Source organism: Oncorhynchus kisutch, linkage group LG15, assembly GCF_002021735.2.
Source record: "Oncorhynchus kisutch isolate 150728-3 linkage group LG15, Okis_V2, whole genome shotgun sequence".
NCBI lineage: Eukaryota > Metazoa > Chordata > Actinopteri > Salmoniformes > Salmonidae > Oncorhynchus > Oncorhynchus kisutch.
The window spans coordinates 44,682,963-44,827,141 of record NC_034188.2 but is presented as its reverse complement, the minus strand read 5'-3'; the positions used below and the strand labels follow the sequence as shown (position 1 = coordinate 44,827,141).

The following is a 144,179-nucleotide window of genomic DNA, read 5'->3' as shown; positions in this document are numbered from 1 at the left end:
TACTTACTTAATTCATTCTGTCCCCATTTCTTTTACACACCAATATGTAAAATATTTGAGTTACTGATCTGTTCTATGTTAAATAGCAGTGGCTTTCATAATAGGCCTATAAAATGCATGTGTTTGTCTATTCCAGAGGATTTCAGTCAATGACGAATGATTGTTGACGGAATCCGTAAGACCACACTCAGTCAGCTGTATAAGGAAATAAGCAAACAGGAAACCGCTCACCCAGAGGCGGTGCTCCTAGTGGCCGGGGATTTTAATGCAGGGAAATCAGTTTTACCTCATTTCTATCAGCATGTTAAATGCGCAACCAGGGGGTGAAAAAAGTATAGATCACCTTTACACACAGAGATGAGCACAAAGCTCTCCCTCACCCTCCATTTGGCAAATCTGACCATAATTCTATCCTCCTGAAACCTACTTACAAGCAAAAATTAAAGCAGGAAGCACCAGTGACTCGGTCTATAAAAAAGTGGTCAGATGAAGCAGATGCTAAACTACAGGACTGTTTGGCTAGCACAGACTGGAATATGTCCTGGGATTCTTCCAATGGCATTGAGGAGTACACCACATCAGTCACTGGCTTTATCAATAAGTGCATTGAGGACATCGTCCCCACAGTGACTGTACGTACATACCCCAACCAGAAGCCATGGATTAGAGGCAACATTTGCACTGAGCTAAAGGGTAGAGCTGTCGCTTTCAAGGTGCGGCACTCAAACCCGGAAGCTTATAAGAAATCCTACTATACCCTCCGACGAACCATCAAACAAGGAAAGTGCCAATACAGAACTAAGATTGAATCGTACTACACCGGCTCCGACATCCATCGAATGTGGCAGGGCCTGCAAACTACTACAGACTACGAAAGGAAGCACAGCCAAGCTGCCCAGTCACACGAGCCTACCAGTCGAGCTAAATCACTTCTACGCTCGCTTCGAGGCAAGCAACACTGAGGCAACACTGAGGCATGCAATGAGAGCAGCTGTTCTGGATGACTGTGTGATCACGCTCTCCGTAGCAGACGTGAGTAAGACCTTTAAACAGGTTAACATTCACAAGGCTACTGGGCCAGACGGATTACCAAACTGCCCAGCCCATGGAAAGATATGCAAGAACTGTTCAAAATACCATCATTGCAAAAGTGTGTTGTTCTGCCCCAGGTACTAGCTCCACTCAGAACAGGTTCATATTCTCCACTCGCTCTCAATATGAACACACAGAAATCCGAACTGTCTCCACCAATCATGTGTCATTCAAGACATGCACTGTGCAGCTGAGCGAGGTGGGTTTGCCTTTGCTACTGGATATTGCTCAACCTTGCCACTTACTACAAGTTTTTCAGTAACCTACCACTCCAACAGCTCTCCACTGCCCTGTGTGGGTACTGTAGCTCCAAGATAGACATTGCAGGCACCCTCCATATCCCAGTGTACTACGGTGCCAAGCATCTACCTCCATTCACATTTTACGTTGCAAAGCACAGTGCCAAACTCATGGGCCTCGACCTCTTCACAGGCTTGGAGATGACTGAGAGATGACAGTGGGTCTGCTATCGACCAGGCTACCTGCACCTGGCAACAGAACTGGCCAGCTCTGTTTGATGGACTGGGCTGCCTCACAACCTTTACTCACAGGCCCCTACTAAACCTGGACGTGACCCCAGTCATGCAGCCACTGCGGTGTATCGCCTTTGCACTGTGTGATGATGTCACAAAAGAGCTCCAGTCACAGTTGGAGGCAGACATCATTGAGCCAGTCAACACTGCCCCCTGGATTTCAAACTTGGTCATTGCAACCAAAGTCAGGTGGAATCTAGACCTGTGTGGATCTCCATGCTCTGAACAAGGCTGTCCCGGATAAGTACGCCTTGCCTACAGCTGAGGAGCTGACCGCACAATTTCACGGCTCCAAGGTCTTCACAAAGCTCAACCCGCGTCAGGGTTATCTTCAGGTACCACTCCACCCAGCCCGCAGAGACCTTCATCACACACGCTGGTGTGTTCTGATACACACACATGACTTTTGGACTTAGCTTCACCCCCAACTGCTTCCAGAAGGTGATGAGTATCATCCTCGCTGGAATACCCGGGGTGGCAGTCTATCTGGACGACACCGTGTTCCATGGCCCCGACCTCCACATGACCATCGACTCCACAGAGTATTCAGTACTCTACTGCAGAACAACCTGACCCTGAATGGTGCAAGTGCACCCTTGCAGCTCCAGCCGTCGAGGTTGTGTGGTTCCGCCTGTCGGCCAAAGGCATTGCCCCACTTATGCCGAACATTGAAGCAGTTCACCACATCCTGGAACCTACCTCAGCATCTCAGGTGGCTGCATGACAGCCTACTACCTCCGGTTTCTGCCCCACTACTCTCAGACCACAGCTCCCCTTCGCCAGCTCTTCAAGAAGGACGAGCCATGGGCTTGGACTGCGGCCTGCTCACTGAAGAGCCAGCTCACCACAGCCCCAGTCTTGGCTCACTTTGACCCGTCTGTCCCACCAATGCCACCTGTGATTCCTCAGCTGGAGCACTAGGAGCTGTCCTCTCACAGCTGCAGAATGTCATTGAGAGGCCCGTCACCTTTGCCTCAAGGCCCTGAGCCCCACTGAGCAACAGTACCCTGTTGGTGAACGAGAAGCACTGGCCTGTGTCTGGGCGTGCAAAAGGTGGCACCTCTACCTGTATAGCTGGCTGTTCACGCTCCGAACCGACCACCTGTCCCTCACAACGCTACTGTCAGCCTCATGAACTGGCCCACAAGCCAATTCAGCTGCACAGATGGGACGACCGCCTCAGACAGTATGACTATCAGCTGAAGTTCACTCCGGGGAGGGATAGCACGGCTGCAGACCATCTCTCACGCTCAATCGACACTCCTACTCCAACCATCTTGCCAGACGACAACGAAACAGAGCTTGTACAGCTTGCACTATTTCCCTGGCACCTTTCGCCAGGGTGAAGCATGAATTTTCTTGCTGGGAAGAGTTCTGTGTCTCTTGAGGGTTTTGCACTGTAGTTCCGAGTGGCCAGCGTGCGCATGTTCTATCCATGGCGCACAAAGGCCACTTGGGCATAGTGAAGGTCAAGCAGCAATGTTGAGACCTTGTGTGGTGGCCAAGCATCAACCACGACATTGAAGCCCTGGTCGGGGATTGTGCTGTATGTCTCCTCAGTGGAAATACAGGAAAGTCCCCCTCCCCCCATGCAGCCTCTCACAAAGCTGTTCCATGGCTATAAACACATACAGCTGAACATCTTTGGAAAGATCCATGGACGCGCAGTCCCTCACTATCCGCGCTTCCTGGTGGTGGCGTATGACCGCCACTCTAAGTGGCCAGAAGTTGTGTTGGAACTGTCACAGCACAGGCCATCGTGGACATCCTAGACAGCCTGTTCACAAAGTGGGGCCTACCCCTCACCCTCACCATGAACAATGGGCCCCAACTAACCTCTGCCGAGTTCTCCTCCTATCTCAGCAACAACAGATCTGCACTGCCTACTACAGCCCACAAGCTAACGGAGGGGTGGAACGCTTCAACCAAACACTGAAGAATGGTATCAAAGTGCACCTGGTCCAGGGGTGCACGTTCCAAACTGCCTTAAACCAAACGCTAATGCACTACAGAGCAAGCAAACACACAACAACACAGGTCTCCCCGGCATCTCTCATGCTAGATTGGGAGATGGAACTCAGAACACAGAGCATGGCTGCACCGGCGACTAGGTCTCCCAAGCAAAGCAGGTAGTAACCAGGCACCAAAGAGCAATGAAACAGCGTTTCGACAAGGCACACAGGGTGAAGAATCCGATCATCCAAGTTTCAGACTGGATTTGGGCCCAACGGCCTCAGCGGTGCAACAAAATGGTCTCATTCTGGTCAGACCCCTTGCAGGTCAGTCGACAACTGGGGTCCGCCACCTTCATGCTAAGCAATGGATTGCGCTGGCACGCCAGCCGCCTCAGGAAAGTCCCTGGCCCTCAAGGAATACAAATTCCCACTCCTCTTTCACAGGCCAGTACAAAACAGACATACAGGCCAAGGACAGCCCTTGATGGATCTCCTCCACTACATTTTACATTTACATTTTTGTAATTTAGCAGATGCTCTTATCCAGAGCGACTTACAGTAGTGAGTGCATACAGTTTTTGTACATACACCCACTACTACCACCCAAGCACCAGCCTCTGTGGGCTCCCCAAGGGCCAGAGCCAAAAGCGGTGGTGGCTGAAGAACGGCCTATGCGGGCACGAACTCGCCCTGCTCATCTGGAGGACTACTTAACCTCTTTCCATTCTTAGGCTCCGTTAGGTGACTTAGCCTGTCTAGTTTGGAGAGTCATTGTTTACCTCTTCCGTTTAAGGGTTAATGTTTTTCTCACAGGTATCACTCTAGGTTCTTTCCCTATGGAATTTTTGATATATGGTATCAGTCCTTGGTTTTGGAAAAGGGGGGAAATGTTATGTATGGTATGACGTGCTGTACATCGTACTGTACTTTGTTATGGTTTACGACAGTGTGCTGCTTTACGTACAAATGGGTTGTCAGAATGAGTGGCACATGTCATTAAATGTCAGAGTGATGTACAATGTGAAACCGTGTAGATGTGCGTTCTTCTACAGCTAAGCTAGATATAACACTACTGTGGCAATTTGATCATAATGCAGGCCTACCAGAGTGGCCTACCATTAAAAACAATGGAGAAAATGCATTGCATAACATTTTAACATGGATATAGCTGTTCTATCATTCTGCCTACAGTAGCAGCCAATGTGTGGTTTTCAATGTAGGCCTTACGTTCCATGACACTTTTGAAAAAAACATGCAGGGCTTGACATTAACCTGTTTATCAACTTGTCCTTTAGACAAGTAAGTGATTGAAAATGTTGTGTTGTGTGGTGCAGGAAATCACTTTACAAAATAAAATGCATTATTATTCCCATAAAATTATTACAGAGAATCAGACAAATTATGCTACCCCCTGCCTATTGGCTATTTAGCTTATTCAAGACTATTTAAAAAAAAAAAAAAAAAAAATAAGCTCTTTACCTGACTCACTTTTCAAAGATATCTAAAAATGTTTTGTGCTTTTGTATAAAATGAACACAGATGCGTTCTGCCTACAACAAAATCTCTTGCATACTTTGTTATGTTTCGGTATGTTGCACTGAAAGTGGCTAATATTTAATTGATTGAATCGCAATTACCACTGTAAAGGGAAACATTGATAGTGTTAACAGGGAAAACTCTAGAACAGTTGTAAACGAACTGAGTCAAATGCATGCCAAGATCTACCGCTCAGATTTTGTTTTGACTTGACTTAAAACGTATTCAACATTAACCAATTAAAAACAGTACTGTAGCAATTAGGTTTGTGAAGTAAGCTACAGGCCCAACACATTATCCCCACATATTGGCTTTGCTTGAATTGTTGAATTACGGACATGTTTTTAAATTATATTTCAAAATTTGAGGTAGGCTCTATGATCACACCGGTAACATATTTTTTGTTGTATTACTTGTGAAGCACAGCTGAGTGAGTATACATTTAAATATTTTTTATGTTACTGGGCTGGTGGTGCTTGGTCAGTCTCAGTGGAGGGAGAGAGCAGCAGACTAAGGGTCTGCCACTCAACATCCCTCCACTCTCCTTTTCCTCCACTGACCAAAAAGGGACACCGACTTCCAGCTGATGGCATAACTCGAGTCGCACCAAATTATATATGCCTCATGCACAAATTCATGCTGTTACTCCTATGAACAGAGAAAGTGAAATATTCCTTGATATTAAAAAAGAACCAAGCCGCTAATAATAACAACAATGCAAGCCTATAGATACACTTTACTACTCATTCATTACTGCTGCAGTGCTTGTTGTAGCGCTGAGTGGAAATAGTAAGAATGTACATTTTATGGCTTATAAAAGTGTTGAAAAAATTGTGTTGACAGTGCTGAGTAAGAACTTAAACATAAACTCACTTAGAAATACAGAATCTCTTTGCTGTAGACCATGACAGTCTCCCTCTAGTTATGTTTTTAAACGTTTGGAAATCTCACAGTAACAACTTTGCTGTAGCTTTATTTTATGCCTGCTACGTTACTGCAGACACGGTCTTCTGAGCCATCGGTTTGGCCAGCGGTTGCACTATAGTGAACTTGACTTGCTCTCTGGGCCCGCCGGGAAGGCAACGTTTGTACCTTCAGACATGAAATGGTTCAAAATGGCAACAGTTCAGGGCAGCTGAATCGCGTGCACCTAGCGTCAACAGGTGGATAAAAAAAAAAAAATATATATATATATATATATAGAAGCACATGGCTTTTTCGTTGGGTTTTTTACATAAATGTTTGGCGATCAACTAGGAATGTTTTGCAGATCGACCGGTTGGTGACCACTGCTCTAGAAAATTGAGTAAAGTTTAATCTCGTGCTTCTCTCTGTTGGATGAGAGATATTTCTGCGCGGCAGTCTCGGGGCTACCTTTAGAGAGAACATTGCTCACATATGTAATCGCTGCCAAATGTGTGAATATTTATGTACATTTTATATTTTTGTAAATGCAAAAATGTATCTTAACAATTAAAATGTGTCATTATGGGGTATTGGGTGTAGATGGTTTTTGAATTCAGGCTGTAACAAAAAATTTGGAATAAATCGAGGGGTATGAATACTTTCTGAAGGGACTGTATGATGGGGATATATGATACCCGTGATAATCATCCTTTGCAGTACTATGTTTTACTGCTTACAACCAAATAGTGGCAGAGACATTCTGGATAAACCAATGGGTTTACAATGTGTGATATTTATTTGCAATGTAATTGATGGCATGTAATAACTTTAAATTGTTGAGGACTCTATTCATTAATCGCGTCGTTTTATTAGTGTCCACCAGAGGACACTACTTCCCTGGAAATAAAATGCTTGCAAAATTTATGAAAACTTTCGTACGTGTCTGCATTCAACTAGCGAGTCGAAATGTACGTGCACACGCATCAGCAACTCTCTGGGGCGATAGAAACTGGCCGGGGGAGTGTCACTGGATAGAAGCACTTTCTTCCTGTTTCACTCCAACTAGCTAACTTCGATTTATTCCTTGTCATTTTGTGAGTGTCGGAGAACATTAGCTCCACAAAAGTCATCCTTAGCTCGCGAGCTACTTGCCAGCTGCTGCTAGCACGCATTTCACGACCCCGGGCTTCGTGTCGAGGTAGCTATGTCGATCATTTCAACTCGATAAAGTTAGCAGCAGGAGCTAGCTAGCTTCTAACGTTAGTTTACTAGCCAGCTAGTATGGGCAGATGGTCTGCGTTCGCTAGTATCTGAACAGCTCAAATGTATTGGTAACTCTACGTAGTGAATTTACTTTTTGTGGTCTGTTAGTATCCAAACAAGTGACTGACAACAGCAGATTAATGGGAACACGTATTATGAAAAAAAGCTAGCTACATTGATTTCGAGTCTTAACGTTACAGCTTTCTTTCCGGTCTTACTAAATATTTATTTGGGAGGATGATGGCGTGTCCATCTGTACGGGGACATCCCCCACAATTGTTTTGGTTCTGTGCCTCGTTCTGAGTGTGGTGGCTAACTACATACCATATATATGGGTGGCTATATCTGTTTGATTGTGGACCCTATGTCTTTGTTTTGGACTTAGCGACCCTGCAACTATTGCTGTCACAGTGTAATGTAAGTTACAGAAGTTGAATTAATGTCCACTAAATCTAACTAACTAGTAAAGCCTATTGTAGTGCAAACGGAGACAATTGAGACACACTTGCTGTGTGGGGTTTTGAGTAGTCTACTCTGGTTTCTCAGTTCTCAGGCTGTCTTTCACTTTGTATTATTATCAATCAGAAAATGTAACATTACATGGACATGGTCAGACTAATGTTAGTTTTACAAGTGATTCCTTCATTGTACAACTAGGCTTCCTTAACTCTGCACTGCATTCAGGCGTGAAACCTTTGCAGTTGGCCCCTGGATGCCTGAGGCACCAAGTCACTTTTCCCTCAGCTGTTCTCCACTTGATGCAGCCTGGTGGCAGGCATTTCCTTAGCAGCAGCTGTTGTGGATCTGCCTTGCTGTTTGGTAGGCGCTGTTAGTTCTGTCTTGTTTTGGTCTCTATGGCAGTGTGTTTGTGTAGCCTAGCTATTAAGTTCCACAGTGGAACCAGAGAATAAAACAAGTGACCGAGAATTGGCCCTGCAGTAGTTGAAAACGGATCAATCCTATTGTCAATTCTTGAGAGATTGAGGGTGTAGCCTAAAGTTAGTTAGTAGACCTCACCTTACATGCTGTAAGGCCTGTATGTATTCATAAAGCGTCTCAGAGTAAGATTGCTGATCTAGGATCCTTTTGACCTTTTTGATCATAATGAATATTATAAACCGGATGGTTTGTGCCCTGAATGCATATTTGCTGAAAAGCTTTGGTATATGACAAATGTATTTTTACTTTTCTAATTACGTTGCTAACCAGTTTATAAGGCACCTCTGGGGTTTGTGGTATATGACCAGTATACCACGGCTAATGGCTGTATCCAGGCACGTGTAGTCATATACCACACTGCCTCAGGCCTTATTACTTAAATATTGCTTGGACAGGGGGACTTGATCCCAGATCAGCACTCCTACTGAATGCCAAGGTAACCTGTCTAAATGACTATCACCCCGTAGCACTCACATCTGTAGCTGTGAAATGCTTTGAAAGGCAGGTCATGGCTCACATCAATGCCATTATCCCAGACCCCCTGGACCCACGCCAATTCACATACCGCCCCACCAGCCTGTGCTCCTGTAGCTCTGACTGAAAACAAGCTCTGAATTAATGATGGGAGCCTTACTTCTGGTAGCCAAAAGCCAGCTACCTGCTCTCCTTACTGACAAAAGTTTGAGGCCAACGCCATTCACTTCACATCTCTCATTTCAATTGCAATCCCAGTGTCATTGATTGAGCTGTATACGACATTGCACGTCCGAACATAATACCACCAATGCACTGTAACATCAGCACTTCAGTTGTTTTTGATATATCCTAGCCTACCTACTCAACCTCTCCTACAGCTCTTTCTCCACTGCATTACCCCAGCCCTTGCTCATGCCCTTCAAATAGCTCTAAAGTTTGCCCCACTCATACATACCCTGCCTCTTTAGTCACTCACTACTCACTCTGTTCATGATCTTGCCCATTCAACACATCCACAATCCTTACTCTTTTCTTTTTCTCCCACAATCTCTTAACTCAGTGGTCTGTCTTCACTAACCCACTCTCAATATTAACACGTGTGTGTCCAGGTGGTGAGACCATCTAAGAGTTGGTGTGTTTCCAGGTGTGGAGCATGTGGACGTCCTGCTGTAACTGGTTCTGTCTGGACACTTCCACGGTGGAGGAGAGCAACAGCAGCATGCGTCACCAGGCCTATACTAACTCAGGTTACAGCAGCTACCCATCGCCCCCACTCCCGGAACACACATGCAAAGCCTGCGGAAGCCGCTTCGTCACCCTTGCCAGAAAGGTAAAACACTCTCAGCCCACCCTTTCCCAAATCCGGCCTTTGAGATCTGTAGAACGGCAGGTTTTTCATCCATCCTCTCTAATCAGTGGTTAATTCAGACCTGGCCAATTAGAAATTGATCAACATTGATAAAATACTTATCCAGAGACAGGTGAACTCATGGATATCATTTTTATGTATCTGTCCAGTATGAATGAAGTTAGAGGTAGTTTCGTGAGCCCATACTAACTAGTGTTAGTGCAATGACCGGAAGTCTACCGGAACGGCTAGCTTGCTGAGAAAAGAGAACCAGCAATACTGCAGACCTCAAGGCTCGACTCTTGACTATCCATGCTGCTTAGCTTTTTTCTACACTCTACAATACCTCCATTATCTAGTGGAGGCATGAAAAGGGTAAACACCAATGCAATGGTTATGTACTTTAATGTACCGGAACTAGCCTCAGGGCAAGATTTGAACAAGACAAGCATTTATGCTTCATGGTCTTCAATATCTAGACATTACGTTGTCAGTGTCCGGTTGGAGCAAAGCCTGGGGCAAGTTTTAAAAGGAACTCTTTTGGTCCCATACTTTACTGAATTATAACAGCCAGGGAGGGAAAATATGCTAACAGACACATGATTGACAGTGATTGTGTGTTGGTCTCCTCTCCCCCGCAGCATGTCTGCGTGGACTGCAAGAAGAACTACTGCGGCAGTTGTTCGGCCCAGCTTGAGCCCCGGCAACGCCTTTGCCACACTTGCCAGCGGTTTCACGGCACGCTTTTCGAGCGCACCGAGCTGATGAAGCTCAAGGTGAAGGACCTGCGCGACTACCTCCACCTGCACGAGGTCTCAACACAGATGTGCCGTGAGAAAGAGGAACTGGTGGAGCTGGTCCTGGGACAGCAGACACCATCATCCTCTGGCCCAATCATAAACCCTCTGACCCAAACACAGACCCCCACCGTGACCCAGCATGAGACAACTCCTCTTCCAGCCCCTACTACCACCACCACCACACCCTCCACACACCCCGACCCCACCTCCACAGACAATGTCCCTTCACAGCTGCCACCCACTCAGGAGGGCAGTCAGGTGAGGCCCGAACCCAAGAGAACCTACTATACCACACACGATTAACCCCTTACCCTTGTTTGTCTGTCAACCATTAATTTACAATTTTGTCCATCGCCTCACCTTTTGTGTTATGTAGCATTAACAATAGCTTGAGAATAGATTACTAACCTTCTGTATGGCCCCTTCAGTTAGAGCATGGCTAACTCTAGCTTGCTAATTAAGTGTTTTTGGTGTGTGGTGGGTTTTTGCTCGTAGACCCCGTCTGTGTTGTTGCCCTTGGGTCCTGAGGAGCCACTGGACACTGAGGGAGATACAGAGCTGCAGGGAGAGCAGGAGCTGCAGGTACTACAGCCTGACCCTGCTATAGTAGTACTGATGGCCCTAGCCATGGTACGTACTACTATAGCAGCGATGGGAATCCTCTCCTTAGACCTGGGCCTTTATTCATAAAGCATGTCAGAGTAGGAGTGCTGATCTAGGATCAGCTCCCGCCTGATTCATTAGTCTAAAAGACAAAACAATTATATGATTTTTAGATCAGTGCTTGATTTTATTTTAAAATACATAAAAATGTTACACCAGGCAACAGATACATATACCAACATTTCAGAGGATTATAAACAGTCTAAATACTTGTTTCCATTGTGGTCCTCTATTGGGAGGCAAGGGCTGCAGTTAAAAAACAAGTGACATGGCACTGCCATAGATTCATTCAATCATACAGTGGCCAAATATTTAAATGTGTACAAAATATAAAGGCTATCTCAACATTAACCATGACTTGCAGGAGTGTTTGAACCTACGACTGGCACAGTTTAAAACAAAAATCTGACGGGAGTTTGTTTCACTCTACCACTGCTGTATATAAAAATGTGTTCTGACCAGTAAAGTTCTTGAATCTATATGGCACAAAGTCTGTGGCACTGCCTCTGGTGGTGTAGGAATTAGTCCCTAACCACATAAAAATAGTTTTTCAGATATTGGGGGGGGGCGAACTGTACCCTACACAATTTTATGGGCCAACTTCAACTGAATGACCCTTTTATCAACTGATAGCCGCTGTAGTTCACAGAGCTGAGGATGTACAACATGAGCCCGAGGTCTAAGATTCAGAATGACCCTTGACATTTTATTCTGAGCTGTCTGTAGCTTGTTCTTGATGAACTTGGGGAACCACTCTACAGTACCAGGTAGTGCACACAACCAAAAATCAAAGTGAGGCTACACTAATACTGCTAAAAGGGTTTTCATGGTCCCTTTGTCTAGAAAAGTATTTCAGTTCTTGGCTCATACTCTGAGATACTTCATGAATACAGGCCCTGATCTCATATGGGTCTCAGAACCTGCTTAGGTTGCTAGATATATTTTTGTTTTTACTATGTGTGCCCTATACAGAATGAGAACAAACATTCTGTGAAATAGAGGCTGTGACATTTCCCAGATTTGACCTCCATTGACACAAGATGGGTTTCCTCCTAGAAGCTTTTAACTGTGATGGCTAGAACCTGCTTTGGCAGGAAGTTATTGAAGGCTAGCATTCTCAGAAAGGGTAAAGGTTGATATGACGGATTTACTACGACTTACTATGTTAAATATTAACTCAATTAAGGAAGTTGACCGTTGTATTATTTGTTAGCAAATCCGCACAACCTCTCTGGTTAATGGTGGAAACTGGAATTGAAACTGTTTGTTGGATCATTGTAAATATTAGAAAGAGGAGTGTCCTATAGTGCCAGTCAAAACACACCTACTCATTCCAGGTTTTTCTTTATTTTTACTATTTTATACATTGTAGAATAATAGTGAAGACATCAAAATGAAATAACACATGGAATTGTGTAGTAACCCAAAGAATTGTTGAACAAATTAAAATATATTTGAGATTCTTCAAAGTAGCTACCCTTTGCCTTTAACAGCTTTGCACACTATTGGAATTCTCTCAACCATCTTCATGAACGCATTCCAATTAACCGGTGTGCCCTGTTAATTTGTGGAATTTCTTTCCTTAATGTACTTGGGCCAGTCAGTTGTGTTGTGACAAGGTAGGGCCAGTATATAGAAGATAGCCCTATTTGGTAAATGACTAAGTCCATATTATGGCAAGAACCGAAATAAGCAAAGAGAAACGACAGTCCATCATTACTTTAAGACATGAAGGTCAGTAAATCTGGAACATTTCAAGAACTGAGAGTTTCTTCAAGTGCAGTCACAAAAACAATCAAGTGCTATGATGAAATTGTCTCACATGAGGACCGCCACAGGAAAGGAAAACCCAGAGTTACCGCTGCTGCAGAGGATGAGTTCATTTGAATATCTGCACCTCAGATTGCAGCCCAATTAAAAGATTCACAGAGTTCAAGTAAAAGACCTCTCAACATCAACTGTTCAGAGGAGACTGCGTGAATCAGGCCTTCATGGTTGAATTGCTGCAAAGAAACCGCTAAGGACACCAATAAGAAGAAGAGACTTGCTTGGGCCAAGAAAGACGAGCAATGACATGAGACCGTCTGTCCTTTGGTCTGATGAGTCCAAATTTGAGATTTTTGGTTCTAACCGCTGTGTCTTGTGAGACGCAGAGTAGGTGAGCGGATGAACTCTGCAAGTGTGGTTGCCACCGTGAATCATAGAGGAGGATCCACGGATGCTTTGTTGGGGACACTGTCAGTGATTTATTTAAAATTCAATGCACACTTAACCATTATGGCTACCACAGCATTCTGCAGCAAAACGCCATCCCATCTGGTTTGCACTTAGTGGGACTATCATTTGTTTTTCAATAAGACAATGACCCAACACACCTCCAGGCTGTGCAAGGGCTATTTGACCAAGAAGGAGAGTGATGGAGTGCTGCATCATTTTTTTATTTAACCTTTATTTAACTAGGCAAGTCTGTTAAGAAAAATCCTTATTTACAGATGACCTGGACTCCACAATCACCTGACCTCAACCCAATTGAGACGGTTTGGGATGAGTTGGACGACTGCAGGGTGAAGGAAAAGCAGCCAACAAGTGCTTCGCATATGTGGGACCTCCTTCAAGACTGTTGGGAAAGTGTTGCTGGTTGAGAGAATGCCAAGAGTGTGCGAAGGTGTCACCGAGGCAAAGGGTGGCTGCTTTGAAGAGTCTCAAATATATAAAATATATTTTGATTTGTCTAACACTTTTTGGTTACTACATGATTTCATATGTGTTATTTTAATATTTTTGATGTATTCACTATTATTCTTGAATGAGTAGGTGTGTCCAAACTTTTAACTGGTATTGTATGTGTTTATTGTTCTTGGCTTCTGTGCCAGTCTGCCGTCTGTTCATTGTTAATCTATCATTCTCGCCTGTTATGTTGGTGGTGACGGGGTAAGGGTGTCAGAAGGCCAGGGTTGGTTAGGTTTTGGTAAAATACGAGGTGGAGATAGACCAAGGATAATGGTTTCAAAACAATTTTACCTTTTTAATTGATCATTTTAATTTAAAATGTCATTTTAAGAGGTTACCATATTTTAGTAAATTTTTGCCAACATGCATTACAAATGTATTACACCACATGTTTTAATGTATTAAACTTTGGCACATGCCATTAGGCTATAGGAGGATTGAAAGTGTTAAGATACGGCTGTGATAGAGTAAGGGTTGGGGTCAAGATATGCTCTGCGTTTGCTGAAGGACAAGTGTAATTTCAGACTTTTGAGACACCCTTTCAAATTATTTTTTCATCTTGACATATGGTGAGTTTAGATATATTTAGTTTACTCATACTGTAGGACTGTTTTAGACCCTCCAGTGCCATTGTGCTCAAACAGAGTCCCATTGTAGAGCAGTGTTTTGTTGTTTGATGGCTGGCTCTCCATGTTTGCATGGTGTGCCCCATTATTCACATGTCTGTCAGAAATGTAGGCCCTTGTAGCCAAGCAGTAATCTATTCTTATCCCCACTGATGGATTTCAGCTTTGGCATGTAAATGTGGCGTGTTGCCATTTCCTGCACTGTGGCTGTGAATGCCCCATGTGACTGACACTGTTCCTCTTAATACAGTTTGGGTTGGGGTAGCTAAACAAGATAGTTGATGTTCGCAAATTGTCGACCTAGAAATAGATCTCAAAGAACCAAAATCCATCTTGTGGTGTAGGTTCTAGGCCCGTCTTCAGTGTCTAAGAGCAGTAGTACTGATCTAGGATCAGTTCCCCCGTGTTGTTAATAAGGTTCCAAAAAGGCTAAACTGATCCTAGATCAGCACTACTTTGAAATTCTTTATGAATATGGGCCCTGTTCACAGTTAGTGTATGGATGGATCCCTTTAATCAATAATTCTGACATTCAAACATGATGGCTGTCAATGTGATGTGATTGTTCACGATTTCTGTCTGACCTTAGAAAATCAGGAATAGCTTATCATTTGTGCCATTCCATTCTAATGAACCTGTAAACTTTTTCACTAGATTTTTATTTTATGCCAATCAAGCGCGCGTTAAGGAGGGTGCAACGTACTGAACATGGCTGTTAAAAAATGTCATGAATCGAGCTGAATTGATAGCTGACTCTTAAATGCACGAGTTGGTTATAGATCAATGCATGTCCGTTTTACAGGCCCGTATCTGAACGTTCCACAACATTGTTCACTATTGAATGCAACTCTGATTTTGTTATGCTGTTGCTCAGTCCTCAGACACAGATGAGGTACTGGCACCAGGCCGCAGGGCGTCGCTGTCAGACCTGGCCACGGCAGATGACATCGAGGCCCTCAGCGTCCGGCAGCTCAAGGAGATCCTAGCCCGTAACTTTGTCAACTACAAGGGCTGCTGCGAGAAGTGGGAGCTAATGGAGAGGGTCACCCGCCTCTACCGTGACCAGAAGGACCTCCAGAATCTGGGTAAAGGAAGTTTTACCTGCAATGATTGTGATATATGGTTGTTTTCCCTACCGGCATCATAGTTGAACTGGGGTGTATTTACTAGGAATGAAACGGAATCAAACAGGACGTAACTGGGAGGGACATAGGACGAGCTGTGCGGGACATTCTGAATTTGTCCAATAAGAACCTTGTTTTTGTTTGAAAAAAAAGATTGTTGCAAAGCAGTTAACTACGATGTGCACTAATAAATACACTCCGGATAGTAAGTTGTTCTGGATAAGAGTGTATGCTAAATTACTCAAATTTAGAGGACTGTAATATGAGACATCCTGTTTGAACTTCTATTACAGAAGCTCACTGTTTTCACTTACTCACTTAGCTAGGTTACTGTAGGGCTAATATACAGTGCAAACCCCATGACTTTTTCCATATTTTGTTACGTTACAGCCTTATTCTAAAATGTATTTTAGAATAAATAACAATAGTCACTCTGACAGAGCTCCAGAGTTATTCTGTGGAGATGGGAGAACCTTCCAGAAGGACATCCATCTCTGAAGCACTCCACCAATCAGGCTTTATGGTAGAGTGGCCAGACGGATGCCACTCCTCAGTAAAAGGCACATGACAGCCCGCTTGGAGTTTGCCAAAAGGTACCTAAAGGACTCTGACCACGAGAAACGAGATTCTCTGGTCTAATTAAACCAAGATTGCACACTTTGGCCTGAATGCCAAGCGTCACGTCTGGAGGAAACCTGGCACCATCCCTACAGTGAAGTGTGGTGGTGGCACCATCATGATGTGGGGATGTTTTTCAGCAGCATGGACTGGGAGATTAGTCAGGATCGAGGGAAAGATAAACGGATTAAAGGACAGAGATGCTTGATGAAGACATGCTCCAGAGTTGGGGTGAAGGTTCACCTTTCAGCAGGGCAATGACCCTAAGAACACAGCCAAGACAACACAGGAGTGGCTTCGGGACAAGTCTCTGAATGTCGTGAGTAGCCCAGCCAGAGCCTGGACTTGAACCCGATCTAACATCTCTGGAGAAACCTCAAAATAGATGTGCAGCTACCCTCCCCATCCAACTTGACAGAGCTTGAGAGGATCTGCAGAGAAGAATGGGAGAAACTCTCCAAATACAGGTGTGCCAAGCTTGTAGCGTCATAACCAAGAAGACTCAAGGCTGTAATCGCTGCCAAAGGTGCTTCAACAAAATACTGAGTAAAGTGTCTGAATACGTTATGTGATATTCCCATGTAAATTTGCAAACATTTCTAAAATCCTGTTTTTGCTTTGTCATTATGGGGTATTGTTTGTAAATTGAGGTGGGGGGACGACAATTTATAATCATTTTAGAATAAGGCTGTAATATGACAAAGTGGAAAAAGTGAAGTGGTCTGAATACTTTCCAAATCCGCTGTATATAATTATTAGAACCTCCGATTCCCACTTCAACTGAGGCAGCAACACTGCAGGCTCCATGGCATCTTCCACCCCAATATGTTTGTAGTTTCACAAATTGTTGTGAAAATTCACAAATTATGGAAAGGCAGCTAATGATATGGCATGTGCATTTGTTTGTCTGATTTGAGGCTTGACACATGCAACATGAAATACCTCTCAAATTAAATGTTTTACTATTACTGAAGTTTATATCTTGTAAAACAACAGGGAATTTGTTAATTGACATTTTTTGGTTTTATTATTCCATTTTTGAAAATGAATTGCATCATTCAAGGAAGTGTTTAACATGCTTTTTTTTCATTTTATTCTTCCCTGTATCCTCCAGTTTCAAGAACAAATGACGGCACAGGTGAGCCCCCCCCCCCCCCCCCGTGCGTTTAAGGCAATGCAAAGCTCCCCAAGATGAAAGCTGAAACTCTTCCGCTTGGCATGACAATGGTGAAAGTGCCTTGAACAATCAATTGTGAGCTTTAGGTATTATAACTCTCCGATTAATAAGTTGGTTGAGTGTTAACTTCTTATGGCTGCAGGGGCCTCAGTCTGTTGCTAAAATATGCATATTATTTTTAATAGTATTGGATAGATAACACTGTTTCTAAAACTGTTTGAATGATGTCTGTGAGTATAACAGAACTCATATGGCAGGCAAAAACCTGAGACAAAATCCAAACAGGAAGTGAGAAATCTGAGGTTGGTCGATTTTTAACCCAGGCCCGATTGAATTCACAGTGGGATATGAAGTTGCACTTCCTAGGGCTTCCACTAGATGTCAACCGTCTTTAGAAACTTGAATGAGGCTGTGTTGTGGGACTGAATAAGAGCTGAATGAGTCCGGTTACTGGCAGAGAGCCATTTCCTGGTCATGCGTATTCCACATGATATCGACCTGCGTTCCATTGCTCCTCTAGACACAAAGGAATTCTCCGGTTGGAACTTTATTGAAGATTTATGATTAAAAACATCCTAATGATTGATTCTATACTTAGTTTGAAATGTTTCTTCGACCTGTAATATAACTTTTAGAAGTTTTTGTCCGAAGTAATGCTCGACCTGCACGAGCGGTTGGATATGTGTACCTAACGCGCTAACAAAAGTAGCTACTTGAACATAAATAACGGACATTATCGAATAAATCAAGCATTTATTGTGGAACTGCGATTCCTGGGAGTGCATTCTGATGAAGATCATCAAAGGTAAGGGAATATTTATAATGTGATTTCTGGGTTCTGTTGACTACAACATGGCTGCTAATTTGATTTTTATGAATTTATTTGCAAATTATGGTGGAAAATAATTATTTGGTCACCTACAAACAAGCAAGATTTCTGGCTCTCACAGACCTGTAACTTCTTCTTGAAGAGGCTCCTCTGTCCTCCTCTGTCCGTGTTGCCCAGCAACAGCCCCAAAACATCACTGCTCTAGAGGAGATCTGCATGGAGGAATGGGCCAAAATTCCAGCAACAGTGTGTGAAAACCTTGTGAAGACTTGCAGAAAACATTTGAAAACATTGCCAACAAAGGGTATATAACAAAGTATTGAGAAACTTTTTTTATTGACCAAATACTTCTTTTCCACCGTAATTTGCAAATAAATTCATTAAAAATCCTACAATGTGATTTTCTGGATTTTTTTTCCTTCTCATTTTGTCTGTCATAGTTGAAGTGTACCTATGATGAAAATTATAGGCCTCATCTTTTTAAGTGGGAGAACTTGCACAATTGGTGGCTGACTAAATACTTTCTTGCCCCACTGTATATCTATAATTCCATGTGTATAACTTGTATTATCATCTACATTTATGATGAGTATTTCTGTTGAATCAATGTGGCTATGCAAAATCACAGAATGTTTTTGGAACTAGTGAACATAACGCACCAATGTAAACTCAGATTTCTTTATATAAATATGAACTTTATCAAACAAAACCTACATGTATTGTGTAACATGAAGTCCTATGAGTGTCATCTGATGAAAGATCATCGAAGGTTAGTGATACATTTTTATCTTTATTTGTGCTTTTTGTGACTCCTCTCTTTGGCTGGAAAAATGGCTGTGTTTTTCTGTGGCTTGGTGGTGACCTAACATAATCGTTTGTGGTGCTTTTGCTGTAAAGCCTATTTGAAATCGAACACTGTGGTGGAATTAACAACAAGATTACCCTTTTAAAACGGTATAAGATACATGTATGTTTGAGGAATTTAATTTATGAGATTTCTGTTTTGAATTTGGCCTCCTGCACTTTCACTGGCTGTTGTCATGTCATCCCGTTAACGAGATTGCAGCCCTAAGAAGTTTTAACAAGCTGTCTTTGGTCAACTGAGTACAAGCTAGTATTTAATGAAATGTGTTTCTGTGTAAGGGTGTTTTTTCCCTTGTTTCTTTCTCCCAGACCCCAGTGGTACCCCTGGCCAGGAAGAGAACCTGTGTAAGATCTGCATGGACTCTCCTATTGACTGTGTCCTGCTGGAGTGCGGCCACATGGTCACCTGCACCAAGTGTGGCAAGAGGATGAACGAGTGCCCCATCTGCAGGCAGTATGTGGTGCGCGCCGTTCACATCTTTAGAGCCTGAGACCTACTAAGCCTTGGGAATCTTCCCCCCCACCTACCTCCCGTAAATTAACAAGGGACTTGCTACATGTGGCCTTTACCACCCATAGGGCGGCAGGGTAGCCTAGTGGTTAGAGCGTTGGACTAGTAACCGGAAGGTTGCAAGTTCGAACCCCCGAGCTGACAAGGTACAAATCTGTTGTTCTGCCCCTGAACAGGCAGTTAACCCACTGTTCCTAGGCCGTCATTGAAAATAAGAATTTGTTCTTAACTGACTTGCCTAGTTAAATTAAAATAAAAAAAATTGGCTAGACCAGGTGTATTCAACTCTTACCATATGAGGTCCGGAGGCTGTTGGTTTTCTGTTCTACCTGATACATATTTGCATCTACCTGGTGTCCAGTCAGGACACCAGGTAGAGGTAGAGGGGAAAGCATTGGAACTGGCTTTGAGGTCCAGAGTTGAGTTTGAGGGGACTAACCTCCTCTCCCTCCAGTTCTCCACTGCTCTGATGGTCCTGGAGACCCAGAGTACTGGTTCCCCCTGCTGGAGGGATGACCAGGGGAGGTTATACCTTCAAGAAACCACACAAACCCAATGACTGGACATGGGCACTTCCTCCTTTTATTGACTGGACTCCTACAGCTCATATCTTAAAGCCGATAAGGATATTATGTCATATTATTAGAATAAGAGTGCCTAATAACAAATATGTATTTTTCCTTTGGAGACCTACTACTAGTAAATACAGTAAGGGGTCATATATGACCCCTTACTGTATATGTATGTATGTATGTATGTATGTATGTATGTATGAAGGAACTGTGTATATACATACACACACACACACACACACACACACACAGTTCCTTCGTATTCAGAACCCTAGACTTTTCCCACATTTTGCTACGTTACAGCCTTATTCTAAAATGTATTCAGTTATTTTTTCCCCCTCATCAATCTACACACAATACCCCACAATGACCAAGCAAAAACGGTTTCTTAAAAAAAAAAAGTTTGCTAATTTATAAAAAATATAAAACTGAAATATCACAAGTATTCAGACTCAGTACTTTGTTGAAGCACCTTTTTGGCAGCAAATACAGCCTCGAGTGTTCATGTGTATGACTCTACAAGCAGATCCTGCAGATCCTCTCAAGCTCTGTCAAGTTGGATGGGGAGCGTTACAGCACAGCTATTTTCAGGTCTCCAGAGATGTTCGATCGGGTTCATGTCTGGGCTCTGGCTGGGGGTACTCAAGGACATTCAGAGACTTGTCCCAAAGCCACTCCTGTGTTGTCTTGGCTGTGTGCTTAAGGTTGTTGTCATGTTGAAAGGTGACCCTTCTCCCCAGTCTGTGGTCCTGAGCACTCTGGAGCAGGTTTTCATCAAGGATCTCTTTATTTTGCACCGTTCCCTCGATCCTGACTGGTCTCCCAGTCCATGCTGCTGAAAAACATCCCCACATCATGATGCTGCCACCATGCTTCACCGTAGAGAGGGTGCCAGGTTTCCTCCAGACGTGACGCTTGGCATTCATGCCAAAGAGTACAATCTTGGTTTCATTAGTCCAGAGAATCTTGTTTCTCATGGTCTGAGAGTCCTTTGGTGCCTTTTGGCAAACTCCAAGCAGGCTGTCATGTGCCTTTTACTGAGGAGTGGCTTCCATCTGGCCACTCTACCATAAAGGCCTGATTGGTGGAGTGCTCCACAGATGGTTGTCCTTCTGGAAGGTTCTCCCATCTCCACAGAGGAGCTCTGTCAGAGTGACCATCAGGTTCTTGGGCACCTCCCTGACCAAGGCCCTTCTCCACCGATTTCTCAGTTTGGCAGAGCGGCCAGCTCTAGGAAGAGTCTTGGTGGTTCCAATCTTCTTCCATTTAAGAATGATGGAGGCCACTGTGTTCTTGGGGACCTTCAATGCTGAGAAAAAAACATGTTGTACCCTTCTCAAGATCGGTGACTCAACACAATCCTGTCTCAGAGCTCTACTGTTCCTTCGATCTCATTGCTTGTTTTTTGCTTTGACATGCACTGTCAACTGTTGGACCTTATATAGACAGGTGTGTGCCTTTCCAAATCATGTCCAATAACTTGAATTTGCCAAAGGTGGACTCCAATCAAGTTTTAGGAATATGATAATCAATGGAAACAAAATGCACCTGAGATCAATTTCGAATCTCATAGCAAAGGGTCTGAATACTTATGTAAATAAGGTATTTCTTTTTTTAATAAATTAGCTTTGTCATTATTGGGTATTGTGTATAGATTGACGAGAAACATTTCATTTAATCCATTTTAGAATAAGGCTGTAACGTAACAAAATATGGAAAAGGGGACGGGGCCTGAATACTTTCCGAATGCATTGTATAAGCCCCAAGTGCTCTTAATAATAGATTGGATTCATGTAACTGTTAGAGTTGAACCCCAGTAAAAGGGAAAGCAGTTACATTAGTGGTTGAGCTGAGAACACATCCATAGGATTTCTCTGTGTCTGTCGTTTCTCTGCATTTGGAAAAGCAGCAACGTCCCCTGTGGTGGTCGAGTTTAAAAGCCTTAAGTCTGTTAAGGGTTCAGAGCTTGATAAGTTACAGCGGCCAGGGAAATACCTGCAGATTGGGGCTGGCTGGCTCGCATTCTCCCAGCGTGCCGCTTGTCCCTGGGGCCTCCAACTCAAAAGTGCGTTGCTGTGTGCCAGAAATGAAATGCGTGCTTGTTCTGTAACCCATAGACACTGCATACATTGTTTCTCAATTAAGCCAGTTGACATAAGCAAAGTTGACAGACGTTCACTCAATCCCTCTGCTGTGGAATCAGGTGGACACACGGTTTTAGTGCTTACACGTTAGCCTGGTCCCAGATCTGTTTATGCTGAATTGCCAACTCCTATGGTTATTGTCATGTCAAACCGAGAGTACCCTGAAGGAGAGGCCTTTTTTCCCCATGCAAATGGCACTACCCACCATACTTTGTACGTACACACTACGGGTGCCATGCACCAACGAGGAGAGCGGACCGTGAAGGTGACAAGGACCAGAGACATCCTGACCAGCGCAACAAACTAATGAGGCAGAATTACTTAAGAAGCTTCTGACCTAAGGGGTTTGCATGACAACGACCATAGGAGTTGGCTATACAGCACAAACAAATCCGGGGACCTGGCTACTTATGCTGACAGTGGGAGAGAATATGTGGATCAGTGGTCCTTCACTACTCCAACTATATCCAAGTGCTTTATCCTTCCAATACTCAACCGCTCGTTGACTGTATTGATATCTTTCAACATTGACCAAAGGCCCTTACCCATGCTATAGTATTTAGAATTTAGATAAATTCAACCATGTCAGGATAGCCTGGTGTATAGCTAGATCTAGTTGTGCATAATGTGTTTTCATGACACATGTACATGAAAGATGAGTTGTCAAAAGTACAAGCAGATATTTGGCATTGCCCAAGATGAAGGTTAACTCTTAAAGACATCTCATCTGTTTGGCTGTTTGGTTAAGTACCTTAACTCCAAGATCATTAATTAAATCGAGTTGAGTGCAGACTAGAGTTATTTAGAAAAAATATATATATTTACGAACCTCCAACTCCTTCGAGTCGCTGTGCAGTTGATACTTTATCCCGTACCATGTTTGTCCTCTGTTTGCATGCCTTTCTTTGCTGAAATCCATACTTTTTAATAAAACTTAGTCAAATACAACCACTGACTGTTTCCTTTTTGAGATTTAATTGACACACCCACATTCATGCTGAGTTGCCATCTTAGAACAACAGCAATGAAAAAACAGTCGGTTGTATTTTGATTAACGTGTAATTAAAAAGTAGCCATTTTTGCAAACAAAGGCCTGAAACAACAAAGATAGGTACACGGTAAGGGTTTAAGAATTTACATTTTTGAAGAATCGACTCCATAGTGAGTTGGGAGGTTCAATTCAACTCTAGTCTGTGCCCAACTTTGAGTTGAGGAACTTGGCTACCGTTTGGCATGAGTCTAAAGGTTCAACAATGGTGAAAGTGTCTTGAACAATGCATTGTCCATGACCAGCTATAGGTATAACGCTCTGATTTAATGACAGGTAGTTGAGTGGTTTGCATACTCCAGTGCTAGACCTCCAGTCCCTCCCTATCCCTACTGACCATAATGAAAGAGACTCTTAATAAGTGGCTTTCAAAAACCAGCACCTTTATTCATGACAGTGAGCACACAATGTACTTTTGAAAAGAATGCAACGTTGTGAAATCGTGTGCTTGATCGGTTAGATGGAAAATGTGTATTGTCAAGATGATAGAGCACTAAGCTACATTAAATCAATTAAGCTCTGTATAGCATAAGGAAGGAGTCTGGAATTAAGATGGCTCCTTTTTGTCCCAAATTTCACCCTCTCCCCAAAATAGTGCACTATATATAGGGGATGGGGTGCAATTTGGGACACCGGCATTGCTTGATGAAAAGAAGTGTACTTGACCTACAGTACCAGTCAAAAGTTTGGACACACCTACTTATTCAAGGATTTTTCTTTGTAGTGAAGACAATGTAGAAAATAGTAAAAAATTATCTATGAACTAACACATGGCATCATGTAGTAACCAAAAAAGTGTTAAACAAAGATTATTCTGAGTAGCCATCCTTTGCCTTGATGACAGCTTTGCACACTCTTGGCATTCTCTCAACTAGCTTAACATGGAATGCTATTCCAACCGTCTAGAAGGAGTTCCCACATGCTGAGCACTTGTTGGCTGCTTTTCCTTTACTCTGCAGTTTACTCTGCAGTTAACTCTTTTTATTTATTTAAATATTTTTTATATATATTGACTTTCAGATGCCAAGTCTTGGTCATGATATGGTTTCAGTTTTTAATTTTTTTTTAACCATCTCAATTGGGTTGAGGTTGGGTGATTGTGGAGGCCAGGTCATCTGAAGCAGCACTCATCACTCTCCTTCTTGGTCAAATAGCCCTTACACAGCCTGGAGGTGTGTTGGGTCATTGTCTTGTTGAAAAACAAATGATAGTCCCATTAAGTGCAAACCAGATGGGATGGTGTTTTGCTGCAGAATGCTGTGGCCATACTGGTTAAGTGCGCTTTGAATTCTAAATAAATCACTGACATTGTCACCATCACACCTCCTACATGCTTCATGGTGGAAACGACATGTGTAGATCATCCGTTCACCTACTCTGCGTCTCACAAAGACACGGCGGTTGGAATAAAAAATGTCACATTTTGACTCATCAGATCAAAGGACAGACTTCCACCGGTCTAATGTTCATTGCTCATGTTTCTTGGCCCAAGCAGGTCTTCTTACTCCTTTAGTGGTGGTTTCTTTGCAGCAATTCGACCATGAAGGCTTGATTCACGCAGTCTCCGCTGAACAGTTGATGATTAGATGTCTGTTGCTTGAACTCTGTGAAGCATTTATTTGGGCTGCAATTTCTGAGGCTGGTAACTAATGAACTCTAATGAATGGAGCCAGTTTCATCATAGCGCTTGATTGTTTTTGCGACTGCACTTGAAGAAACTTTCAGTTCTTGAAATGATCCAGATTTACTGACCTTCATGTCTTTAAAGTAATGATGGACTCATTTCTCTTTGCTTATTTGAGCTGTTATTGCCATAATATGGACTTTGTCATTTACCAAATAGGTCTATCTTCTGTATACCACCCCTACCATGTCACAACACAACTGATTGGCTCAAATGCTTTAACAAGGTACACCTGTTAATTAATTGAAATGCGTTCCAGATGACTACCTCATGAAGCTGGTTGAGAAAATTTCAAGGGTGTGCAAAGCTGGCAAAGCGTGGGTACTTTGAAGAATCTGAAATATATTTGGATTTGTTTAACCCTTTTTTGGTTACTACAAAAACTATTTCATAGTTTTGATGTCTTCACTATTATTATACAATGTAGAAAATAATAGTAAAAATAAAGAAAAGCCTATGAATGAGTAGGTGTGTCCAAAATTTTGACTGGTACCATATTTTTCTTACTGATAAATGAGGCCTTTTGAATTTATATTTACTTGACTTTGATTTTTAGGTTGCGATTAGATTTTTAGCATCTGCAAAAGAGTTCATAAATACCATTGAATTTACGGGCCTTGAATTTACAGATGTGACTTGTCTTTATTTTCCACCAGATCTCTTAACAGCATTTTGAGCCAAACATTATATTTTCTTAACTGCTTTGATACATCTCTGAAAGACTCTTTAATATAAAAACTACCAAATAATTGTAGGTACATTCTTCTGAATTTCTTCTAATAAAAATATTTCCACATTTCCTTTGTCTTAGGCCTATTGTTTACCCAGAGAGTGTCACAGTAGACTGAATGGTGATAACTGGTTTTTCCAGTCTGATGACTCGGGTTGGGGTGTGTGTGCATGTACGGTAAGATGGAATCCCATGAGTTCACCTCACTTAAAGGGAACTTCTCAGATTCCTATAATGACCTCGACTATAATGTAGTGCTCTTTGAGAGGATGGAGCAGCTGTATTTTGTTACAGATGGTTGCTTTCTGCTCCATAGTGAAACGTTTGTCAATCAGTAATTAAACTAAGCAGTCCATCAAGTATTTAAAATGGACTCATGGTATGCCTTCAATAAATTATTTGGTCCTAGTGTTTTACAGTTTGAATTATCCTTTTTCTGGGAATGCCTTCAAACTAATTGTAGAGATGTAGTGTTTTTGTATTTGAATATGCAATAGATTATTACAAATCTGAAGTGCGTCATGCACATTATTATACCCCTCAAGCACATGCCAGAGTAACCATACATCATTTGATATACTTGTATTTTGTCTGATTTGACAGATAGCAACTGGTTTCATTTTCACTCATTCAAACAGTATCTGCATTTTCAACACAATAAGACTATCAATTTGGTGTAAAGACTAATAATTTTGTAGACAGCCATATGTTCTACTTTCAATCTACAATGAATGCAAGGTTACAGTGAGCAAACCACATCCTGGTACATGGAGGGCATTTAAGCCAATAGACACTAGTGCCACCTTATGGTAACAATGATTTACATAAACATTTTAGTCATTTGGCAGACACTCTTTTCCAGTGACTAACAGTTAGTGCATTCATCTTAAGGTAGCTAGGTGAGAAAACCACATATCACAATCATAGTAAGTAAAACCTTTCCTCAGTATAGTCAGTACTAGTAAGACGAGTGAGAGTTGCATAAAAGGAAAGGCAAAGGTGTTTTTTGGGGAGGGGAGGTGCTGTTTGATTTTTTTTTTTATATGATTTTATTAGGATCCCCATTAGTCGATGCCTATGGCGACAGCTAGTCTTACTGTGGTCTGACACAACGAAAAATACATTACAGACAAAATACTTTACAATTCACATATATTTAAAAACAACATGTATCTATCAGTTACACATACTTGTCAGTACATACGCACCAAAAGTCAGTCACTTGGTGGAGAAAGGTTGTGCTGTGAGGTGTTGCTTTATTTGTTTTTTGAAACCAGGTTTGCGTTGACTTGCGCTATATGAGATGGATGGAAGTTCCATGCAATCATTGCGCTGTATAATACTTTACATTTTCTTGAATTTGTTCTGGACCACATTGGTTTGTTCTGGACTGTGAAAAGACCCCTGGTGTAATGTCTGGTGGGGTAAGTTGACTATGCCAGGTATTCCCAAACTGGGGATACGCGCGATGCCATCGGTGCCTGTCAAATAAAAATATGATTCAAATTTAATTTTAAATTTAAAAAAATTATTAAATTAAACCATCTAGTGTTCAGCAAAATAACAGCACAATGTCAAATACAGGTAGCCTAGTCAAATAATTAACATCCAATCACATTAACCGTTACTCTCTCACGGGAAACCACTCTTGAGCAGACATTAAGAAATGTAACATGACAATTTGACCAATAAGCCACAGGAGTTTTTGAGTGAGAATAAAGATGACTTTTGAGTAGTAACACATGTATAAAAGCAACAGATACCATTAATAAGAAGGGGCTAGAAGCGTCTTATATGGTGAGCTACCTAGTGGCTAGGACAGGCAAGCCCCATACTATTGTGGAGGACTAAATTCTTCCTGTTGATTCGGATATGGCTGGGGCAATGCTGGGGGAAAAGGCAAAAAAAAAACTATACAGACAATGCCTTCATCAAACAACACTATTTCACGATGCATCAGTGACATGGCAGGAGATGTTTTGAAACAATTACTACTTTGCATAGTAGAGCATTGTACAGTGGGGCAAAAAAGTATTTAGTCAGCCACCAATTGTGCAAGTTCTTCCACTTAAAAAGATGAGAGAGGCCTGTAATTTTGATCATAGGTACACTTCAACGATGACAGACAAAATGAGAAACAAAAATCCAGAAAATCACATTGTAGGATTTTTAATGAATTTATTTGCAAATTATGGTGGAAAATAAGTATTTGGTCACCTACAAACAAGCAAGATTTCTGGCTCTCACAGACCTGTAACTTCTTCATTAAGAGAACAGTGTTATACATACACAAAACCATAACCCCAAGTATTTTATTCTACTTTTATTTATTTTCACTCTGTCCTCCACTCGTTACCTGTATTAATGGCACCTGTTTGAACTTGTTATCAGTATAAAATACACCTGTCCACAACCTCAAACAGTCACACTCCAAACTCCACTATGGTCAAGACCAAAGAGCTGTCAAAGGACACCAGAAACAAAATTGTAGACCTGCACCAGGCTGGGAAGACTGAATCTGCAATAGGTAAGCAGCTTGGTTTGAAGAAATCAACTGTGGGAGCAATTATTAGGAAATGGAAGACATACAAGACCACTGATAATCTCCCTCGATCTGGGGCTCCACACAAGATCTCACCCCGTGGGGTCAAAATTATCACAAGAACGGTGAGCAAAAATCCTAGAACCACACGGGGGGACCTAGTGAATGACCTGCAGAGAGCTGGGACCAAAGTAACAAAGCCTACCATCACTAACACACTACACCGCCAGGGACTCAAATCCTGCAGTGCCAGACGTGTCCCCCTGCTTAAGCCAGTACATGTCCAGGCCCGTCTGAAGTTTGCTAGAGAGCATTTGGATGATCCAGAAGAAGATTGGGAGAATGTCATATGGTCAGATGAAACCAAAATATAACTTTTTGGTAAAAAACTCAACTCGTCGTGTTTGGAGGACAAAGAATGCTGAGTTGCATCCAAAGAACACCATACCTACTGTGAAGCATGGGGGTGGAAACATCATGCGTTGGGGCTGTTTCTCTGCAAAAGGACCAGGACGACTGATCTGTGTATATTTGGCCACCCAGTCCCTTCCACAAAACTATCTAAAATTGTTGAATGAGTTTCCTGTAAACAATAGATATAATATTCCTTCTCTTTTAGTCAGGTAAATACTGATCTTGTTTTGTTTTTATCTGCTAAGCCATTTCATTTTTAACTGGCTATACTTATTTCACCATTTACCATAATGAGATACAAGTTTCAAATATTATTGTCATAATATATTTTTGTAAACTTACCATTAAAAAGTACCATGTGTCCATATTGCTGTACCATGATATTTGCACTGCTACTAAGTAAACCTCCAATTGTTCTCCACTATTCCACCCGCTAAAACCTCCCCCCATCTCAATTTGGGTTGTCATACCAGTGACTGGAAGACCACCCTTGTCCACCTGGATCCTAGGGCTTTTGAGAGATTGTGACCCATCCTTTAGAAAAAGCACACAGTGCCACCCACAGAACAGAAGCAGATTACCGCCAAAAGCATTTCCAATGCCCTCACCTCGATTGTATTGCATAGTCATTTAAAAAAATATATATTAAAAATATTGTGCATATCTTAATTTATTTCCACAATTAACAAATAATATGCGTAATAATGTAGGCAGTTCATACAAAGGACTGTTACCTATAACCAGGATTGCATTACATGAATTACATTTTGGCAAGCAATTATTATTTTGGCAGACAATTATTGTGATTCATCCTATATTGTCCCTAACATCTCTGACCGCGTTTATCTATCTGTCTTGGCTGTGTATAGGCTACTTGCAGTAGGCCTATAAAACAGATAAGGACTTCTTAGTGTATGCATCGCTCAGGTGGGTGTCTAGGGTATAGGGTTGGGTACCGTTCCATCATGATAAGATAAATAAATAATTATAATTTATTTTACAATGTAAACTCAGCAAAAAAAGAAATGTCCTCTCACTGTCAAATACATTTATTTTCAACAAACTTAACATGTGTAAATATTTGTAGGAACATAACAAGATTAAACAATGAGACATAATCTGAACAAGTTCCACAGACATGTGACTAACAGAAATGGAATAATGTGTCCCTGAACAAAGGGGGGGGGGTTAAAATCAAAAGTAACAGTCAGTATCTGGTGTGGCCACCAGCTGCATTAAATACTGCAGTGCATCTCCTCTTCATGGACTGCACCAGATTTCCCAGGCACGTTCACACAGGTGAGCAGGGACCCTGGGCATCTTTCTTCTGGTGTTTTTCAGAGTCGGTAGAAAGGCCTCTTTTGTTTTCCTAACTGTGACCTTAATTGCCTACCGTCTGTAAGCTGTTAGTGTCTTATTGACCGTTCCAGAGGTGCATGTAAATTAATTGTTTATTGGTCATTGTACAAGCATGGGAAACAGTGTTTAAACCCTTTACAATGAAGATCTGTGAAGTTATTTGGATTTTTACGAATTATCTTTGAAAGACAGGGTCCTGAAAAAGGGACGTTTCTTTTTTTTGCTGAGTTTATATACCATATCTGCAAAATTGAAAGCTCTCTGTCACAACACCTGCTTGCAGACACACATGGGCACTGGCACAACCATTTTCACTCACTTTTCCAAACACACACCCCACCTTACATCAAGATACACCTGCACATACCCACATCCTGTGTCTTCTATGTCCTCTGTTTGCTGTGTTTTTATCCCTACCATGTTGATTCCTACCTAATTTCGGACTTTTGTGTACGTTTGTGTTCCAGTTCCTTATATTTGTGGAAATATTATTTCAATAATGATCCTTTCTTCTCATGCTGTCTTTTATCTATTTATAAATACTATAAATAAAAGTTGAATACAATTTACTTTACAACATTCCCTATCTTGAATTGTATAGTGTATTTGTAATTTATTTCTTTATCAATTGTTTTTGTTTTTTCCCAGTTTTTTTTATTACAATCCCTACCATGGATAGTATTGGGTGTTCCATTATTTGACTCCTCTATGGGAACTTTGTATTATTTAGAATAGCCATAGAGAATTCTTAGTGTCTCGTAAAGTTGGTTATCAATGTACAGTTTATCGACTAGGAGAGTTACACGTTTCCCTTTTAGTCTATTCACCTTGAATGAAGAGTGGGTTTGCGCCATTCTGCAATTTTTTTCAGGAACTCTCCAAAAGATTTCTGAGGGAGTGCACAAATGCGGCTATTCTATGTTTAGTGGTTAACAAATAAACAGATCCTCATATATGCTTAATTTAGAGTTATTTATGCATCTTTAGTTATGATACAAATGTTGGGCTGCATGATACGACTAAGTTGCATGAAAGGCATGAGCTCTGCTCTGTTTCTTGTGCAGGCTGCACACGTCATCAGTCTTTCATTCACAATTTGACAAACACTTAATATAATAATATTCTTACCCATCAGACTATTCTTAACCATTTAGACGCCAATAGAATTCTAGAATGCTGATTGTAGGGAAGATGGAAAAAGCAACAAACAGCTGGGATCTAGACAGTTACAAGCCCGGGACAATCCACGGTCCCAGCCACAAGGGCTAACCAAATCACGGGCTGTGTTCAAGCCCTCAAGGAAACCCTGCTAGCTTGATAGGCAGCTTGTCTAGGTGCTATGCCAAGCAGCTCACCAGACCCCCTAGGTCAGCAGGATACCTGGACAAATAGCAGCGGTCCCAGCAACTGATGCCAAACGTGTCATGGAATCCTTACTCAAAAAATAAGTAGCTAGCTAGTAGCTAAACTTTCAATTGAACACTTTTTCAGATTTTCCAAAACAACAAACTGAGATCTCCCTCATTACACGTTCAACAGAAAGTTCATTACCGTTGTATCTTCTTGTCTAAGAAATACTAAAGAAAACAACTGTTCTTTGAAACACAAGTCTTTCTTTATTCAAGTTAACCGGAGCCGTACAATTATTGTGCATTGAGCTGAGATCTCCCACTCTCCCACTCCTCTGTGTGGGCTGCGCATCCACTAAGTGGTCACATGGCCTCCGATACACTATACCACAATTACTGACTTCTCACCAGTGATATCATAACTAGTAAACGTTTCCACTCTTCCACTATTGTGAAACCAGTCATGGAAGCAAACTGAAAAGCATATCAATATGACAAACATTTCCGTCCCTTTCCCACAGTGAAGTATACAACGCTGTAACCTTATTCGTCATTTTAATTGTATGGCCTTTTAACTTGCAATGATGAAACTTGGAGACGCAAGCAGAATGGGTAGGCTACTGCAGCCTGGAGCATGTGATGGCAATGGCAGCCCAACCAAATTTTTCATTTTGGCACTCTCTAATGTTTTAATTATGTGTCCAACTTTCTCTGTTTCTTACTATTACTATGTTCAATATTAGCCAATATCGACTGTCAGTAATAACCACACATTTTTTATTTTACCAGGTAAGTTAACTGAGAACACATTCTCATTTCAAGCAACACCCTGAGGAATAGTTACTGGGGAAGAGGAGGGGGATAAATGACCCAATTGGAAGCTGGGGATGATTAGGTGGCCACGATGGTATGAGGGCCAGATTGCGAATTTAGACAGGACACCACGGTTAACACCAATACACTGCCATGGGATCTTTAGTGACCAAAGAAAATCAAGACACCCGTTTAACACCTATGGTGGAAAATTGCAAGATTATGTTATAATACTTTTATTGCATCAAATGGTTGTTTTATGCAACAGAATAGAGGATTCTGAAAGCTATTGTGTGCGTGTTCTACTGAGGATGAGACTCTGGGAGATAACACTGACGGGAGGTTTACAATGTCTTTTGGGTGATAAAACCTAAAGAGACCACATTCCAGAGCATGAGTTAACTTCTCTAGGGTAGGGGACAGCATTTGGAATTTTGGATGAAAAGCATGCCCAAATTAAACGGCCTGCTACTCGGCCCCAGAAGATATGATATGCATATAACTGGTAGATTTGCAAAGAAAACACTCTAACATTTCCAAAACTGTTAAAATAGTATCTGTGAGTATAACAGAACTGATTTGGCACGTGAAAACCTGAGAAAACGTTTTTTTAAAGTTTTTTTTTTAGTCTTCTATTCAATGCCATTACAGTATCCATTGACTTGGGACTCAATTTGCAGTTCCTAGGCCTTCCACTAGATGTCAACAGTCTTTAGAAATTGTTTCAGGCTTGTATTCTTATAAATGAGGGAGTAAGAGGAGGGAGTAAGAGCAGTCTGAATGAGTGGATGTGTCACAGAGCTTTTTCATGCGCAATCCCGAGAGAGTGCTTCTTGTTTACCTTTTATATTGACGACGTTATTGTCCGGTTGAAATAATATAATTTAGGCTAAAAACAACTTGAGAATTGCATATAAACATTGTTTGACATGTTTCTAGGAACTTTACGGATACAATTTAGATTTTTTGTCTGCCCGTTTTGACTGCGTTTGAGCCTGTGGATTACAAAAGAAAACGCGAAAACAAAATGGAGGTTTTTGGATATAAAGAGACTTTATCGAACAAAAGGAACATTTATTGAGTAAATGAATGTCTTTTGAGTGCAGCCATATGAAGATCGTCAAAGGTAAGGGATTAATTTTCTCTCTATTCCTGAGTTTTGTAACGCTTCTGCTTGGCTGGTTACTGTTTGTAATAATTTGTCAACTGGGCTATGTTCTCAAATAATTGTAAGGTATGCTTTCGCCGTAAAGCATTTTTTAAATCTGACACCGTGGTTGGATTCACAAGAAGTTAATCTTTAAACCTATGTAAAATAAGTTTTGTTTTCTGAATTTTTATAATGAGTATTTCTGTATTTGAATTTGGCGCACTGCAATCTCACTGGATGTTGGCCAGATGGGACGCTAGCGTACCACACCCTAGAGAGGTTAATGCTTCTGTTCTATATGGTACCAGGGAGAGATGACCCCAGGGCCAGACCCTGGTCTGTACACAAAGATGACTGTTTTTACAGCAGATACTATCTGCTATGAATTAAAGGTATCTTTGATTAAAATCTTAACCTTGTGACCCATTCTATACATCTGTTGTTCGTCATGTAGGTTGAATCTATCTTGGCTATAAAATACCTTTGTACCTTTTTCATAAATAAAGAGGTGAGCGAAACACGCAAAGTCAAGTTTTTAAGAAAAGCCTCTGTTATGTAGTCTCTGAGTGTGTATTCCTGTGTGAGGGGGGCACCTTGGAGGCGTAAAAAAGGACACCTATCATTAGTCGGTTGCGGGCGACCTAGAGCCGTCCTGAACCTGAATTGATCACAGTGGGGATTGGTGCGGTATGTATGGGTGAGGGGCCAGGGTGCCTGTGGGTTCTGTGTGAAGCACGGTACCTGGTGAAACCCTATTGGAAGAAGGACCTCATTCTGAAAAGTGTCTGTGTGTCTGTCTAAGTGATCCTCAGAAGTGGTGAATTCCAATTATTTTAAATGTGCTAGCCAAGTATGCACTGGGTTTGGTAATTTAGTGTTAAATATCTATAATCTGTGTGAGCTAGTTTTGGCCATTTAACGTTAAAACATCCAGAATCTGTGTGAACTAGTTAAGACCATTTATGATATAGTATAAGATAGTACGGTGCACCTGTAATTTTTTAAAACCTGTACCACATTTTAGAAGTATTGAAAGATGTAAATGTTGCATTTTCCTAGGAACTAACCATGAGATAGAAACTAGAAAATATTCCCGCAGGTTGAAATATTGTTGAAAATTAAATTAAATTAACCATTATTTAACTAGGCAAGTCAGTTAAAAACAAATTCTTATTTACAATGACGGCCTACCAAAAGACAAAAGGCCTCCTGCGGGGACGGGGGCTGGGATTAAAAATGACAAATAAATAAAATATAAATATTGGACAAAACACACATCACAACAAGAGAGAACACAACACTATATAAAGAGAGACCTATAAGACAACAATATAGCAAGACAGCAACACATGACAACACAGCATGGTAGCAACATAACAACAACATGGTAGCAACACAACATGGTAGCAGCACAAAACATGGGCACAGACAACAGCACAAAGGGCAAGAAGGTAGAGACAATAATGCATCACACAAAGCAGCCACAACTGTCAGTAAGAGTGTCCATGATTGAGTCTTTGAATGAAGAGATTGAGATAAAACTGTCCAGTTTGACATTGGGTTGTTATTTTACTTGAAATGCACTAGGTCCTCTAACTCTGACAATTAATCCACAGATAAAACGGTAAACCGAATTTGTTTCTCATCATCGCTCCTCCTTCAGTCTTCATTTTTCTTATTTGGACTTTATATGGCGGTTGGCAATCAACTTTACAGCATTACTACAACCGACCTGAGTGTGGACCTAAGTTCATCTTTCAATCACCCACGTGCGTATACACTCCTATAAACCAATGAGGAGAGGCCGGACTTGCAGCGTGTTGAGTGTCACAATTTCTATTTTAGCGCCTGGCCACGCAGACGCATGCGAGCAGTGTGGGTGCAATGATTGAATAACACGTATGTGTACATTTATTTTGCAACGCGAGCGTAAGCATGTAAGGCAAACACTTGGCCGCCAATTGGCGTAGGCCAGAGGGAAATATTGGCAGTCCCACGAAAACATAATTGAATGCTGCCACCCTTCACTCACACATTCAAAGCCCCATGTGTCTATTGCATATCTATGTGAGTGCTTTTTAAGAGAACTAACTAAATAACATGGAAAACAGTCAGAAAAAAAATAATTTAATAAATAATAACAATAATATTAGAAATAATAAAAGCACAATATAATAGATTCAGCCCAGCCTGCTCAGTTCATTGGATCCAATTGTTCGAAAAATGTGTCTTCCGCATTTCACCCAAACCCTCTGAATCAGAGAGGTGCGGGCTGTTGATTTAATCGACATCCGCATCATCGGCGTACAGAGGGCAGTGGGTTAACTGTCTTGCTCAGGGTAGAACAACAGATTTTTACCTTGTCAGCTCGGGGATTCGATCCAGCAACCTTTCGGTTACTGGCCCAATACTCCTAACCGCCAGGCTACCTGCCGCCATCAAATAAGACATTCAGTGCTGACAATGTAGAGCGAATAAACCTGTAAAACCAACCCTCTCTCCACCAACACACATTTTGTTTTTATTCCAGTGTCATTGCCTCGGCGGTTTTTACACAGGTCTATATCATTAGAATCAAAAATACAAGGGTAGCGTATGTAGCTCATGTAAAAATATAATATACTTCTCGCTAAGAGAAGTGCTTCCATAGGCCAGTTATTGTTTTGGCTGTGCAATTAACTTTAATCAGTTTATCCCAGTGTTAACCATCCAGCCACACACTAATAGAGACAACAACCCTTTTGCCAATACCTAATCCATTTGCCGGTGTGTATCGGAACAATAATACTTCCTTTACATTTTTAATATTCAGATGTATTTTTTTATGTGAAACAATAATGACGCCAATTATTGTAGGATCGCATAGGCATAGAGAACCTAGACAGATTTTTAATTATGTAATCCTTTATCCTAACCCTACATTTGATCTATTCATATTTAATTGGTTTTATTTTAAAAATCTGTTTGTTCGGATTCACATCGGCCAAAAGTGCCACACGATATTACAGCTTTTAAATTCTATTATAAACTGGGTGGTTTGAGCCCTGAATGCTGATTGGCTGACAGTTGATCAGACCATATACCATGGATATGACAAAACATGTTTTTACGGCTCTAATTATACTGAACAAAAATATAAATGCTCATGCAACAATTTCAAAGGTTTTACTGAGTCACAATTCAGACAATTTAAATAAATACATTTGGCCCTAACCTATGGATTTCCCATGACTGGGTAGGGGTGCATACATAGTTGGGCCTGGGAGGGCATAGTTAGTTGGGCCTGGGAGGGCACCCATTTGGCCCACCTACTGGGGAGCCAGGCCAAGCAAATCAGAATTTGTTTTTCCCCACAAGTGATTTATTACAGACAGAAATACTCCTCAGCACCAACCCCCCTCAGTCGATCCCACAGGTGAAGAAGCCGGATGTGGAGGTCCTGGGACCAATTTCTGGTACCAACACTTATATATAACACTTATATTTTTGTTCAGTATTTGCAGGCCTATCCTCCAAAATGTTTTAATGGATCAACATTTCAGTTAATAGACCTTCATCAGGGTTGGTTCCACAGGACCACCATGTGAGGGCAGCATGTCAACACAATACTACAGAGCATTTGGGGTGGCAGGTAGCCTAGTGGTTAGAGTGTTGGTTGAGCCTTTAACTGAAAGGTTTGCAAGATCAAATCCCCGAGCTGACAAGGTAAAAATCTGTCATTTTGCCCTTGAACAAGGCAGTTAACACACTGTTCCTAGGATGACATTGTAAATAAGAATTTGTTCTTAACTGACTTGCCTAGTTAAATAAATGTAACTCCACATTCAAATCCTGGGCTTGGATTTAAAGTTGCATTGTTGACAAGAGCTGACGTCTGCAGCGTTTACCGTGTGTGATCTCTGTGGATGTCAGGGCAAGTAGCACTGTGTGCAGTGCACTTGTCCTTTAATCGATTCAAATCAAATGTTATTTGTCACATCCGCCAAATACAACCTACAGTGAAATGCACACTTACAAGCACTGCAGTTAAGAAAAATATGCGTTAAGAAAGTATTTACTAAAATAAACTGAAGTTAAAAAAAAGATATATTTTTATTTATTTATTAAGGAGCAGTAATAAAATAACAGTAGCAAGGCGAAATACAACGGGTACTGGTACAGAGTCAATGTGCGGTGGCACATGTTAGTCGAGGTAATTGAGGTAATATGTACATGTAGGTAGAGGTAAAGTGACTATGCATGGATAATAAACAGAGAGCAGCAGCAGCGTAAAAATAGGGGGGGGCGGCTGGTCAGGAGTCTTATGGCTTGGTGGTAGAAGCCGTTACGAAGCCTTTTGAACCTAGACTTTGCGTTCTGGTACCGCTTGCCGTGCGGTAGCAGAGAGAACAGTCTATGGACTAGGGTGGCTGGAGTCTTTGGCAATTCTTTGGGCCTTCCTCTGACACCCCCTGGAATAGAGGTCCAGGATGGCTGGAAGCTTGGCTCCAGTGATGTATTGGGCCGTACACACTACCCTAGTGTACTGCCCAACTAGTGCCAGTTGGAGCAGTGCCATACCAGGTGGCGATGCTCTCGATGGTGTAGCTGTAGAACTTTTTGAGGATCTGAGGACCCATGCCAAATCGTTTCAGTCTCCTGAGGGGGAAAAGGTGTTGTAGTGCCCTCTTTACAACTGTCTTGGTGTGTTTGGACCATGATAGTTTGTTGGTGATGTGGACACCAAGGAACTTGAAGCTCTCAACCTGCTCCACTACAACCCCGTCGAGGAGAATGGGGGTGTGCTCGGTCCTCCTTTCCTGTAGTCCACAATCATCTCCTTTGTCTTCATCACATTGAGGGAGAGGTTGTTACCCTGGCACCACACTGCCAGGTCTCTGACCTCCTCCCTATAGGCTGTCTCGCCGTTGTCAGTGATCAGGCCTACCACTGTCAGCAAATTTAATGATGGTGTTGGAGTCGTGCTTGGCCATGCAGTCATGAGTGAAAAGCGAGTACAGGAGGGGTCTGATCACATAACCCCGAGGGGCCCCTGTGTTGAGGATCAGCTTGGTAGATGTATTGTTACCTACCCTTACCACCTGGGAGAGGTCCATCAGAAAGTCCAGGATCCAGTTGCAGAGGGAGGTGTTTAGTCCCAGGGTCCTTAGCTTTGTGATGAGCTTTGAGGGCACTATGGTGTTGAACGCTGAGCTGTAGTTAATGAAAAGAATTCTCACATACAATGGCAAGAAAAAGATGTGAACCTTTTGGAATGACCTGGATTTCTGCATAAATGAGTCATCAAATTTGATCTGATCTACATGTAAGTCACAACAATAGACAAACAGTGTGTTTAAACTAATAACACACACATTGTATTTTTCGTCTATATTGAATACATCATTTAAACATTCAGTGTAGGTTGGGAAAAGTATGTGAACCCCTAGGCTAATGACTTCTCCAAAAGCTAATTGGAGTCAGGAGTTAGCTAACCTGTTGTCGAATCAATGAGACGAGATTGGAGACGCTGGTTAGAGCTGCCTTGCTCTATAAAAAACATTCACAAAATTTGAGTTTGCTATTCACAAGAAGCATTGTCTGATGTGAACCATGCCTCTAACAAAAGAGATCTCATAATACCTAAGATTAAGAATTGTTGATTTGCATAAAGCTGGAAAGGGTTACAGAAGTATCTCTAAAAGCCTTGATAATCATAAATTAGGCAAATTGTCTATAAATGGAGAAAGTTCAGAGAAAGTCCTGCAAAGATGACTGCAAGAGCACAGCGCAGAATGCTCAATGAGGTTATGAAGAATCCTAGAATGTCAGCTAAAGACTTGCAGAAATCTCTGGAACATGCTAACATCTCTGTTGACGAGTCTACGATACGTAAAACACTAAACAAGAATGGTGTTCATGGGAGGACACCAAGGAAGAAGCCACTGCTGTCCAAAAAAAACATTGCTGCACATCTGACGTTTGCAAAAGTGCACCTGGATATTCCACAGCTCTACTGGCAAAATATTCTGTGGACAGATAAAACTACAGTTGAGTTGTTTGGAAGGAACACACAACACTATGTGTGGAGAAAAAAAGGCACCCTCCCAACATCAAAACCTCATCCCAACTGTAAAGTATGGTGGCGGGAGCATCATGGTTTGGAGCTGCTTTGCTGCCTCAGGGCTTGGACAGCTTGCTATTATCAACGGAAAAATGAATTCCCAAGTTCATCAAGACATTTTGCAGGAAAATGTTAGGCTATCTGTCCGCCAACAGAAGTTGGGTGATGCAACTTACTTACAAATAAGTAAATCAACAACAGAATGAAAAACACCTTCTGGAGAGGCTCAGTCAGTCCTGACCTCAACCCAATTGAGATGCTGTGGCATAACCTCAAGAGAGCAGTTCACACCAGACATCCCAAGAATATTGCTAAACTGAAACAGTTTTGTAAAGAGGAATGGTCCAAAATTCCTCCTGACCTTGTGCAGCTCTGATCCGCAACTACAGAAAACGTTTGGTTGAGGTTTTTGCTGCCAAAGGAGGGTCAACCACCTGTTGCGACTCTAGGGGCAGTATTTTCATTTTTGGGAAAAGAACGTTCCCGTTTTAAACGGGATATTTTGTCAGGACAAGATGCTAGAAAATGCATATAATTGACAGCTTATGATAGAAAACACTAACGTTTCCAAAACTTTAAAGATATTGTCTGTGAGTATAACAGAACTGATGTTGCAGGCGAAAGCCTGAGAAAAATCCAATCCGGAAGTGCCCCATATTTTGAAAGCGCTGCGTTCCAATGAGTCCCTATTGGGCTGTGAATGTGCTATCAACCAGCTTACACTTTCCCCAAGGTGTCTACAGCATTGTGACGTAGTTTTACGCACTAATGTTGAAGAATAGCCGTAGGCGGCTACATTGCGCAAGTGGTCACCTGATGCCCCCAGAGAGATTCTCGTGTAAAATACAGAGGTAGCTTTACTCCAATCCGTACTACTGAAAAACAAATTGTCCCGATGGATATTAGATATTATAGATATTAGAAAAACACCTTGAGGATTGATTATAAACAACGTTTGCCATGTTTCTGTCGATATTATGGAGCTAATTTGGAATATTTTTCGCCGTTTTAGTGACTGCAATTTCCGTGCGATTCCTCAGCCAAACGTGAAGAACAAATGGAGCTATTTCGCCTACAAAAATAATATTTTTGGAAAAAAGGAACATTTGCTATCTAACTGGGAGTCTCGTGAGTGAAAACATCCGAAGCTCATCAAAGGTAAACGATTTAATTTGATTGCTTTTCTGATTTCCGTGACCAAGTTACCTGCTGCTAGCTGGACAAAATGCTATGCTAGGCTATAGATAAACTTACACAAATGCTTGTCTAGCTTTGGCTGTAAAGCATATTTTGAAAATCTGAGATGACAGGGTGATTAACAAAAGGCTAAGCTGTGTCTCAATATATTTCATTAGTGATTTTCATGAATAGGAATATTTTCTAGGGATATTTATGTCCGTTGCGTTATGCTAATTAGTGTCAGGCGATGATTACGCTCCCGCATGCGGGATGGGGAGTCAGTAGAGGTTAAATCCAAGAGTTCATGTACTTTTTCCACCCCGCACTGTGAATGTTTACACAGTGTGTTCAATAAAGACATGAAAACGTGTAATTGTTTGTGTGTTATTAGTTTAAGCAGACTATGTGTGTTTACTGTTGTGACCTAGATGAAGATCAGATCACATTTATGTAGAAATCCAGGTATTTCCAAAGGGTTCACATACTTTTTCTTGCCACTAGGCGTTTCTTTTGTCCAAGTGGGAAAGCGCAGTGTAGAGTATAATAGTGATTGCATCGTCTGTGGATGATAATGGTGTTGATGTGACCAGCCTACCAAAGTTCTTCATGGCTACAGACATGAGTGCTACTGGTCGGTAGTAATTTAGGCAGGTTTCCTTGGTGTTCTTAGGCACAGCCATGGCACTAAAAGTAAATAGACACAAATTGAGATAAAAAAAAAATCTTTATTTCAAATTTGTTCTCATACAGACCTTAAGGTATCTGTACAAAGCACAGTTCCCATAGGTGTGTAAAAACCTCTTCCCTTAGATGTTGGACAGGTAGGTTTAATTATAAGCCGATATATTTTTGTGCATTTTTCATCCTTAAATGTATTCTCTTAAACAATAATCTTAAATTACAGCTATTCATTATTTCTTCATTTGATTTCTTACAGCGTTCAGACAGTGAGCTAAAGACAGAAACAGTGTTTATAGCCATCAAGTATGTACATACAGAAACAACACACCACACACAGCAAACTGCACAGCACTACGGGATACCACATCAATTCATTGCTCCAAATACAGCTATATACAGGTCCATACTATGGCACGATGTCGCTACATCACCACTGACTTTATTGGAGGTGAGAGGTGTGTGTGTATTTGTGTGTGTGTTTGAGGGGGGATTCAAATAGTTAGTTTATTGTATTTCCCTTTTCATGGTGTGATGAAGGGCCAAGAGGGGGGCTGGCAGGTGGAGGAGTCAGTGACATATGATAAGGGATGGGGATTTAAAAACGAATATAAGGAGCACACCACCATGCTACCGTAGCTTCCCCTGATCCAACCCTCCAGTAGCCAAGGGGGCAGGGCCTGGTCCTGGCCCGATGGAGGGGGGAAGTGGATTGAGGAGGACGGTTCAGTGGAGATGGGTGAGGGCATTGATTACACGTAAAGACGGCATTGTGCAGCTCTAGTGGTTTTCCTGAACCACTACTCGACCACTTTGACCCTGAATGTGACGCGCCCCAGGAACTTGTCGCGGTCGTCACTATTCCGCAGGTCAGAGCCCTCGATCTTACACTCCATGGTCAGCTCGTTGTTGTAGTCTTCCTTGGTCAACAGAAGCTTGACCGCAACCAGGGGCTGAACGTAGGTTGACTGGCAAACACACAGGGAGAGATGGAGGGAGACCACTGTTAATTCATATATTCACAGACGTGCGCACATCCATACACATAACAGTGGTTGTCATGACAATACACTGACAATCAATTTGCACTCAGTGCCTCAGGTGAATATAGTCCACCCACATACTGTACATTTCCCAGGATTCTCATCTCCCCAGACTGCCTTGACAATAGTAACATTTACTACTTGTAATTACAATTAAATTATTCTGCATTCAATCTCATTAACAGTTTCCTTTACAATATAAATATGTAGCGTAATGTACTTACATGCAAATTCTTCCCGTAATAAGGGAAGTACATCTTATCGAAACGCCCCTCGGATGGGAAGTACTGCATCTGCAGGGGGCTTTCTCTCTGTGGGTGGAAGGGGATGAGGAGGAAGAGGTGGAAGAAGAGGAAGGAGGGGGTGAGGAAGAGGTGTGAGATCACAGAACTATACATATTAATGCACTGGGAACGTACGAAGCTGCCTCCACCGACTCTCAGGGCAACAATCTGACTAACTCTGTACACAATCACATAAAACAATCCTGGAGTCTACAAACACACACATACTGTAGCTTTACACACGACAGGTGTAAACCACCACATACTGTCACAGGACACAATGTAGTTACCACGCATGCACACACACGCACACACAATATAGTTACCACCCACCCACACATACCAGTACACACACGCACACACAATCTGCCACCAGATGGTTCTCTATGGTTATCAGAATGGTTTATGGTGGAGAGGAGAAATTCAAATGAATTCAGAGAGAGAGGAGGACATATGGAGGGGAGTTAAAAGAGCCAGTGTTTCTTTGTAGACCTTCAAACATTTGCAAACAGGTCACAAAGGTCAGAGTTGACAGTCTCGGTGAGGGAGGGATGGAACCCAGAGCGTGTGCGCTCGAGAGAGACATTGTTAGAATGTCAGAGCCAGAAGAAAACCATGGAAACACCATTAGTGGGAGCCATGGGCAGCGGAGCAGAGTTCTAAAATCAACGGAAGGAACCTTTTCAGGTTCCAATGCATTACTATAACAGATACATACACCAACTGCAGTTATATACAGTCAGTGACAATAATTACCAAAAATATCAACACTTTAATATGGACTATTCCTCTGTCTATATTGTCTTTGGGGTGATTAGTTATAGGGGTTAGATTAGAAAGCTCTAAAACATGAACGCCATGAATGCTGTTTAAAGCAGCAGAGGACAAAGCGCCACATCACAGAGGTGGACAGAAGCAGCGCAGAAAGGTAATGGAGAAAGGCTAGGGCTAGGACCATGGGGAAACATAGGGGGGCTAGGACCCGATTTCATACCCACCAGTGTACTGCTGGCCCTACAGGCAGCGTGGAGAGAAATCAAATATTGACACTTGTGTGAAAACACAGACAGAAACACACATGTGCATTCCTACATAAAGCACACATACAAATACAAAACAAAAGACACGTTAGGGAGTACAAAACCTGTCTCAAAGTCCTAGCACACAAAAACACAACCTGGAGTATACACACACACACACGACACAGACACACACACACACACACACGATTCATTGTTATACCCAAAAGAAAAACGGTTTGTTTGCTTTACCTTAGCTGTGCAGTTAATGTAGGGGTCCCCGCGCGGTTTCAGTCCAATGATCTACAGGAGTGAGAAGAATATCATAAAGACTATTATAGCAACCTTTAGTGAGTTCAACATTTTGTTCTGGTGATGCTTACACATTCCTCAAGCTTATTTACATGTAAAAATTATCAAGTACATCTTACCAGATTTCAGAATGGTCTCAAAAATGGAAGCACTGATTTGAGTTAAAAGATGTTGAGAAGTAGCTCAGTTAGTGACGCAAGGAAATGATTTGGTTTGAGCTGGCCGTATAAGGACCAGTCTGTAGATCAGGCACGTGTGCTGCCTGCTTACTGAAAGGCCAAGGACTTGTACTTTCATAAACATAGCTGCCTCAGAGATGCATAAGAATCTTCTTAATTTCCCCTGATAGGATTCATTAAGTTAGATTGAATACCAATCAGGCAACACAGGCCAATCAATGCACTCTGACCTCTATCCCTGCAAACAGAGATGCTGACACAGAATGCTCTGTCGGCACAGAGGATATTCCAAATAGTGATTAAGAAACAAGTGCAGTGGAAAGGACAGAATAAGCATTTTTCAATAAGAATTTGAACAAACTCTACTTCTGCATGAAGACAGAGAGAGGAAACACTGAAAAGCTGTAGTTCAAAGGCAATGGATCGAAGATAAGAAGGTACTCGTGTAGGGGAGGTAATTCAGTGAACCACGCTTGTGTGATGAGTGACCTTGCCTGAGACCTGATGACTTGTGATAGCTCCCAGAGCTAATGGCTTAGGCTTTAAGCTCCAGTCTTTAGGCTTTAGCTCAGTGGGCTAACGCTGTCCATTTCATTTTGAGAAGAGTCCGACCAACGATCCCCAATCGGGGCACTCACCCTGTTCATCTTGACTAGGACGCAGGGTTTGCCCTCAGCGTAGCCAAAGGTGGTGTCAGACAGGCCGGAGCACTGCCGGAGCAGATTGCGCTTGAACTGACACACCTTCTTCTCCTCCTGATCATCCTGCTCATAGTACTCTCCCACCATACACAGCTCGTTCTTCTCCTGCACAGTGTCGTTGTATTCTGAGGGGTCCCAAAATAGGGCACAGACTCAAGTTCCACTGTATTTGACAGCCTGCTATTTACCTGGTACAGACAGTATTCACCTAAATATTACATGTCAAAATTATAGCTAATAATTATATCACAGTAATGTATTCATTACTTGTTTGTTTCTTTGGGATACATATTACATAATCAGTTAGCCAGTTTTGTGTTGCATGTAAAAAAGTAGTTAGTATGCATTCACATACTCCAGCGCCACTGCCAAGGATTACAGTGCCCTTTCAAGTCAGGTATAATACTCTCCTTAGTAATGTACTGTATACAAAAGTGTAATTAACTGCAACTACTTAAACTAATTTCTTTAACCAATAAAACTGCATTTGTGCATAGATGTCAGATGTACACATTCTTTAGAAAACTAAATGGGACTGAAAGAGGGGATCTATCACTCACGCTGAAGGAAGTTTTCCAGATGCTGGACATACTGGCCGTACTGCTTAGGGTCGGTGCGGTTGAAGACGATGTCCAAGGACCGGGGCCTGATCACCAAACCTGAGGACAGGTAGGGGGAAACATGTCACGTCAACTGTCTGTGTAGCAGTGTGATGTTCCCCTAGATTATGCACCAAGTTATGCACCAAGTTGCACACAAGGACCAATTCAAATAGGCCAGGTCAAGAGGGGATGTTAATAATTTGATAATAATAATAATAATTCAGTGTGTTTTTTAAAATGTAATTAGAGCATAGCTAATGTTATTCTTTGGTGTACAAACACTTTTCATATCAATATGGTACATACATGTGATTGTAATACATACATGTGATTGTAAAGGTTTTGTATATTTTGGTTTGGCCCATCGCGGGTTATCTGTATTTCCGTACCCCCTTATTGTTCTCTTTTGCCTGACCTTCGGATAGCAAGGTATGTTGTCCTTGGCTCCAAAATTGTTCAATATAAAACCGTGGTAATGTTACCCAATGTACTGTTATGCTACCAAAAGTTTGTTACAATGTCGATAATATAAAGATTTATGTTAACAAGTTTCACAAAGCTTGCTAACTAGGGTATCTATTGTAACTTGGGACAGTTTCTGAGTGAGTGTTCATGTGCTTGCGCAGGTGACTGAGAGCTAGGATTAACATAATGTGTGTTGTCTCTTCGTGGGCAGGTTAGTTTTTTATTTTGTACGAATTATGTTGTGTATCATTTTACTTGTATTGTATGGTGTGCGGTTGTGCATTGAATGTGTGCACGCAGCACCTGTTATTTCCTTTTGGTTCTCTTTGCCTGACCTTCGGCTAGCAAGGTGCCTGAGAACTAGGACTGCACCAAGGGTTAACATAATGTGTGTTGTCTCTTCATGTGCAGGGCAAATAAAAAAAGAATTCAACTAGCAGACCTCCAGTTGTGGCAGCGTCCTAATTAAAAGTACACAATGCAGAACGAACCACGCTACATCTGCACCTACTTATGGTCCAGGCAACCTCGCTCACGTGATGAGAATCCTTGCCTGAGACTAGGGCTGTTACAGTGACCGTATTACCGCCACACCGGTGGTCACGAGTCAATGACAGCAGTCAAATTTCACGTGACTGCTTAGTATTATTGACTGTATGTTTGTTCTACTCCATGTGTAACTCTGTGTTGTTGTATGTGTCGAACTGCTTTGCTTTATCTTGGCCAGGTCGCAATTGTAAATGAGAACTTGTTCTCAACTTGCCTACCTGGTTAAATAAAGGTGAAATAAAAATAATAACAAAATAAAACAGTCACAGTAATTAGGCTTCTTCAAGCTCTGATTCTGCTGATGGTCATTAGTTAGCCTACCAAACTTGCTAACTGCCTGGTACTCAGCACTGACATAAATGCAAATCGAATCAAAAATCGAATCAAATACTTCAGGAGAGCTCATGTCCGCAACATTTCTATAGGCGTGAAAAAACAGAGTGAAAAATATTACCCTCTCTCTTGTGAATGATGCTCAGCTTTTGTGCAGTAAGGCAAGAAACAGAGTATGCCTTTTTTTGCAATTTTTTCAAAATCAAATCAAATTGATTTATATAGCCCTTCGTACATCAGCTGATATCTCAAAGTGCTGTACAGAAACCCAGCCTAAAACCCCAAACAGCAAGCAATGCAGGTGTAGAAGCACGGTGGCTAGGAAAAACTCCCTAGAAAGGCCAAAACCTAGGAAGAAACCTAGAGAGGAACCAGGCTATGTGGGGTGGCCAGTCCTCTTCTGGCTGTGCCGGGTGGAGATTATAACAGAACATGGCCAAGATGTTCAAATGTTCATAAATGACCAGCATGGTCGAATAATAATAAGGCAGAACAGTTGAAACTGGAGCAGCAGCACAGTCAGGTGGAAGTTGAAACTGGAGCAGCAGCATGGCCAGGTGGACTGGGGACAGCAAGGAGTCATCATGTCAGGTAGTCCTGGGGCATGATCCTAGGGCTCAGGTCAGTTGAAACTGGAACAGCAGCATGGCCAGGTGGACTGGGGACAGCAAGGAGTCATCATGTCAGGTAGTCCTGGGGCATGGTCCTAGGGCTCAGGTCCTCCGAGAGAGAGAAAGAAAGAGAGAAGGAGAGAATTAGAGAACGCACACTTAGATTCACACAGGACACCGAATAGGACAGGAGAAGTACTCCAGATATAACAAACTGACCCCAGCCCCCCGACACATGAACTACTGCAGCATAAATACTGGAGGCTGAGACAGGAGGGGTCAGGAGACACTGTGGCCCCATCCGAGGACACCCCCGGACAGGGCCAAACAGGAAGGATATAACCCCACCCACTTTGCCAAAGCACAGCCCCCACACCACTAGAGGGATATCTTCAACCACCAACTTACCATCCTGAGACAAGGCTGAGTATAGCCCACAAAGATCTCCGCCACGGCACAACCCAAGGGGGGGGCGCTAACCCAGACAGAATCAACCCACTCAGGTGACGCACCCCCTCCAGGGACGGCATGAGAGAGCCCCAGTAAGCCAGTGACTCAGCCCCTGTAATAGGGTTAGAGGCAGAGAATCCCAGTGGAAAGAGGGGAACCGGCCAGGCAGAGACAGCAAGGGCGGTTCGTTGCTCCAGAGCCTTTCCGTTCACCTTCCCACTCCTGGGCCAGACTACACTCAATCATATGACCCACTGAAGAGATGAGTCTTCAGTAAAGACTTAAAGGTTGAGACCGAGTTTGCGTCTCTGACATGGGTAGGCAGACCGTTCCATAAAAATGGAGCTCTATAGGAGAAAGCCCTGCCTCCAGCTGTTTGCTTAGAAATTCTAGGGACAATTAGGAGGCCTGCGTCTTGTGACCGTAGCGTACATGTAGGTATGTACGGCAGGACCAAATCAGAGAGATAGGTAGGAGCAAGCCCATGTAATGCTTTGTAGGTTAGCAGTAAAACCTTGAAATCAGCCCTTGCTTTGACAGGAAGCCAGTGTAGAGAGGCTAGCACTGGAGTAATATGATCAAATTTTTTGGTTCTAGTCAGGATTCTAGCAGCCGTATTTAGCACTAACTGAATAATAATAAACATTTAGTGCTTTATCCGGGTAGCCGGAAAATAGAGCATTGCAGTAGTCTAACCTAGAAGTGACAAAAGCATGGATACATTTTTCTGCATCATTTTTGGACAGAAAGTTTCTGATTTTTGCAATGTTACGTAGATGGAAAAAAGCTGTCCTCGAAATGGTCTTGATATGTTCTTCAAAACACATTTAGCCTAGCCCATATGTTTTGATAAGGTTTGTATCACAACTAAGTGGCCAAATATCCTCTTAAAATTAAGCATTATGCCACTTTACAATGGGTGTAAAGCCTAACTGGCATATATTTTATAATTAAATCATTACATGCGTAATTGCATTTGTGGTCACTTTTGAGAATGGTGTTTTCCCGCTAATTGATTGAATTTTGGGATCTATCACATCCCACAACTGTCACAGACTATGTTTGGAATATTTATTTCTCGCACAGACTTGAATAGTTCAAATTTTGTACTATGGGGGATAGTACATTGACATAAGATAGTGTTTTTGGTGTCGTTAAGCCTACTCATCATGTTGGCTGACGAAAAGCTATGTGGACAGTTCTTCCAATATCTTCAATATGCGCCGCGGAATTGGATAAGGATGCGCGCAGTTGCCTCCCCGGTGTCTGTCTTCCCTTGTAGCCTGTGATCACGTGACGGGCATTGGCTAATAAGAATTTAGCTATCTGAGAGAGCCATGTGAGTGAGTGCTTCAGAGCATGCAGCTGGGAGAAGGAAATTATATTCAGCTCAAGGGCACAACGGCCACTGGCTGCTAAAGGCATGGATTTTTTAGGGGGCATTAAGGTGACACAAAAGGGATGCTGCCGGGAAATTCAAGGCATTATCAAGTGCTTGTCAAATTGTGAAGAGACTGATGAAGTTTGTGGAGCCTGCGCAAAAAAACTAAGCAGAGCTCATGCCTTTCATGCAACTTTTTTCAAATCATCATTAGGGTCACATCATGCAGCCTTAAAATGTCTTAAAAATCTAAACATATAGCCCAACATTTGTATCACAACTAAAGTTGCAAAAATAAGGAGGACCTGTTTCTTTGTTAACTGCTCAACACAGAATAGAATGTGCACACTCCCTCAAATAGTTTGGAGAAAATATCCTTTATATTTTATTCATGTTCAATTGTATTCTTCATACTATAAAATAATGCCATGGAATTCTAAGCAAATCTTGTCTGCTAAATTAACTAGTGTAGCCCACAGCCATATTGCACAGCCAGATCAGGGCCTAACATAAGGACAACTCAGAATATGGTATTTTCTGTTCTTCTAAAATAGACATTTTCTTTAGACCTGTCTAAAATAAATAATGCATTTATTGTGATGGTGTAGGCTTTATTACATGGATTTATTAGACTTTTAAAAATGTAGATGTTCCAAAAATGTGTGGAAGCCAGGAGATGCTAAATGTGTTTATGTTAATTAATGGTCAATTACCGTGAGACTGGCAGTTATTTGCTTGACAATCACCGGCTGACAAAATGTTATGAACAGCCACAGTCCTAGCTGTGACCTGAAGATTTGTGTTACACCTGAAGGCCTGGGCTTTAGCTCAGCAGACTAACTAATTTCTGGTGTTATAACTCCAGTTGTTGCATAACTCCAGGCAGTCACACTAATAATACTATTATTGTTATCAAAATCTTATACTACAATAAGCCACATGTATTGCTTATGCTGCCTGACAGCCATATATTGTAATACTGTATCAATTGTTCAAATGGGTTGCGGAGTGAGTTGATAAAAAAAAAAAAAAAAACTTTAATACCTAAGACATGTTTTCACAACAGCCAATGTATTAACACTCGCCAGATGAAACCCTGCTGGCAAAGAGGGTCAGCTGTGACCGACGGTCAAAACAGAGGTTGCGTCCCAAATGGCACCCTATTCCCTATAATAGTGCACTGCTTATGACCAGAGCCCTATAAGCCTTTGTCAAAAGTACTGCACTATGTAGGATATAGGGTGCTATTTGGGACTCAGGCAAGCCAACTGCAAACGGCAAGGCTGAGGAAGCCTTTTATCAGGAATCTATGATGGAATTTCACTCGTAGCTGATTCAGATGAGTACGTCTTAGTTTTGACCTCAAGGCGTCAACACCCAGGACAACATTAGAAAGTGTGTGGTGTGATAGACGACAATGGAAGGACTCCAAAAGAGGGGACAATGGGAGAGGACACAGAGTGAGAGAAGGTGACAGGAGACTGTGGGTGGAATAAATTGTCACGAGGAGTGTGTGCGTGTGTGTAAGAGAGAGAGAAGCTTGCTATACTATACCTGCATTCCACAATTTTTTTGCCAAACCCCAAAAAGCAGCTAGTCAGAAGGTTTGCATTTTAGCGGCAACTCTACACCGCCTTAGGCACACAGCACATTTTACAAGAGCAGAAAGAGTCAAAAGATATTCAACAAGGCTGACTGTGGATGGTGGAAGACATAAATGTGCAGTATGGCTAAATTGGTAGAGCATGGTGCTTGCAATGCCAATATCGTGGGTTCGATTCCTGCATGACTAAGTCTCTTTGGAGAAAAGTGTCTGCTAAATGGCATATATTATTATTATATACAGTATTAGGACATAGGCCTAGAGGAGGGGAGTTCGTTTTTATGATGGCCTCTCTGTCAGGGCAATGGAGAGAGGCTGTGGGAACAGAACAGATGGGTGCTGTACTGGTGGACCAGCGGGAGGATGCATGCAGAGCCTGGGAGACAGACTCTCTCACTCCAACAGACACATACACACACCTCTACTCCATAATTCACAGGATTACATTTCTAACTCTTCTATTTTTTTTTGTAACACTAACACAGTATTAATTAACAGGTTTTTGAGACTCGGCCGGTAGTTTTTCCATTTCTAAAATTACAATATCGGTCAGTCAGTGTTTGACTGATCTGTTTATTCCCTGAGTGCTTGCATATTTTGGCAGTGGCAGCCAGCTCCTCTGTCACGCCAGTAAGGCCTTCAGTGGGACATGGCAGCAGAGTCTGAGACATTGTGCAAGCCAGGCCAGGCGCTAGCAGAGAAAGCTCTGGCGTTAGTGAGTGAGCTCACCAGCCAACTAGCAGGCTCCCATTCTGCAGGAGCCTCGGCTATGCTTCAACAGTGGTCCAGACGCCGCAAGAAAAGAAACCACGCTGTCCATGAGAGATAATTACATATTTGAGAGATAATGACATATTTGAGAGTGAGTGAGTGAGTGAGTGAGTGAGAGAATAGGTGAATTTCAATTTGAGCACTGTTCTGTTTAGGTTGAGTGTCTGTTTCGCTGCAGCGTAATAAGTCACCTGGACTGGCCACTCGGTCGCGGTACGTAGGAATGTTGTCGTCTAGTGTCTGCAGCATGACCCACATGGTGAGCGTGAACATCCCCGCCAGGAAGCCATAGAAGACCAGGTAGAAAAGCAATATCAGGGCTGAAGGGAGAGAGAGAGAGAGTAATTATTCTCTGTTAATCACACAATCTCTGTTAATCACACAAAACAGATCAAAAGCATTCCTCCCATCAGTGTAAGTCACATGACTTGATTCTTTGTCCCCATAATTAGACATCCACCATAGTTCCTGGAGAGTGCTGGAGAGGACAATGTAAAAGAAAATATCAGGATCAGCACAGTACAGAGAGAGAGAGAGAGAGAGAGAGAGAGAGAGTCAACTGTGACTGACCCCAAATTGATATTTGGGGTCTTGATATTGAGATAGGCCATCACAGCCCATAAAATGAGGTGGAAACTGAGCTACACTTCCTAACCTCCTGCCAAATGTATGACCACAATACACACAAATATTTCCCACAGATCACACAAATCATTTGAAAACAAATCAAACATTGATAAACTCCAATATCTTAAAGGTGAAATTTGTGGCCCATTGCCATGAGAAAAGGGCAACCAGTGGAGCACAAACACCATTGTAAATAAAAACATATTTCTGTTTATTTATTTTCCCTTTCATATTTAAACTATTTGCACATTGTTACAACACTGTACATAGCCAATAATATAACATTTGTAATGTATACAATCTTTTAAAACTTAACACTGAGTGTAATGTTCACTGATTTCTTATTTCCCTTGTTTTTTTCCCTTTTGTTTATTGTATATTCCATTTGCTTTGGCAATGTAAACATATGTAAAGCCCTTTGAATATAATTGAAGAGAGAGAGGGAGACTCATCAGCTAAGGACATTTGTGGCAAATGACAGAAAAGTCTTGCTACATTTGTAGCAAGTGACAGAAAAGACGGTTGTCTTGAAAAAATAAACTCCAGCACACAGGTATTCTTATACGTTCCACATTTCAAACCAAGTGTATATTTGAATTCAAACCAGTCAACGTAGTTGTTTAAAGATCCATTACATTTATTCTCGAGCAGACATACAAGAACATGTATCATATTTTTCAGATTTTGACCATGACTGTCAGAGGAGCCCGTGCAGATCTAGGAGCAGGCTGAGCTATATATTGATGACAGGACGACGATATTACATTTTAGTCTGCTCTTATCCAGAGCGACTTACAGTTAGTGCATTTATCTTAGGTGGGACAACCACATATCACAGGCATAGTAAGTACACATTTCCTCAATAAAGTAGCTAAAAAACACTAGTCTCAACTAGAGGTCGACCGTTTATGATTTTTCAACGCCGATGCCGATTATTGGAGGACCAAAAAAGACCGATACCGATTCAATCGGCCAGTTTTTTGTTTTTTGTTTGTAATAATGACAATTACAACAATACTGAATGAACACTTATTTTAACTTAATATAATACATCAATTAAATCAATTTAGCCTCAAATAAATAATGAAACATGTTCAATGTGGTTTAAGTAATGCAAAAACAAAGTGTTGGAGAAGAAAGTAAAAGTGCAATATGTGCCATGTAAGAAAGCTAACGTTTAAGTTCCTTGCTCAGAACATGAGAACATATGAAAGCTGGTGGTTCCTTTTAACATGAGACTTCAATATTCCCAGGTAAGAAGTTTTAGGTTGTAGTTATTATAGCAATTATAGACTATTTCTCTACATACCATTTGTATTTCACATACCTTTGACTATTGGATGTTCTTATAGGCACTTTAGTATTGCCAGTGTAACAGTATAGCTTCCATCCCTCTCCTTGCCGCTACCTGGGCTCAAACCAGGAACACATCGACAACAGCCACCCTCGAAGCAGCGTTACCCATGCAGAGCAAGGGGAACAACTACTCCAAGTCTCAGAGTGAGTGACGTTTGAAACGCTATTAGCGCGCACACCGCTAACTAGCTAGCCATTTCACATCGGTTACACAAGCCTAATCTCGGGAGTTGATAGGCTTGAAGTCATAAACAGCGCAATGCTTGAAGCATTGCAAAGAGCTGCTGGCAAAACGCACGAAAGTGCTGTTTGAATGAATGCTTACGAGCCTGCTGGTGCCTACCATCGCTCAGTCAGACTGCTCTATCAAATCATAGACTTAATTATAACATAATAACACACAGAAATACAAGCCTTAGGTCATTAATATGGTCGAATCCGGAAACTATCATTTCAAAAACAAAATGTTTATTATCTAACGGATGGCATCCCTAAGTCTAAATATTGCTGTTACATTGCACAACCTTCAATGTTATGTCCAAATTAAGTAACATTCTGGCAAATTAGTTCGCAATGAGCGGCCCAAACTGTTGCATATACCCTGACTCTGGTTAATATGGCCTGCTAACCTTTCTTTTAGCTAAATATGCAGGCTTAAAAATATATACTTCTGTGTATTGATTTTAAGAAAGGCATTGATGTTTATGGTTAGGTACACGTTGGAGCAACAACAGTCCTTTTTTGCGAATGCGCACTGCATCGATTATATGCAACGCAGGACACGCTAGATAAACTAGTAATATCATCAACCATGTGTATTTATAACTAGTGATTCTGAATGTGATTGTTTTTTTATATAATAAGTTTAATGCTAACTAGCAACTTACCTTGGCTTCTTAACGCAATCGCGTAACAGGCAAGCTCCTCGTGAGGCAAGTGGTTAGAGCGTTGGATTGAATCACTGAGCTGACAAGGTACAAATCTGTTGTTCTACCCCTGAACAAGGTAGTTAACCCACCGTTCCTAGGCCTTCATTGAAAATAAGAATGCGTTCTTAACTGACTTGCCTCGTTAAATAAAGTTGTAATTTAAATTGGCAAAATCGGCATCCAAAAATACCGATTTCCGATTGTTATGAAGAAATCGGCTCTAATTATTTGGCCATTCCGATTAATCGGTCGACCTCTAGTCTCAACGTCAACAGTGAAGAGGCTACTCCGGGATGCTGGCCTTCTAGGCAGAGTTGCAAACAAAAAGCCATATCTCAGACTGGCCAATAAAAATAAAATATTAAGATGGGCAAATGTACACAGACACTGGACAGAGGAACTCTGCCGAGAAAGCCAGCATCCCGGAGTCACCTCTTCACTGTTGACATTGAGACTGGTGTTTTGCTGGTACTATTGATTTGAGGACTTGTGAGGCGTCTGTTTCTCAAACTAGACACTAATGTACTTGTCCTCTTACTCGGTTGTGCACCGGGGCCTCCCAATCCTCTTTCTGTTCTGGTTAGAGACAGTTTGCACTGTTCTGTGAAGGGAGTAGTACACAGCAGTGTACCAGGTCTTCAGTTTCTTGGCAATTTTTCACATGGAATAGCCTTAATTTCTCATAACAAGAACAGACTGATGAGTTTTAGATGAAAGGTCTTTGTTTCTGGCCATTTTGAGCCTGTAATCGAACCCACAAATGCTCATACTCCAGATACTCAACTAGTCTAAAGAAGCCCAGTTGTATTACTTCTTTAAATCGGGACAACAGTTTTCAGCTGTGATAACATAATTGCAAAAGGGTTTTCTAATGATCAATTAGCCTTTTCAAATGATAAACTTGGATTAGCTAACACAACGTGCCATTGGAACACAGGAGTGATAGTTGCTGATAATGGGCCTCTATGTAGATATTCCATAAATGTTTTAACCGTTTCCAGCTACCATAGTCATTTGCAACATTAACAAGGTCTACACTGTATTTCTGATCAATCTGATGTTATTTTAATGGACAAACAAATTAGCTTTTCTTTCAAAAACAAGGACATTTCTAAGTGACCCCAAACTTTTGAACGGTAGTGTACGTTTCAGGTGCTTTCAGAAGATGGGCAGGGACTCTGCTGTCCTAGCTTCAGGGGGATATCCCTGGTGTCTAATAGACGAAGAATAGAGAGCTTAGAGATACAGTAGTATATATAAACACTGCAATCGGAAAGTATTCAGACCCCTTGACTTTTTCCACATTGTGTTACATTAAAGCCTTATTCTGAAAAGGATTAAAGAAAACATTTTCCTCATCAATCTACACATAATACCCCATAATGACAAAGCGAAAACAGTTTGTGTGCAAATGTACACACCCTTTGCTATGAGACTCGAAATTGAGCTCAGGTGCATCCTGTTTCCATTGATCAGTCCACCTGTGGTAAATTCAATTGATTGGACATGATTTGAAAAGGTACACACTTGTCTATACGTGAACGACCGGCTCGATGGGGTCTTATGTGGCAAACTTTGAAATTGTGTTTTTTACATGGGATAAAAGTAGAGACTCCGAGCTAGAAAATTGTATATCACACAAAACACTTGAGGAACAATGGAAAAAGTAATTATGTTGAAAGTTGATAAACTTCACTTATGAGAAAATTTGCAAAAAAAATAGTTTTTCCTTTATCATTATGGGGTATTGTGTGTAGATTGATGAGGGGGGGAAAACGATTTAATCCATTTTAGAATAAGGCTGTAACGTAACAAAATGTGGTCAAGGGGTCTGAATATTTTCCAAATGCACGGTATCACTATTACACCACCATGCATGATATCTCTACAGAAACACTGAAGCTCAGGGAAGAGCCCACTGTCAGCTATTACACAACAATAGTTACAAACAGAGAAAGAGAGGGGAATACAAAGAAAAAGGATATACAAAATGAAAGAGAAACAGGTGAAAATACAGGGGTGAGAAAGGCACAAAATGGTTGAATGAGCTACAGAGAGATCTTCATAAGGATGTGTAAGGATACAGTTCTATACAGGACAGAGAGAGACGTAGCCTAGATAGACTAAAAACAAATGTAAATACATACAAAGAGATATCGTATAAAGAGAAGACAGGATGATGATGGGAAAACAAAATATGGATGGATTGAGATGGTGTGCGAGGGAGAAAAAGAGAGAGAGAGCTTCAGTTTAATTATAGATGCATTGCTCCTTTCCTGAAGTCTCTGAGGTAAGCTGTGTGTTTATAAATAGGATGTGGGGGAGGACAGATAAGTGATGGCACAGCACTGGCCTGAGGAAGAGAGGAGCTGGGTAGGGGGCGTCAGATGGAGAGCCACACACACACACAAATATGGAGACACCCACTCATGCATACATATGTACAGACACACACACACACACACACACACACACAAGCATTATCACATCATCATATACCACAGCGTTAGTGCAAGACTGACAAATGCACGCATGCATCAAAAGTGGTCCAATCAATTGGACCACTTTTGATGCTTAAACTGGAATTGGGATTGACACTCCAACACATCCTCATGGAGCATTGTCGTTATGTAGCCAGTCACACCCCCCCAAAAAGCAAGCATTAGAAAGCCACACACACACAGCTTTAGATGGCTGGGTCATGTAAAATTAATGTAGAATCCAATCTGATTAAATCAGATAGAACTCTTTTTTTAATGTCTTAACAAAATGCCAGAAATCAATTGGACCACTTTTGATGCTTAAACTGGAATTGCGATTGACACTCCAACACATCCTCATGGAGCATTGTCGTTATGTAGCCAGTCACCCCCCCCCAAAAAGCAAGCATTAGAAAGCCATTTCCAATGGAAAGCCATTGGTCGTTAGGACTGAGACCCAGTACTGGGGTGCCAAGTGCTTTTGTCTCCTCAGAATAGCTGACCTTTCAGAAAGCCTGGTCTCCATCCCAAATGGCACCCAATTCCCTATATAGTGCACAATTTTTTTGACCAGAGCCTGAACTCTGGACAAAAGTAGTTCACTACATACAGTTGAAGTCAGATGTTTACATACACCTTAGCCAAATACATTTAAACTCAGTTTTTCACAATTCCTGACATTTAATCCAAGTAACAATGCCCAGTCTTAGGTCAGTTAGGATCCCCACTTTATTTTAAGAATGTGAAATGTCAGAATAATAGTTGAGAGTTATTTATTTCAGCTTTTATTTCTTTCATCAGAAGTTTACATACACTCAATTAGTATTTGGTAGCATTGCCTTTAAATGGTTTAACTTGGGTAAAATGTTGTTTCGGGTAGCCTTCCAAAATAAGTTCGGTGAATTTTGGCCATTCCTCCTGACAGAGCTGGTGTAACTGAGTCAGGTTTGTAGGCCTCCTTGCTCGCACACGCATTTTCAGTTATGCCCACAAATTCTCTATAGGATTGAGGTTGTGATGGCCACTCCAATACCTTGACTTCTTGTCCTTATGCCATTTTGCAACAACTTTGGAAGCATGCTTGGGGTCATTGTACATTAAGAAGATCCATTTGCGACCAAGCTTTAACATCCTTACTGATGTCTTGATATGTTGCTTCAATATATCCACATAATTTTCCTAGCTAATGATGTCATTTATTTGGTGAAGTGCACCAGTCCCTCCTGCAGTAAAGCACCCCCACAACATGATGCTGCCATCCCCATGCTTCATTGTTGATGTGGTGTTCTTTGGCTTGCAAGCCACCTCCTTTTCCCTCCAAACATAACGATGGTCATTATGGCCAAACAGTTCTATTTTTGTTTCATCAGACCAGAGGACAGTTCTCCAAAAATTATGATATTTTTCCCCATGTGCAGTTGAAAACCGTAGTCTGAAGTTTTTATGGCTGTTTTGGAGCAGTGGCTTCCTTGCTGTGCGGCCTTTCAGGTTATGTCAATATAGGATTCGTTTTACTGTGGATATAAATAATTTTGTACCTGTTTCCAACCAGCATATTCACAATGTCCTTTGCTGTTGTTCTGGGATTGATTTGCACTTTTCGCACCAAAGTACGTTCATCTCCAGGAGACAGACCAGCATCTTTCCTGAGTGGTATGACGGCTGCATGGTCCCATGGTGTTTGTACTATTGTTTGTACAGATGAACGTGGTACCTTCAGGCGTTTGGAAATTGCTACCAAGGATGAACAAGACTTGTGGAGGTCCGCAATTTTTTTCTGAGGTCTTGGCTGATTTCTTATGATTTTCCCATGATGTCAAGCAAAAAGGCACTGAGTTTGAAGGTAGGCCTTCAAATACAGTGCCTTGCGAAAGTATTCGGCCCCCTTGAACTTTGCGACCTTTTGCCACATTTCAGGCTTCAAACATAAAGATATAAAACTGTATTTTTTTGTGAAGAATCAACAACAAGTGGGACACAATCATGAAGTGGAACGATATTTATTGGATATGAGGGCCCGACGTCCACAGGTGGGGCTTACAGCCCAACACCGTCCAGGACGTTTGGCATTTGCCAGAGAACACCAAGATTGGCAAATTCGCCACTGGCGCCCTGTGCTCTTCACAGATGAAAGCAGGTTCACACTGAGCACATGTGACAGACGTGACAGAGTCTGGAGACGCCGTGGAGAACATTCTGCTGGCATTTCTTTGGGGGGCCGCACAGCCCTCCATGTGCTCGCCAGAGGTAGGTTGACTGCCATTAGGTACCGAGATGAGATCCTCAGACCCCTTGTGAGACCATATGCTGGTGCGGTTGGCCCTGGGTTCCTCCTAATGCAAGACAATGCTAGACCTCATGTGGCTGGAGTGTGTCAGTTGTTCCTGCAAGAGGAAATCATTGATGCTATGGACTGGCCCGCCCGTTCCCCAGACCTGAATCCAATTGAGCACATCTGGGACATCATGTCTCATCATGTCTGGGAGGAGATCCCTCAGGAGACCATCCTCCACCTCATCAGGAGCATGCCCAGGCATTGTAGGGAAGTCATACAGGCACGTGGAGGCCACACACACTACTGAGCCTCATTTTGACTTGTTTTAAGGACATTACATCAAAGTTGGATCAGCCTGTAGTGTGGTTTTCCACTTTAATTTTGAGTGACTCCAAATCCAGACCTCCATGGGTTGATACATTTAATTTCCATTGATCATTTTTGTGTGATTTTGTTGTCAGCACATTCAACTATGTAAAGAAAAAAGTATTTAATAAGAATATTTCATTCATTTAGATCTAGGATGTGTTATTTTAGTATTCCCTTAATTTTTTTGAGCAGTGTATATAAAAGGAATAGGGTGCCATTTCGGACACAGCTCTGCTCTCTGGGCTGCTGTTGACTAGCGTCGGCTCTGCAGTTGTTCAAGCATCAAACCTGGGCTTGGCTCAATCAACCATCAATCTGCAGTGGAGTGGATGGAGGAGGCAAGGATCAGAGGACGAAGGGAGGTTCATATTCATTAGGGATTCTGATGGCGGTGCCTCCATTCTCTTCTTACCTGAACCGTTATCTAACCAAATCACTAGTATGCCTTTAACCTAAACCTAACCGTACCCACTTTCTAGCTTTCCTCATGGGAGTATGTTGCTCTCATGGTTAGGGCCAGGAGTTTTTTGTGACCAGCTGTGTTTGCAATTGCCTCATTTTGTAAAGTGTTGAGACTACAATTAAAATCAACTTGATTTGATTTTTTCCTGGTCAGGCCATGCAATCGGGAAAAACACCCATGACCTACTTATGGACCTTTAAAGACAAGAAGCTCCTGCACACTGCGATTGCAAGGTATCCCTTTTAGCTACTCAAATTCCAGCAGTTCTGTCCACAACTCTATCCCACACACTCCTCCTACACTCACTGCCATTCACATTAATTGAACACTGCAATGGCAGCACTTCTGTCTTGTCCATTCCTTCTGGTCAGTACTCCCACTAGCCTTATCGAATCCTACCCGCATACTGCACAGTTCATTCCCTGTGTCTAAATAACATGTTCTTTCGCCCTAAGACTGTATTGTGCACACATTGGATTGGTGTAATCATAGGATAGACAGAGTTTCCAACACATTTCTTATACCAGATCCGTTCTTTTTAAGGGAAGTGAACAAGTGCACACTTTGGGAGAAAGGACTCCCTGAATTAAATAAAGGTACAACAAAACCTCCCTTCATCTAATACCATGACCTCAAAGTATGCTCTCCGCCTATTCCCTCAGTCCCTGTCTCAAAGTTTTCCCACTCCTCTCCACTACACTCACACTTATTCACCTTGCAGCAAACTACACCACTCTCAATCAACTTCCTCCGCTCCCAGTCTCTCCTCCTCACCCCCCTACTCTCTCACACATAATCCTGCTCCCCTCACCATGACAGCCTCTCCTCACCTCCCAACTCTTTTACACAGTCTCCTTTATCCCGACTCCCCATTAAACACCATATGACTTTGGGAGCACTAATGCACTCATTCATTAATCACTGCCTTCTACGGTTGAATGGCGGGAACCCGATTACCGAGAATGACCACCAAAAACCACACCCTTTTTCCAAGATAAATAAGTGCGAGAAACATAAAATTCATTTTAGGAACAGCACTGCGTGAAATCCAAATGTTAAATGAAATGTTATGTCTAAATCAGGCTTCTCTACGGCCTCTGCATGATGAATCATTGCTCACGATGGAGACAGACAGCCCATCTCAGTATAGAGCTTAGTTCACAATGCATGTAGACCTATAATCTTATCATATCCTGTATTTGCTACAGTATAGCCTATGCTCTCTCAGCTCTCTCTAAGACAGAACGTGCGTTTAATTTACCCATTACATCTGGCTTTTTTGTGGCTTCAAATCAGTGCATCTGCGAGCACTCTCTCACAGTTCTCTCTTTCCATCAACTCCATTAAAATTGCATCCAAAATAAATAATCCTGTTCTAGATTGATAAATACCCCAATATATAGATGTCCTAGCCTACTTCTTTCAGGTAATTAATTCAATTCGGTATTAGGCTTACATTTAGCTAATTAATATGGGTTATGCATAATAAGCTTCTAACTTATAGCCTCTGTCTCTTGTGCAATACGCAAGCACCTGTGCTCCGCTGGCCTCTCCGTAAAAAACGCTCCTTAGCTCTTGGAGTCCCATGCAGAAAAACTAGACGAGAATAGCTTGACGGACATCTTTTTTTTTTTTTTTACATTTCTTATACCAATAGACTATTTGAAGAGGGTTGCAAGCTCTTTTTCGCTGAATGTTGAATACAGCAGCCAATAGAACTCACAGCTAGATTGAAACAAAAGCAAACTTGAGATGCAGGAAGGCTGTAGCAGTTATTTATTCAGGCCCATGACCCTTCAATCTTTATGAAGAGAAGTGAAAGCCTTTTGTATCTAATTCTAGTCCTATATTATTCAAGGATGTCATTAGGATGAAGATAGGGACAGTGGAACTTATTTAATTTACCTGTTGAAAGCAAGAAAGTCATAAAACAACAATAGAGAGAGTAAGAGGAGCAAGGTTAATAACATTAGGGGAAATATTATTAAAGGTACTGTATATTCAGTATGCATCAACCTACTAATTATACCAATAGGCCCTATTATATTTTCAAATTAAAATTGCTAGCATATACTTGTAGGCCGCATGTGCTGCACCAGAATCACATATTCTCTTCTGATTTATAATGGTTTGAAAGATGTGCCTAATTCCCAGTCCATTAAATACAATACAGTAATACAGTTCACACTCAATACGATTAACCTACTGGAGCTAGTTCCATTTATTTACCCAAGAGAGCATATAGCTAGATACCTCTATGGGTTTTTATGTTTTTCTATTGTGCGGTAGCCTATATCATATATATTGGATAATGGCACAATCATTTGGGCTTTTTGGGGCTTGGGCTCATTAAATGTCATTAATGTAGGGCTCATTAAATGTATTTAATACATGGCTCATCAGGCTCAGGTAGCATCAGGTTTGAATTTTCATGCTGTTCAAAGCTCTAATCAAATCTATACATATTTATATGCTCTATAATGCTTTTGAATGACACCGGTTTTGGCAAGAAATAACGTGTTACCTGGGAGAAAAGTGATTTATTCTCAGGATGGAACAATTGTAAAATACAGGGAAAATATTCAATTCTACTGCCATCCTTAGGCCACATTACTTCAGACAGACTATTTGTATTTTTGTCAAAAACGGATAGAGCCTTTTACATTGATGGACCACAGAGATGTCAGATGGGCTATCTGTAATTTGTCTGACATTTCATACATTTCAAAAGTTTAAATGAGTGCATTTTTTATGTCTTTAATTAATCCAATGGGTCCAAACCCTTCCACTCATCTTTTCCACTGTTCACGTTTTTTACTTGGTCGCCTGTAACTGAACCTTGTCAACCACATACCTTTGTGTGGCTGTGACCCTCTTCAGTTGTGGGTCATGGGGGTTATTAATACCCAAAGGAGAGGGTCAGAGGGGCTGGGGACGAGGGGTGTGGTGGGTGTCCCAAGACTAGGGGTGGGGTGTGTGTGTGTGTGTCAGGAGGAGTGAGGATCAGGTGTGTGTGTGGACTAGGGGTGAGTTGTGTGAATGTGTCCCAGAGGAGGTGGGGACCAGGGGTGTGGAGGTGTACATTTCAGAGCCCAAGGAATGACAAGAACACGTGGTGGGCAAATCAGACAGCTCTTTGGGAAAGTTTTTTAACTTCTGTAAAATGACACTCATGAGTGAATGGTCTCACCACAGGCCTTGGTGCGGTCCTTACTTTTTCCACGCACCCATGTCAACATACACATAGCGGAACACAAATATGCAATTACACACACCAAGTCTCTCACACACCAGCCCTGTTCATGCATCATAGGTCATTTATTTCCATGTTCATACCAGGCCCGTGACTCAAATCAGCCCTTCCCCTTTAACCTTAAAACCTAATCCATTCCAAGACAGTCACAAGCTCATTCTCCCTGCCTGTCCCAATACACTGCGATCAGTCGGCTGCAGACAATCAGCTAGGGGGAAATCAGATTTTCACATTTTTATTCAATATTTATAATTAAATTAAATATATGCAACGAATTTCCACGAACAGGTTTTGGTGCCAATGCACAACACTCAACCAATAAGCAACGCATACCGATTGCCTACTTGAGCGCTTATCATCACGGTTTGCGTTTTCATCAAAACAATCAAGTATGTCAATCTCGACAAAGAGAATATACATCCCTCCCTACTTAACATCGAAGGCTTGGTTTGACAATCTCCGAATGTCATTAAACATTTGTGTTTTGTAACAGATGTCTATTTCCATTAATCAAATGGCCATTGCGCAGTTTGAACGCTGGAATTATATTGGAGTGGATGAACATGCACAGGTAGCCTAAAGGAGACTTTTGAAGTAGCCTAATCAGATTAAAACATTGTGACTAGTTGTGTTTATGCAACACAATAAATACATTTAAAAAAGTTAAATGACAAATATTTAGGAGCACAGGATGACTTCGGAGAATGATGATGGGCAACAGACAGTGCATCAGCATCAGAAGTAAAACATACAGCCAGACTCTCATGCTACTGTGCCTTTCTTTAATCTTTTGAGAGTAGACCCACAACTGATCCAAATGGAATTAAACGTTCAAATAACAGGGTTTTGCCCCATTATTCAAATGACATTGTCACGGCAGTTTACAGCCTAGAGTAGAATTGAACTGAATTGAAAACAATACAATTACTTATTGGATCGTGGTGTTATAGGCTAGTCTACATAGAATAATTGTATTGTCCCTAAACAAGATCAATAGGGTAGCTTTTTGAGCTGTGTGTCTTCACTGTTCTTTCATGTGCAATGATGCACTTGGCCTCTCCACTGCCTATCAGCTATTCCTCTATATTGTGGATTATATTGAACATTGGTGCATTTGAATATGTTTGAATAACTGTCCACATGTAGTTTCTCAGCCAACAAATTATATAAAAAAATTATATTATGTGTCAAACTGATTCCACGGAGGGCCGAATGTCTGTGGGTTTTCGCTCCACCCTTGTACTTGATTAATGAATTAAGGTCACTAATTAGTAAGGAACTCCCCTCACCTGGTTGTCTAGGTCTTAATTGAAAGTAAAAACAATAAACCCACACACACTCGGCCCTCCGTGGAATGAGTGACACCCCTGGTCTATATCAATATACTATTCCCCATGGCAGAAACATTGTCCTATTCTATTGGTCAGGTTGCAATTAGGTGCAAGAAAGATAATCTATTCCAAACAAACTCTGGGAGAGTTGTGGGATGATAGATCCCAAATTCATACATTCAGTAGCCATAAACTACGTACAAAAAATGTGGTATGCGCTGTGCTCAAGTCTGCCCACCGTTATATGCACTTCAATTACCAGTTGAGAAATAAAAATAGCCATTTTTAATCGAGGATATCAAAAAAGTTAACACGTGATTTCATTTAGATTTGTTGCGCACTGGTTAGGTTTATAAAATCACGTTTCACTGCAACAGCAGCTCTTGCTCGGACAGATTTTCTGGTTAAACTAGGCTCATATCTGTATGCTGTGCATGTGTAATAAAATAAGAATCATAACGACAAACGGAAATACTAGGAGTGTCGACATGGCCATACTCGTATATGTAAATTGACAGTTGATAGTCGGATCAGATGATCCGACTATCAAATTTACATATACGAGTATATGTAATATACGGAAGTGTTTTAATATGCTTAAATATGTGTGTGCAAAATACTTCCCTGCACCTTCTCACTGCAAAAAAGATGCAGATTAGGAGCAACGTGCAGGGGTGTGTGAGTGTCTCTCTGTGTCCTCAATTTGCAGCAGGCAGCCACGTTTGCTGTCACTCAGTCAGAATGCGCATCAGCGTTTCATCTTTTTCCATACCCTTGCTCCGCTTGTTAGATATCCACATTGACAGCTTGTACAAATGATTTATCATTAGCAGGCAGCAGTAATCTAAATTATCATTCCAAAAACATGCAAGGAAATTATGAAGCAAGTGGATGGAGATATAGAGCTCTATCCAATCAGAACAGCAGGATCAATGTTTTTTAGACCGCGTCAAACCTTTCACATGACTAATTGACATTTGATTTAACCTTTACTTAACTAGGCAAGTCAGTTAAGAACAAATTCTTATTTTCAATGACGGCCTAGGAACAGTGGGTTAACTGCCTGTTCAGGGGCAGAACGACAGATTTGTACCTTGTCAGCTCGGGGATATGAACTTGCAACCTTTCGGTTACTAGTCCAACTCTCTAACCACTAGGCTACCCTGCCGCCCCAACATGAGAAAGATGCCTGCTGGCATATAGAATAGTTCTCAGCGATGTGTTGTGTTTGCTCCAAAAATAACACTTTGTATTCAGGACATTCAGTTCTTTGCCACGTTTTTTTTGCAGGGTTTTTGTTCCTTATTGCAAACAGGATGCATGTTTTGGAATATTTGTATTCTGTGCATGTTTCCTTCTTTTCACTCTTTCATTTAGGTTAGTATTCTGGAGTAACTACAATGTTGTTGATCCATCCACAGTTTTCTTCTATCACAGCCATTAAACTCTAATTGTTTCAAAGTCACCATTGACCTCATGGTGAAATCCCTGAGCTATTTCCTTCAAATCCGGCAACTGTGTTAGGAAGGAGGCCTGTATCTTTGTTATGACTGGGTGTATTGATACACCATCCAAAGTGTAATTGATAACTTCACCATGCTCAAAAGGATATTCAATGTATGCTTCTTTTTGTTTTACCCATCTAGGCATATACCAATAGGTGCCCTTATTAAGTGAGGCATTGGAAAACCTCCCTGGTCTAAGTGGTTGAATCTGTGTTTGAAATTCACTGCTTGACTGAGGGACCTTAAAGATAAGATTCTGTGTGGGGTACAAAAATCATGTTAAACACTATTATTGCAGACAGTGTGAGTTCATGCAACTAAGCAAATGTTTAGGCTTGCCAATAGCAAAATGTTTGAATACGTATTGACTCAAGACATTTCATTTTTTACTAATTTGTAAACATAAAAAAACAAACATAATTCCACTTTGACATTATCTGTATTGTGTGTAAGCCAGTTCTATAACACAAAATCTCAATGTAATCAATTTTAAATTTAAGCTGTAACACAAGATGTCGAAAAGGTCAAGAGGTATGAATACTTCTGAAGGCACTGTGTGTGATGGTGCGTTACTAACGGTAGCACTGCTTTATCAAATGTTCATATTGATAATTTAGGTTACCCCGTGAAAAACTGTTTTCATTGGACACAAATCTAAAATGTATGCAAGTGCAAAATTGAATGGTTCTAACCGAGAGTCCCATTACATGCATGGTTCTGCAATGGGATACACGTAGGCTAATAGACCTACTTCTTCCGTGCGCATTTGGTATCCAAGCTGTTTAGTTAGGCCTAGTGATGTTGTCAACCATCATCATCTGATCCAGGAAATATTTTTCTGACAAACAGCTGTTGTGATAGGCCTATAGCACACCATGCAAAAACAGCCAGTGCGGGAAAACGATGACGATGTTCGGAAGAATGTCCAGAATATTTTGATTTCTCATTTGTTGCACCAGTGAAGACAGTTGTGATCAACGTTAGATCCAATTCAATACCGCTATATTTAAATGGGTTGTCTGCTTGATTTACAGCAGGGTCTAGAAGATTTAACAGAGAAAGCATCAAGTTAATGTTTTCATATGTTTCTGTACTTCGGATTGGAAACTGAGTCTAGGCTACTGTGCGCAATTGTGTATGATAGCCTACACTATTGTGCGAACACAAAGTATTTTCATTTTATTATCAAGGACATTTAATGACAACAAATGAGTAGCCTAATGGGCTTAAACAAAATGTACGCAGCGTAAGCGATGATCAGGGTGTTTCTTGGGCTACTTTGATATGTGAAGTGGATGAGATACGCAGTCTGTGTTCCACTTGGTTAAATCAGAGATGTCGGAGTCTAACTTCATGATGAAACTTGTTGCTCAAACCTATGATGGCGTTGCTGTAATGGAATGTATCTGCGATTTGTATTGACAGTTAAGTACCCTCCTGATCCCTGATTTAGAGGTGATGACCACCACTCCACTACCAGTGTCAACTCTTCTGTCATGAACTGAAGCCATGTCTCATGTGCCCTCGTCCACTGGTACATTGAATGTTTCCTCTCCAAGCACTGTGACTAGCCCTGTCAATGTTCTGTCAATCACACACACAATCATTTGTTGTTTTAAACAATACAAAACATACAAACAACATCACGCAAACATCAACTACATCACACCTGCCCAAACCTACAGTACCAGTCAAAAGTTTCTACATTGTAGAATAATAGTTAAGACATCAAAACTATGAAATAACACCTATGGAATCATGTAGTAACCAAAAAAGTGTTAAACAAATTATATTTTATATTCTTCAAAGTAGCCAAATCAAATCAAATTTTATTTGTCACATACACATGGTTAGCAGATGTTACTGCGAGTGTAGCGAAATGCTTGTGCTTCTAGTTCCGACAATGCAGTAATAACAAACAAGTAATCTAACAAACAATTCAAAAAAAACTACTGTCTTATACACAGTGTAAGGGGATAAAGAATATGTACATAAGGATATATGAATGAGTGATGGTACAGAGCAGCATAGGCAAGATACAGTAGATGATATCGAGTACAGTATATACATATGAGATGAGTATGTAAACCAAGTGGCGTAGTTAAAGTGGCTAGTGATACATGTATTACATAAGGATGCAGTCGATGATATAGAGTACAGTATCTACGTATGCATATGAGATGAATAATGTAGGGTAAGTAACATTATATAAGGTAGCATTGTTTAAAGTGGCTAGTGATATATTTACATCATTTCCCATCAATTCCCATGATTAAAGTGGCTGGAGTAGAGTCAGTGTCATTGACAGTGTGTTGGCAGTAGCCACTCAATGTTAGTGGTGGCTGTTTAACAGTCTGATGGCCTTGAGATAGAAGCTGTTTTTCAGTCTCTCGGTCCCAGCTTTGATGCACCTGTACTGACCTCGCCTTCTGGATGACAGCGGGGTGAACATGCAGTGGCTCGGGTGGTTGATGTCCTTGATGATCTTTATGGCCTTCCTGTAGCATCGGGTGGTGTAGGTGTCCTGGAGGGCAGGTAGTTTGCCCCCGGTGATGCGTTGTGCAGACCTCACTACCCTCTGGAGAGCCTTACGGTTGAGGGCGGTGCAGTTGCCATACCAGGCGGTGATACAGCCCGCCAGGATGCTCTCGATTGTGCATCTGTAGAAGTTTGTGAGTGCTTTTGGTGACAAGCCAAATTTCTTCAGCCTCCTGAGGTTGAAGAGGCGCTGCTGCGCCTTCCTCACGATGCTGTCTGTGTGAGTGGACCAATTCAGTTTGTCTGTGATGTGTATGCCGAGGAACTTAAAACTTGCTACCCTCTCCACTACTGTTCCATCGATGTGGATGGGGGGGGTGTTCCCTCTGCTGTTTCCTGAAGTCCACAATCATCTCCTTAGTTTTGCCTTGATGACAGCTTTGCACACGTTTGGCATTCTCTCAACCAGCTTCATGAGGTAGTCACCTGGAATGCATTTCAATTAACAGGTGTGCCTTGTTAAAAGTTCATTTGTGGAATTTCTTTCCTTAATGCGTTTGAGCCAATTAGTCGTGTTGTGACAAGGTAGGACAAGGTCCTTTTCTTTTTTTTCTTCTTCTCCAAGATGGCGTAGCAGTGCAGACGTGTTTTGTTCGTCCTCTCTTTTTTTGTATACATTTCAATTTTATTTTCAATCTCTTCTCCATTTTAGTTGAATTATACCTTCCGGTAACCTGCCTCTCACCCAATGTGATATGGAACCTCTATTATAATTTTTTTTTAAACCTTATAGTAAGAACCACCTAGCCCTCAGAAGCTAACCAGCTAATTAGCTACAAGCTATTTAGCCATTGCTAGCGGCCTTTACCTTCTGCACAGGTACCAGCCCTTTTTTTAGCTTGGATATTTCTCGCCAGCCTACCAGTAACGGACTGTTTCTCCACTACAACGCTGGATTCCTGCCGTAATCCCTGGACCATTCTCCTGATCTTCACAGCTAGCTAACAACACCCACCAAGTTACCCAGTCCCGAAACTATCCCTGAGGCCCACCTCCCAGCCTACTCAGTTGTTCACCCGGACTCCACCCAAACACGGCTAGAACACACTACTCCACCGGATCCTTGCCGTAAGCTCTGGACCTTGGCACCGGATCACCGCTGCTACCGAGTAGCTATAGTGGCTAACGCCCCTGCCCCGAAGCTAGCACCAGTTAGCCGTGAGCCAGGCGCATCTCCCGGAGAGAAAACTAAATTACTACAACTACAATACCTCTTTCGCCATCTGGCTTGGATCCCTAGTCGCCCCGGCACCCTGCCGCACCACCACGACAGGTCTGCCGACGAATACTCCATCCGCTGTGCCTTCAACCGGCCTCCGCCGGACAATCGGAGCAGACGCTTCTACTAGCCCCGGGCTACCAACTTTAAATGCTGCGTCGCCCGCGTGATATCATGGTAGCGACTACTCCGCGGCTTCCCTGTCCCAAGTGACCCTATGATCACTTGGCTACATAGCTGATGCCCGCTGGACTGTCCATTAATCACGGTACTCCATTCTGTTTATTTATTTATTCGTTTTTTTTTATTTTTTTTATCTGTCGGCCCCAGCCGCAAACTCAAGCTCTGTATGTAGTTAACCGACCCTCTCTGCCCAGTCATCGCCATTTTACCTGTTGTTGTTTTAGCTGATTAGCTGTTGTTGTCTCACCCGTTGTTGTCTTAGATAGCTCTCCAAATCAACACCTGTGATTACTTTATGCCTCGCTGTATGTCTCTCTCATATGTCAATATGCCTTGTTTACTGCTTAGGTTAGTTATCATTGTTTTTGTTTACTGCGGAGCCCCTAGATCCACTCATTATACCTCTGATACCTCCTTTGACCCACCTCCCACACATGCGGTGACCTCACCCATTATAACCAGCTTATTCAGAGATACAACCTCTCTTATCATCACTCAGTGCCTGGGCTTACCTCCACTGTACCCGCACCCCACCATACCCGTCTGCACATTATGCCCTGAATCTATTCTACCACACACAGAAATCTGCTCCTTTTATTCTTTGTCCACAGTGCTCTAGGCGACCAGTTTTGATAGCCTTTAGCCGTACCCTCATCCTACTCCTCCTCTGTTCCTCGGGTGATGTGGCAGTAAACCCAGGCACCCTCATTTGTTGACTTCTGTGATCGAAAAAGACTTGGTTTCATGCATGTCAACATCAGAAGCCTCATAAGTTTGTTTAACTCACTGCTTTAGCACACGCCGCCAACCCTGATGTCCTTGCCGTTTCAGAATCCTGGTTTAGGAAGGCCACCAACAATTCTGAGATTTCCATACCCAGCTACAACATTTTCCATCAAGATAGAACTGCCAAAGGGGGAGGAGTTGCAATTTACTGCAGAGATAGCCTGCAAAGTTCTGTCATACTTTCCAGGTCTATACCCAAACAGTTTGAACTTATAATTTAAAAAATGAACCTCTCCATCTAGCTTCAGAGTTCGTTCTGTTAGGTGACCTAAACTGGGATATGCTTACCACCCCGGCAGTCCTACAATCTAAGCTAGATGCCCTCAATCTCACACAAATCATCAAGGAACCCACTAGGTACAACCCTAAATCAGTTAACATGGGCACACTCAGACATTATCCTGACCAACTTGCCCTCCAAATACACCTCCGCTATTTTCATTCAGGATCTCAGCGATCACTGCCTCATTGCCTGTATCCGCGGTCAAACAACCACCCCTCATCACTGTCAAACGCTCCCTAAAACACTTCTGCGAGCAGGCCTTTCCTAGTCGACCTGGCCCGGGTATCCTGGAAGGATATTGACCTCATCTCTTCAGTCGAGGATGCATGGTCATTCTTTAAAAGTAATTTCCTCACCATCTTAGATAAACATGAGCGGTTCAAAAAATGCAGAACTAAGAACAGATATAGCCCTTGGTTCACTCCAGACCTGACTGCCCTTGACCAGCACAAAAACATCCTGTGGCGGACTGCAATAGCATCGAATAGTACCCACGATATGCAACTGTTCAGGGAAGTCAGGAACCAATACACGCAGTCAGTCAGGAAAGCAAAGGCTAGCTTTTTCAAGCAGAAATTCGCATCCTGTAGCTCTAACTACAAAACGTTTTGGGACACTGTTGAGTCCATGGAGAATAAGAGCACCTCCTCCCAGCTGGCCACTGCACTGAGGCTAGGTAGCACGGTGACCACTGATAAATCCATGATAATCGGAAATTTCAATAAGCATTTCTCAACGGCTGGCCATGCCTTCCTCCTGGCTCCTCCAACCCCAGCCAACAGCTCCCCCCTCCCGCAGCTACTCACCCAAGCCTCCCCAGCTTCTCCTTCACCCAAATCCAGACAGCAGATGTTCTGAAAGAGCTTCAAAACCTGGACCCGTACAAATCAGCTGGGCTAAACAATCTGGACCCTCTCTTTCTAAAACTATCCGCCGCCATTGTTGCAACCCCTATTACCAGCCTGTTCAACCTCTTTCGTATCGTCCGAGATCACTAAAGATTGGAAAGCTGCCGCGGTCATCCCCCTCTTCAAAGGGGGTGACACCCTAGACCCAAATTGTTAGACCTATATCCATCCTGCCCTGCCTATCTAAAATCTTCGAAAGCCAAGTTAATAAACAGATCACTGTCCATTTCGAATCCCACCGTACCTTCTCCGCTGTGCAATTCGGCTTCCGAGCCGGTCACGGGTGCACCTCAGCCACACTCAAGGTACTAAAAGATATCATAACCGCCATCGATAAAAGACGACCTGGCTATGGCTTTCCACTCTGTCAATCACCGTATTCTTATCGGCAGACTCAATAGCCTTGCTTTTTCTAATGACTGTCTCGCCTGGTTCACCAACTACTTTGCAGACAGTTCAGTGTGTCAAATCGGAGGGCATGTTGTCCGGACCTCTGGCAGTCTCTATGGGGATACCACAGGGTTCAATTCTCGGGCCGACTCTTCTCTGTATGATCTCTTCAATTATGTCGCTCTTGCTGCGGGCGATTCCCTGATGCACCCATACGCAGACGACACCATTCTGTATACTTCTGGCCCTTCCTTGGACACTGTGCTAACTAACCTCCAAACGAGCTTCAAAGCCATACAACACTCCTTCCATGGCCTTCAACTGATCTTAAACGTTAGTAAAACCAAATGCAAGCTTTTCAACCGTTCTCTGCCCGCACCCGCCCGCCCAACTAGCATCACCACCCTGGACGGTTTCGACCTAGAATATGTGGACAACTATAAATACCTAGGTGTCTGGCTAGACTGTAAACTCTCCTCTAGACTCATATTAAACATCTCCAATTAAAAATCAAATCTAGAATCCGCTTTCTATTTCGCAACAAAGCCTCCTTCACTCACGCCGCCAAACTTACCCTAGTAAAGCTGACTATCCTACCGATCCTCGACTTCAGCGATGTCATCTACAAAATAGCTTCCAACAATCTACTCAGCAAACTGGATGTAGTCTATCACAGTGCCATCCGTTTTGTTACCAAATCACCTTATACCACCCACCACTGCATCCTGTATGCTCTAGTCGGCTGGCCCTTGCTACATATTCGTCGCCAGACTCACTGGCTCCAGGTCATCTATAGGTCTATGCTAGGTAAAGCTCCGCCTTATCGCAGTTCACTGGTCACGATAACAACACCCACCCGTAGCACACGTTCCAGCAGGTATATCTCACTGATCATCCCCAAAGCCAACACCTCATTTGGCCGCCTTTCCTTCCAGTTCTCTGCTGCCAGTGACTGGAATGAATTGCAAAAATCGCTGAGGTTGGAGACTTATTTCCCTCACCAACTTTAAACATCAACTATCTGAGCAGCTAACTGATCGCTGCAACTGTACATAGTCCATCTATAAATAGCCAACCCAATCTATCTACCTCATCCCCATACTGTTTTTATTTTATTTACTTTTCTGCACTTTTGCACACCAGAATCTCTACTTGCACATCATCATCTGCTCATTTATCACTCCAGTGTTAATCTGCTTAATTGTACAGTGGGGCAAAAAAGTATTTAGTCAGCCACCAATTGTGCAAGTTCTCCCACTTAAAAAGATGAAAGAGGCCTGTCATTTTCATCATAGGTACACTTCAGCTATGACAGACAAAATTTGAAAAAAAATCCAGAAAATCACATTGTAGGATTTTTAATGAATTTATTTGCAAATTATGGTGGAAAATAAGTATTTGGTCACCTACAAACAAGCAAGATTTCTGGCTCTCACAGACCTGTAACTTCTTCTTTAGAGGCTCCTCTGTCCTCCACTCGTTACCTGTATTAATGGCACCTGTTTGAACTTGTTATCAGTATAAAAGACACCTGTCCACAACCTCAAACAGTCACACTCCAAACTCCACTATGGCCAAGACCAAAGAGCTGTCAAAGGACACCAGAAACAAAATTGTAGACCTGCACCAGGCTGGGAAGACTGAATCTGCAATAGGTAAGCAGCTTGGTTTGAAGAAATCAACTGTGGGAGCAATTATTAGGAAATCGAAGACATACAAGACCACTGATAATCTCCCTCGATCTGGGGCTCCACGCAAGATCTCACCCCGTGGGGTCAAAATGATCACAAGAACGGTGAGCAAAAATCCCAGAACCACACGGGGGGACCTAGTGAATGACCTGCAGAGAGCTGGGACCAAAGTAACAAAGCCTACCATCAGTAACACACTACGCCGCCAGGGACTCAAATCCTGCAGTGCCAGACGTGTCCCCCTGCTTAAGCCAGTACATGTCCAGGCCCGTCTGAAGTTTGCTAGAGAGCATTTGGATGACCCAGAAGAAGATTGGGAGAATGGCATATGGTCAGATGAAACCAAAATAGAACTTTTTGGTAAAAAGTAAACTTGTCGTGTTTGGAGGACAAAGAATGCTGAGTTGCATCCAAAGAACACCATACCTACTGTGAAGCATGGGGGTGGAAACCTCATGCTTTGGGGCTGTTTTTCTGCAAAGGGACCAGGACGACTGATCCGTGTAAAGGAAAGAATGAATGGGGCCATGTATCGTGAGATTTTGCGTGAAAACCTCCTTCCATCAGCAAGGGCATTGAAGATGAAACGTGGCTGGGTCTTTCAGCATGACAATGATCCCAAACACACCACCCAGGCAACGAAGGAGTGGCTTCTCAAGAAGCATTTCAAGGTCCTGGAGTGGCCTAGCCAGTCTCCAGATCTCAACCCCTATTTGGAGGCAGTTGAAAGTCCGTGTTGCCCAGCAACAGCCCCAAAACATCACTGCTCTAGAGGAGATTCTGCATGGAAGAATGGGCCAAAATACCAGCAACAGTGTGTGAAAACCTTGTGAAGACTTAGACAACGTTTGACCTTTGTCATTGCCAACAAAGGGTATGTAACAAAGTATTGAGATAAACTTTTGTTATTGACCAAATACTTATTTTCCACCATCATTTGCAAATAAATTCATTAAAAGTACTACAATGTGATTTTCAGGATTTCTTTTCCTCATTTTGTCTGTCATAGTTGAAGTGTACCTATGATGAAAATTACAGGCCCCTCTCATCTTTTTAAGGGGGAGAACTTGCACAATTCATGGCTGACTAAATACTTTTTTGCCCCACTGTAACTATTCGCTCCTATGGCCTATTATTGCCTACCTCATGCCTTTTGCACACACTGTATATAGACTTTCTTTTTTCTACTGTGTCATTGATTTGTTTATTGTGTTATTGGCTTGTTTATTGTTTATTCCATGTGTAACTCTGTTGTTATTTGTGTCACACTGCTTTGCTTTATCTTGACCAGGTCGCAGTTGCAAATGAGAACTTGTTCTCAACTAGCCTACCTGGTTAAATAAAGGTGAAAAAAAGGGGTAGACCTATAGACCAAAGATAGACCTATTTGGTAACAGACCAAGTCCATATTATGGCAAGAACAGCGCAAATAAGCAAAGAGAAATGACAGTCCATCATTACTTTAAGGCATGAAGGTCAGTCAACACGGAACCTTAAGAACTTTTGAAAGTTTCTTCAAGTGCAGCCGCAAAAATCATGAAGCACTATGATGAAACTGGCTCTCATTCAGACCTCCACAGGAAAGGAAGAACCAGATTTACCCCTGCTGTAGAGGATAAAGTTCATTAGAGTTACCAGCCTCAGAAATTGCAGCCCAAATAAATGCTTCAGAGTTCAAGTAACAGAAACATCTCAACATCAACTGTTCAGAGGAGATTGCGTGAATCAGGCCTTCATGGTTGAATTGCAGAAAATAAACCACTACTAAAGGATACCAATAAGAAGAAGAGACTTGCTTGGGCCAAGAAACACGAGCAATGGACATTAGACCCGTGGAAATCTGTCCTTTGGTCTGACGAGTCCAAATTTGATATTTTTGGTTCCAACTGCCGTTTTTTTGTGAGACACAAAAGAGTAGGTGAATGGATGAGCTCCACATCTGTTATTCCCAACAAGTGCTCAGCATATGTGGGAACTCGTTCAAGACTATTGGAAAAGGATTCCAGGTGAAGCTGGTTGAGAGAATGCCAAGAGTGTGCAACGGTTGGCTACTTTGAAGAATCTCAAATATAATTTGATTAACCATACCTTTTGGACTTTATAACATTTCCAGAAGGCATGGATTATTGAGTCATTGTTAGTTTTACACTTAAGACATGACTCTGCTGCTGTGCTGTAGAATTTGGGAATTTTGTCTCTTGTATAATACATTCTATTCATTAGTTTATAAGGGATTAAGCGTACATGCAAATTCCGTTAACTGTAATTTTGTTAGTTATATTCCAATATTTCCTCCATCTTATGCCAATATCAGTTCTTTTTAAGTATTGGTTCCAATAGTTTATATTTTGTCAGTTGGATAGGCTCTCTGCAATGCTTTGTATAGCTAACCTTTCATATGAATATCCTTTTCTGACTCAAATAGAAATCCCTCAAGATTGCTCTGATGTCCAAAAGATTTACACATCTAAAATGTGTGATATAAAACTGAACACCTCAACCCTTGTCCTGCAATGAAGTCAAGCCTCTGAACACCTCAAGTCATACCCTAATTCAAATCACTGCTGTGATCCCTTCCCAACACTGTAAGTAGCCCTCTCATTCCCAATCACCATAATATTTTTACTAAATGGGTTTGGTTAAAATCATTTGTTTGACGATTTTTTAAAGCACTTTGTCGTCTTTATGTGGTTCGCACCTATACCGTGGGTCTCCCAAAAATGTTAAAGTCACCAGCCTCCACTGGTGTAGATATAGGAGAGGAGACAAGGCAGGTAAGTCACTTTAGACTATCGAGATGTCCCCATGTCTCCTCTAGCTCCCTCGCAAAACCTTAATATTGACATGGAAAGCGCATCTCCCTCTAAGACTCCAATGATCACTGGGACAGAAGATGTTGTTTTTTATTAAATCAGGGGTGTCAAACTCGTAGATTTGATGCCTGATACCAACAATCATATCACGCTCAAAGTCGCTTAAGTCACTCATTTTGCCCATTCTAACGTTCAATCGAACAGTTGCTGAATGCCTCAATGCCTGTCTGCTTGCTTTATATAGCAAGCCACGCCCACGTGACTCACTGTCGGTAGGAGCTAACCATTCTCATGAAAGCGGTGGTGTACCTAATAAACTGTAGAGGGAATAGGGTGTCATTTAAGGCGCAACCTATCGATCTTCCTCCAAGTGAGCACCTAAACCTGACCAATCTACCATCTGGAAACAGCCTGGTCTCTAAAAGCATGCTAAGATAATGCCGTCATATTTGTTTATATGGAAGCACAAGGCAAAGACCTGCAAGGGGCATTTTATGCCTTTCTTAACTCACCAAAGCATAAAAGGAACAGCCTATTTCATTGACAAAGCCCCAGAACTTGGTCATTGTTGGCTAAGTGAAAGAGTGGCATCACTGCCACATGGCTGCTCCTATTGAGAGAAAACCCATCATTTTTATTCCCACTAACTTCCGTTCCAAATGGCACCCTATTCCCTATGTAGTGCACTACTTTTGATCATGGCCATACTCAGTTCGTACTGAAATCTCTCAATTATTATTTTCTGAGGGACCCTTTGCCGGTGCACTCATTTATGCACATGGCATTTGTCGATGTCACAGTATGGCCCTTTGAGGTATCCAGACACACACTGGCCTCAGCATATATGTTTGTGTTGACCAATTGTGTGTGTTTAAGGTGTGTGTCTCAGACCTGTGTTCAAATACGATTTAGGGTATTTAAAAATTACTTTCAAGACATTTCAAAGTAACTATTTGGATATTTGGTCTTTGAAAATACAAATAGGAGAATATTGGAATGTATTTGGAAATACACTTTAAAAGTATTGGCATGTATTTGAATGTATTTTTCAACAACAAATATTTACTCAATGCATTGTCTGTTTGGTCCTAGGTTTATTTGAAATAATACATTTGGAAATAAGTATTTTGAAAATAGTTCCAAATATTTGGCCAAATACTGAAATACACAGAAAATAAGAATTTAAATAAATACTTTTGTTGTGTAGAGTGTGCATGCGTGTGTTTGTCAGTGATAAGCATGATGGATAGCTGGAGAAAAGAAGTAACAATAGCAGCCAATTTACCGAACCAAGGCTGGTCTATAGGGCTAGATTTAGTCCCATTGCGTTTTGTCCGCTATGCACGTTTTAAAAGGCAATGTTCCCATGTTCGCAGAGACCACAAAAGGCTGCCAGAGAGGAAGAGGGCTGACTCCACCCCAAAATCTTGTCCCCGCAAAGGCTGGGGAAAGCGAGGTTTGTTGTATGGATATGTCGTATGGCAGTCAACATAAAATTCAATGGCAAATTTTCTACGTAAAACCTATTTGGGCGAGTAGAAGTTTCGTAATGCTTAGATTGTTGCGCATGTACTTATATTAAGTGGACACACTTTGAGACAAATTATTTTATATTAGACTTGATCCTGTTAACATGCATATCTGCAATCTCATTGGCTGAAATGTTTTCGCCTGCTCCAGGCTCCTCCCACCTGCCTTCCACCTTTTCTGACATTTCTTTCAGAGGGGTTGGTTTAAAGCAGAAGTCAAAATTTGGTTGGACCTTGTATACAATTGACAAACAAAGTGATCTTAATCTTAATTCATTCCCATTGTTAGAATGGAGAGTTCTGTATCTTTGATGCTGCATATGTCGGCTCAATTGGAAATTAGCTTTACATTTCAATAGCACTATAACGTGGATCTTCCGAGGTCTGGATTGAGTGTAGGCCCTAACCCATAGGGACATAAACCAGAGTTGTGCAGATTGAGAGGAATGAGAGAGAACAAGACGGCCAAAACCTGGATAATAAATGCCTACTTTGGGATTTTGGCAATGATCCCAAAATAACTAGCATTAGCGCAATGACTGGAAGTCTATGGGTCTATCTGCTAGCATTACCTCTAACTTCCTTCATGGATATCTACTACCATGCTAGCAGATACCCATACACTTCCAGTCACTGCGCTAATGCTAGTTAGCGTTGGCTCGCAAAACTACCTCTAACTTACTTAATACTGGACACAGATACATACAAATGGTATCCACAAGTTTATCTGACACTGGGGAAGTAGATAAAAAGGCAATGACAAAATACCAAAGTATTCCTTTAACTTGAGTCCAATCCTTTTCTCTCTTCAATAACAATCCCTCTCCCCATCAGTGGTGTAAAGTACTTCAGTAAAAATACTTTAAAGTACTACTTAAGTAGTTTTTTGGGGTATCTGTACTTTACAATTTATATTTGACAACTTTTATTCCACTACATATCTAAAGAAAAGAATGTACTTTTTTACTCCATACATTTTCCCTGACACCCAAAAGTACTCATTACATTTCAAATGCTTAGCAGGACAGGAAAATGGTCCAATTCACACACATCAATATCTCTGGTCATCTCTACTGCCTCTTATCTGGCAAACTCACTAAACACAAATGCTTTGTTTGTAAATTATGTCTGAGTGTTGTAGTGTGCCCCTGGCTATCCGTACATTTTAAATTTAAAAAAATTGTGCCGTCTGGTTTGCTTAGTATAATGAATGTGAAATTATTTATACTTGTACTTAGTATATTTTAGCAATTACATTTACTTCTGATACTTACAGTTGAAGTCAGAAGTTAACATACACTTAGGTTGGAGTCATTAAAACTCGTTTTTCAACCACTCCACAAATTTCATGTTAACAAACTATAGTTCTGGCAAGTCAGTTTAGACATCTACTTTTAGCATGACACAAGTAATTTTTCCAACAATTGTTTACAGAGAGTATTCCACTTATAATTTACTGTATCACAATTTCAGTGGGTCAGATGTTTACATACACTAAGTTGACTGTGCTTTTAAACAGCTTGGAAAATTCCAGAAAATTATGTCATAGCTTTAGAAGCTTCTGGTAGGCTAATTTACATAATTTGAGTCAATTGGAGGTGTACCTGTAGATGTATTTCAAGGCCTATCTTCAAACTCAGTGCCTCTTTGCCTGACATCATGGGAAAATCAAAAGAAATCAGCAAAGACCAGTTTCAAAACGCCTAAAAAAAGGTACCACATTCATCTGTACAAACAATAGTATGCAAGCATAAACACCATGGGACCACACAGCCATCATACCGCTCAGGAAGGAGACGTGTTCTGTCTCCTAGAGATGAACGTACTTTGGTGTGAAAAGTGCAAATGAATCCCAGAACAACAGCAAAGGACCTTGTGAAGATGCTGGAGGAAACATGTACAAAAGTATCTATATCCACAGTAAAACGAGTCCTATATCGACATAACCTGAAAGGCCATTCAGCAAGGAAGAAGCCACTGCTCCAAAACTGCCATAATAAAGCCAGACTACGGTTTGCAACTGCACATGGGGACAAAGATCGTACTTTTTGGAGAAATGTCCTCTGGTCTCATGAAACAAAAATAGAATGGTTTGGCCATAATGACCATCGTTATGTTTGGAGGAAAAACACGAACGCTTGCAAGCCGAAGAACACCATCCCAACCGTGAAGCACGGCGGTGGTAGCATCATGTTGTGGGGGTGCTTTGCTGCAGGAGCGAATGGTGCACTTCAATAAATAGATGGCATCATGAGGTAGGAAAATTATGTAGATATATTGAAGCAACATCTCAAGACATCAGTCAGGAAGTTAAAGCTTGGTCGCAAATGGGTCTTCCAAATGGACAATGACCTCAAGCATACTTCCAAAGTTGTGGAAAAATGGCTTAAAGACAACAAGTCAAGGTATTGGAGTGGCCATCACAAAGCCCTGACCTCAATCCTATAGAAACGTTGTGGGTGTAACAGTATAACTTCGCCCATACCCGGGCGCGAACCAGGGACCCTCTGCACACATCAACAACAGTCACCCCTCAAAGCATCGTTACCCATCGCTCCACAAAAGCCACGTCCCTTGCAGAGCAAGGGGAACTACTACTTTAAGGTCTCAGAGCAAGTGACGTCACCGATTGAAACGCTATTTAGCGCGCACCACCGCTAACTAAGCTAGCTGTTTCACATCCGTTACATGGGCAGAACTGAAAAAGCGTGTGCGAGCAAGGAGGCCTACAAACCTGACTCAGTTACACCAGCTCTGTCAAGAGGAATGGGCCAAAATTCACCCAACTTTACTGTGGGGAGCTTGTGGAAGGCTACCCAAAATGTTTGACCCAAGTGAAACCATTTAAAGGCAATGCTACCAAATAAAACACTTTACTATTATTCTGATATTTCACATTCTTAAAATAAAGTTGCGATCCTAACTGCCCTAAGACTGGGATTTTTTACAAGGATTAAAATGTCGGGAAATGTGAAAACTGAGTTTAAATGTAGTTGACTAAGGTGTATGTAAACTTCTGACTTCAACTGTATGTTCATAGAGGTAAAGTGGCTAGGCAACAGGATAGATAATAGAAATGAGCAACAACATGTGTGTGTCAGTGCAAGAGAGGAAAAAAGGATCAATGCAGGCAGTCCAGGTAGCAATTTGCTTAGCTATATAGCTGTCTTGTTTAGCAGTGTTATGGCTTGTGGATAGAAGCTGTTCAGGGTCCTGTGGGGTTCCAGGCTTGTTGCACTGATACCGTTTGCAGTGTGGTAGCATAGAGAACAGTCTACGGCTTGGGTGGATGGAGTATTTGACAATTCTTTAGGCCTTCTTCTGACACCACCTTGTATAGAGGTCCTGGATGACAAGTGTTGACTGAAGCCTAGTGTCTTTGCTTCTATACCTCAATGCCGGACACCTGGTATAAGACCATAGGAGTTGCCTAGCTCTACCTCCCCCACGGCATCAGTAAGCCTACCATTTTCCCATGTTTGTAGCCTACTAGAGTATAAACCATATTCAAGGGCATGTGTTGGGAAGGAATCAACAGAGCACAATCATGCCACAGTTAACTTGCACAATTACAATCACACACAGATGCCCACCAGCACATGCACACACAATCTTCTGCTTTAAAACCGAGTTACTCTGCATATATGTGCTCAGAATTTCTCTCAAATCAAAAATGGATTTATGCTCCCTGCAACTCAAGACCGGCGTAGAGAGAAAAACCCCACTATTATCATTGACAGTAGGCTACAAATTGTGTGCCTGCTGTGCCCAATGAGAGAGAATTGATTTGATCTTGAGAATTTTAGGAGGTAGAATACAAATGATAAATAAATTATAGCTTGACTGACTGCACGTAAGTAGTGGCCAAGAAATAGCTTCGCTCTATTACTGTATTGGAGAAACAAAGTGTCACTAACCATAACCTATCAAAAAATGTTGCAACATAGTTTCAAATGAACCTGGATGAGATCAATGCCTGGAACAAGTATGTCATTCAATGCCAATAGTCGATTGTAGAATTAAGCCACACAAAATCTGCCTATACCTACTATGAATCAAATAAGAAGTGTGATATGACAGGATGAAACAGTGCATGCATGCCCCATATCCCTTGCCAGCCTCGTGCAAGACTGCTTCTCAATAGGATACAAGGTACCATTATAGGTTATTCTAAGAACAGTTTAATGGGGGACGAAATTGGGGAAGTGTTGGTAAGGCTACAGGCCGATTATTATTTGGATATATCTAGTATGCTGTAATCCCAATTTAAATTAATTCCATTGCGATTTATTCCGATACATATTAGCCTACTGACCTGGTTAATGCAGCCTAAATTCGGCCTGTTTAGGCTCTGTCATTTTTTAAATGACAAATCGTTTTAAAAGTGTAATCCCCTACACTAGTTACCTAATAGTTAATAACTCGCAAATAACCGGGCAAAAAAGCCTATTTCGAGCCATGTGTGGGAAACATTGAGAGAAAAAATATATATTTGAATGGACACAGTTTACATTTTTTATTACAATATTCTAAGTCCGGGGACATAAGGAAACCATGTATTCGAGGCTATAGCCATTGCAGTTGATATGTGAAATAAATTCAGTAGATCAGTGACCTTAAGGAATATTTGGTTATAACGGGGAAGGTCCCTACAGAGGGGAAAAAAACATTCCGATCCCATTAGATCAACTTTGATTGGCTGTTGCCATTATTGCGGCGAAGATCACAACGAACAAACGTCTCCGTTATGTAGGCCTACTTTTAAAAAACATAGGCTATTTATTGAATGATCAAAATTAATATACACATCTGCATCCAAGGCTGCATTCACATTGATCAACGATTAAAGCCGGGCAATGAGACTTTGTATGGCTATGAATTGTCACATCAATGGGAAATATAATTGTTTTAATATGCAAACCCGATCAGATCTCGTCACAAACCTGTTTCTTACCCCAGCTTTTAGCAGTTCGGCCAATAAACTCTCCTGTTCGTGGGTTGTAGATAGAATCTTTCCAGGAGGACGTCTGCGGCTTGTCTCCGTCAGCGGCGGGTGTCTCCTCCTTGGTCGACATGGTTGGCTAAGGGTTGTTCAAAATTATGACCGTAGATGGTTAAGAATGTTATAATGCCCAAACGGTCAATAAACGATGGATTGCCTCTGTTTTATATATAAAAAATGTATCGAGTGTTATTTCCGAGACAATATAGCCTAGTCCCTTCCGGTTACCCTCTCCACACTGCTACAGTACTGCAGCAACTGAGTTGGAGGAGTTGGAGGAGAATTCGCGTTAGAAGCGTTAGCGCATGCGCACTTTCGGTATTCAAAACTCAGAGGACTGGTTCATTTGATTTGTTATTTATAATCTTAAAGGTCCTATTGTTTTTAAGTATGCTAGATTAATTTAGATCAGGGATGGGCAACATTGATGGGGTGGGACACAAAAAAAACGGAACTCGTCATGAGGGACCACAGTGGCTGTGTGTCTGTCTACCCACATCCATACACCTCCAACCTTGACAGCAAAACATTTTAGCAGCCCCCCTCATGACAGCTAAAATAAACAATTTATATTTTAAAGTTCATTTCCTACAATTCTGCACATTTTCCAATGGGGCATAGAGAACATTTTGATGTTTTAAAGCAAGTTTGCTGCAATTCAATACAGTTTGCCATGGGTCGGAGAGAAGATTTAGCCATTTTTAATATAATAACTGATTATTAATTGGCCTCACCCAGTCGGTAATTCAATCATGATTACAAGTTTAGATAGCTGGCCACTAGACAAATTTACCAATCGTAATTATTTTTGCTGAAATGGGCTAATTGAATGATTGCAATGCACAACCAAATTTAGAAATTGCACCTTGTGTATTCTATTATTCTAACTCTGAACAGTAAGTTGAGACCCCGGCTGTTGTTTTGTGAAAATGGCCCCGGCCTATCCCTGGTCTGAGTTGCCCATCCCTGATTTCAATATAGCTCTGGTGAGGATAGAGAAGGCTGTAGGCATATGGCCAATGACTAACCTACTATTTTAGTGATCAATAGCCCTCTATTTGATAAATATTCAATGATGGCAATGCCGCATCCATATCAATCTATGATGCTGGTTCTTCACTTTGTCAGTGTTTATATGTTCTGTTAGCGCCGTCATGGAGCCTAGAGTTAGAGGTCTGAAGGGAAAAAATCTGATGGAGCCAGCTGCAACTGGAGGGTTGTCATCAGGAGTGTATACATTACACAGATTCTGTAAAACGTTTCTTAAACGGAACGAAACAGGCAGGGACCTACCAGAACTTGTCTGATAGAAATACATTTTAGTGGCAAAATTGAACAATTTTGCAACTGTTTGGAATAATGATTATACCCCAGTATCCTAGATTACCTCAATTAACCTGTACTCCTACACATTGACTCGGTGCCAGTACCCCCTGTATATAGCCTCGTTATTATGTAATTTTCGTGTGTTACTGTTTAAAAATAATAAAATCTCTTCAGTTAATTTATTATATATTTTCATAACTCGATTTCTTGAACTGCAGTGTTGGTTAAGGGCTTGTAAAGTAAGCATTTCAACTGTAAGTTCTACACCTGTTGTATTCGGCGCATGTGACAAAGACAATTTGATACCACTGCCATCTCCTGGCGTTTTCGCCTTGAGCAAGGCACTTAACCCATACACTGCTCCAGGGACGCTGCGCTGTGGCTGATCCTGTACTTCCAACCTCTCAGTGTGCATGTGTTACCTGGGTGGGTCTCTCCAAGAAAATTGATAATTAGGTTCCTCTTTAGCCAGAGGAAATATCTAGTGGGAGTGAGCTTGCAACTGGAGGGATGCTGGTATCAGAATCTCAGGTGCCTAGTACCATTTGTGACCTTGAAAAAGCCACATTACCACTAACCTGCTCCGGGGCACTGCTCTGGGCTGAACCGAGGGGCTTCCAGCCTCTTATGAAATAACTGGGGTGGCAGGTAGCTGGTTAGAGCGTTGGGCCAGTAACCTGAAAGGTTGCTGGATCGACTCCCCGAGCTAACAAAGTAAAAATCTATCGTTCTGCTAACACTGTTTCCTGGTAGGCTATCATTGTAAATAATAATTTGTTCTTAACTGGCTTGCCTAGTTAAATAAAGGTAAAAAAATAAAAAAGACATGGTGGAAAATAAAGATTGTATAGTTTTAGAACAAAATGGTCACTAGCACACTAGATAGGGTAAAGTAGTGTTTCAGTATTACAAGGCAGTTCAATCAATGAAACTGCTCTGGATTTAGGAACGGACATACACAATGTGGGTATTCTGGGATTCCGAGAGAGCAGTAGCGGTGCGTGGGTAAAATCACTGGGGAAGCCAAGCCAGAAAAAAAAAAATATTACAACATCTGTTGTGATAATTGCATTGTTTGCTCTATAACCTGTTAGCTCATATGCCTTGCCGCCATGATACAGTATATAGGCCTAAGGCCGAGACAATAAGAACACACAGTGGCATAATAAATTCCCAAATCCAGGGAGCAACCTCTGTCCGGTGAAGTCCAAAAAGCATATAACAAACAGTTACATGATCTACAGCATGATCAAGCAAGTTAATGTTTCCGACATTTTCGGACTACTAATCAACTGTTGATTTAGAACCACGGAGTTACCGCAAGTCGAAAAGGAAACAGGAGTTGCCTCCACTATTCCAGCAACATTTCAACATCATCAAATCACCTATGCTTTGTCTAATACAGTGACAAATGAGATACTAAAAACTATTTAGTCCAATTAACGTAAGCTAAATATGACATGGCTGCTCATGGTTCTGATGTGTGTGTGGGTCTGTCTGTGTGTGTGTTCGTGCAAGTAGAAAAAACATGTTTACTAACCTTACTTGCCATCCTCCTCGCTTTCATGTTGACAAAACAGTCTATGACTTTCATACAGTACACGCTTTTATTTTTTTTTGTCACAGGCTAAAATGCTTGCTTACAAATCTAACTTCCTCTCATGGGCAACATTAGCTTGTTAACATTAGCCTTGTACATCTAGCTACATATTGAACTTGAATCCTCTCAGTCCAGGGGCACAATCCAGGCTGTATCACATCCGGCTGTGATATGGAGTCCCATAGGGGGCGGCGCACAATTTGCCCAGCGTCGTCAAGGTTTGGCCGGAGTAGGTCGTCATTGTAAATAAGAATTTGTTCTTAACTGGCTTGTCTAGTTAAATAAAGGTCAAATGAAAAAAAATAATGTATACATTTATGGTTGGATCAGATGCCGAGCCCCAGATGTAAGTGTGAAGTTTTTCAATGGGTACATTCAAGTAGTCTAAAGTATACATAAACATAATTTTGGCTAAATTCCTCTTCAGTCTCAATGCCTACTCAATTAATCTGCACTAATGTTTTCAACTATCCCATGATTTCAGATCGGTGCAGATGAAGAGGAAGCTACTTGAGACTATTGAGGTGCACCCATCTTTAAAACAGAAGGCCTTGGCAAGGCTGAGAGAGCATTTCCTGGTCCTGCGGACCCAAAGGCTGCAAAAAAAATGAAGGCAGTAGCATCACACCCAATTCCACTAATCAACTCAACATCAAATCAATGATTATTGGAATCAGGTGTGTAAAACAAAAATGTGCACCCCTTTGTGTCCCCAGGACCAGGACAAAGAAACACAGTCCTAAATAGAAGGCTTACTGACACAAGGAAATGTTGTGTCCAAGAGATAAATACCTAAACTTGGAGAAAATTCTTCTTGAAAATATTAATTTAGCCAAAATTATGTTTATGTATATTTACAGACCCAGTCATATCTGCAACCACAAAGCAGAACATTCTAAAAGAGAGTACACACATTTCCACAAGTGCAATGTCCAGAGTGGAGGGCCTAACGTGCTCAAGTGTCCAAAGGTCACGATGACACAGAGGTTGTGTTCAGGAGGGTACAACGCATTGAACGGAATAGGCCATTACATGTCGGCACAATGATTATATTAAAAAAGGCATTGATGATAGACAGACTAATAATGGTTCACACTTAAAATTAAACTAAATGTACTCATGTACCCTTGTTTCTAGACAAGGTAGGGCTAATACATGAGTTAAAGGTTACTGCTGGCATCTTTCCACACAGTTGCATCTAATGGCTGACATTAAACTGCAAAAAATAGTAAAGGAGTATCACAAGTAGAGTAAAAAAATATATATTTTACAGAATGTTTTGGGGTGGTTCAAAGAAGCCTAGAAGCCTTCTATTAACCTAAACAGACCTTAAATTAAAATGCAAACTTAGAATAGGATCGGACGGGATCCCATTGATTAGACAAACATTGCGTTAAAGGAGGACCAGAAAGTCAAACCACTAGCATACATCAACACACATACTATTCATATACGTTTGACATGTTTCATTGTAACAGGGAAATTAATAAGAAGACATCTTCAATAATCCTGAAAAATATTCCGTCACGAGTCTGTGGTGAGTGTTTTTATGCGTAGCCACACTCCTCTAGCACGTATGTAGAGTAGAAAATGACTACAAAACATTGCACTCCATCTAAAAACAACAGACTTTTTCCCGGGAGATTACGCAGATATCGCCTCTTGGCAGAAAAATTTGGAACCTTTTCGCCGCTGCAGGAAATACAGGGGCAGCAGCCATGAAGACATTGACCAAAATAACTACAAGGGAGAAATTAAGACAGAAACAGATATATAAATGCTTCTAAAATATCATATCATAGACCTGAATGACTGGCAACCTATTTCCTGTATAGCTGGCCACATCCATTCCCCATGTGAACAGAGTAGGAGATGAGAGAGAGGTATGGTGCATCACTGATGCCTGGCTAGCTGTCTGTCCGTCAGTCACTCTGGGGAAGAGGGTTCGTTGTCATCATCGTCCTCCTCTTCCTCGTTGAAGGAGCTGGGCATCTGGCCTCGAGACTCGGAGAGGGTGGCGCTACTGTGGCTGTAACTCCTCCTTCCATTCAAAGAGGCAGAGTCCAGGTCATCTGGGAAAGAGCTGAAACCCGACAATCCACACCACTGGTCAGTCACTTCAGTTCTCAAATTAAAATCAATCATGCCACCTAAAGTCATTTATATGGCTTGAGCTTTTCTATATGGCTTGAGATTTTCGGTTATCAGTAAGGTGTGCAACGAAACATTTGTCACACAAAAACATAATCATTTCCTGGCTACATCCGAAATGGCACCCTATATAGTGCACTACTTTTGAACAGAGCCACACAGGGATCATATAAATATCACTCTTCATGTGTAGTGTTCCTATTTGGTAGTGGATAGTGTTCAAATTACAGTTTTGATTGAAAAGTTATGAGAGGTAATCTACCTTGTTTGACTGGTGCCTCTGGCCATGCCTGTGGGAGGAGAGACAAGTACAGATTGAAATGACAGAAATGGCCTGTTTCCACACGTATGCACACACATGTCAAAAATGCTTGTCAATGAACGCCATTTTCCAACTCTCACCTATGATGTAGATCTCCAGGGACCTGGGAATGAGGGACTTGGCCAGGACGAGATTGTCTGCGGTGCACTTCCCACTCTCCAGGCCCAGGGACAACCCCATGCGCTTCTATGTCATCGTGGATCTCAAAAGGTGTTGTTGAAGTTGAAATTCGCATCGACAGTAGGGACTTCAAATGTTCAGCCTGCTGCACAGAGCATGTGGAAGCTCTAGTCTAGAGTGACTGGTTAAATTGTGTTTTTAAATTGGTTAAAGTAGGATGAAATAGATGTCATTGTAATAATGGGTGAGTGTGCTACATTTACTGTCACCATATATTAAAATATTGTATTACTTTGACATATTTCATTGTTTTATTATGCTAATTTGTCTATGGTGGACAGAACATGTTGCTACATTACACAGACTAAAGTTTTCACCACACAATATTACAGGAAATGCACATACTTTTTTACCTCAGAATGGTTAATTGTTCGTATTAAAGTTTATAGTCATCACAATCTCACAAAATTGATTGCTTAAAACAGATTAATATCAGTGTTTTTTGTCATACATGTCAGTCCGTAGAGGGACGCAACTGTCATTTTCAGACCACGGTGGCAAAATAATAAATAAATGGCCACTCCTCCCATAAATGTCTCTGGCCTGACATGAATTCATGGATTTGAGGGTTACGCTATCATTAAAATGAAAGCCAAACCCTGTCGCTATTTGGAAACTCCACACGTCTGGAGGAACCTTGCACCATCTCTACGGTGAAGCATGGTGGTGTTTCTTTCAAATTATCCTGAAAAAAAAGTGTTGTTTCCTTTCCGTCTTGGCTATCTACCAAAATAATTTTCTCAGAGATACAGTGCATTGGAAAGTATTCAGACCCCTTCCTTGACTTTTTCCACATTTTGTTACGTTACACCCTTATTCTAAAATGTAAAAAAAAGTTTTCCTCAATCTACACAAACAGCCCACAAGGCGAAAACAAGTTTTTGAAATTTGAGCAAATATTTAAAAAATAATAAAAAACAGAAATACCTTATTTACATAAGTATTCAGACCTTTTGCTTTGAGACTTGACATTTTGCTCAGGTTCATCCTGTTTCCATTGATCACCCTTGAGATGTTTCCACCTGTAGTAAATTCAATTGATTTGTAAAGGCACACACCTGTCCATATAAGGTCCCACAGTTGAAAGTGCATGTCTGAGGTCGAAAGACTTATCCCCAGAGCTCCGAGACAGGATTGTGTTGAAGCACAGATCTAAGGATGGGTACCAAAAAATGTATGCAGCATTGAAGGTCCCCAAGAACACAGTGGCCTCCATCAGTCTTAAATGGAAGAAGTTTGGAACCACCAAGACTCTTCCTAGAGCTGGCTATCCGACCAAACTGAGCAATCGGAGGAGAAGGGCCTTGGTCAGGGAGGAGACCCCCGGTCTCTCTGACAGAGCTCCAGAGTACCTTTGTGGAGATGGGAGACCTTCCAGAAGGACAACCATCTCTGCAGCACTCCACCAATCAGGCCTTTATGGTAGTGGCCAGACGGAAGCCACTCCTCTGTAAAAGGCACATGACAACAAGATTCTTTGGTCTGATGAAACCAAGATTGAAAGCTTTGGCCTGAATGCCAAGCCACACATCTGGAGGAAACCTTGCACCATCTCTACGGTGAAGCATGGTGGTGGCAACATCATGCTGTGGGAATGTTTTTCAGTGGTAGAGACTTGGAGACTAGTCAGGATCGAGGGAAAGATGAACGGAGCAAAGTACAGAGAGATACTTGATGAAAAACTGCTCCAGAGCGCTCAGGAACTCAGACTGGGGCGAAGGTTGACCTTCCAACAGAACAACGACCCTAAGCCAAGACAACGCAGGAGTGGCTTTGGGACAAGTCGCTCCCTATCCAACATGACAGAGCTTGACAGGATCTGCTGAGAACAATGGGAGAAACTTCCCAAATACAGGTGTGCCAAGCTTGTAGCGTCATACCCAAGACTCGAGGCTTTAATCGCTGCCAAAGTACTGAGTAAATGGTCTGAATACTTATGTAAATGTGATATTTCCATTTTTTTTTTTTTATACAAAAGTTTTTGCTTTGTCACTATGGGGTATTGTGTGTAGATTGATGAAGGGAAAAAACAATTTAATCAATTTCAGAATAAGGCTGTTACGTAACAAAATGTGGAAAAAAGTGAAGGGGTCTGAATACTTTCCGAATGTCCGAATGCTCTGTATACACAGTGTACAAAACATGAACATCTGCTTTTTCCATGACATAGACTGACTAGGTAAGCGCTATGATCCCTTATTGATGCTACTTGTTAAATCCACTTCAATCAGTGTAGATGAAGGGGAGGAAACAATTGAGACATGGATTGTGTATGCGTGCCATTCAGAGGGTGAATGGGCCAAACAAAATAATGAAGTCCCTTTGAACGGGGTATGGTTGTAGGTGCCAGGCGCACCGGTTTGAGTCAAGAACTGCAATAATGCTGCTGGGTTTTTCACGCTTAACAGTTTCCCGTGTTGAGTGTGAAGCTAATCAATTCCAGTCGAGTACCGCTTGGTAAAGCGGTCACTTTATAAGTTACTAATTTAGTAAAATACAAGTAGTGTGAACAAGTGTGTGAACACGTGTGTGTAGGGAGTAACTTATGTATTGGTCTTCAAAATATAACGACTTATTTTAGCATGTTGATTATTTATTTATTTATATAAAACCAGTGTTTTGACACTTGGCCATGAATCAAAAGCTATTACAACAGGAAGCAGCAATTTTCTAACTATGTTTTAAGAATATAAATGGTACTTTTAATATTATTTTTCAACAGGATTCTACTTTCAGGTAAAAACTACTGAAATGAGAACAAAAACATGCTATGACTTATTGATTTTTATGATATTAGTGAAATCGTGAAAATATACACTGCTCAAAAAAATAAAGGGAACAATTAAACAACACAATGTAACTCCAAGTCAATCACACTTCTGTGAAATCAAACTGTCCACTTAGGAAGCAACACTGATTCACAATAAATTTCACATGCTGTTGTGCAAATGGAATAGACAACAGGTGGAAATTATAGGCAATTAGCAAGACACCCACAATAAAAGAGTGGTTCTGCAGGTGGTTCCACAGACCACTTCTCAGTTCCTAACCTTCCTGGCTGATGTTTTGGTCACTTTTGAATGCTGGCGGTGCTTTCACTCTAGTGGTAGCATGAGACAGATCCACACAAGTGGCTCAGGTAATGCAGCTCATCCAGGATGGTACATCAATGCGAGCTGTGGCAAGAAGGTTTGCTGTGTCTCTCAGCGTAGTGTCCAGAGCATGGCGGCGCTACCAGGAGACAGGCCAGTACATCAGGAGACGTGGAGGAGGCCGTAGGAGGGCAACAACCCAGCAGCAGGACCACTACCTCCGCCTTTGTGCAAGGAGGAGCAGGAGGAGCACTGCCAGAGTCCTGCAAAATGACCTCCAGCAGGCCACAAATGTGCATGTGTCTGCTCAAACTGTCAGAAACAGACTCCATGGCCTCCCGGGTGGTGCAGTGGTTAAGGGCGCTGTACTGCAGCACCAGCTGCGCCACCAGAGACTCTGGGTTCGTGCCCAGGCTCTGTCATAACAGGCCGCGACCGGGAGGTCTGTGGGGCGACGCACAATTGGCCCAGCGTTGTCCGGGTTAGGGAGAGTTTGGGCGGTAGGGAAATCCTTGTCTCATCGCGCACCAGCAACTCCTGTGGCGGGCCGGGCGTAGTGCGCGCTAACCAAGGTTGCCAGGTGCGCTGTGTTTCCTCCAACACATTGGTGCAGTTGGCTTCCGGGTTGGAATGGCGCTGTGTTAAGAAGCAGTGCGGCTTGGTTGGGTTATGTATCGGAGGACGCATGACTTTCAACCTTCGTCTCTCCCGAGCCCGTACGGGAGTTGTAGCGATGAGACAAGATAGTAGCTACTAAAACAATTGGATACCACGAAATTGGGGAGAAAAAGGGGTAAAATTCACAAAAAGAGAATGAGGGTGGTATGAGGGCCAGACGTCCACAGGTGAGGGTTGTGCTTACAGCCCAACACCGTGCAGGACGTTTGGCATTTGCCAGAGAACACCAAGATTGGCAAATTCGCCACTGGCGCACTGTGCTCTTCACAGAGTCTGGAGACGCCGTGGAGAATATTCTGCTGCCTGCAACATCCTCCAGCATGACCGGTTTGGCGGTGGGTCAGTCATGGTGTGGGGTGGCATTTCTTTGGGGGGCCGCACAGCCCTCCATGTGCTCGCCAGAGGTAGGTTGACTGCCATTAGGTACCGAGATGAGATCCTCAGACCCCTTGTGAGACCATATGCTGGTGCGGTTGGCCCTGGGTTCCTCTTAATGCAAGACAATGCTAGACCTCATGTGGCTGGAGTGTGTCAGCAGTTCCTGCAAGAGGTAAGCATTGATGCTATGGACTGGCCCACCCGTTCCCCAGACCTGAATCCAATTGAGCACATCTGGAACATCATGTCTCGCTCCATCCACCAACGCCATGTTGCACCACAGACTGTCCAGGAGTTGGTGGATGCTTTAGTCCAGGTCTGGGAGGAGATCCCTCAGGAGACCATCCGCCACCTCATCAGGAGCATGCACAAGCTTTGTAGGGAGGTCATAAAGGCACGTGGAGGCCACACACACTACTGAGCCTCATTTTGACTTGTTTTAATTAAGGACATTACATCAAAGTTGGATCAGCCTGTAGTGTGGTTTTCCACTTTAATTTTGAGCGTGACTCCAAATCCAGACCTCCATGGGTTGATAAATTTGATTTCCATTGATCATTTTTGTGTGATTTGTTGTCAGCACATTCAACTATGTAAAGAAAAAAGTATTTAATAAGAATATTTCATTCATTCAGATCTAGGATGTGTTATTTTAGTGTTCCCTTGATTTTTTTTAGCAATGTATGTTTGTCCTGGCTACCTACAGAGAGTCGGGGGATTACTGTGGTAGCCATCCGTATAAATCGCTTATATTTTAATCACGGTAAAACCTTGTGATCCTAACTGAATTTACTCTTAGCTCTGTAGGAGAAGTTTTGGCATATTTATGATAAAGGCGCAATGAGCATGTGTGTTATACTACTGGGGCATTTGGATAAGCGATTCAGTAATAAGTGATCTGGAGTCATCTTTGCAATAGGCATGAGGGTGAAGACATTGCGGTGACACGTACTTGTCGCTGGAGGTGGAGCAGTCGATGACGGTGCGTACGTCTGTGTTGAGGAAGATGAAGGGGAGCTGGATGACAGAGCTGGAAGGGGGAAGGGCCAGGGAGGAAGCCTCACTGGCTTTGTTTCTCTGCACTAGGTTCTTGAAAGAGATTTTCTGTTAGAGGAGAGACGAGCAATGTTTAGAACTATTTTAGGTGCATTTGATTTAGTTCGCCTGCCTACGGTGTTCCATCAATCTTCCATTGGTCCTAAAGTGCAAACTTTCGAACACACCTATCCACACAGTTTTAAATACATCGTTACTACAACTACAGCTAATCTTATCAATACATTTTTCAATAACATTTATCCTCACATACACATTTTCAATCTCTGAAGGTTGATGGTTCATGAGTGGAACTACATCATACATGGGCATGGGGCCACGAGCCCTAGTATAGCATGGCTAAATCTATTCTGAGGGAAACCCTCAGAGGAATAGGAGCTTAGACTGAAGCTTAAAACTAGCTTTAGAGTGAGTAACCTTCATTAGGGCAGAGCAAAATGTAGCCACAACACACCATTAATCGGAGATGCAATGAATGACAACTATCCGTGGTGCGGTACATTTCAAGAAACAGACTGCGAATACATTTCGGTCATCGCCAAGTCTTTTTCACAGGGAGAAGTAAATCAATCAAGAGAACTCCAACCACACCCACATCCACACCCTTTGGCCCCCTTGGGAACTTCAAGGGGTCATACAAAAGTTCCCTTTCATATGCTATTGAGATGCTAACGATAAGCTGTTTTTTTTCAATGGATTTATAGATGGACAGCTTCCTAGCTCATCACTCACGACCAAGGCATCTGACTTTCCCCTCTCTCCCTCACACACTCACACACACAAGGGACTGCCCCATACCTGCAGTATGAGTTCATCCAGTTGAGTTCTCTTCTGCCTGATCCTCTTCAGGCGTTTCTGTTTATCCACCTGATTAGAGAAACAGTTTAATAAGCATTTTAGAAAGGACTGGTATAACAACTGTCTAATAGTAATATATCACATAAAGAATCTCAGTGCTGGTAAAGCAAAACAAACAAGCAATTTCAAAAGAAACATACAAAAGTAGCTAGATCAGCATATGGAGCTATTTTGGAGTGCTTCTTGAAGCCTCCAATGGGTGGCCAAGTTCATGACAGGGTCTGGAAGTTATTGACTAGATGTAGATGGTCAGCGGTGGTGCTGGTCAGTGTACTGTCTGTGCCCCTCCTCCATCCAACCTCCACTCCACCTCAATGCTGTGCTCCAACAGAACCCTACCCATATCCCACCACTCAGACAGTTAGTGTTGTTCTTTAAGTAACTAACCAGACTAAAGCAAGACAATTACTATTTGTATTGTCAGAGCAGTAGTGATGGATTGTGAAAGTCCTCTGCTGTCAAAAAAGGCCAGCCGTAGGGGAGTACTCTATTCTCCATCTCCCCACTCCCTTATGCCTAGTCCTCCACCAAAATGGGTCACTGTGTGTGTTCGTGTGTTTATCGTGACAGATCTATATTCTGCAGGAAGTTGACACATGATACAGATGAGAACTGAAAGGGTCTTTCGTTTTTCTTCCTGTGCTCCCCTCACCTCTTTCTCTCTGTCCACCTGTCCCTCTTTTCCTGAGGTGACAGTGACAGATGTCATGGAGTAGCTGTCAAGGCTCACTTTCAGCTCCCAGAGAGAACTCTGCTGGTTTAAAATGTGTGTGTATGTGTGTAAGATCACCTCCAGGTTTTGACACTCCTGGGCTGAGTTGGTGGGCAGGCCACTCCAGCGGATCATACATACACGCGCCTACGGATGTTCTTCTGGTCATACACTTGCCGGGGAGGGAGGGGGAGAGAGAGAGAAGAGTGAGGAAATAAAAGAGATGTAAAAGAGAAGTGAGTAAAGAAAAGAGACAAAACATTAAGAGCGAGCAACGAAACAGAGAATAGCAGAGAAGAGGTTATGATTCTATGCTTGTCTGGGGGGGGGGGGGGGGTCAAGGGTCACCTCATTAGTAGCTGCTCCATGGTGTGTCCCCCTGGCCAGGACTACCCACTACCCCTCCAGAGGTGCACTGACTGCTAGCCTTCATGGTTAATCTGTTTTTAATTAATGATACTTTTTAACATTCCACAGGAAGTAAGCAGATTAGGGCTGGGGCCAAGCTATTTTATGGGGCCATGTCATTATTAATACCGGAAAGTATTCAGAGGTTGGCCCCCTCCCCACAATTAAAACAGCCAAACTTTCAGTCGGACTCCTCCAACACAATGCTTTGGGATGCAAGGGAACAGTTTGCAACATAATCAACATTCCAAATCCTCTATGACTTCAAATCTGTCATTCGTTAATTGCTTATCTTGAACAGCTTATGAATGGAAAAACAAACGTATCTAACATTTAGCTGCAGAAAAAAATGCATCGCTGTTTTGCTCTAATGTCAAATTGGACATATTTTATTTTGTATGAACTTTTATTTATTCAGTGTAGCCCAATGAGACCAGGGTCTCATTCCCAATGGTGTCCTGAGTACAACAATTTTCTCACAAACAAGAAGAAAAATGTACATTGCAAATAAACAAGAAGAATAAAAAGAACCACGTGTTGAGTAGCCTGTTGGCCAGATTGGCCAGATCGGTTTGTTCTTTATTTATACATGAAAGGGGACATTAGAGGCATTGGCTAAAGTATAGTCAGAAATCTGGCCACCTGGCTAGATCCTCTCAACAACCCCCTACAATACTTTATCATTCTACTGGCACAATGGGTTAGAGGACCACGGTGCTGGCAACACCAGGGTTGTGTTCATTAGGGCATGCAATGGAAAATATAACTGAAAGACAAGCACCGTTTTCTCCAGGTAGTCCCTCCCTGTTTCATCCCGTTTTCTTCTGTTTGGTGCCTAATGAACACTACCCAGGGTTGTTGGTTTGATTCCTGCATTGGCCGCATATACTGACTGTGTCACTGTCAACCGTAAGGGGTTTTGGATGAAAGCGTCTACTCAACTATCATATTATTTACGGACTCACCGAGTCTGTGGTCATGACGGTGGTGGAGTGGGTGAACTCAGCCACCAGATCGTCGGCGACCTCGTTGTAGGAAGTGTTGCCTTTCTTCTGCACCTTCGCACACACCTTCATGGAGAAATGACTCAGGCCCTTCCCGTTCTTATCGCCCTTCTTCAGCTGATTGCTGTGGTGGAGAGATCACAAAGAAGCAACCGACACATTCATGATTAGGGATAGCTGTTACACAGATCAAATAATAGTTTATTTGTCACATGCACAGGATATAGTTGGTGCAAACAGTACAGTGAAATGCTAACCAACACACACACACACACACACACACACACACACACACACACACACACACACACACACACACACACACACACACACACACACACACACACACACACACACACACACACACACCTCCACCTATACACTTATTTGTCAAACATCACCTCACACACATAGGCTCATAAAAATCTAAACGATATAACACTCAATGGACTCAGTGGATCAGACAATACAACGTATACAATAATTCAAAACTAATGTAAAACGATGAGTTTCTCTCCAACAATGGCACAAGCAAGAGCACACTTGTGAAAACCATGAAACATTAACATAAGCATGATGGAGTTTGGCATGTATGTGAAGACCATAGATAGTGCACCCGCTAACGCTTTGAAACTCGCCTTCAATGTGCGGTCACAGAATCATGTGACGTGCTCTCATTTAGACGCACCACTCATTGATGCTTCAAAATAGTGTATGCCTTTATACTCAGTACACATGCGGAGCAAATGTGTTGATGCGTACTCCTAATATTTAAACTCACCAATATCAGTGTATTTGAAACTGTCCTAAAGGCTGAAGGGTAATAGCACTATTGGGTATAGACTATAGTAATGGGGTGACTCCCAAATGGCACTCTATTCCCTATATAGTGCACTATCCCACAATGTTCTGGTCAAAAGTAGTGCACAATGTAGGGAATAGGGTGCCATTTGAGATGCAACCATGGTTGTGGTTGGAGCAGCATTTTCTACCCCTCTACACTCCTAGAGAATTTATCAGATGAGTGCAGTTTTGAAGGCTGAATCTCAATTATTGGGAATGTGTGTGTGTTTGTCTGTCTCTGGGAATCACATATCAATCAGACTCCCCGCATTACCACACACACGCATCTTGCTGCTAACTAGTTCTTTCCATTGAGATAATGCAGTGTGTATTTGTGATCATATCACCGGCCATTCAGAACAGTACAAAAATCAAAGCATTGTCGAATGCTGGAGTCACGGCACGCTGCCACACAAATCCTCTTCCATTTGCTGTGTTGCAGGCACATATTTCCTCCTTCTCACAATGGCTCCAGTGTAACATGGTTCTTCTAGCTCCCTGTAGGGCTACCCCCAGGGAGAGGGGAATGGAGGAGAGGGATTCTCGATTTTTATTACGAGTCACCGCCTAAACATGTAGCTGAAGCACTGTTCATAATTTCACGAGGATCACACACACAAACAGTACAACAATCTAATTCTCAAATCAGCAGAAACAAGGGAACTTTGGGCGAACGTGAATACAAACAAGAGAAAATGATCTGTTATGAACCGTTAGGCTACATGTGATGCGCCGCCCACACAGCAGTAATACAATCACTTGCTCATTCAGGGGCTCATTCTCTGTGATTTACGCACCAAGAGAAACCGAGAGGGGGGGTAGTGGGGCATGGAGAGGGGGAAAAAAAGAATGTGAATATGCATGAGTGCATTTGTGTGTGAGAGAAAGAGAACAGTGAAAGAAAGGAACAAAGAACGAGAGAACAGAGTGGACAGGGAGAATATTAAGTAGACATGTAAAGACAGACCCACACATGCAGCCAAATGAGTGAGCAATCAAGTGTCCACTGACAAACATTCCCCATCCTTGCACTACACAAACATATGCACCCTCAATTACATATGCACCCTCTCCCACACAGCGCAGTTCACTCTAACACCTAGTACAGTAGAGAGTAGGAGACAACTTCAGAGCCGCTCGTTACATAACTTGCTCTCTGTGGAGCACACACACACATGCAGAGGGGACGACTGTGTGTGTGTGTGTAGTGTATGAGGTAGGAAGTGGCGATGGATAAGGCGCAGCGTGGTGGAAGCTTAGGGTTCCAGTTGTCAGGACAAATTAGTTCCAGAACCCCAGCTAGAGGGGAGAGAGAGAGTGAAGACGAGAAACAGGCTGGTGGTGAATGTGCCATAACAGGTCGGTGTGAGGAAGAAACAACACACTCAGTTACACAGAAACAACAGAGGCACTTTTTCTCCTTAGCAACAGAGCTGCCGCTCTGCACCACGGCCGGAGCTGTAGTGGGAGTCTGAAGAGTGTTTCTTGGCAGTGTGTCTGCAGCGTGGATCAGTGGGGGAGGAGGGGAGAGGGATGACCTTTCACTGAACAGCACATCTCAGAGCCAACACATCCGCCAGAGAGTGTGCAGAGGGGGGGGGGGGCTTGGCCCCGAGAAGAGCTCCTCTCACCTGGTGCTTGTGAGTGGGGAGAGGGAAGAATAAAGCATAAACGACAGAAGAGATGGACAGAACAGAGAGAGGAAAACAGACCAGAGATCTGAGCTTACGAAGACCAAACATGGAGAGAAATCTCAGTCTTGCGCAGTGTAAGTGAGAAAGAGCGAGTACCAGAGGGAGTGAGATGTGAGTTTGAAAAGATAGTAGAAGGAGTGAGGTAGAAATGGAGGGAGGGAGAGAGAGGGTTTGGTCTCATAGGTCTTACTATGTGATGAATTAATTATTCACTGCTGAGAACATGGCATGCAGAACACACAGACTCTCACATGCCTTTAAAATTTGAGTGCATCTTGCTCAAAGAACCATTTCCACACACACTCTAGGGCTGCACAATTTGGACCAAATATCTCATAGCATTTTTTGGCCAGATATTGAAATTTAGATCATGAATTTTTGAACACTAGGGTAAAAAATATGGTAATTCCATCAGACATGGTTAAAACAACTACCAGGGACATCAATTCTACAAATAGCTCATATGAATGAACACATTCTGTAGCTAGCTAACTGAATACAAATCAAAATAAACAAATATTTTCCAACAATGTTACAGGCTACATTACACCTTCGTATTAACAAACAAACATTTTGAACATGATCATCAAAATATAGTGTGCTATAAGCGCAGCACTTATTAATTAATTAATAACATGAGTTCCTATTTCCTATTTTACAATTATGAGTTCTTAAATTAAATTTTAATTGTACCTTTATTTAACCAGGCAAGTCAGTTAAGAACAAATTCTTATTTTCAATGGCGGCCTAGGAACAGTGGGTTAACTGCCTGTTCAGGGGCAGAACGACAGATTTGTACCTAGGTTAATTATTTTTTCAGGCAGGCATAGGATGCAGATGGAATAGGAAGCTTATGATTGTGTAATTATGTAGAAGTTGGCCCAATCAGGCCTTAAAAACAGGTAACAAGTAGCCTGACGATTGCAAGGTGCAGCCTGTGTCCAAAACATTGTCTGGTCCAGTCATTCAACACGATGTTTCAACTTCTCCCTTAATTTCGTTATCAAATTTGATTAGACGACATACAGGGGGCTGTACCAGTACAGAGTCAATGCGCGGGGGCACTGGCCTGTCGAGGCAATATGTACCTGTAGGTAGAGTTATTAAAGTGGCTATGCATAGATGATACCAGAGTCGCAGCGGTGCAAAGGGGGGGAATGCAAATAGTCTGGGTGGCCATTTGATTAGATGAGTCTTAGGCTTGGGGGTAAAAGCTTTTTAGAAGCCTCTTGGACATAGACTTGGCAGTCCGGTACCGCTTGCCGTGTGGTAGCAGAGAGAACTAGGGTGACTAGGGTGGCTGGAGGCTGAACATTTTTAGGGCCTTCCTCTGACACCACCTGGTATAGAGGTCCTGGATGGCAGGAAGCTTGTGCCCAGTGATGTACTGGGCTATACACACTACCCTCTGTAGTTCCTTGCGGTCGGAGGCTGAGCAGTTGCCATACCAGGCAGTGATGCAACCAGTCAGAATGCTCTCGACGGTGCAGCTGTAGAACCTTTTGAGGATCTGAGGACCCATGCCAAATGTTTTCAGTTTCCTGAGGGGGAGTAGGTTTTGTCGTGCCCTCTTCACAACTGTCTTGGTGTGCTTGAGTCATGTTAGTTTGTTGATGATGTGAACACCAAGGAACTTGAAGCTCTCAACCTGCTTCACTACAGCCCTGTCGATGAGAATGGGGATGTGCTCAGTCCTCTTTTTCCTGTAGTTCACAATCATCTCCTTTGTCTTGATCACGTTGAGGGAGAGGTTGTTATCCTGGCACCACCCCGCCAGGTCTCTGACCTCCTCCCGATAGGCTCTCTCATTGTTGTCGGTGATCATGCCTACCACTGTTGTGTCATCGGCAAACTTAAATGATGGTGTAGGAGTCGTGCCTGGCCGTGCAGTCATGAGTGAAGAGGGAGTACAGGAGGGGACTGAGCACGCACCCTGAGGGACCCCTGTGTTGAGTATCAGCTTGGCAGATGTGTTGTTACCTTCTCTTACCACCTCTGGGCGGCCCGTCAGAAAGTCCAGGATCCAGTTGCAGAGGGAGGTGTTTAGTCCCAGGGTCCTTAGCTTATTGATGAGCTTTGAGGGCACTATGGCTGGTGTTGAACGCTGAGCTGTAGTCAATGAATGACATTCTCACATAGGTGTTCCTTTTGTCCAGGTGGGAAAGGGCAGTGTGGAGTGCAATAGAGATTGCATTCTCTGTGGATCTGTTAGGTCAGTATGAAAATTGGAGTGGGTCTAGGGTTTCTGGGATAATGGTGTTGATGTGAGCCATGACCAGCCTTTCAAAGCACTTAATGGCTACAGACGTGAGTGCTACGGGTCTGCAGTCATTTAGGCATGTTATTTTAGTGTTCTTTGGCACAGGGACTATGGTGGTCTGCTTAAAAAATGTTGGTCTTACAGACTTGGACAAGGAGATGTTGAGAATATCAGTGAAGACACTTGCCAGTTGGTCAGCCTGTGCTCGCAGTACACGTCCTGGTAATCCGTCTGGCCCTGCGGCCTTGTGAATGTTGTGATCACACAGTCTTCCGGAACAGCTTGTGCCCTCATGCATGTTTCAGTGTTATTTGCCTCAAAGCGAGCATAGAAGTAGTTTAGCTCACCTGGTAGGCTCGTGTCCACACAGCTCTCGGCTGTGCTTACCCTTGTAGTCTGTAACGGTTTGCAAGCCCTGCCACATCTGACGAGCGTCAGAGTAGTGTAGTATGATTCGATCTTAGTCCTGTATTGACGCTATGTCTGTTTGATGGTTTGTTGGAGGGCATGGCGGAATTTCTTATAAGCTTCCCGCTCCTTGAAAGTGGCAGGTCAAGCCTTTAGGTCAGTGCGGATGTTACCTGTAATCCATGGCTTCTGGTTGGGGTATGTACGTACGGTCACTGTGGGGACAACGTCATCGATGCACTCATTGATGAAGCCAATGACTGATGCGGTGTACTCCTCAATGACATCAGAGGAATCCCAGAACACATTCCAGTCTGTGCTAGCAAAAAAGTCCTGTAGCTTAGCATCTGCTTCATCTGACCACTTTTTTATTGATCGAGTCACTGGTACTTCCTGCTTTAATTTTTGCTTGTAAATAGGAATCAGGAGGATAGAATTATGGTCAGATTTGCCAAATGGAGGGCGAGTGAGAGCTTTGTATGCGTCTCTGTGTGTGGAGTAAAGGTGGTTCCGAGTTTTTTCCCCTCTGGTTGCACATTTAACATGCTGACAGAAATTTGGTTAGACGGATTTAAGTTTCCCTGCATTAAAGTCCCCGGCCTCTGGGTAACCATTTTCCTGTTTGCTTATGGTGGAATACAGCTGATTGAATGCGGTCTTAGTGCCAGCATCAGTTTATGGTGGTATGTAGACAACTACGAAAAATACAGATGAAAACTCTCTAGATAGATAATGTAGTCTACAGCTTATCATGATACTCTACCTCAGGCGATCAAAACCTTGAGACTTCCTTAGATATCGTGCAACAGCTGTTATTTACAAAAATACATAGTCCACTGCCCCTTGTCTTACAAGACGCCGCTGTTCTATCCTGCCGATACAGCGTTTAACCAGCCAGCTGTATGTTGATAACGTCGTCGTTCAGCCACGACTCTGTGAAGCCTATGATATTACAGTTTTGAATGTCCCGTTGGTAGTTTAATCTTCCGCATAGGTCATCAAATTTATTTTGGAAGTGGAAGGAAGTGGTGATTTATTCGATCGCCTATGAATTCTCAGACGGTAGCCCGCCTGCTGGCTCCTTTCTCTCCGCCTTCACTCAAATGTCAGGAATATGGGCCTGTTCCCGGGAAAGAAGTATATCATTCACGTCAGACTTATTAAAGGAAAAAAAAAGGATAAAGGATTCTGCCAGTCCGTGGTGAGTAATCGCAGTCTAGAAGTTATTTTCGGTCATAAGAGACGGTAGCAGCAATATTATGAACAAAATCATTGAAAAAATAAGTTACTAACAACGCAAAGACAGACTGTGTGTGTCAGACTGATGCAAATTGGACTACCAAAAAAGAAAATGCCACAGAATGCAGCTGAGCTCTTAAGCAGCCCCCACCCTTCCGACACAGGCATGCACATCACCTCCATCTACATTTTGCTGAGTCTTGCAGTTACCTGAATGAAGAGCCTCCTGAGCACAGCCCATCCCTGCAACACAGATTACAGAGAAATTGTTAGTTTGAAGCAGTGTGTGTACTGTTTAACATGAATTCAATAACTATGTTAAGTGTGTGTCAGTCAGTAGTCTGTTCTCCTAGATTACAACCCATTCCATTGCCTAATGAACTGGTTTGCTTAGGAAATAATGAGATGCTGCAGCTCAGTGAGATGCTATGAGAGAATGACCGAAATTATTTCTCTTTCGCCAAAGCTCCTTCTCCCTCTATCTCACTCAGTCTCCATCTGCGATTTGTTTAACTGGATAATCCTCCTGCATTGTTCCTTTCATTTATTTATTTAGCAATAAGGCCAGTGGAGGTGTGGCATATGGCCACTATATCACAGCTAAGGGCTGTTCTTAGGCACAATGCAATGCGTCGTGGTGTATAAGCCATATACCACAAACCCCCAAGGTGCTTTACTGCTATTATAAACTGGTTACCAACGTAATTATTATTAGCAATAAGAATACATGTTTTGTCATACCCGTGGTATACAGTCTGATATACCATGGCTGTCAGCCAATCAGCATTCAGGGTTCAAACCACCCAGTTTATAATCTTCTATATACAGTACCAGTCATTCATCTTCTTCTTCGTTTCATCTTCTTCTTTTTTACTATTACATTACAGAATAATAGTGAAGACATCAAAACTATGAAATAACACATATGGAATGATGACTGTGTGATAAGCATTCCTCATGAAGCTGTTTGAGAGGATGCAAAGAGTGTGCAACGCTGTCATCAAGGCAAAGAGTGGCTACTTTGAATAATCTAAAATATATTTTGTGTGTGTGTGTGTGTGTGTGTGTGTGTGTGTGTGTGTGTGTGTGTGTGTGTGTGTGTGTGTGTGTGTGTGTGTGTGTGTGTGTGTGTGTGTGTGTGTGTGTGTGTGTGTTAACAACACTACTTGTCAGAATAGCAGAATCAACCCAGCTGTCAGAAAAGTAAATTAAATCATGTGTTTGTTTCTTGGCCCTGGCAATTAAAAACAAAACGTGATGTTAGCTAATAAAAAATAAATACAATGGATCCTCCTTAAATTCTGTCCATGTTCTGGAAACAGATCAGCAAAGACAAGACCACTTTACAACAACCATAAAATATGATTATAATGTGGAACAAAGCAGGGCAGTGGTGTGTGTGTGTGCACACTTGAGCAAACAAGCAACAAGTGTACTTGAGCAATTAAAAAAAAAAAATGCGTGTGTGTAGCAGCTCACCCTTGGGCCCACTTGTTGGCATTCTACGTGGGTCCCTGGGATACCATGGTGGGCGTATGTGTAAATGAGCTACCTATTAGAATATTCCCTGTGTACAAAACTCTGTGCCTTGCTGATGATCTACACAAACACAAAATAAGAAACATCAGAGGGATTCATCAGATCACAGGGTTGTGTTCATTTGGGCACACCGTAGCAAAATGCAACGGACACGATTGAACGGATGCAAGGTAATACAAATAATAATGGTATCAAGGGTCCTGTTCATTAGGCACCAAAATGAAAAAAAGGGAAGGGCAACCTGAACTCATCCAATATGATGCGCTCATTTTTGTTTTTCAATTTCAGAACATCTTCCAATTGACGCCCTAATGAATGCCGCCCAGGTGAGTCATTGAGAACAGATTCTGTGCCAAGTTGTGGGTGGTGACTGAGCAGGATCAGGTTGGGTGTAGTATTTGAGAGGCCTACTATGCAGAAGTGTCTCAAAGCTGGAGCCCAACAAAAAAGAAAAAGACAAGATCAGCAGGATGCAGCAGAATGCTAATAATACCCCCAGCTAATTATAACACGCTACAGTCAGTCTGCAGTCCGCCACACGCTATTCCTTCTCCTCCCAGCCAGGCCTTTTTTTCACCACAAAACACTGGCTTTCACAGATGCAAGAGGATGGGGGATCTGGGTGTATTCATTAGCACACACCGTATGCTGCAAAGTGTTACACACCGTAACACTTTGTAACAGAAAACGAGAACTTGTTATTGGACAAATTCAGACATTCGGCGCATATACTTTGTTTGGTACATGGTGAATACACCTTTGATCATCGACCTGACTCTTAAAACTTCTTGCGCATCAGTGGGACGCTAGCGTCCCATTTCAAAAACCTCCGGTGAAATTGCAGGGCGCCAAATTAAAATGAATATAAATATTAAACTGTGCAATACATCAAAATAAAGCTTAACTTCTTGATGCACCCATCCCATCCCGGATCATTTGTGTCAATATCCGCTGAATTGCAGAGCGCCAAATTCAAATTAAATTACAAAAAATATTTCTTTTTTATGAAATCACAAGTGCAATATAGCAAAACACAGCTTAGCTTGTTGTTAATCCATGTCACGTTCTGACCTTTATTTCCTTTGTTTTGTATTTATTTAGTATGGTCAGGGCGTGAGTTGGGTGGGCAGTCTCTATGTTTGTTTTTCTATGATTTGGTGCGCTATTTCTATGTTTCGGCCTAGTATGGTTCTCAATCAGAGGCAGGTGTCATTAGTTGTCTCTGATTGAGAATCATACTTAGGTAGCCTGGGTTGCACTGTTTGTTTGTGGGTGATTGTCTATGTTGATGGCTTGTTTCAGCGCAGCTCACATTAGCGTCACGGTTGTTATTTTGTTTACTATTTTTGTATAGTGTTTCAGTGTTCAGTTCTTTCTTTAATTAAACATTCAACATGAACACATATCACGCTGCATATTGGTCCTCCGATCCTTCTCGCCTCTCCTCTTCAGATGAAGAGGAGGACGACCGTGACAATCCACCTGTCATGTCAGATTTCAAAAAAGCTTTTCGCCGAAAGTATACCAAGCGTTTATGTAAGGACATCTCTCTCAGCAGACAAAACATTACAAACAGCTAGCAACCAAGTAGATTGGTCACGAAAGTCAGAAAAGCAATAAAACGAATCTGCTTACCTTTGATGATCTTCGGATGTTTGCACTTACGAGACTCCCAGTTACACAATATATGTTCCTTTTGTTCCATAAAGATAATTTTTATATCCAAAATACCTCCATTTGGTTGGCGCGTTAATGTTCAGAAATCCACAGGCTGCACGGTCACGACCGGGGCAGACGAAAATTCCAAATAGTATCCGTAAAGTTCGTAGAAACATGTCAACATTTTTTTATAATCAATCCTCGGGTTAATTTTACAATATATAAATCGATAATATTTCAACTGGACTGTACCTTCTTCAATAGGAGAGAGAGAGAAAATGTCTGCTCCAAACTGTTGCGCATACAAAACGCTGCTGGCACCCATCCATACAATGACGCGATGTGATCTTTCTCGCTCATTTTTCTAAATAAAAGCCTGAAACTATGTCTAAAGACTGTTCACAACATGTGGAAGCCATAGGAAAAGGAATCTGGTTGATATCCCTTTAAATGGAGCGAAGGCAAGCAATGGAACAGAGAGCTTTCAGGAAAAACAGCACTTCCAGGTTGATTTTCCTAAGGTTTTTGCCTGCAATATCAGTTCTGTTATACTCACAGACAATATTTTGGAAACTTTAGAGTGTTTTCTATCCCAATCTGACAATTATTTGCATATTATAGATTCTGGGCCTGAGAAATAGGCAGTTTCATTTGGGTATGTTTTTCATCCAAACATGTTAATCCAGGCGCCGTGTCAGATTTCAAAAAGGCTTTTACGGCGAAAGCAAACCATGCGATTATCTGAGGACAGCGCCCAGCACACAAATGCATAACAAATCATTTTCAACCAGGGAGTTGCGACACGAAAGTCAGAAAGAGCGATATAATATATGCCTTACCTTTGAAGATTTTCTGTGATTTTCTGGCACTCCAAAAGGTCCCAGTTACATTACAAATGGTCCTTTTGTTCGATAATGTCCTTTATATTAAAAAAACTCAGTTTAGCTGGCGATTATTTTACACTAATCCGCTCGGTTTCCCTCCTCAAAATGCATACAAAATTAATCCCAAACGTTAGCAATAAACTTATCCAAAACAAGTCAATCCATCTTTATAATCAAACCTTAGGTACCCTAATACGCAAATAAATGATAACATGTAAGACGGAGAATCGTTATTGTCTTTACTGGAGAAAAATAGCAAAGAACGCGCTTTCATTCACACGATTGGAAACACTTCAGCCAAAATGGGAGCCACCTAGAAAAACTACAATTTCTGGCTCATTTTTCCAAAAACCTTCCTGAAACTATTTCTAAAGACTGTTGACATCTAATGGAAGCCCTAGGAACTGCAATCGGGCACAATTTCCCTATTATAAAAGTGCCAGCCATTGAAATCAGTGGTAGGATGAATTCTTTCTTTTGGGATGGTTTGTCCTCAGGGGTTTCGCCTGCCATTTCAGGTCTGTTATACTCACAGACATTATTTTAACAGTGTTAGAAACTTGAGTGTTTTCTATCCAAATCTACCAATTTTATGTATATCCTAGCTTCTGGTCCTGAGTAGCAGGCAGTTTACTTTGGGCATGCTTTTCATTCGGATGTCAAAATACCGCCCCCTAGCCGAAAGAAGTTTTAACAAAATTGACAGAATCCCAACAGAGGGCTTTCTTTCATGAAGAAAAAAACCTGCAGCAGTGGCTGTATTTCTGTGAACATAACATTATAGCCGAACGATTAGAAAAAAGCCAATTTACTAGCCTAAACGCTTAACTCAATCACACACTTGTATGCTAATTGCACACATTGAAATTATCACACTGTAGTGTTGCCATGCCGCTATCAACCTATCACAGTCCAGGGGACTCCTTGTTTCCTCCAATCAAATCAAATGTTATTTGTCACATGCTTCGTAAACAACAGGCGTAGACTAACAGTGAAATGCTTACTTATGGGCCCTTCCCAACAATGCAGAGAGAAATAACAGAAAATGAATACCACGTAATAATAAAAGTAATTCTAAATATATAATGAGTAACGATAACAGGATAGATAATTAACAGAAGCAGAAGCATAAGTGATGAATAAAAAAAGTTAGTGCAGAAAGGGTCAATACAGATAGTTAAACTATTTAGCAGTCTTATGGCTTGGTGGTAGAAGCTATTCAAGGTCCTGTTGGTTCCAGTCTTGCCATGCGGTAGCAGATGAAACAGTCTAGATTGTAGTTTTATTTAGTCACATGCACAGGGTCACAGATGTAATTGCAGTGTACAGTGAAATTAGTTACATTTTAATAGTGTAGGTGTGATTTAAATTATATGAATAATAATAATATGAATTATAATATATGCATTGTCTTCAGAATGTATTCACACCCCTAGACCTTTTCCACATTTTGTGGTGTTACAACCGGAATTTAAAATGGATTAAATTGAGATTTTGTGTCACTGGCCAACACACAATACAATGTGTCAAAGTGGAATTTTATTTTTATTATACATTTTTTACAAATTAATTAAAAGTTTAAAGTTTAAATGTGTTGAGTCAATAAGTATTCAACCCCTTTGTTATGGCTAGTCTAAATAAGTTCAGGAGTAAAAATGTGCATAGGGATCGGCGTCCGGTCAATGGGACAGTTGTAAATCATGCAGCGCCTTGTGTCACGATCGCAGATTTTAGAGAAGCAACAAATGTCGATACATAAGTGTCTTATATCTGCTGAAAGCTTAAATTATTGTTAATATAACTGCACTGTCCAATTTACCGTAGCTATTACTGAGAAAAAATGCCATGCTATTATTTGAGGAGAGCGCCTAACAACAAAACACTTTTTCACCGCAATAGGTTTGATAAATGCACCTCTGAAAGTGCAATGTGCACTTACATTCTGAAATCTTTCTCTGATTTATCATCAAAAGGGCCCCAGAGATAACATGAAGTGTCGTTTTGTTAGATAAAATCCTTTTTCAAATCCTAAAAAGGTCCATATAGCATGCACGATCGATTTTGTATTTCCACTCGTTCAATTTGCAAAGAAAGGAATCTGTGAAAATCTAACCCTAAACCATGTTTCAACCAGTCAAATCACATTCATATGTATTCCTTGGAGATCCTAGAATGTAACCAGACTTCACTATATTATTAAGGGTTTAGTATATCCTATAGGACACCAAATTTCGTCAGAGAACGACGCCTTCATGGCACGCCGATGACGCGGGCAGTCTTCATTTGATCGACTCTAAATTTGTCAAATAAACACCAATCAGGATCAAACAAAGCTAGCTCTCCAGCCAATGAGCTGGGCTTTACGGAAATCCTGTATCTGCCACAAAATGTAGCTGCTAACCTTTTTTCGACAGCATGCCTTTTCCTTTTGGACAAAAATTATAAGAACATTCAGAGTTATGAAAACTGGTTGTTTTGCAAATGTTGAACTTATAATATGACTACTAATACTGGAAAAGCAAAATCAAAGTCCAAGTACACAGATTTGACAATATTCTTGCAGAAAAATGTAATATGAATGCAAATGTGTCCTTCACGATTTGCCCAAATGTACCTGGGTGACTTCACACAAAATGTCATGTCGTTCGCGCATACTTTATGTTTTCCATCTGAAACTTTGCACATACACTGCTGCCATCTTGTGGACACCATCGGAATTAGAACCAGAGTGATGGCTGGAAGTGGGACCTTTCTGTTGCATTTCAAAGATGGTAGTAGAAAAAATGAGAAAAAAAACGAGAAAAAAAACGTTTTTTTCTTTGTATTTTCTTCTACCAGATCTATTGTGTCATATTCTACTACATTCAATTCATATTTCCACAAACTTCTAAGTGTTTCCTTTCAAATGGTACCAAGAATATACATATCCTTGCTTCAGGGCCTGAGTTACGTGAAGTTAGATTTGGAATTGTCATTTTAGGCGGAAATTGAAAAAAAGGGAGCTATCCCTATTATAATTATATATATTTATATTATATTTATTAACGGGTCACATAATAAGTTGCATGGACTCACTGTGTGCAATAATAGTGTTTAAAATTATATTTAATGACTACCTAATCTCTGTACCTCACACATACAATTATTTGTAAGCTCCCTCAGTCGAGCAGCAAATTTTAAACACAGATTCATCCACAAAGACCTAGGAGGTTTTCCAATGCCTCGAAGGACACATATTGTTAGGGGGGTAAAATAAAAAAAATAAAAAAAGACAGATATTGAATATCCGTTTGAGCATGGTGAAGTTATTAATTACACGTTGGATGGTGTATCACTACAAAGATACAGGCACCCTTCTTAACTCAGTTGCCAGAGAGGAAGGAAACCGCTCAGGGATTTCACCATGAGGCCAAAAGTGACTTTAAAATAGATAGAGTTTATTGGCTGTCATAGAAGAAAACTGATGAAGGAACAACAACATTGTAGTTATTCCACAATACTAAGCTTATTGACAGAGTCAAAAGAAGGAAGCCTGTACCACTGTTGTGGTCATCCTGTCTGGTTTGGCGCCCCCCCCCCCCCCTTGGGTTGTGCCGTGGCGGAGATCTTTGTGGGCTATACTCAGCCTTGTCTCAGGATGGTAAGTTGGTGGTTGAAGATATCCCTCTAGTGGTGTGGGGGCTGTGCTATGGCAAAGTGGGTGGGGTTATATCCTTCCTGTTTGGCCCTGTCCGGGGGTGTCCTCGGATGGGGCCACAGTGTCTCCTGACCCCTCCTGTCTCAGCCTCCAGTATTTATGCTGCAGTAGTTTATGTGTCGGGGGGCTGGGGTCAGTTTGTTATATCTGGAGTACTTCTCCTGTCCTATTCGGTGTCCTGTGTGAATCTAAGTGTGCGTTCTCTAATTCTCTCCTTCTCTCTTTCTCTCTCTCTCTCTCGGAGGACCTGAGCCCTAGGACCATGCCCCAGGACTACCTGACATGATGACTCCTTGCTGTCCCCAGTCCACCTGGCCATGCTGCTGTTCCAGTTTCAACTGACCTGAGCCCTAGGACCATGCCCCAGGACTACCTGACATGATGACTCCTTGCTGTCCCCAGTCCACCTGGCCATGCTGCTGCTCCAGTTTCAACTTCCACCTGACTGTGCTGCTGCTCCAGTTTCAACTGTTCTGCCTTATTATTATTCGACCATGCTGGTCATTTATGAACATTTGAACATCTTGGCCATGTTCTGTTATAATCTCCACCCGGCACAGCCAGAAGAGGACTGGCCACCCCACATAGCCTGGTTCCTCTCTAGGTTTCTTCCTAGGTATTGGCCTTTCTAGGGAGTTTTTCCTAGCCACCGTGCTTCTACACCTGCATTGCTTGCTGTTTGGGGTTTTAGGCTGGGTTTCTGTACAGCACTTTGAGATATCAGCTGATGTACGAAGGGCTATATAAATAAATTTGATTTGATTTGATTTGTACAGAATACAAATATTCCAAAATGTGCATCCTGTTTGCAACAAGGCACTAAAGTAATACTGTAAAAAATATGGCCAAGCAATACATTTTTTCTGCTGAATACAAAGCGTTGTTGGGAGCAAATCCAATACAACACATTACTGAGAACCACTCTTCATATTTTCAAGCATAGTAGTGACTGCATCATGTCATGAGTATGTTGTAATTGTTAATGACTAGGGAGTTTTCAGGATAAAAAAATTTATGGAATGGAGCTCAGGATAAAAAAATGTATGGAATGGAGTTTTCCTACAGGAAAACCCGGTTAAGTCTGCTTTCCACCAGACCCTGGGAGATTAAGTCACCTTTCAGCAGGACAATAACCTAAAACACAAGGCCAAATCTACACTGGAGCTGCTTACCAAGAAAACAGTGAATGTGGCCGAGTTAGTTTTGACTTAAATCTATGGCAAGATCAGGAAATGGTTGTCTAGCCATAATCAACAACCAATTTGACAGAGCTTGAAGATTTGTTTTATGAATAATGGACAAATGTTGCACAATCCAAGTGTGGGAAGCTCTTAGAGCAGTGGTCAAGATCACTTTCACAGTCAAAAAGCAAAAAGCCCTCTGTATATATATATAATTATTTATTTTTATGACTTAAAAAGATAAATATTTCAATTTAGCTCAGCTGTGCCTGATCTATTTTATCAAAGCTCAAGTTGAAGTATAATATGATCTGAGAAGAACAATATTGGAAGGCCAAGCATATAGCCAATATGCTGTGATAAACATATTAGGTGTACTGCGCAAACGTCATTCCTACTGTTTTCAGTAATGTTGCATAGGCTTACATTTTTTATTTTACTGGACTGTTGGTATCTGCATGTGATGGTTAGTCTCAGCTGAGGGAGGGAGAGAGAAGCATAGGGCCCGTCCCTGCTCTCTCCTTTCCTCTGGCAAGATTGACCAGAGTGAGGGGACACCGTCCTCCCACTGATGGCAAAACTCGAGTCGCACCGCATAATTCTTTTCTACAGAAATGTTTGCTGATCAACTAGATAAGCCTAGAAAATCGCGGTCGACCAGTTGGTGACCACTATCTTAGAGGCTTACCCAGAAAGACCCACACAGTTGCCAAAGGTGCTTCAAAAGTATTGACTGAGGGGTGTGAATACTTACATAAATGAGATACCTGTAATGAATTTTCAGTAAATTTGCAAAAACTTCTAAAAACATGTTTTTATTTTTGTCATTATGGGTAGTGTACAGACGGGTGAGAAACATTTTTATTCAATTTTTTATTCAGTCTAACAACAAAATGTGGATCAAGTCAAGGGGCATGAATACTTTCTGAAGGCACTGTACATAATTACAACTGTGATGATATATATACAGTAAATGTCCATTGGAATGTGTGTGTGTGGAGGGGGGGGGGGCAGAAGCTAATGGCCAATGTTAGTTTTAGCCATGATGCTCCAGTACTGCACACATCGGAGTGATGGAAGAGAGGCATTGTCATGCCAACTTCACAGCCATGTTGGTGTGTGTTGACCAAATAAAATTAAATGTATTCATAAAGCCCTTCTTACATCAGCTGTTATTTCAAAGTGCTGTACAGAAACCCTGCCTAAAACCCCAAACAGCAAGCAATGCAGTTGCAGAAGCACGGTGGCTAGGAAAAAGCCCCTAGAAAGGCCAGAACCTAGGAAGAAACCTAGAGAGGGACCAGGCTATGAGGGGTGGCCAGTTCTCTTCTGGCTGTGCCGGGTGGAGATTATAACAGAACATGGCCAAGATGTTCAAATGTTCATAGATGACCAGCAGGGTCAAATAATAATAATCACAGTAATTGTCGAGGGTGCAACAGGTCAGCACCCCTTTACTTTTTACACATTTTGTTACGTTACAGTCTTATTTAAAAATAGACTAAATTACATTTAATCCATCTACACACAATACCCCATAATGACAAAATAAAACTTTTTTTGTGTGCAAATGTATTAAACATGAAAAATAAACAACTGATTTACTTAACTATTCAGACTCGAAACTGAGCTCAGGTGCATCCTGTTTCCATTCATCATCCTTGAGATGTTTCTACAACTTGATTGGAGTCCACCTGTGGTAAATTCAATCTGTTGGACATGATTTGAAAAGGCACAGCCCCATCTATATAAGGTCCCACAGTTGACAGTGCATGTCAGAGAAAAAAAAACAAGCCATGAGGTTGAAGGAATTGTCCATAGATCGCCGAGACAGGATTGTGTCGAGCCACAGATCTGGGGAAGGGTACCAACAAATTTCTGCAGCATTGAATGTCCCCAAGAGTACATCATTCTTAAATAGAAGAAGTTTTGAATCACCAAGACTCTTCCTCGACCTGGCCGTCTGGCCAAACTGAGCAATCGGGGGAGAAGGGCCTTGGTCAGGGAGGTAACAAAGAAGGGCTAAATGGCTAGCATATCTATTTATGTTGCAAGCTAAAAACACGAAGCCTAACATTAGCTAGATAGCTAGCTGCTAAGAAAACGTCATGTCATTGGAGGAGCGGGTGAGTGACTGACTACACAGCTACAGATCCATGTGTCATTTGGTTAGATAGCAAGAACTTGAACGACTGCTACACAGTTGGCATCTCTTACGTTTGCAAATTCACTCTGGCCATCTACTCCGATTTCAGAGCACTCTCGTCTGAGTGTGCCAGAGCGCAGAACTGATTAATTTATGAACACGCAACACCCACTGAATATGACTGGTGTCAGTAAACGTAGTTAAAAAAAAAAAAAAAGCAAGTTAGTCAAGAACGTTCTAGATCATTTGTAAACAGTTTAACCAGCTCTGCTATGTTGAGTAAAATGGTCAGAGTTCTTTCATTTATGTCTGGAAGTAGCTAGCTAGCAAGCTAGCCAACTTTAGCCAGTTAGCATGGGTGCTTGGTTGGGACAAGCATGCATTGGCAGGCAAGCTACAGAAGGATGAGGAGGCTACAATTACCCATTGTTTATCATTGCAATTTTGACAGCCAACTAGCTAAAAAAAAGTTTGAGGGTTTAAAATGTTATTTTCAAAAAAATCATAATTCATTAGATTTTAGCTCATCAGGCTCTGGCTAGCATTAGTTGTTGTTGATGTGCATAACTGAGGGAAAGAGAGCCTACCTTTTCATGATTGTTTTATCAATAGGACTGTAAAGTTCCCAAATGTATGAGGACTCCTGTGGTGTTTACATATTTGCAGAAATCCATTCAGTTGTATTTTGTTGCTTTTCAGCGAATGTGCACTAATGATGTAAAGTCAGCTGTTGCAACTGCCTGTAAATACACATTACGGCTCAATGTGAATGATGGCAGGCCCGTGTGGCAAATGACTTGTTTGTACAAAGGCCTACTGTAGCTCTGATTGGCTATTGGCTATAGTGGACCGGTCTGTGTAGACTCCAGTCCTGGACAAGACAGATATTTTTATTTGGTTTTACTTAATGCTTTGTGTATTAATTATCCAAAAACATGGTCCATTTCCCACTCTATATCGCTATTGAATTTTCACAAATGCCTTACAAACATTCTATGTCATGTGAAAATGACCATATCTAAGTGGTTGCTTTTCAGATGTGTTATTTTTTTGTGTCATATTCTTCCTGGGGGTGTACATTAACCTCTAATGACACCCCATCCCGTGAATGGGACCGTTGTCATCATCTGACACTAATTAGCATAATGCAACGGACATAAATATTACTAGAAAATATTCCTACACACAGCTTAGCCCGTTGTTAATCACCCTGTCATCTCAGATTTTCAAAATATGCTTTACAGCCAAAGCTAGACAAGCAGTTTATCGATAGCCTAGCATTGCATTTTGTCCAGCTAGCAGCAGGTAACTTGGTCACGGAAATCAGAAAAGCAATCAAATTAAATTGTTTACCTTTGATGAGCTTCGGATGTTTTCACTCACGAGACTCCCAGTTAGATAGCAAATGTTCCTTTTTCCCAAAATATTATTTTTGTAGGTGAAATAGCTCCGTTTGTTCTTCACGTTTGTCTGAGAAATCGCCTGGAAATTGCAGTCACGGAAACGGCGAAAAATATTCCAAATTAGCTCCATAATATCGACAGAAACATGGCAAACGTTGTTTATAATCCATCCTCAATGTGTTTTTCAAATATCTATTCGATAATATATCCATCAGGACAATTTGTTTTTCAGTAGGACCGATTGGAGTAATGGCTACCTCTGTATTTTACGCGAGAATCTCTCTGGGAGCATCAGGTGACCACTTGCGCAATGTATCCGCCTACGGGTATTCTTCAACATAAATGCGTAAAACTACGTCACAATGCTGTAGACACCTTCGGGAATATGTAGAAAGAGTAATCTGGTTGATAGCCCATTCACTGCTCAATAGGGACACATTAAAACGCAGCGCTTTCAAAACATGAGGCACTCCTGGATTGGATTTTTCTCAAGCTTTCGCCTGCAACATCAGTTCTGTTATACTCACAGACAATATTTTTACAGTTTTGGTAACTTTAGTGTTTTCTATCCTATCCCAATAGGAATGGTAACTTTAGTGTTTTCTATCCTATCCCAATTATATGCATATTCTAGCATCTTGTCCTGACAAAATATCTTGTTTATTACGGGAACGTTTTTTTTCCAAAAATGAAAATACTGCCCCCTAGTCACAAAAGGTACAGATTTTAAGTTGTCATGTTGCTAAAATGCTGTCAGTTCCACTTTCAATGCAACAATTTTCCACACAAGTTATTTTCACAGAGATGGCTAACAGCAGCAAGCGAGCTGCAATAAAAAAAAACTGTTCCACTCACCAGATGATGATCATTTGAAACTTAACTTCTTGTTGAAAGTTATTCTTGAAAAGGGAGACGGTAACAAATTAGCAACAACACCCTCTTTGACAACACCTGCTGCAGCCGCTGCAAACTAGCCGACAACAAAAGCTAGCTAGCTAGACGTGGGAAAACTACTGCTCGCAATTGCGCAGTGGCCTGTTGGCCTTCAAGAAGGCAGAAATTTCCATACGTTTCTGTAGAAACAGTCCCACCCACAATAAATCATAATGTGATTCCACTGTCACTCCAAAATGTTGCCCTAATACAGTTGAATAGTAGATGCCTTTATCTAGCTTCTGATGGCCTAGCCAATGGCTGATTTAGCTAGCTAGATTTATTTCCCCAGAGACCAGTGTTAACCCTTTCCTTTCCAAAAAAACGGAATAGATTAAATCAGAACATCATTTAAAATAATAATATAGTTATCATTATATCACGACTTCCGTCGAAGTTGGCTCCCCTGCCTGTTCGGGCGGTGCTCGGCGGTCGTCGTCACCGTCCTACTAGCCGCTACCGATCCCTTTTTCGTTTGTCTGTTGGTTTTGTCTTATTAGTTTCACCTGTGTGTATTTTGGTTTAATTAGCTTCCCTATATGTAGTAGTTTGACCCGCCCTTGTTTTGTGCGGGATTGTCTTTTGTTACGTGTATAGATATTAGGTCGTGGTGTATTTTATTTTCTATACTGGACACCCTGTGGTTTTGGGTTGTCTGGTATAGTGTCCTGTATTGTGTTGGGCTTGGTGCAATATAGTAAAGCACTTTACTCCGTTACTCTCTCTCTCTGTGTCTGCACACACACCTCTCTCTGTTCCTGCACACACACCTAGTCCCGCGTGACACATTATTATATAAATCCTTAGGCATTTTTTGAAGGTGTAGAAGACCCATTGTTCCCCACTGTGTTTGGGTTAGTAATAATTTGTAGTAATGATCGTGCCTCTATTTTCCCTCAACATGCATTTTTCCACTATTCTGAATGTCTAAAGAATCTATATGTTCTGAAATATGAACACAGAAATACTGGACATTTTGAACTCTTATTATAGTGGTGATTTGACTAAATTAAAATCATGATCTTGAATTGGACTTGCATTTTTCTGGTCTCTACTCTGTCTCTGACCGCTAGTCCCCCTCCCGGTCTTGGTCTTGACTCAGACTGGTTCTCTGGTCTTCTCTGGTCTTGAATCGGTCTCGAATAAAACACTGGTCAGAGACCTTGTAGTGTGTTGCAAGGGCAACAACCTCTCTCTCAACGTCAGCAAGATAACGGAGCTGATTGTGGACTACAGGAAATGGAGGGCCAAGCACACCCCCATTCACATTGACGGGGCTGTATTGGAGCAGGTCGAGACTTTAATTACATCTGTGTCCTCATCCCTAAGGATCTACCATGGTTCACAACACAGTCGTGAAGAGGGCACGACAACGCCTCTTCCCCCTCAGGAGGCTGAAAAGATTTAGCATCGGCCCTCAAGTCCTCAAAAAGTTATACAGCTGCACCATTGAGAGCCTCTTTACTCGCTGAATCACCACTTGATATGGCAACTGCTTGGCATGCGAACTCAAGGCGCTACACAGGGTAGTGGGCACAGCCCATTACATCACTGGGGCCGAGCTCCCTGCCATCCAGGACCTCTATACCAGCCGCTGACAGAGGAAGGCCCTAACAACTCCAGCCACCAAAGTCATAGACTGTTCGCTCTGCTACCGCATAGCAAGCGGTACTGATGCATCAAGTCTGGAACCAACAGGAGCCTGAACAGTCCCATAGGGCGGCGCACGATTGTCCCAGCATCGTCCTGGTTTGGCCGGTCTAGAATTAGTTCTTAACTGTAAAATAAGAATTTGTTCTTAACTGACTTGCCTAGTTATGTAAAACATAAAATACACCCAAGCCATAAGGCTGCTAAATAGTAGACATATCACACACGCTGTTGCTACAGTTTATTATCTATCCTGTTGCCTAGTCACTTTACTCCTAGATATATGTACATATCTACCTCAATTACCTCATACCCCTGCATATCGACTCGGTACTGGTACCCCGTGTGTATATAGCCAATCTTTCATTACTCATTCTGTATTTATTATTACGTGTGATTACTTTTCTATTATCTTTCTCTGCATTGTTGCGAATGGCCCATAAGTAAGAATTTCACTGTTAGTCTACACCTGTTGTTAATGAAGCATATGACGAATACAATTTTATTTGATCTGACTTGTGTTAATAACCATGAGTGTACAAGAGGCAAACAGTTTTAGGCACCAAAATGGACCAAAACCGAGAGAGGGAGGGACCACCTAGACGTCCAAAAATAAATGTTCCTTTTTGCTTTTTGTTGCAAATTGTCTTACATTTTTAATTCAGCATTCTTATTGGACATTTCCCCCTCCCCCCTCAACCCTGGAGAGTGTGTGCGTGTCTGAGTGAATCACTCACTGAAACACAAAAGCTGTGTTTCAAATGCCACACTACTTCCAATATAGTGCTCAACTACTGGCCAGATATGCAGAACTTCAGGCCTATATGCAGAATATTTCACATCCCCACAGTGCACAGCCTTTTGTTAGGCTGCCACCATGTGGCCCCTGGTGTAAGTGAGACACACCTGCTTGCCTGTGATAGTATAGTAAATCAGGTTGAACCACTAAAAGCAGAAGTTAAGGTGTGCCTGCAACTCAATAGCCTGATGTAGACTGCACATTTTTTGTCCATTAAAATAACATCAAATTGATCAGAAATACAGTGTAGACATTGTTAATGTTGTAAATGACTATTGTAGCTGGAAATGGCTGATTTTTTAATGGAATATCTACATAGGTGTACAGAGGCCCATTATCAGCAACCACCACTCCTGTGTTCCAATGGCACGTTGTGTAAACTAATCCAAGTTTGTCATTTTAAAAAGCTATTTGATCATTACAAAACCCTTTTGCAATTATGTTAGCACGGCTGAAAGAAGCAGTAAAACGTGTCTTCTTTAGACTTGTTGAGTATCTGGAGCATCAGCATTTGTGGGTTTGATTACAGGCTCAAAATGGACAGAAACAAAGAACTTTCTTCTGAAACTCGTCAGTCTATTTGTTCTGGACCTGTTAGTTGTTTAGCACCCCCTAGTGGCAGTTTAAGTTCAGCAGTGTAGAATTTACCTGCTTGTGTCATGTGACAGGAAGCAGTTTCAGAAGTGAAGCAATGTGTAAGATGTGCAAGTTTGACTGAGTTGTTACAATCCTTCAACATACTACTTTATAAGCTTTGTATGACGCAATGTCTGTAAGTACATTTGCTTATTAACACAAGATAAATGTTAATCACATAATTAGCTGAGTAATATCAAGCATGCAGTTGCGTTCTAGTAACTTTATTTTATATTTGGCTCTATTTTATACATTTAATGCAGTTATTGTGGAAGACATTCTGTCCTCTATACTACTGTAACTGAAAACATGTGCTTTTGTGTTTGTTGCAGTTTCACACTGTGATTCAAGTAAACTTCCAAAACGGCACCCTGCTTCCCACAGAGTTATTTGAATGAGTGTTTAGGTAACTGGATAGCTGGATATGGGCTGCTGTACATTTAGCGAGTCCAGTATAGTGAAAAGACAGGAACAGCTACCCATAAGAGAGAAACCTGGATCAACAAGGATTAAAGAGTTAATGGGCTGTCGTCTCGGCACAGAGCAAGCCATCACGACATTGCCATCTTAAGTCTTCACCCTACGTGCCACACTTACCTCACATTATCATGGCAGAAAGTAGTAAGGAAAATGTTACGCAGCAGGATGAAAACATTAAAGAGAAACATGGAACATTTCATGCACAGTCAAGTTCTCGCTCCTACAAATCAGTCAGTTCGAGGTCGTCAGCCAGTTCAAGGGCTAGTATAGTCATCGCCAAAGCGAGAGCCAAAGCAAAAGCAGCCCAAGCCAGAGCAGCTTATGCGAAGAGAGAGATAGACATTAAGGTTGAGAAGGCCCACCTCGAAGCTACCTTGGATGCCCTGCAGGAAGAAAAAGAGAAAGATGCTGCTCTAGCTGAGGCAGAAATACTGGAGGCCGCTCTACACGAAGCAGATCTTGGTTTGGCCGGCAGGTTCTCATCCCCAGTCCCACGTCAGAAACGCCTTCAGCGCATCTTGGACTATGTGATAGACCACGCTAGCCTTAGTTCAAGTCAGCACTTCAATAGAGTGAGGGATGAAGAACCATGTGACTCTGCCGACACAGTTACATCAGGTAACATTCACTGTGCCACCAACCAAACACACACAGACGAACAACCTACACCAGGTCATACGACCCTCGCCAGCCCGAGTAAGACCAACAACCAGAGGAATGGCGGGATAAAAGAAGAAAGTCCCCAGCAGTTTCCTACTTGTTCCCATGGGAACCCCTGCAGAGCCTCTACTCAAGGTGACCATGGCGTAAACCCCCACCACCTACCCAGGAACCTTGCCCGCAGCCAGTTGGTCACTAGAGGGTTAAACCTGAGAACTATTGGGCTTGGAAAGCCTCCTTCCGTAATACCACATCAGAGCTAGGAGAAGAGCTTGACCTGCTATCAAATGGCTTAACGCAGAGTCTTCTGAGCAGGCACGCAGGATAAAGGCAATCCATGTCAGACATCCGCCAGCTGCGCAGATGATGCTCTGGGAGAGACATGAGGAAAGCTACAGCTCACCCGAAGCCATTGAAAGGGCTCTCTTTTCCAAGTTGGAGAACTTCCCCAAGGTGACAAATAAAGAACCCCAGTGACTCCATGACCTTGGATATCTACTATTGTGGCTCGAAGCTGCAAAGCAAGATGGCTACCTACCTGGCCTATCATACCTGGACAAATCCAGAGGTGTGAGCCCAGCGTAGAGAAGCTCCCATATGGCCTGCTAGAAAAGTGGACAATCATACAGGTCAAAATTCAAGCTAGAAAACAACTTCACCTTCCCTCCATTCTGGGTGTTTGCCAACTTCATCCGTAGAGAAGCCAAAGTCAGGACAGACCCCAGCTTCAACTTCTCCTCTCAGGTGGCACCCGTCAGAAGAGACAAGCAAGACAGACATGGGAAGACTATCTGTCCACAAAACACAAGTGTCTTCAACTGAGAACACAGGGATCAGAAGAAATCAGTGGATTTGAATAAGCACTGCCCCATCTACAACAAGCCTCATCCATTAAAGAAGTGTCGAGGTTTCAGAGAGAAATCCCTGGAAGACCGCAAACAGTTCCTCAAAAGAGAACTGTGTTTTCAGTGCTGCTCTTCCACAAACCATCTTTCCAAGAACTGTAAGGTAACGATGAAATGCAACGGATGCGAAAGCAGCTGGCACTCCATCCCGGCCCAGCTCCATGGAAGTTAAGCTCATCCCCTTCCTCTTCAGAGCATGGTGGGGAGGAAGAAGGACCGGCTAATCAGGAGATAATTTCCAAGTGCACCGAGGTATGTGGAGAAGGAATGAGCGCGAGAGCACGCTCCAAGACACTCTCCATACAGACACCTTTATAGATTTTTGTGGTATTTTGTTTGCTTGGGCACATTTATGCATGCAAACACTCACTTACACTACTGATTACACACACCATTGTTAATTGTTTACTTACTTATTTAATAAATATATTTATTTATTTCTTGTCTCCATGTTGTCTCCCTTTTGTTACGAACTTTGAGCCGGTTCGTGACAAGTAGGGGCTCGTCTGGGATAATAAGGTTGGTTCCTAGACATTTTGGCGTGTAGCGCTTTGTTGCATTATGAAGGACTAATACTAGTGTCATTTGGGAGTATGTGTGTTGTGTTTGGGAGAAAACTTGGAGTTAATGTTAAATCCTGTAGGTGCTTTGTTTGCAGTTTTTGAGTTTGGTAGGCCCAGTATTGGTTGCCTTTGTTTGGTAAACTTGCCACTGTGGTGGATAGTTGTGTGCTGCGTTGAAGAGAGTACATTGGTTAGTTTCCAGGCCCCTGCCCAGCCTGGACACTCTTGCTCAACTCGCTGTTGGGACATCGGTCTGAGGAGGTGAGTACAATTGGCTGTGTACCTCAGTGGGAAATTTAGATAGGGTAGTAAAACTTGCTACCCAGAGCTATAGCCTTTTTCCCCTGTTAGGCTTAGCGTGTTTGTTTAATTTTGGAATACATTGGGCATGGTTATTTTGTTTGTTATTTTTGTGTGGTGTCTGTGGATTGAGCAGTTGTCTCAGGGGCACATCCATGGCTTGGGGGAATCTGCCAGTGTGCTGGGTGGTTTATTTCCTTGCCAGCGGGTTACAGTGCGTAATTATCCACCACAAAACAAACTTTGAGCCGGTGTGTGACACTAGCGATCACAAACTTGCACCTTTGATCGACGACACGATATTCCTTCAGATCATGGACAACAAGGTCTGCCAAGACAGCTCTAACAGCTGGGTCGCACCCTTGCCCTTCCAGACTCCCAGACGAACTGCCTAACAATAGGGACGCTTACAGTCGTCTCACCTCACTCCGTCGTACTCTAGCAAAGTGGCCTCAGATGAAGGAGCACTTCCTAGAGTTCATGCAGAAAATACTAATCAATGAACATGCAGAGGTAGCACCAAGACTTCAGGAAGGCCAAGAATGCTGGTACCTCCCTTCGTTTGTAGTCTATCACCCTAAAAAGCCAGACCAGATCCGTGTGGTGTTTGACTCAAGTGCACCATTTGAAGGAATCTCCCTCAATGATGTACTCCTCACAGGCCCTGATCTCAACAACAGCCTGCTGGGGGTACTCATGAGGTTAAGGAAAGAACCTGTGGCCATCACTGCTGAAATCCAGCACATGTTCCACTGCTTCGTGGCAAGAGAGGATCACAGAGACTTTCTCCGCCTCCTGTGGTATCGCAACAATGACCCCAGCAGTGACATTGTGGACTACAGAACGCATGTCCACGTCTTCGGCAATAGCCCATCACCTGCCTTCACCATAAACAGCCTAAGGAGGGCTGCCAAGGAAGAAAAGGATGACTTTGGCCATGATATGAGAAGGTTAGTTGAACATGAGTTCTTTGTCGATGATGCACTGGAGTCATTCACTATCGAAACAGAGGCCATCAGTGTCCTCAGTCAAGTACAAGAAATGATTGCGCTATCCAACCTCAGACTACACAAAATTGCCTCCAACAGTCCTATGGGGATGGATGCGTTTCCCCCGACGACCGGGCCAAGGACATTAAGGCTCTAAACCTCTTCACTGATGATCTCCCCCTACAGCGTAGTCTAGCCTCTCTAGGCTAGGGGGCGGTATTTTCACATCCGGATGAAAAGCGTGCCCAAAGTAAAACTGCCTGCTACTCAGGCCTAGAAGCTGGGATATGCATATTATTAGTAGATTTGAATTGAAAACACCTTGAAGTTCCTAACACTGTTTTACGGCTTTCGCCGTAAAGCGTTTTTGAAATCTGACATGGTGGATGGATTAACAAGAAGTAAAGCTTTAATTTGGTGCATTACACTTGTGATTGTATGAAAGTTAAATATTTATAATTGAATTTGAATTTGGTGCTCTGCCATTTCACCGGATGTTAACAGGATTTAATCCCTAAGAAGCTAGGAGTGTCTTGGAACATTACGGCAGACACATTCACATTCCAAGCCGTAGACGACAAGAAGCCATTCACATTCAGGGGAGTGCTCTCTACGGTCAATACCCTATATGATCCACTTGGCTTCCTAGCCACTGTCACCATACAAGGCAGGCTACTCCTCAGAGAGCTCTCTATGCGAGCGGAAGATTGGGATTCACCCCTTCCCACAGACATGGAAGAGAAGTTGAACAAATGGAGAGATTCACTTCAAGACTTACAGGAGCACCAAATACCTCGCACCTACACATTTATGGTCCTGAGTGGTACCAAGAGCGAGATAAGAACATAGTTTAGGAGACAAAGCTGAACGATAATTTATAGCTAATGCTGTCTGGCTATGGGATACTCCTCTTTCAAGTAAAGTCTTCCTTTGTAATGTTCCTAAGATCTGTTATTCGTCATGTGAGTTGAGATGGGTGTGTCTTGGCTATAAATGATACTAAGAACTGTTTTGTAAGGACTCTCAGAGAATTCATTTACACACACTGAATTGATCTGAGAGTCACAGGGTTGTGATGGAGCTCATATAATTAAAGATGGACTTTATGATAACTCTGACTTGTGTGTGGTTTGCTCTCATGATTTGGTAAATACAGGAAATTTCCACTACACTACTCATGTCACTCAAGTCCCCAAGAATCTGTTAAGCTCCAAACGCTTTAAGCGTTTCTCCAAGAACAGTCTCATAAGGGCAGTAGCACGCTTAATCCACATAGCTCTGACCTTCTCTCAGCCTGCACAAGAGAGCATGGCAACCTTGCTTGTGCGTCACCACCATGAGGCCGTGAAGCATCAAGGAAAATATTGCACAGAGGGTGCCATCCGAGCAGATGGACTCTGGTTGGGTGGAGCTAAGAGATGTATCTCTTCAAGTGTGTCACATGCAAGAAGGTCCATGGGAAGACAGAACACCAGCATATGGCAGAACTGCCAGCTGAGCAGCTACAGGTTGCAACACCTTTCACCTACGTAGGCGTGGATGTTTTTTTCGGCCCATGGGAGGTGGTCTCACCCGCAACAGAGGAAGACACGCCATTAGCATAAGGTGGGCGGTGATGTGCATGTGCACAAGAGCTGTACACATAGAAGTAATTGAATCACTAAGCGCTTCCTGTTTCATAAACGCCCTGAGAAGATTATTCTCAATCAGAGGCTTAGCAAAGCAGATACGTTCAGATTGTGGTACAAACTCCACTTTTGGAGCTAGGAACCTGCTATAACATCTGCAAAATACTGTATGTGTACGCGACCAATAAAAATGTATTTGATTTAGTAGCTACAATGTTAACAAACCAAATGAACAACTGCAGAGCATTTAGTGCATTTTAGACCGTTACCTAGATTTTGCCATTACATTTAAGAGGTTAAGTTTTCTGCCTAAATAGATATACCCAAAAGTAACAGCTATTCATGTGTAATTACATGATTCTGACAAGCAAAAACCTGACCTAAAAACTTGTTTTAATGAGTGGTGTTAGGTGTGGTCACGGGACGTTTCCAATCTCTAAATCAGTTAGCAATAGTTTGCATTATGCATAAAAGGTTATAGGCCTTGCTTTGTCCCACCCAGGTCAATTGCATATCCCTGGAAAGTTTCTCATTGGCAACAAGACTGTCAAGGTGCCATAGTAGCCAATCCCCTGTGTAATGGATGCTTAAAGCGCGTAAGCAGGCAACTTCATATTTTTGATTGGCATTAAGTCATACATCATCAGATAACAATAGGCTAGATTTGTTCCTACCAACCTGAGGATTCATTTGATACCCCCCATGTAGCTATTGCTCCAACACATACCAAATTGAAGCTTACCTTGTCAGATGTTTGCTGTTTGGTGAAAACGTTGTGTAAAATAAACATTTTGACTCTCTGGGCTTGTGATCAATAAAGGTATGTCACAGGCAGACAAATAAGATATCCTCATGATCTGTGGAGTCCCGGCTTTCGGTGTGTATCAATGTATTCCATGTTTATTTTCGTTTATGCTTCACAACGATAACCAGAAAGTAGGTAGCAGCCATCTTAAAATGAGTTCATTGGCTCGGCCTGCCCTTATACATTCCTATGCCCATATTTGGTAGTAAGTTGAAGACACAAATCAATAGCCAAGATTCTCAGCTTTCCGCAGACACCCTGCTTTTGCAGCAGATAAAAAAAATCTAATAGGGTCGACAAATATGGGGACATTACATTTTAGAGGAAGTTAAGATATCTAGCTGGCAAACATTTAGTTGTGAATTCAATACTGTAACTATATTGAACAAAAATATTAAGACAACAGGGATTTTACAGTTCATATAAAGGAAATCAGTCAATTTAAATGAATTAATTCAGCCCTAATCAATGGATTTCACATGATGGGCAGGCACGCAACCATGGGTCGGCCTGGGAAGGCATAGGCCCACCCACCCACTGGGGAGCCCAGCCAATCATTCTCTGGCAACAGCTCTGGTGGACATCCCTGCAATCAGCATGTCAATTGCACGCTCCCTGAAATATTACACTTTCACAACTGTTTGTCAGCTAAATATCTTATAAATGACTATAAGCTTAACTATTTAAGATGGGCCAAATGCATTCTCTCCTTTTCAGGGCTCCAGCTATGCATTTGGGTTGCTAACTTGCTAGCAGCTATATTGCAAGATCAAGCTTCTTGGTTGCAGTTCGTTTATGTTTGCTTGTGCATGTTAGCATTTAGCTAGCATCCACTATGGGAATTCGCTAGTAATTGGTAAACATTTCCTAGCCTTTTTTTAAATTTGGAAAGCAGTAGCACCCCCTTGTGTGCACTGCCAGTAATACCGTATACCTTGGTATGGTACAGGAACAGTAGGAAGGTATGAACATCTTGATACCGCCCAACCATAGTAGCTTATTTCCGTGTCGCAAAGAGGGAGAGAGGGATGGAGACCTGCCCGAGTCAGCATCAGTATCTACTTTCATAGAGCTTTGGTCAAAAATAGTGCTCTAGCCTCGATGGAATGGTTCCATTTTGGATGCATCCTACCTAGCTAGGTGTCATTAACACAGACGTTACAGTATAATTTCCAGTCTGGATGCACGCGGCAGGCATCGTTCTTAAAACAGGCGTCGCTCTCTACAGGCGTCGTTCTCCGAGTGTGGCGAGAGTGTCTGTAAAGAAGCGGACAGTTGGTGAGCCTAGAAGGGCAGGAGAGGCACGTTCCATTCAAAGGATCAACAGTGGAGAGAAGGGTGGTGCCGCCCACAACAAACAAAAAAAAGTTCAATGACGGCCTAGGAATAGTGGGTTAACTGCCTCGCTAACCCTGATTCAGATGACCATCCTACCCATGCTAGATAATGGTGATATAATTTATAGATCGGCAGGTAAGGATTCTCTCGAGCGGCTAGATGTTCTTTACCATTCGGCCATCAGATTTGCCACCAATGCTCCTTATAGGACACATCACTGCACTCTATACAACTTTGTAAACTGGTCATCTCTGTATACCTGCCGCAAGACCCACTGGTTGATGCTTATAAAACCCTCTCAGGCCTCACTCCCCCCTATCTGAGAGACCTACTGCAGCCATCATCCTCCACATACAACACACGTTCTGCCAGTCACATTCTGTTAAAGGTCCACAAAGCACACACATCCCTGGGTCGCTCCTCTTTTCAGTTTGCTGCAGCTAGCAACTGGAACGAGTCAAAGACTCAATCATGGACACTTACTGACAGTTGTGGCTGCTTCACGTGAAGTATTGTTGTCTCTTGCCCTTTGCAGTGTTGTCTTTGCCCAATAATGTTTGCACTATGTTTTGTGGTGCAACCATGTTGTGCTGCTACCATGCTGTGTTTTCATGTGTTGTTGCCATGCTATGTTGTTGTCTTAGGTCTCTCTTTATGTAGTGTTGTGGTGTCTCTGTTGTCGTGAAGTGTGTTTTTGTCCTATATCTTTTAATCCCTGCCCCTATCCCCGCAGGAGGCCTTTTGTCTTTTGGTAGGCAGTCATTGTAAATAAGAATTTGTTCTTTACTGACTTGCCTAGTAAAATAAAGGTTCAATTAAAAAGAGTATCGAGATCCTAAAAGATCCTAAAAAACACTTTTGACACTTTTGACGCCATCTTGTGGCTGGTCTTTGTAATTACCAAACCGGAAATAGTTACTGAATGGCACGCCGAAGCAGCTTATTTCCACAGAAGATTTGCCACTCCAAACAAGTCTCGTACGTCTAAAAAAGGTGCATTTCTGAAATTCAATGCATGCAAAATGCTCATTAGATGTCCAGAGATGCCTGAATAAATGGTTGCAAGTAAATTCAGGTTGCAAGTATTTAACTTTGGGTGTTAAGTGAGGTAAACCAGACATTTTATGATGTTTTATATACAATGAGAATGTTTATATATCACGTCAAATAATGAAAACTTACGGAGTCTGGATCTCTTTATTAAACATACAGTGTACACTGAACAAAAATAGAAATGCAACATTCAACCATTTCAAAGAGTTTACTGAGTTACAGTTTATATAAGGACATCTGTCAATTGAAATAAATTCATTGGGCCAAAATTTATGGATTTCACATGACTCTTGGTCACAGATACCTTAAAAGAAACAGGTAGGGGCGTGGATCAGAAAAAAGTCAGGGGATCGTGCTGAAACATGAGGTGATGGCGGCCTATGTATGGCACAACAATGGGCCTCAGGATCTCGTCAAGGAATCACTGTGCATTCAAATTGCCTATCGATAAAATGCAATTGTCTTGGTTGTTCGTAGCTTATGCCTGCCCATACCATGACCCCAACGCCACCATGGGGCATTCCGTTCACAACATTGATATCAGCAAACCATGTGCCCACACAACGCCATACACGCTGTCTGCCATCTGTACGGCACAGTTGAAACCGGGATTAATCTGTGAAGAGCACACTTCTACAGCGTACCAGTGGCCATCGAAGGTGAGCATTTGCCTACTGAAGTTGGTTGTGACTCCGAACTGCAGTCAGGTCCAGACCATGGTGAGGACAACGAGCACGCAGATGAGTTTCTGACAGTTTGTGCAGAAATTCTTTGGTTCTGCAAACCCACAGTTTCATCAGCTGTCTGGGTGGCTGGTCTCAGACAATCGCGCAGGTGAAGAAGCTGGATGTGGAGGTCCTGGGCTACGTGGTTACACGTGGTCTGCGGTTGTGAGGCCGGTTGGACGTACTGACAAATTCTCTAAAACAACGTTGGAGGTGGCTTATGGTAGAGAAATGAACATTAAATTATCTGGCAATAGCTCTGGTGAACATTCCTGCAGTCAGCATGCCAATTGCACACTCCATCAAAACTTCAGACATCTGTGGCATTGTGTTGTGTGACATAACTGCACATTTTGGAGTGGCCTTTTATTGTCCCCAACCCAAGGTGCACCTGTGTAATGATCATGCTGTTTAATCAGCTTCTTGATTTGCCACACCTGTCAGGTGGGTGGATTATCTTGGTGAAGGAGAAATGCTCACTAACAGGGATATAAAAAAAATTGTGCACAACATTTGAGAGAAATAAGCTTTTTGTGTGTATGTAAACTATTTGGGATAATTTATTTCAGCTCATGAAACATGGGACCAATACTTTACATGTTGTGTTTATATTTTTGTTTAGTATATTTGAATGTTAACTGCCTATGTGCTCCAATTTGCATGTGCAAAAAAAGCTGGTTGAGAGAATGCCAAGAGTGTGCAAAGCTGTCATCAAGCTAAATACTTTGAAGAATCTAAAATCTAATGTATATTTGGATTTGTTTAGCACTTTTTTGGTTACTACATGATTCCATATGTGTTATTTCATAGTTGTGATGTCTCCACTATTATTTTACAACGTAGAAAAGAGTAAAAAATTCAGAAAAACCCTTGAATGAGTAGGTGTGTCCAAACTTTTGACTGTTACTGTATATACAGTAGGATGCTGCTTTTATAAATTGGGTTTACGTTTAGTGCAAGCCTTTCACAATGCAGAAATACATAGTTAAAATTGTGTGTTTTGCACCCCTTTCTGTCCGATGTTACATTGCAACATTGCATAGCTAGTTTTTTTCCCCCACAGGAATATGTTATTTGGGTCTCCTTGGGCAGTCCAAATCACTGCTTAAAGGGATACTTTGGGATTTTGGCAATGGCCCTTTATCTAATTCCCCAGAGTCAGATTAACTCATTGATACAATTTTTATGTCTCTGTGTCCAGTATAAGGGACGTTATAGGTAGTTTAGTGAGCCAATGCTAACTAGCATTAGTGCAATGACTTGAAGTCTATGGGTATACGGTAGTATGATTCTAAATAAATACTTAAAAAATACATATCTGTAAAATACTGAAGACGTGTACATAAAATGTATTTTTCCCCAAAAACTCTTATCTGGAATTTTTAAAAATGGACAACATATCAACAATCCCCTCCGGGCAAGTCTGGGGAATATATCTATGGATAAACACACAACATTTGGTCAATGCAGTTGCTTCTGAAGCTCAGACTTTAGCGAAATTAAAGTACACTGAATTTAGACTTCTAAACGCCTATTTAGACCAGATCACCATCTCTTCAAAGTAAGTTACAAAATATAGTTCTGTTTGTAACACCCTCTATGAAATACACTTTTAAATAATGTGTAATTTAATGTATTGAGCTTCGAAATGATTGTTGTCACACCCTGACCATAGAGAGCCTTTTATTCTCTATGTTGATTAGGTCGGGGTGTGACTAAGGTGGGTTATCTAGGTTATTGTATGTCTATGTTGGCCTGGTATGGTTCCCAATCAGAGGCAGCTGTTTATCGTTGTCTCTGATTGGGGATCAGATTTAGGCAGCCATTTCCCCACTGTTTTTTGTGGGATCTTGTTTTGAGTTAGGTTAGTGCACATTGCACCGCTGTAGTCACGGTTTGTTAGTCTATTGTTTATTGTTTTGTTAAGTTTCACCAAAATAAAGATGTGGAACTCACATTCATTCTAACGAACGTGACCGATGTATGTCCATTTTAAAACGGTAAAATTCAAAAAAAATTATGATAAACTAAAGAAAATGTTTATTTCCTTCAAGTTTTGACATTTTTATGTTAAATTTTTGAAAATACAACTATTAAATGGACCAAAATACCAACAAATCTCAAAATTGATAGGTAGATGCAAAAATATAATTTCGGCCTGGCCTCAGTTACATGCAAGGAAAACTGGGTCCTGGCTTCTATGGGTTAAGAGGCTCCTTTAAGTAACAGGACAGGACCTCAGTCAAATCAAGGTACTCAACACCCCTAAATGAATGACAAATCGAAAGCAAGACCCTCACATCAAACCCTGAACCCCAGGAAAGGGAAATGTTTGTACTCAAATACTGATGGTATTAGGCAGATCAGAGACCATTTGAGTTACTGACAACAGTACAGGGTGGCAGGTAGTCCAGCGGTTAGAGTTTTGAGTCACACAAAATCGTTATAAATTGGGGACAGCGGTGGGATCAGCACCTTAACTAGTTCTAGCAGCAACTTGCAAGATTCGCTAACTTTAGATGGTTAGTTGCATGGGAAAATTGAGGGAGAAGTCGAACAATCCGGGAACAGCAACCACCGACAGCCGGTGGTGGATCAGCCGGGTGCCATGGACAGGCGGATTGATTGGCCGATATTACTGGCAGAATCTTTAGAGGGGAAAAAAAGTTGAATGGGCCGCTAGCAGCGCAAGTGAATGGATGGTGCATGGCAGATCGTTTGAACTTTCTCATGCTGTTGCTGAGGGGAAATGTGCAGAGATTTTGTAGTATTTTACCTCATGATACCAAGAACGATTGCAACAGCAGAGGCATTTTGAACCACCGAAACATGCTGACTGGGATTGTGCTTTTTTTCAGGACAAAATATGTAAAGTGAGTGAGTGCATTCATGGCTTTGTGCATGATTTAAGCAGGATAGCTTCAAGGTCTTATCCAGATTATAGCACGAGCACACGTGATTCACTGGCACGAAACCATTTTATTACACACATTGGGTGCAGTGATCTTTGTGTGCACCTGCGGATGGCAGTACCAAAATACATTGGAAGAGGCAATCAGCATTGCTTCAGCGCTTGATCAGATAAGGCAGCTAGACTTGCTGGAAAGCAAAGAACAAGCAAGGTTACTCTGCCTCCAGTTGGAGACAATGTCAGAGTTCCAAAAGAGATGTTCAAGTCATTGTGTGAGAGCATTGCACAGTTGCGGACCAAGATGTAGTATCTGGCAGCGAGGAAGCCACATCAGTGGAAGACATACCAAAGCAGCAAAGCATTTCCAGGGTGTTCTACAGTAGCAACGGTGACGCGGCGGAGGACACAGACTGGTCCCTTATGTCTCAGTTGGTAGAGCATGGCACTTGCAACGCTAGGGTTGTGGGTTTGATTCCCACAGCGGACCAGTACAGAGTTGGGTGCACTCACTACTGTAAGTTGCTGTGGATAAAAGTATCTGCTAAATTACTAAAATGTAAATCTAGGTTCCCCAGGAGCAACATTTTTTTCAGCTTTTAATGTTTTTATTAATTAGTAAAAAAATAAATAAAAACAAATAAATCAAGAACACAATTCTGCTTTGACATTATAGGGTATTGTGTGTAGGCCAGTGACAAAACATTTACATTTAATCCATTTTAATGCTGTAACACAACAGAATGTGGAAAAAGTTGAAGGGTTTGAATACTTTCTGAAGGCAAGTCTTTCTGAGCAAAATAATTGTGATGGCTTCAAAACAGCACCCCCTGTCAGTCCTCTAGTGTATATATAAATAATTGGTTTCCAGTGATACACTTATAGGCCTACTAAAAAACATCTAAAGCTGTGTCAGTGAGCTGAAAGACACACTTAAAATACAAATGGCACAAACTGACATTTGGATTTGTTCCTTCACTCAAAGTCTGCTATACTATAATGATATGAGAATATCAACATATTGCTAATCTCAGAGCTCGTTCTGGGCAGACGATGCACTCTGATAAGTAAGCAGAGAGGAAAGACGGTTCACAGAACATACAGGGAGCTGTAAACGAACACGTACCTGCACTCCTGACCCCTGGGAAGGTGTTCACAGACACACATGAGAATTCAAAGCAGCATCAACTGTAGCATCTTATTAATTAACATTTATTTTTAAGATATCATAAATATCAATTTTACACTTGTGCTTTCATGTTTGAGGTTTTTAAGAAAACAATCATACCACTTTTCCAAGTCAGCCTCTATTCAATAATAACAGACTCAAAAAATAGAGGTCATATTCACTATCCTGGGTACAATAACTGATGGTGTTTTGCTTTAGACACTATGCATAATAATACTAATTGTAAAAACAAAAACAAAACAAAATGTCTTCCGTGAAAGTAAAGTTTTAAAATAATTTTGATAGTTTCAAAACATCATCAAGAATAGTATGGTTTGAATACTTTTGATAGTTTAAAAAAAGATATACAGTAACAGTCAAAAGTGTCACGCCCTGGTCTTAGTATTTTGTGTTTTCTTTATTTATTTGGTCAGGCCAGGGTGTGACATGGGTTTATTTTGTGGTGTGTTTGTGTATTGGGGTTTTTCGTAGGTTTTGGGATTGTGGCTTAGTGGTGTGTTCTAGCAAAGTCTATGGTTGCCTGAGGCGGTTCTCAATCAGAGGCAGGTGATTCTCGTTGTCTCTGATTGGGAACCATATTTAGGCAGCCATATTCTTTGAGTGTTTCGTGGGTGATTGTTCCTGTCTCTGTGTTAGTTGTCACCAGATAGGCTGTATAGGTTTTCACGTTCCGTTTGTTGTTTTTGTATTGTTCGTTTTTTCTTCGTTATTAAACATGTATCTAACTTACCACGCTGCATTTTGGTCCGACTCTCTTTCGACGGAAGAAAACCGTAACAAAAAGTTTGGACCACACCTACTCATTCCAGGGTTTTTCTTTATTTTTACCATTTTCTACATTGTAGAATAATAGTGAAGACATCAAAATGATGAAATAACAGACATGGAATCCTGTAGTAACCAAAAAAGTGTTAAATAAATCAAACTACATTTTATATTTGAGATTCTTCAAAGTAGCCACCCTTTGCCTTGATGACAGTTTTGGACACTCTTGGCATTCTCTCAACCAGCTTCATGAGGTAGTCACCTGGAATGCATTTCAATTAACAAGTGTGCCTTGTTATTAAAAGTTCATTTGTGGAATTTATTTCCTTCTTAATACATTTGAGCCAATCAGTTGTGTTGTTACAAGGCAGGGGTGGTATACAGAAGATAGCCCTATTTAGTATCCATATTATGGCAAGAACAGCCTAAATAAGCAAAGAGAAACGACAGTCCATCATTACTTTAAGACACGAAGGTCAGTCAATCCGGAACATTTCGAGAACTTTGAAAGTTTCTTCAAGTACAGTTGCAAAAACCATCAAGAGCTATGGTGAAACTGGCTCTCATGAGGACCGCCACAGTAAGGAAGACCCAGGGTTACCTCTACTACAGAGGATAAGATCATTAGAGTTACCAGCCTCAGAAATTGCAGCCCAATTTCACGCCGTATAGCATGGAGGAGGAGCTGTGATGGTGTGGTGGTGCTTTGCTGGTGATACTGTCTGTGATTGATTTAGAATTCAAGGCACACTTAACCTGCATGGCTACCATAGCATTCTGCAGCGATACGCCATCCCGTCTGGTTTGCACTTAGTGGGACTATCAATTATTTTTCTCTTCAGGACAATGACTGAAAACATACCTCCAGGCACTATTTTACCAAGGAGAGTAATGGAGTGCTGCATCAAATGACCTGGCCTCCACAATCACCCTACCTCAAACCAAGTGAGATGGTTTGGGATGAGTTGAACCACAGAGTGAAGGAAAAGCAGCCAACAAGTGCTCAGCATATGTGGGAACTCCTTCAACCAGAGAATGCCGAGAGTGTGAAAAGCTGTCATCAAGGCAAAGGGTGGCTACAATGAAAAACCTAAAATATTAAATATATTTTGATTTGTTTAACACTTTTTTAATTACTACAATATTCCATATGTGTTTTTTCTCATTTATGATGTCTTCACTATTATTCTACAATGTAGAAAATAGTAAAAATAAAGAAAAATCCTTGATTGAGTAGATGTGTCCAAATTTTGGGCTGGTACTGTATATATATATATAAAGGAAGAGAAGCTTAGGCCTTGCCCTAGATAAAAAATGATAAGACGCATCCCCCCGAGACCTAATCTTTCCACAGAGCCATCTCAGGAATCATCAAGTAAAGGATTTCCTGTCAGGTCCACCCAGCAGGATGCCTCAGGGAATGTACACAGGCTTGGGCTGAGAGTGGTTCCATTCTATACAATAGACCAAAGAGGCCAGCAATATTCGCCAACTCAGGGCTTGCAGCATGACAACTTATTATCAATTTGAACCAGAGTGGGCTAGTGGCAAGAACTATAGGAGGACGGGCTCATTGTAATTGCTGGAATGTTTGACAAGAGGACACATGAGCAGCGACTACAATAAGATGAATGACATGAGATGATATGTCAGAGAAAGCGACCCCGTTTGCTACACATAAAGATGGAGGATTAGAGTTCTCCCAAACAGGTGAAATCTGCTGTTTTGGGGTTTTCACACTCTTATGTAGGTGTCATAGCCAGCCATAAAATGACGCGATATGTCAGAACAGGTCTAAATATGTGTCATGACAGTGTTATGATCATATTATAACATATTTATGACTGTGTCATAACATGTTATGATGCTGGGTGTCAAGTAAAATGTTACCCTGTCACTATGATATACCAAAAGTTGTGCGCCATTTACTCTATTTGTTTGGTTTGTTGTCATTTGAGTCTTTGTAAACAAATCATGAATAGCTTCAAAACATGTTTAAAACTATCCCATATATTCTCTAGGAATATTGGTCCTTACATCTATAGCTCTGTTAATGATTTTCAGCGTGGTAGAGTGGACCTCCATGTAGGTCCAAGTACCATACAGTCTAATTCTAGTCTAGAATTATTTTGGACCATGATTCCTTCTGATTTGTGTTATGCGTAGGTCAGTTGAACAAACATTACAGACGGCAGCACGGCATGGGAAACGCCCTAAATGGCTGGAGACAGTTGCTATGGCAATACTATGACAACGCCTTAACTGGTCTCTATGGTGATGCTATGATGACCACTGCAGCTCAAGGCTAAGCATTTGTGTGCTCTGCATCTGGTATGGGTCTGATTAGAAGTGCTTTTATCTAGTTTTAAGACATACACCGACGCATATGGTTCACAGACTGCAAATTGTGGGCCCGTCTGCCGCAGTGAATAGCAGCTTGGAAAGCACCGCTCAGATTTGTTTTGATTATGCATATTGCTGTTATTGGTTTGATAATTAGGCCTACTTCACTCAATAGGATGGGGCCAATGGTGGATGGAGCTACACTTCCATCCAGACACACATATTGATATGATTCTAAATATTACTATAGCATTTGGTACGTTCACTATGGTCCTCTTTTGTTTCAAAGCCTATGTCAGATACTCCAGTGAGCGTAATTGGCTGCAACGAGTGTAATTTGATAAATAAAGTTGACATCATTAGAAAGAAGATATTCACCTCTTTTCTACTGTAGGTATGTAAATTCAAAATGTGTTTATTCTGTTGTTGCTACCAATATTCATAAAAACATTTTGGGAAAAATGCATCATGGATTTGCTTGCATAGGACTAGGCTTCCACTGTATGATATTAAAGGGAAACTTAACACTTTTTCAACTTCATATTCAGCGCCACCCCAACATCAACATATGTGAAAATGATGTGTTTCTATGTTTTGTAGTAAAAAAGATAGAGGAAGATAAGTGTTTCAAATGACATCATCGTTGTGCATCGTAATCAATTGTGATTGTATTATCTAACCATAGTTACTTTGGAGAGGACGGGGATGTATTTTCCAAGATGGCGTAGCAGTCAGGCGTCTTTTTTTTTATCTTGTCGTGTCCCGTGTATATATATTTTTATATATTTTTTCTTTGCATATATTTTTGAAATATTTTTCTTAACCTCAACTTCAACATACTTTCCTGCAATCCGCCTCACCCAATGTGGTATGGATCTACCGACGTAATCTGCCTGTGGGCGTTTTTCAACTGGCTTCTCCGTCACGAGAATGCCCACCTACATCCCCTATCTACGGCCCGCTAGCTGTCTAGAGCATATCGGACTGTGAGCTGAAGAGGCCCATCGGACAAATTCTTTGGCCACTATACCTATTTTGCCAATTTGCCTGAACCCTTTTACCACATGGAGCCCTGCTGATCCATCACGACTGGTCTGCTGATGTAACAACACGAGGGGGCTACAACAGACTTCTTCCATTGCGATGTCCCTCTAAGGCCCTTCTGCTAGCTTGCTAGCCCCGGCCCGCTAGCTGTCTGAATCACCGTGTCTCCAGCCGCCGAGCTACTCACTGGATACCTATGATCACTCAGCTACACATGCCTCTCCCTACACCACCCGATGTCACAGGAAGGCCATAAAGATCATCAAGGACAACAACCACCCGAGCCACTGCCTGTTCACCCCGCTATCATCCAGAAGGCGAGGTCAGTACAGGTGCATCAAAGGACATCAGACTGTTAAACAGCCACCACTAACATTGAGTGGCTGCTGCCAACATACTGACTCAACTCCAGCCACTTTAATAATGGGAATTGATGGGAAATGATGTAAAATATATCACTAGCCACTTTAAACAATGCTACCTAATATAATGTTACATACCCTACATTATTCATCTCATATGTATATGTATATATTGTACTCTATATCATCTACTGCATCTTTATGTAATACATGTATCACTAGCCACTTTAACTATGCCACTTTGTTTACATACTCATCTCATACTGTATGTATATACTGCACTCAATACCATCTACTGTATCTTGCCTATGCCGCTCTGTACCATCACTCATTCATATATCTTTATGTACATATTCTTTATCCCCTTACACTTGTGTCTATAGGGTAGTAGTTTTGGAATTGTTAGCTAGATTACTTGTTGGTTATTACTGCATTGTCGGAACTAGAAGCACAAGCATTTCGCTACACTCGCATTAACATCTGCTAACCATGTGTATGTGTGACAAATAAAATTTGATTTGATTTGATTTTAATGTCAATATGCCTTGTCCATTACTGTTTTGGTTAAATCAAATCAAATCAAATGTATTTATTTAGCCCTTCGTACAGGGCTAAAAATCTCAAAGTGCTGTACAGAAACCCAGCCTAAAACCCCAAACAGCAAGCAAGGCAGGTGTAGAAGCACAGTGGCTAGAAAAAACTCCCTAGAAAGGCAAAAACCTAGGAAGAAACCTAGAGAAGAACCAGGCTATGAGGGGTGGCCAGTCCTCTTCTGGCTGTGCCGAGTGTAGATTGTAAAGTGGTTTTAAACAAATCAAAAGTAGCCACCCTTTGCCTTGATGACAGTTTTGCACACCTTTACAAAGGTTTCCAAACATTTAAGGGTGTTATGAAACGTAAATCAAGACGTTGTTTATAGGGAGAATACGAACAGGCTATTGTAAAATATTGCTGAAAACATTAGGATTAGCATACAGTTGCAACATAATTTAGCCAATGAAAATGTCTCAACTATAAGATCCAACGCTGGAGCAGAGAAGCAGGTATGGAGAGTGAACATGTAATATTGCAAAGACATGGAACAGGACAAGAACAGTGTCAGAACCGGGTATCATAACGACCTACGACAATTAATGCTGAAGCGGGGAACAGAGCTGGGGAACAGACAGATATAAGGGTTGTAATAACACAGGTGATTGAGTCCAGCTGATGCGCGTGACGAGGAAAGCATGTGTGCGTAATGATGGTGGCAGGAGTGCGTAATGCTGGCCAGCCTTGCGCCCTCGAGTGCCAGGGAGGGAGGACGTGACAGTACCCTCTCCCTCTAGGGCGCCACCCGGCGTCCCACCTGGGCAAGCCTGAAGGGCCGGCTGAGGCACAGTCACGGGACAAGCCAGCTGGGCGTAACATTCCGACGAACCGGCAGAGGCGTGGGAGCTTGGCAATCTGGCGGAGGCATGAAAGACTGGCGGTCCTGCTGATGCGTGGGTGCCCGATGAGCCGGCCGAGGCTTAAAAACTGTCGGTCCTGCTGAGGCCTGATGTGCGATGGGCGCCTGCCGAGCCAACCCGGGGCAAGGAAACCTCTCAAGCCAGAAATGGCTCAGACGCCCGACGAGCCAGCTGAAGCACCCCCGGTTCCATTGGCGGCGGTCCCCCGACCCGACGTCACCACTAACTGATAAGCCAGCCCTCCCAGGTGCTTCATTTGGTGGCTTCAGCACTCTGTAAGAACCTACGCTAGATTAGAGAAGCAGGTATGGAGAGTGAACATGTAATATTGCACAGACATGGAACAGGACAGGAACAGCGTCAGAACACACAATGACATACGGGTAACACAACTACATACGATAATTAATGCTGAAGCGGGGAACAGAGCTGGGGAACAGGCAGATATAGGGGAGGTAATTATGGTGGCGGTATTGCGTAATGCTGAGCAGCCTGGTGCCCTCGGGAAAACGAGATATCAACAGAATGAAACAAACACTTTAAAGAACTGTTTTTTTTATTAGGATAAATATGGATACAATAATAATAATGATATATAATAATAATAATGATCAAACTAATCGTAATAAATGCAAAAAAAAATACATTTAAGTTTTTTAATTGTATCAACCCTGAATAGTCCACTAAAAGCAAAACTTGTCCCCAAAGAGGGCATTCACCTTCTCTGGTTCTTTTCACTATAGGCTACTCTTTCTCCTCTAACTTTAATTTGACTTCAATGAAAAATACTTCCATCTTCGCAATCAACAGTAGCCTTCGGCCAAGGCTCCTCTTTCTTGATCTCACTCTCCTCAGCAACAGGCGCACGATATGTGAGAGGCCGGAACCAGTTTCAATTGGCTGACACAGCCAATTGAAACTGATAAAATTAACTAATAAAATTAATAGAGGATGGGTCCAATCGGGTCCAGACGGTAAATCAATTGTAATTGCACATATGAGTCTTGATGGTTCCAAACTTCTTCCATTTAAGAATGATGGAGACCACTGTGTTTATAGGGACCTTCAATGCTGCAGACATTTTTTGTACCCTTCCCCAGACATGTACAGACACGGTCCTGTCTCTGAGCTTTACGGACAATTCCTTCGACCTCATGGCTTGTTTTTTTCTCTGACATGCACTGTCAACTGTGGGACCATATATAGACAGGTGTGTCTTTCTAAATCAAGTCCAATCAATTGAGTTTACCACAGGTGGACTCTAGGTTGATCAATGGAAACAGGATGCACCTGAGCTGAATTTTGAGTATCATAGCAAAGGGTCTGAATACTTATTTAAATAAATTATTTCTGTTATTATTTTTAATACATTTGCAAAAAATTCTAAAAAACTTTTTTTGCTTTGTCATTGTGGGGTATTGTGTGTCGATTAATGAGGAAAATGTTTTATGTAATCCATTTAGAATAAGGCTGTAACGTAACAAAATGTGAAAAAGTCAATGGGTCTGAATTGTGTTGAGAAGAGCTTCAACGCAAGGTGAGATCATTGCTCTCCAATGGCAAGGCTAAACCTTTGAAGGGAGGGAGACAGTCTGAGAGAAAGAGGGTGAGAGAGAGAGAGAGAGAGAGATAGGTGAGAAAGACTCACAGAAAGAAAACTTGATTGACTTTAGAAACAAGAAGAAATGACTTTTCCTGAGTGCCACAGTTGTGCTCTGTGAGATACCTGAGACCAACCCACCTCAGTAAGACATTTGTGTTGACAAAGTGTGTGTGTGTGTGTGTGTGTGTGTGTGTGTGTGTGTGTGTGTGTGTGTGTGTGTGTGTGTGTGTGTGTGTGTGTGTGTGTGTGTGTACGTGCACACAAATGAGTATGTGGCAAAAACAATTGAGAGATTAGATTGGTGTCCGTGAGAATGTGTAGAGTGCCCTGCAAAAGTATTCATCCCCCTTGGCGTATTTCCTATTTTGTTGCATTACAACCTGTCATTTAAATGCATTTTTATTTAGATTTCATGTATTGTATGTATCTTTTTTAAATATATATATTTTTAAACTAACAGAAAAGTGGTGTGTGAATATGTATTCAACCCCTTTGCTATGAAGCCCCTAAATAAGATCTGGTACTGTACATCCAATTACCTTCAGAAGTCACATAATTTGTTAAATAAAGTCCACCTGTGTGAAATCTAAGTGTCACATGATCTGTCACATGATCTCAGTATATATACACCTCTTCTGAAAGGCCCCAGAGTCTGCACCCCACAAAGCAAGGGGTACCACCAAGCAAGCGGCACCATGAAGACCCTGAAGGAGCTGCAAAGCTCCACAGCGGAGATTAGAGTATCTGTCCATATGACCACTTCAAGCCATACACACAGAGCTCCAAAGAGAAAAAAATAAGCAAACATGTTAGGTGTTCGCCAAAAGGCATGTGGGAGACTCCCCAAATATATGGAAGAAGGTACTCTGGTCAGATGAGACTAAAATGTAGCTTTTTGGGCATCAAGGAAAATGATATGTCGGGCGCAAACCCAACACCACTCTCATCACCCCCCGAGAATACCATCCCCACAGTGAAGCAGCATCATGCTGTGGGGATGTTTTTCATTGGCAGGGACTGGGACACTGGTCAGAATTGACCAGGGAAATTCTTGAGGGAAACCTTTTTCAGTTTTCCAGAGATTTGAGACTGGGACAGAGGTTCACCTTCCAGTAGGACAATGACCCTAAGCATACTGCTAAAGCAACACTCGAGTGGTTTAAGGGGAAACATTTAAATGTCTTGGAATGGCCTAGTCAAAGCCCAGACTTCAATCCAATTGAGAATCTGTGGTATGAATTAAAGATTGCTGTACACCAGCGGAACCCATCCAACTTGAAGGAGCTGGAGCAGTTTTGCCTTGAAGAATGGGAAAAAATCCAAGTGGCTCGATGTGCCAAGCTATAGACTGCAAGAGACTTGCAGCTCGATTTTGCTGCAAAAGGTGGCTCTACAAAGTATTGGCTTTGGGGGAGTGAACAGTTATGCACCCTCAAGTTTTCAGTTTTTTGTCTTATATCTTGTTTGTTTCACAATAAAAAATATTTTGCAACTTCAAAGTGGTAGGCATGTGGTGTAAATCAAACGATACAACCCCCCCCCCTTCCAGGTTGTAAGGCAACAAAATAGGAAAAGTTCCAAGGGGGGTGAATACTTTCGCAAGCCACTGTATGTGTTTGTGCGTGTGTTCACCCATAGATTGAATCTCAGTTATTGTAGTGGTACAGTTAGGCCTGAGAGATGCTGATTTCAAAAGACGGAACTATCGATAACCGTGTCTTTCCACTATCCAGTGACATTGTTTTCCTTTTAGAATGTTAAAAACAACCTCCATGTGTCTCAGAGCTGACAGTACAGCCTTGGTGTATTGATCACTAAATGGCTCTCAAATGAAGGTGCTTGGAGACACACTGGGGACGGAATTTCATAACAAGTACCTGAAAAAAAAAGTTATAAATGCTTTAGATTAACGCAATACCAGAAGCTCACAAATCATCCATTCCTTTGTTTTCTTTTTAGAATGTTAAAAACAACCTCCATGTGTCTCAGAGCTGACAGTACAGCCTTGGTGTATTGATCACTGAATGGCTCTCAAATGAAGGTGCTTGGAGACACACTGGGGACGGAATTTCATAACAAGTACCTGAAAAAAAAGTTATAAATGCTTTAGATTAACACAATACCAGAAGCTCACAAATCATCCATTCCTTTGTGTTTGTGTCTGTGTGGCCTATGGGCCCTGGTCAAAAGTAGTAAACTATAGTGGTTAAGGAGCCATTTGGGACGCAGTTGTTATTTTTTAATGCGGTACATCCATCTAATGACCTCCAAATGTTGGTCATCTGTGACTTGTCACCCAATGCATTATTTCTGGACTAAAGAACTGCTGCAATTTCAGAGGTTCTTCAAATCACTGCACAAGTGTGCTGGTCTGAAGCCAGTCAACACGTTTTAATTTTGGTTTGTAGCCATTGCAGCATTATTCAATTACTGGCCAGCCACTTACAATATATGATTGATGCAATGTATAGTTGAAGTCGGAAGTTTACATACACTTAGGTTGGAGTCAACCACTCCACACATTTCTTGTTAACAAACTATAGTTTTGGCAAGTCGGTTAGGACATCTACTTTGTGCATGACACAAGTATTTTTTTCCAACAATTGTTTACAGAGAGATTATTTCACTTATAATTCACTGTATCACCATTCCAGTGGTTCAGAAGCTCACATACTATGTATTTCACATATGTATTTCAAGGCCTACCTTCAAACTCAGTGCCTCTTTGCTTGACATTATGGGAAAATCAAAAGAAATCAGCCAAGACCTCAGAAAGAAAATTATAGACCTCCACAAGTCTGGTTCATCCTTGGGAGCAATTTCCAAACGTCTGAAGGTACCACG

At 41.9% G+C, this 144,179-nt stretch overlaps 3 protein-coding genes across 5 annotated transcripts; 1 reads left to right on the top strand and 2 right to left on the bottom strand.

Moving 5' to 3' along the window:
- Nucleotides 1-6,977: 6,977 nt before the first annotated feature.
- rffl (ring finger and FYVE-like domain containing E3 ubiquitin protein ligase) lies at nucleotides 6,978-25,737 on the top strand. Of its 3 annotated transcripts, none has more exons than XM_020503892.2 (7): nucleotides 6,979-7,220; nucleotides 9,345-9,530; nucleotides 10,190-10,606; nucleotides 10,844-10,930; nucleotides 15,242-15,452; nucleotides 17,224-17,247; nucleotides 19,289-25,737. In XM_020503892.2, the coding sequence occupies exons 2-7, from the start codon at nucleotides 9,354-9,356 to the stop codon at nucleotides 19,468-19,470; spliced, it is 1,098 nt and encodes a 365-aa protein (XP_020359481.1). In that variant the 5' UTR covers nucleotides 6,979-7,220; nucleotides 9,345-9,353; the 3' UTR covers nucleotides 19,471-25,737. The 3 variants fall into 3 exon arrangements, with proteins under 3 accessions (XP_031646178.1, XP_020359481.1, XP_031646177.1); XM_031790317.1 differs by having other exon boundaries at nucleotides 9,310-9,530; XM_031790318.1 differs by lacking the exon at nucleotides 10,844-10,930 and having other exon boundaries at nucleotides 6,978-7,220.
- Nucleotides 25,738-41,282: 15,545 nt separating this feature from the next.
- Nucleotides 41,283-83,783, bottom strand: atp1b3b (ATPase Na+/K+ transporting subunit beta 3b). Its single transcript, XM_020503894.2, has 7 exons — nucleotides 83,441-83,783; nucleotides 51,750-51,878; nucleotides 45,354-45,452; nucleotides 44,731-44,918; nucleotides 43,854-43,904; nucleotides 42,523-42,609; nucleotides 41,283-42,223 (listed from the first exon to the last, which is right to left on the bottom strand). The coding sequence occupies exons 1-7, from the start codon at nucleotides 83,559-83,561 to the stop codon at nucleotides 42,056-42,058; spliced, it is 843 nt and encodes a 280-aa protein (XP_020359483.1). The 5' UTR covers nucleotides 83,562-83,783; the 3' UTR covers nucleotides 41,283-42,055.
- A 2,619-nt stretch (nucleotides 83,784-86,402) lies between these two features.
- LOC109906171 (transcription factor Dp-2) lies at nucleotides 86,403-126,565 on the bottom strand (the record flags this gene model as incomplete). The annotated part of the gene is given in 10 exon segments (XM_074933758.1): nucleotides 86,403-88,497; nucleotides 88,828-88,855; nucleotides 88,968-89,188; nucleotides 94,168-94,319; nucleotides 95,070-95,138; nucleotides 95,920-95,978; nucleotides 95,981-96,013; nucleotides 97,211-97,377; nucleotides 103,908-103,940; nucleotides 126,492-126,565. Coding segments are annotated over 8 exon segments (639 nt in total), but the record flags the coding sequence as incomplete, so codon positions are not given.
- Between the last annotated feature and the right edge of the window lie 17,614 nt (nucleotides 126,566-144,179).

Bases quoted from the DNA above. Each gene is read 5' to 3' on its own strand.
- rffl (XM_020503892.2), top strand. From the start codon at position 9,354: ATGTGGACGTCCTGCTGTAACTGGTTCTGTCTGGACACTTCCACGGTG. The intron at 10,607-10,843 runs GTGAGGCCCGAA...TTTTGCTCGTAG, and splicing joins CCACTCAGGAGGGCAGTCAG to ACCCCGTCTGTGTTGTTGCC. The intron at 15,453-17,223 runs GTAAAGGAAGTT...TGTATCCTCCAG, and splicing joins GAAGGACCTCCAGAATCTGG to TTTCAAGAACAAATGACGGC.
- atp1b3b (XM_020503894.2), bottom strand. From the start codon at position 83,561: ATGTCGACCAAGGAGGAGACACCCGCCGCTGACGGAGACAAGCCGCAG. The intron at 51,879-83,440 runs GTAAGAAACAGG...CTCTCCCTTCAG, and splicing joins CCGAACTGCTAAAAGCTGGG to CCCTGATATTGCTTTTCTAC. The intron at 43,905-44,730 runs GTGAGTGCCCCG...TCACTCCTGTAG, and splicing joins TCCTAGTCAAGATGAACAGG to ATCATTGGACTGAAACCGCG.